This window comes from Cottoperca gobio, chromosome 1, assembly GCF_900634415.1.
Source record: "Cottoperca gobio chromosome 1, fCotGob3.1, whole genome shotgun sequence".
Classification (NCBI taxonomy): Eukaryota; Metazoa; Chordata; class Actinopteri; order Perciformes; family Bovichtidae; genus Cottoperca; species Cottoperca gobio.
Window position 1 is genome coordinate 2,551,456 of NC_041355.1, and position 116,437 is coordinate 2,667,892.

The window sequence follows — 116,437 nt, forward strand, 5'->3', positions numbered from 1 at the left end:
TATGTGCACGCAACAAGTACTCACGTAAACCGCCATTGGGTCTTCTACGGCAAAAGAGACGCCGGCGGTACTTCTCTCTCAGGTGTTCCGGATCGATGGTTTCCCGAAAGATGTGGTGTCCGATCGAGGTCCTCAATTCGTTTCTCGTTTTTGAAAGGATTTTTGTGAGCTTCTGGGAGCTAAGGTCCGCTTTACGTCTGGATACCAACCACAATCCAACGGACAGTCTGAGAGGCTGAATCAGGAGTTAGAGACTTCTCCCATCTCCCAGAACCCCACAACCTGGAGCAAGCACTTAGTCTGGGTTGAGTATGCCCATAATACTTTACCTGTCTCTTCTTCTGGTTTGTCCCCTTTCCAGTTTGTGTATGGGTATCAGTAACCTCTGTTTCCAGATTAGGAGTTGGAGGCCAGTGTTCCCTCAGCCCAAGCCATGGTTCTTCGTTGTCGTCAGATGTGGAGTCGGGCAAGACAAGCTCTCCTCCACAGCTCAGCCACCTACAAGAGGATGGCTGATAAGAGGAGAATCCCTGCACCCAGATATACACTGGGACCTAAGTTGTGGTTGTCCACCAAGGACCTTCTGTTACAGGTGGAGTCTCGCAAGTTGGCTCCACGGTTTGTGGGTCCATTCCTTATCTCCAGGGTAATCAACCGAGTAGCGGTGAGGTTGCAATTACTACGGTCCATGCGAGTACAACCCACTTTTCACGTGTATCGAGTGAAACCTGTGAAGGAGAACCATTTGGGTCCCACAACTAAACCCCCACCTCCTTCTGATGAAGAGAAGGCAGAGTCGATAGCGAAAGCGCTCGTTCAAATCCATAGGTCAGATAACTTCACTGAAGAGGGCAAGAAAGGAAGGGAAATTAACAGAGCAGCTCATCCTGGAATAATAATAATCAAGAAAAGAGATGATATGAACAGTACAACAGATGCTCTATCTACTTTTGAAAGAAATTAAGAGAGCAATATCTTATTTGGGACTAACATCTCCTGGGAAGGATGAAATCTGGTATGTACTGCGAAAACATTTAGGACATTTAGTATCTAGGAGGTTGCTAGGTTTTTATAACAAAGTATAGAAAGTGGGAAAATGACCAAAGGGTTGGAAAGAGGCAGTGATTATTCCTATTAGGAAAACAGGCCAGGACCCATCCAGTCCAATGAACTACAAGCCAATAGCTCTAACATCATTGTTTGCTGATGATGGGACCTTGTGGAAAAGAGGAAAGAACAGCAATCATAATATGGGAAAAATACAAGAGGCAGTTAATGTGGTTGAAAAGTGGTCATATTTGTGGGGATTCAAGTTTTCAGTAGGAAAAACTAAAACAGTATTGTTCACCAGAAAAAGAGGGGTTGATGCACAGATAAAGATGTATGGACAACGGATAGAACGAGTGAAAGTTTTCAGATTTGTAGGTATGTGGTTGGATGCAGAGCTAACATGGAGTGAACATATTCATAAGATAAACACCAACAAGTGTAAAAAGATATTGAATGTAATGAGATGTCTAACAAGATCAGATTGAGGAACTAGCACGTGCTAGCTAGGTGGTGATGGCCTAGTGGTCTAGTGGTAAGGCTTCCAAACAGAACACAAAATCATTGTGAGTACAATACCAGGGCTGCCACCTTTGTACCCCTGAGCAAGGTACTTAACCCTGAGTTGCTCCAGGGGGACTGTTCCCTGTAGTTAGTTCACTGTATGTCGCTCTGGATAAGAGCGTCTGCTTAATGACCTGTAATGTAATGTAATGTAATAATGATGTAATGTAGCAGATAGGTTATAAAAAATATTTATCATCGCTGATTATATCAGTGTTAGATTATGGGTGTGTTTCTTATGGTTCCGCTCCAAAAACTTCATTAAAAAAGTTGGAGGTGGTACAAGCTCAAGGTTTGAGACTTTGTTGTGGTGCTTTCTAAACTACTCCAGTGTCTGCTCTACAGGTTGAGATGGGTGAAATGTCATTACCTATTAGACGCAAACAGTTGATGAAGCATTACTGGGCAAATATTCAAAGGCATTCTGAGATTCAACATCCAACTACAAAGATACTTCTCCCTTAAGGTAATTGTGGACACATTAGCCAAACATGCTCTTAAACATAAAGAAATCATGGACATTCCACTCAGTAAATCTGAAGCCAAAGGAATAATCAAAAGAAGCATAATTAAGGAGTGGCAACACAGTTGGGATACAGGAAACACAGGACTACAACTTTACGCATTACAGCGAGAAGTGTTCACTGTGAGGACAGCTGGAAGGAGCACTAAAGAGGAGAACAGCTTAACAAGGCTGAGAGTAGGACATACCAGACTTAATAAAACACTGCACTTCATAAGGAAACCTCCCTCAGGATTATGTGAGCACTGTCAAGTAGAGGAATCAGTGGAGCATGTCATTTTTCACTTTCAAAAATACTATTGAGAACGAGAAACACAAAAAACAGAAATCAGGAAGCTTGGAGGGAAAGAACTGAGTCTTAAACATGTTTGGACATTGGGTTAGGGAGACTAGTCCAATATTTGAAATAAACTGAGTTTATCAATATAATTGAATTTACGGTGAAGTGTATTCTTCTTCTTTCTTTCATTTAAGGAATAGATGATTCTACCCTTCTAGTCTAGTCCACCCTCTAACACAGTAGGTGGCGGTCATTCATCTTAACACTGGTTACAACCTGCCGTAAAACCAACGAAGAAGAAGAAGAAGCCATGCAGCGGAAGTTAACAGTACAGGCACTATTAGCGTTAGCTCAGCTCTCTGGATGTATGAAACTAGCAGGGAGACGAGGTTGTAGTTGTTGCGTGGATGAATATTTGACTTCTAGTTAAGCAACAATGTCTTCAGTTGAGTGTTTGAGAGAGTTTGTCAACGAGCGACTAAATGCTGTTGCTGAAGAAATATTCGGAGTTTTCCAAGAAGCTGTCGTCGAGTACGAGGCAGAGATCCATCGTCAGCGCAGACTGCTGGATGTCGTTTGGAAACCCGAAATAAAGTTACACAGGATAGGTGTGTAAAACGTAATAACACAAAACAGAGGAATTGTATGTATATTTAACCCCATGTGTTTTAATAGATTACGTTACTGGTACTAATGTGCTCGCATGTCTGCAGTAGTATCCTATTCCTTTTGTTCTCTGTCCCTCCAGAGCTCCCACAGCAACATGTCTGTAAGGAGGAGGAGGTCCTCTCTGACCAGCAGCTCTGTATTCAGGAGAGGAACTCCAGTCTGGACCAAGAGGACGCAGAGCCTCCACAGATTATAGAGGAGCAGGAGGAACTCTGCACCAGTCAGGAGGGAGAGCAGCTTGTACTGAAGCAGGAGACGGATACCTGTATGTTGACTCCTACTGATGAGGAAAGTGACCACCAGCTCCTCTCTCACAACTCTCATGTAGCTGAGAGCCAAGATCAGAAAGGAGGCAAGCATGGAGACTCAGGCTCAACTAGAACTGCAGAGCCAAATCTACAGAATCTACATCACGAAAGCACAAGTCACAGTAACAATGTAGACAACCCTCACCTGTCAGAGAATGCACTGTGATACTCACACAGGTAAACAGCCTTTAAAATGTGACACATGTGGAAAAGACTTTAAGTTTCAATCATCACTGAAGAGTCATCTGAGAATCCACACAGGTGAGAAGCCGTTTGCATGCAAAAAATGTGGGAAAGCTTTTACATTTCATAATGGCTTGACACGCCACATGAGAACCCACAAAGGAGAGAAGCCATATTCCTGCAACACGTGTGGGAAAGGATTCACTAAGAAATCAGCATTGACAGTCTCATCATAAAAGAATCCACACAGGTGAGAGACAATCTTCAACTCAACTTCATTTATATTGCACCTTTCATACATACAGTACATTCATACATACCGCCCAAAGTGCTTCACAGAGCAACACAGCACTGACAAGAAAAACTAAATGTATGCAACAATAAATGTAATTTTGCATTCTGAAAATGACAACAATGAACACATACATGTTAAAATAAATTAAATTCACTCCAATAAACAAGCACAAAAAATTAAATTAGTATTAAAAACAATTTTAAGACTGCAAACTCAAGAAAAAATGACAAGACACCTTAATGTTGAGAAACATTTAGAAAATATTTCATGAGAACGCACGCATATGAGATGCCTTTTGTGGTGGCAATTCAAAAATGAATCTCCTTCCGGCAAGAAAAGAACAAATATAGAAGTTAGACCTTTGGTGTTATTTAATGAAGTCAGAAGTGTTTAACATAACTAAATCAATTTCAGCTGAAAGGACAGATAACAAGTATCTGACCCAGAGTAACAAGAAACACAAGTCATTTATACAGTAGAGTTGCATGGGCAGGATCAGGTAATACATGTTTCTGGCTATCAAATGGAAACAAAAGGCACAGAGACATCACACATGTTAATTTCAACTGTTTAACATCTGTCTGGTAATTGCCTGACTGGTCAAAGTTGTGCCTTACTGTCTTTCAAATGCTAGCAGACACCGGGGCATCAGACGTGTATTACAACAGAGAGAAAATACAGGGTTAGTTACTGTAAGGCCAAACAACCGTAGAAAGATAAAATATAAGAAGACTATATGATACATTTCCACGACAATTCCCCCTTTAGCCGAACTTTAGGCCACAATACATATTACACAATTTATCATGACATCAATGAATACTTTCCGAAGGTTCATGTTCACATATAAACTGATAAATGAGAAAACAATGCCTTATTTTGTGGAGCAGAGACGTTTCACGTATTAATAGTTGGTCTGATGGAAATAAGTAGTTTAAACAATTTGGTCGATTTTAGGTTCATTGTGATATGGAGGCAACCAGTCGGGTATGGGGGGGGGGGGAGAATCAGGTGTATGAGCAAAGTCTTTCCATCAATCCATCGTCCACCGCTTATCCGGGATCGGGTCGTGGGGGCAGCAGCTCCAGTAAGGAACCCCAATCTTCCCTTCTCCGGGCCATATCCTCCAGCTCCGACTGGGGGATCCTGAGGCGTTCCCAGGCCAGTGAGGAGATATAATCTCTCCACCGAGTCCTGGGTCTTCCTCGGGGTCTCCTCCCAGCTGGACGTGCCTGGAACACCTCCCTAGGGAGGCGCCCAGGTGGCATCCTTACTAGATGCCCGAACCACCTCAACTGGCTCCTTTCAACGTAAAGGAGCAGCGGCCCTACTTCGAGTCTCTCACGGATCTCTAAGATCTCTAAGGGAGCCACCCGCTTGTACCCGTGATCTCGTTCTTTCGGTCATGACCATAGGTGAGGGTAGGAACGAAGATCGACCGGTATATTGAGAGCTTTGCCTTCTGGCTCAGCTCTCTTTTCGTCACAACACAAGTGACTGTAATACCTGCCCCCGCTGCTCTGATTCTCCGGCCAATCTCTCGCTCCATCGTCCCCTCACTCGCGAACAAGACCCCAAGGTACTTGAACTCCTTCACTTGGGGTAATGGCTCATTCCCTACCCGGAGTAGGCAATCCACCGGTTTCCTGCTGAGAGTCATGGCCTCAGATTTAGAGGTGCTGAGCCTCATCCCAACCGCATCCCAACCACTCGGCTGCAAACCAATCCAGTGACTGTTGAAGGTCACAGACCGATGATGCCATAAGGACCACATCATCTGCAAAGAGCAGCGATGCGATCCTCAGGTCACCGAACTGCAACCCCTCTCCTCCATGACTACGCCTCGATATCCTATCCATGAAAATCACGAACAGGATTGGTGATAAAGCGCAGCCCTGGCGGAGGCCAACATTCACTGGAAACGAGTCCGACTTACTGCCAAGTATCCGGACACAACTCTCGCTTTGGGCGTACAGGGATTGGATGGCCCTCAAAAGTGACCCCTCACCCCATACTCCCGCAGCACCTCCCACAGTATCACCCGGGGGACCCGGTCATACGCCTTCTCCAGATCCACAAAACACATGTAGACTGGATGGGTGTACTCCCAGGCCCCCTCCAGGATCCTTGCAAGAGTAAAGAGTTGGTCTGTTGTTCCACGACCAGGACACAATCCGCATTGTTCCTCTTCAATCCGAGGTTCGACTACCGGCCGAACCCTCCTTTCCAGTACCTTGGAGTAGACTTTACCAGGGAGGCTGAGAAGTGTGATACCCCTGTAGTTGGCACACACTCTCTGGTCCCCCTTTTTTAAATAGGGGAACCACCACCCCGGTCTGCCAACCCCTAGGCACTGTCCCAGACTTCCACGCAATGTTGACGAGGCGTGTCAACCAAGACAGCCCCTCAACACCCAAAGCCTTCAGCATTTCTGGACGGATCTCATCAACCCCTGCGGCTTTGCCACTGTGGAGTTGTTTGACTTCCATCAGGGAAATTGACAATGATCCCCCATCAGCTTCCAGCTCTGTCTCTACCATAGAGGGCTTGTTAGTCGGATTCAGGAGTTCCTCCAAGTGCTCCTTCACCGGCCGATAACCTTCTCAGTTGAAGTCAGCAGGGTCCCACCCTTGCTGTACACATCTTGGATAGTTCCTCGCTTCCCCCTCCTGAGGTGCCGGATGGTTTTCCAGAAGCACCTTGGTGCCAACCGAAAGTCCTTCTCCATATTTTCTCCGAACTTCTCCCACACCCGCTGCTTTGCCTCTGACACGGCAGAAGCTGCTGCCCTTCTAGTCCTTCGATACCCTGCAACTGTTTCCGGAGTCTTCCCGGATAACATAACCCGGAAGGACTCCTTCTTCAGTCGGACGGCTTCCCTGACCACCGGGGTCCACCACGGTGTTCGAGGGTTACCGCCCCTTGAGGCACCTAAGACCTTGAGACCACAGCTCATCACCGCAGCTTCAGCAATAGAGGTTTTGAACATCGCCCACTCAGGTTCAATGCCCCCAACCTCCACAGGGATGGCTGAAAAGCTCCGCCGGAGGTGTGAGTTAAAGATCCCCAGGACAGGGGCTTCTTCCAGATGTTCCCGTTCACCCGCACTACCCGTTTGGGTTTACCAGGTCTGTCCAGAGTCTTCTCCCACCCCTTGATCCAACTCACCACCAGATGGTGATCAGTCGACAGCTCCGCCCCTCTCTTCAACCGAGTGTCCAAAACATGCGGCCTCAGATCAGATGATACGATTACAAAATCGATCATTGACATTTGGCCTAGGGTGCTCTGGTACCACGTGCACTTATGAGCATCCTTATGTTCGAACATGGTGTTTGTTATGGCCATTCCATGACTAGCACAGAAGTCCAAGAACAAACGACCGTTCGGGTTTAGATCAGGGAGGCCCTTCCTCCCAATCACGCCTCTCCAGGTGTCTCCATCGTTTCCCACGTGTGCGTTGAAGTCTCCCAGCAAGACTACGGAGTCCCCTACTGGAGCACCCTGCAGGGCTCCATTCAGGGTCTCCAAGAAGGCCGAATACTCCGAACTGCGGTTTGGGGCATAGGCACAAACAACAGTCAGTTTTCCCCCCCATAACTCGAAGGCGTAGGGAGGCGACCCTCTCGTCCACCGGGGTAAACTCCAACGTAGCGGCACTCAGCTGGGGGCTAGTGAGTATCCCCACCCCGGCCGGACGCCTCACACCTTGGGCAACTCCGGAGAAGAATAGAGTCCAACCCCTATCCAGGAGTACGGTTCCAGAGCCAAGACTGTACGTGGAGATAAGCCCCACCAGATCCAACTGGTAGCGATCCACCTCCCGCGCTAGTTCCGGCTCCTTCCCCCACAGAGAGGTGACGTTCCACGTCCCCAGAGCCAGCCTCTGCTGCCCGGGTCTGGTCCGTCGAGGTCCCTGACCATCACTGCCACCCGTGTGATAGTGCACCCAACCCCAGTGGTTTTTCCCATGAGTGGTGGGCCCACAGGATGGATGGGAGGCACCACGTAGCTTCTTCGGGCTGTGCATGACCGGGCTCCGTGGCAAACCCGGCCACCAGGCGCTCGCTGTCGGGCCCTCCCTCTGGGCCTGGCTCCAGACGGGGGCCCCGGGCTTCCTTCGAGCAGGGTCTCTCCTTTCCTTTCCCTTTTTTTCATGAAGTCGTTTTTGAACCATTCTTAGTCAGCAAAGTCTTTGAGTAGTGGTAACTGTTCAGTCAGAGATGGTTTGTGACAGATTTGTCAATTGTGCGAATGACAAACCTTCTAATGCATGGAATGATGCCACGATCAAGAGTCATAAAACTGAGTATTCACATGCCGTATAAAGCAGTGGGTTGAAATCGAGCTGGTCTTGCAGACATGACGTGTGGTTGGTGATAATGGACACTGAATAGTTTGCTAACGTCAACCATAAGTTGTCTACCAGGGTTGAACTGATTATAGCACGTTTCGTTCTTCTGAGGGTGTGGTTTGAGGCAGTTACGTTTGTGGTGTCAGTCGGTGGGTTGAATAGTAGAAACAAAAGGAATTACAATACACAATATTAAAAATACCACACTCGTCTGGGTGATGGAAGAGATGCCATGGTGAAGGTCCATTGCGTTCCATTGTGGAGCCCTTGTAGGTGACACCGGCTGTCTGCTGGCACGTCACTTGGTGGAGCTTTGGTAAGCTACTGGTGGAGGAGAGCGCTGTTTCACCTCTCTCTCTTATTTTCGTTGGTCACCTGAGAAGCAGCGCCAGGCTTACATTTCTGATGAATCCTCAAAGCGGGGTGGTGACTTTCCTAGCTGTCTGCTTTTTGCCTGTGCCAGTCTGTGAGGTATACGAACAGATGTTGTCATATGGTTCGAGGATCTTCTTGCCGTGGCTGGTATGAACCCAAGTTGTTCTTGACAGAAGTGTCTGTGATGAGGAGGATCTGGAAGGGGTTTTTATCTGCAGCCAATTTGCATGCTTATGTGAGTGCAATGAGCTCAGCTGCTTGGGCAGAGAGATGATAATGGAGTTTACCACTAAACAGGATGTTCTGTTCAGTACATCCTGCAAAACCCACTTGGCCACTGCCTGTGTCACAAACGGCTCCATCTCTGGGTTAGAAAGAGGAAAATCAGTCAGATCAACTCTGGGGGTGCAAACTTGGTTAACAGTAGCCACACAGTCATGTTCATCTCCATCTGCAGAAGTGGGAAAAAGAGTAGCTGGATTAAGCATAGTTAACAGTGATGTTAGGCATGTCAAGTAGTGTGCGGTGATATCTCAGCCAGCGCTGTGCTGACAAATGTGATTTCTCTGTGTGAAGAATGTGATACGAAGCTGCCATAGCTCGGAGACACAGAGAAAGTCCTGCGGCTACAGGGTTGAGTTAAGTGGAGAAAGAAGCAGTAGGTCTTTTCTTACCACCATGGTCTTGAGTCAGTACAGAAGTCATGTAGCCGTCCTTTTGGTCAACAAACTGGGTAAATGGTAAGTCAGGTTTAGTGAGACCCAATGTGGGTGCGTTTAAAAGAGAGCTCTTTAAGTCAGTGAAGGCTCTGTCACCCGTCAGGAGTCCAGGTCGGTTTGTCATGTGCACTAAGATCTTTACCATGAATCATGGAAGAGAGGTGTGCCTCTCTTTCTGAGTAGTGAGATATCCACTAGTGGCAAAATGACACTATACCAAGAAAACTCATCATTAGTTTTTTAGTGGTAGGTTTAGGAACAGACTAAATAGCTTCACTATGCTTAGGAGAGAGGGATCTGCCCTCTGATGTGATCACATGTCCTAAATAGTTTACTTGAGTTTGAGCATATTGCAATTTTGATAGACTTGCTTTGTTACTAGTAGCAGCCAGATGTTTGAAGAGGGCTATCGTCTCAGATTTACACACGGCCTCAGATGGACTGCAAATTAGTAAATCATCAACATACTGGAGTAATGTTGAGCCTTCCGGAAGGTAAAGATAAAGGTCGGAAATCAGATTTTGGGTGGATTGTCAGAGGCTCTGCATTATTCATGAGACCAACGTCATATTCATGAGAAGAACCCAATTAGTGAATTTGGCTTACTGTCTGTCAAATGCTAGCAGACACAGGGGCATCAGACGTGTATTACAACAGAGAGAAAATACAGGGTTAGTTACTGTAAGGCCAAACAACCTTATAAAGATAACATATAAGAAGACTATATGATACATTTCCACGACACCTTTTACATGGAAAACATGTGGAAGAGATTTCATAATGTGGCTTGTTGGTTCACATGAGGTGTGTGCAACTTTTATAAGATTTATAACACAAACAGAGGAATTAGATTTATAAATAATTCCATGTGTTTAAATATAAACTGGTATTAATTTGCTCCATTGTCTGCATTCTTTTACTTTGCCACCACAGTAGCATCCTATTCCTTTTGTTCTCTGTCCCTCCAGAGCTCCCACAGCAACATGTCTGTAAGGAGGAGGAGGTCCTCTCTGACCAGCAGCTCTGTATTCAGGAGAGGAACTCCAGTCTGGACCAAGAGGACCCAGAGCCTCCACAGATTAAAGAGAAGCAGGAGGAACTCTGCACCAGTCAGGAGGGAGAGCAGCTTGTACTGAAGCAGGAGACTGATACCTTTATGTTGACTCCTACTGATGAGGAAAGTGACCACCAGCTCCTCTCTCACAACTCTCATGTAGCTGAGAGCCAAGATCAGAACGGAGGCAAGCATTGGAGACTCAGGCTCAACTAGAACTGCAGAGCCAAATCTACAGAATCTACATCCTGAAAGCACAAGTCACAGTAACAATGTAGACAACCCTCACCTGTCAGAGATGCACTGTGATACTCACACAGGTAAACAGCCTTTAAAATGTGACACATGTGGAAAACACTTTAAGTATAAATCATTACTAGAGAAACATCTGAGAATCCACACAGGTGAGAAGCCGTTTGCATGCAAAACATGTGGGGAAGCTTTCAAAAATAATGGTCACTTGACAATTCACACGAGAACTCACACAGGTGAGAGGCCATATTCTTGCAAAGCATGTGGAAAAAGATTTACTCAGAAATCAACATTGATCTATCATATAAGAACCCACAAAGGTGAGAAGCCGTTTGCATGCAAAACATGTGGGAAAGTTTTCAGAAATAATAGTTACTTGACAGACCACATGTGGGACCACATGTGGGAAAGTATTTACTTATAAACAGAGGTTCCAGAGATTAAAGAGTAACAGGAGGAACTAAAAGGAGTTTGACACTCCTGACTTCAGGGTTACACTCTGTAATAAGTGTTGGATCATACACTATTTCTACACACTACCTCAGCAATGAGGTCACTGAGGTTATTTCTTCATTAGAGGAAGATTGTCCGTCTGTTTTGGGTTATTGGATTGCAATGGGATAGTGCTTGATCACCTGGACGTAGAGGTGTAAATACAGCTGTGATAGAGGACATGGCTGGTGGGATGCTGGGCTTCAGAAGCTTGTGTGTAATGCATACTGGTACATGCAGGCAGTCCCTGCACGGCTCCGCGAGCAGGAGAACTCAGCTTTAGGATTCAGGGGGATCGATTTGCAGAAATGGAATATAATATTCATAACTATGTTTTCTTTCGTCTATAATCACATTAAACTAAGAATCGTTGTGTTTTCATTCGATTAGAATGAGCCCTTCATATCTACACTGAGCATGGATGATTGTAGCAACACTGTTAATATAATGTGTTATATTGCTGCACATTGTTTGAAGACTGACTGTGACAGAACATATTGCTGGAAAGGCCAGAAGATATAGAAGCTTAAAGAGAACGCATTCATATCACACATGTTAGTTACCAAGGTAGAATGGTGCATCACATTTTAAACATTTATACCAATCAAATGTTAACGTTCATTAATATTTTCTTATTTGTTTAAAAACAAAAAATGTAAATGCATTTGTATGAACATGGAGATAATGGTATGTGTTGTATTTCATGCCAAGTAATTACAATAAATGAATTTACTTCCCTTAAAGGTCTCCTTTATATCTCTCGCCTAATTTCTATTTCAGTTCTCTTGTATTTCACTTATTTTATACATAGAAATACACAATCAAAGAAGTTACAACTACACGGGCCATGTAAGTACTGGCTGCATATTTATGTACAGAGAAATGAGCTAAAATGGCAATTCATCTTCACCAGCAACAGCAGGCTGATGGATCAGCATCATTAATGGGAAGTAGCTGGTAGACCAGCACCGCTGGTTTAGAGAGGCTTTCTAGCCCTCTCAGAGTGTACATTGATTTAATACTTTTTATTAGTTAGTAATTTCCAGTGTAGTCTCTGGAATCTCCGCCCTCTGTGGTGCAAGCTGTTGACGGATTATACTGATATCCCAGTCAAAGTGGCTCTCATCAACGTAAGATCCATATCCAATTTAGAGTTTTATCCTCTTGCTTATTTCTTACTGGTGACAGAATTCTGGCTTAATGCTGGTGATCTTGCTCCACTTGTTGAACTCTTTTCCAACGATTATAACTTTTTCAGATCTAGACCCTCCAGCCGCGGAAGGGGGTGTAGCCGCTGTGTTTAAGAAACATTTTAACTGCCGCATACTGAACGCCGATCATTTCCCAAGCTTTGAGGTGCAATTAATTAAAGCAGGTTGGGTCAATCCCCAAAAATACATAAGACTTTGTCACTCAATTTGCGGACTTCCTCTTAAACACTATGCACAACTTTGATCGACTTCTGATTCTTGGATCTGCGTGATCTCGTTCTTCAGTGACCCAGACTTCATGACCATAGGTGAGGGTAGGAACCAAGATCGATCGGTAGATCGAAAGCTTTGCCTTCTGACTCAGCTCTCTTTTCGTCACAACGGTGCGTTAAAGTGAATGCAGTACCGCCCTCCAGTCATCCCGGAATTCAGAGGACCCTGTTTGGCATCCGGCAGCGTTTCTGGTCGCCATCCATGGAGAAGGCGGTCAGGGAGTATGTGGTGGCCTGTCCAGTATGTGCACGCAACAAGTCCTCACATCAACCGCCATTGGGTCTTCTACGGCCCCCTCAAGTACCACATCGTCCACGGGCAGAGATTTCTATGGATTTCGTTACTGGACTACAAATTTCGGGGGGGGAATCCACCATCCTGACCTTAGTCGACAGGTTCAGTAAGATGGCACATTTCATTGCATTACCCAAACTTCCCTCGACAAAAGAGACGGCGGCGGTACTTCTCTCTCAGGTGTTCCGGATCCATGGTTTCCCGAAGGATGTGGTGTCCGATCGAGGTCCTCAATTCGTTTCTCGTTTTTTAAGGATTTTTGTGAGCTTCTGGGAGCTAAGGTCCACTTTACGTCTTGATACCACCCACAATCCAACGGACAGTCTGAGAGGCTGAATCAGGAGTTAGAGTTAGAGACTCCCAGAACCCCACAACCTGGAGCAAGCACTTAGTCTGGGTTGAGTATGCCCATAATACTTTACCTGTCTCTTCTTCTGGTTTGTCCCCTTTCCAGTTTGTGTATGGGTATCAGCAACCTCTGTTTCCAGATCAGGAGTTGGAGGCCAGTGTTCCCTCAGCCCAAGCCATGGTTCGTCGTTGTCGTCAGATGTGGAGTCGGGCAAGACGAGCTCTCCTCCGCAGCTTAGCCACCTACAAGAGGACAGCTGATAAGAGGAGAATCCTTGCGTCCAGATATGCTCTGGGACCTAAGTTGTGGTTGTCCACCAAGGACCTTCTGTTACAGGTGGAGTCTCGCAAGTTGGCTCCACGGTTTGTGGGTCCATTCCCTATCTCCAGGGTAATCAACCGAGTAGATTGCAATTACCACGGTCCATGCGAGTACAACCCGCTTTTCACGTGTATTGAGTGAAACCTGTGAAGGAGAGCCATTTGGTTCCCACAACTAAACCCTCACCTCCACCCCGGTTCTTGGAGGGAGGGCACGTCTACACGGTAAAGAGTCTGCTGGCGGTGAGAAAGAGAGGCAGGGGTCGTCAATACCTAGTAAATTGGGAAGGGGTATGGTCCTGAGGAGAGACAGTGGTTAGCTACTAAGAACATTGTGGACCATACCCATTGTACAGGATTTTCACCGCCAGCATCTTGATGTACCTAGGACGTCAGGTGCCGTCTCTAAAGGAGGGGGTACTATTAGATCTCGTCCTGTTCGTTAGATGTTCTGTGTTATTTTTGTACTTCCTGTTTTATTTTGTTACTTACCTGTTCTCTCTCGTTTCTGTTGTTTCTACTTCCTGCCCCCAGATGTTCCCAATCTGTTCGTTAGTGTCTCCACCTGTGTCTTGTTGTTCCCTCCCACTTCCTGGTGTCTGTGCTTTGTTTGTCTCTTGTTGCCAGTTCGTCTTTGTACATTTATGTCAAGAGTTCCAGCGTTAGTCTTGTCTTCCTGTTTCCTGTCTCCAATGTGTTTGATTACCGGCTTCTACGATCCTGTTTCCGTGACCTGATTCCGTCTCTGCCTGATCCTTGTCTGCTGTGCTGCTACGCTGAGTACCTGCCTGTGTATCGAACCTGTTTCTGTGACCGACTCTACCCCTGCATGTTTTGTATGTTTGACTGCATGCACGTGTACCAACTCTACTGCCAAGTTTCAGTAAAGACTGTTTTCAGCCGTTTCTGATGAAGAGAAGGCAGAGTCGATAGCGAAAGCGCTCATTCAAATCCATAGGTCAAATGACTTCACTGAAGAGGGCAAGAAAGGAAGGGAAATTACCAGAGCAGCTCATCCTGGAATAATAATAATTAAGAAAAGAGATGATATGAACAGTACAACAGATGCTCCATCTACTTTTGAAAGAAATCAAGAGAGCAATATCTTATTTGGGACTAACATCTCCTGGGAAGGATGAAATCTGGTATGTACTGCTAAAACATTTAGGACATTTAGTATCTAGGAGGTTGCTAGGTTTTTATAACAAAGTATAGAAAGTGGGAAAATTACCAAAGGGTTGGAAAGAGGCAGTGATTATTCCTATTAGGAAAACAGGCCAGGACCCATCCAGTCCAATGAACTACAAGCCAATAGCTCTAACATCATTGTTTGCTGATGATGGGACCTTGTGGAAAAGAGGAAAGAACAGCAATCATAATATGGGAAAAATACAAGAGGCAGTTAATGTGGTTGAAAAGTGGTCATATTCGTGGGGATTCAAGTTTTCAGTAGGAAAAACTAAAACAGTATTGTTCACCAGAAAAAGAGGGGTTGATGCACAGATAAAGATGTATGGACAACGGATAGAACGAGTGAAAGTTTTCAGATTTGTAGGTATGTGGTTGGATGCAGAGCTAACATGGAGTGAACATATTCATAAGATAAACACCAACAAGTGTAAAAAGATATTGAATGTAATGAGATGTCTAACAAGATCTGATTGAGGAACTAGCACGTGCTAGCTAGGTGGTGATGGCCTAGTGGTTTAGTGGTAAGGCTTCCAAACAGAACACAAAATCATTGTGAGTACAATACCAGGTCTGCCACCTTTGTACCCCTGAGCAAGGTACTTAACCCTGAGTTGCTCCAGGGGGACTGTCCCTGTAGTTAGTTCACTGTAAGTCGCTCTGGATAAGAGCGTCTGCTTAATGACCTGTAATGTAATGTAATGTAATAATAATGTAACGTAGCAGATAGGTTCTAAAAAATATTTATCATCGCTGATTATATCAGTGTTAGATTATGGGATTGTTTCTTATGGTTCCGCTCCAAAAACTTCATTAAAAAAGTTGGAGGTGGTACAAGCTCAAGGTTTGAGACTTTGTTGTGGTGCTTTCTAAGCTACTCCAGTGTCTGCTCTACAGGTTGAGATGGGTGAAATGTCAGTTACCTATTAGACGCAAACAGTTGAATGAATGCACTACTAGGCAAATCTTCAAAGGCATTCTGAGATTCGACATCCAACTACAAAGATACTTCTCCCTTAAGGTAATTGTGGACACATTAGCCAAACATGCTCTGAAACATAAAGAAATCATGGACATTCCACTCAGTAAATCTGAAGCCAAAGGAATAATCAAAAGAAGCATAATTAAGGAGTGGCGACACAGTTGGGATACAGGAAACACAGGACTAACAACTTTACGCATTACAGCGAGAAGTGTTCACATGTGAGGACAGCTGGAAGGAGCACTAAAGAGGAGAACAGCTTAACAAGGCTGAGAGTAGGACATACCAGCATACCTGTCAACATTGGAATTTCAAAATAAGGGAATTTCTTTTGCCGGACTCCACCCATATAATGTAAACTGTAAACACATAAGGGACGGGTATATACATTCAGGAAATACATGTTTATTTAAAGTATGTATTACTTGTACAGACATGTTTATAAGATGTATGTATTTTATTTGATGAGTTATTATCATCAATTTATTTGATGATTGATGAGTTGTGTGGCTTTTGTTTCCCCCGACGAGGACTTCCTTGCGATGTCAGAGTCGGGAAACATGTCGCGACACTGCGACTGAAATCATTGCAGAAGCTGAAGGCTACATTATTTTTAGCGCCATCAACATCTTTCCCTCAGCTTTGGTCACTTGGTTTGCCTCCGACACAGTTCTTGTCACACATGAAGTCATTGACAGTGTATGTGTTTTGTGCCTCGTGCTTGTGCTTGGACGATTTTTCTTGCTGGCGAACATCGCTTATTCCACCGTGTGCGATGCTAACATCTGAATGGCACACTTTACAAAAAGCACGAGTTTGACCGACTCTGCTTTTTATTAAATAAGGGAAGGTCTCCTCCCATTTGTCTAGTTACTTACATAAAGTTTTAACTTGTTTGGCAGGTACAGCTGCGTCTCCATCTATCTCCCGTTCACTGTGACTCTCATGTTTTCTTCTTCTGTGTTATTGTTCCTGTTTTCTTCTTCTGTGTGTTTACTGGCGGATAACGTTTTTCAGCTAAAGTTAAACATAATACTGCCACCTGCTCTACCGGAGGCCACTTTACACTTTTTTTAATTAGGCCTATATATAGCCTATTTTTTTTTTTGAAAGGTTAAAATTACGGGATAATCCCGGGAAAAAGGGGAGGGTTGACAGGTATGTAAATAACGTAAGCGTTTAGTTTATTTAATAAAAGAGCACCTGTTCAATGAAACACTGATACCGCTATTAGTACTCGGAGACGTGTTATTAAACCATTGAAATAGCGCCTCAAATAAAAAGAAATACATATTAATTTACATGAATTGAGAACCTAAAACCTAATTGTTTATACATATATTATATATATGACAAAATGTTATTCTATGTTGTGTTTTTTGTTGTTTTTTTACTGCTGTCACATTTTAAGAGGAGACACCTCAGGTGAATAGGGTAATAAAATGTTCTATAAATGGTTATGAATGATATATGAACAAGCCGCGCAGTGAAAACCTTCAGAATATAGTTATGAATGAATCTGGAACATTTGGTATGTAAGTGCTACTGAAGTGGACATGTCACTCAGAGTCTGAGAAAAAACTCATTTTTCAAAGACGGCCTTTAAAGATTCGTAATGTAAAGTTCCATACATGTTGTACACACTACAGGTGAATAGTGTAAACATTTGAACTAATAGATATCACCAGGAAACTTCCCCAGTTGATTACTTACATTAAAACATCTTTTTGTGTGTTACAAGTTTTCTGAAATGATATGTTTAAATATGCACAAGAGGTATTATCTAATGCTAACTTTTGGTGAATTTAGAAGAACACGAAACACGAAAAATCATGCTTTTGCCTGGGGTGTCTCACGTTAAAGAACTTCATTAGTGATCCTAATATCTCGATCAGTTCCGGTAGTCTGTCCCTCCATGTTTGGACTTCTCTTTGCATGTATGAGGTGGCTTCAGCCCATCTGTTGAGACACACCTCCCTCCCGTAAAGACAAATGAGGTTGTGCAACACAAGAGCGACACCGTGTGTTAACATGTGATGGTGATAGCCTAGTGGTCTACTGGTACGCCTTCCAAACCAGAAGGTTGTGAGTTCAATGGCTGCCACCATTGTACCCCTGAGCAAGGTACAATATGATGCGTTGTAATACATTTAAATACCCAATGGTATGTATACAAGTATAGCTAAAACGATGAATTGATTTAGGCAATGGGTATTCAACAGAGAGTCCGTGACCCCAGGGGGTCCTCAGAGCTACAGCAGGGGGGCCACCAAATTATTCTTTAATAATGTTTTGAAACATTATTTTTGAAATAAAATGTAAAATATGTCTCTCTTTCAGAGAAAGGGTTCTTGGCCTGAAAGACGTTGAAGACCTCTGTACATTTAAGTGTAACTATAAAGATTAATCGATTAATGAATTAGTGGATTGAAGGAAACAATAGAAACATTTTAAATGCAAAGAACTAAACTAAACATTTAATGGTGGAAACAAAAAAACAATCAGCAGATTAATAATCAGTAGTTGCAGTCACAAAATAGTTAAAATTAGCTCCATAATCTAATGATATAGTTTATAATAGTATTCATTATTTTAACATTTTTAATGCAGGACTTCTACTTGTAACATTAAAAATGATCACCAGCTAAAACCAGAAGCATTCAGACTGTTGACCTAAAATAATCTGCCTGAGTGTGTTTTTTAATGTGTGCATGTGCACGACTCGACTGATCTGATCTTCATAGCAACAGTCTTCAGAGAGTATTTTGTGCCCTTCCACGTATTCCAACTAACGTGGACGTCATCAAATCCAATGGCACCATGAGGGGCGTACATGCTGTTGAGGTTACTGATGTGGCAGTTGTAGTACCAGAATCCACCTAGAAAATGCTGAGCGCAGTTTTTTTCCCACGTATCCTGATCTTTGTCAAACGTGGTGAACTTCATGTTGTTATGTCCTGTCAAACTGTCTCCTAGAAATAAAGACAAAAACAAATAAAGTTGAAATAAATTTGATGTGTTTTCACTCTGGCAGTGGATGATTTAAGTTCCCTGAATGTACTGTTCATGTTCGTGCCTTAAATAAAGTACATTTACTCAAGTACAATTTTAAGGTGCTTCTATTATATGCAACTTTATACATCTACTCGACCACATTTCAGACGCAAATATTGTACTTTTTATTGCATTTCATTTATTTATAACAGATTTAGTTACTTCTCATATTCATATTTAGCATAAAAAACATGATAAGCTTGTAAATACATTTAATTGTTAATTAATTGGTTCCAATCTTTTTGTGACCACAGTTTGTTTCAGCAGGAGTTTCATAGAAGAGACATTTGTCCTCTAAACTTCTCACATGTCTTCATTTAAATATCTTTTTGAGGTTCAGAAAAATAATGTTTGAACATTAAAGCATGTTTTAGTATAAATCTAAAATACAAGTATGAACCTGAACATTAGTATAATATGTCCCATTTAAAAACATCCTGTGTTCCACACAGTTCATTCTTCTATACCTTGACATTTAAACCCCAGTAATCCTCACCTGCCGCTCCGCCAGTGAAGCTGCCCAGGTGAAGCTGATAGCCGGCGTTCTCAGATTCGATTGAGAAGGAGGAGTATTGGGCGGACGCCTTCCCTCCCTCCCAGTCCTCCATGTCCACCCGCAGCTCATTTTCCTTCCTCATACTCAGCAGGAAGATGTTTTCCAGGCCTGAGAAGGTGCACAAAGATATGTTTCATTTCACCTCCTGCACCAATGCACTGTATCATTACTCTGCATTTCTTAAACTCTTCCCCCCTCAGACCGTCTCTCAACCTCATCCAGTTTAAAATCATTCTTTATCTGACACAGACATTAGGATAGAAAGCAGCACAGGCCCCCATGTGTTGAATGTGTTTATGACTCAAAACCTCACCGAGCCAATATTCTCCGGCCACGTTCCCAAATCCAGTCTTATAGTGCTTCCAGGGCCTGTAGAAGTTTTCAGTCCCATCGATCCTCCTCTGAAATACCTGAGAGGGAGAATGTGAGGAGGAGAGAGAGGTTCCAAGTTCACCAACATGTGACACTATACATTCAGTTAGCAAGAACTCAGTGTGGACATCTTCTCAGAAAACAGTCAACAGGTACGACTGTAATGAAGTCCAGTGGTGGGAAGTAACTAAGTATATTCACTTAAGTACAATTTTGAGCAATATTAAGCTATCTTGGCTCAATTGTTGAGTGTGTAAGAGATGAAATAACATAATCATGACCCAATAAGCATCCAGGAATTGAGTGAAACTAAACAAGTAAACTAAGGGAGGGGGGCGCCTTTTACCAGGCTTTGTCTGAGGGGAGGCCCACAGTCAGCCCAAATGAAGGACCCCAACACATCCAGTCATGTGTTTCTACAAGAAGGTTCACAAGATCGAGATAAGATACAAGCGACTTTGAGTTCTTGAAAAGCGCTATAGATATTAAATGTTTTATTAAGATCTTAATGAGGCACACAGTCTGATGAAATCTGAGGTGTACTGACCGTCCATCTGCCCCCGTCAGTGTCCATGTCACAGTAGACGTGTATGGGTGTGGTGGGACCCCCGGGGTAGATGGTGTACACCCCACTGGAGCTGGTGTTGTCATGGCGATGGATGTCATCACAGTCGATGGGCAGATAAAACTGCGAGTCGGAGTGAACGGAGGTCGCAAGAACCAGCAGAGCTACGAGTGAGGTCACCTGGATGCAAACGAAAAACACCTTTACAGAGACATCCTGCACTCGTAGATACATGATAACAAAACTAATTAAAATGCAGATGTTAGGGGACAAGAAAAAGGTGTCGTGACGATTGCAGCATATTTGTTTTCAAAAAATGGAACAGATCATAATTACAGCTGGTCTCATTGAACACATTTAAAGTGATTTTAAATTAATTGGAAGTATCTGGCTTTTAATTCTGTAAAATGTTTGTTGTTTAATTTTATATTGTGATACGTTTGTTTTTATGTCAGAAGCCGTGTTATTTGTGCTGTCTTGAAAAGAGATTTTATTTTTTTAATCTTTTATTCCTGGTTAAAAGAAATGTAAAGTTCATTTGGTTTTGTAGTTTCTACTCTTATACTAGTTGTATGTACCTCGTATTTAATTTATTTTTCTATCCTTACTTACTCACTTTGTGCTGCTGCAAAACCTGAATTTTCCCTCTTCAGACGATCTTAAAGTTTTGACGGAGAGTCCTATTCTGCTTTTCCCCAATTACCCAACAATTGTTTCAATGTAATTTAAGTGTTTTTAACTGTTTAAGGTTTTGTTAATAGTTTTGCAACCTAATATACTTTAAGTTCATTAACATTTCCTCATATTGTAGAGCAGAGGTTGTTGAATCAGGTTTAATTCATTAATTCATTAATTCATTATCTAAAACATGTGCCCTGTGCTGTTTTATTATACATTAATTATATATTACATTTTAATATTTTATTTATTTAAATGCACTCTTTTTTTTACAGTTTCCACACAGATCACTTACATTGAAAAATATAATCATTATGAAAAGCATTTATGAGAAAATAAAGTAACAAAAAAATGTGGTTTAAATGTTGAGAGTGTTTTCCGTGCAGCTCTTACCTGCATCATCATCGTCATCATCCTGGAGAGGAAGCTCACCGCTGAGTTGGAAGACGTCTGTTGAAGTAACTCGGGTGGGAAACACGGCTCTTTTAAACCGTCTGCTCAGCACGTGTCTGTAGAAGCATGTGACAAGCTTGGTTCACACCCACAGTGTCAAAAGTGTTGCTGTATTGTTTGATTATGTGGTGGTTTTACAGACACAAAAATCCTCAAAGACATTAAAGAAAAATGAAATTCAAATTGTAATATATCTAATTTCTTTTAAATTTCACTAGTTTAGGCACACAAAATAAAATAAAATACAATCATTTATTCAGAATTACATTCCTGGCACTGTAGCGAAGGTGATGCAACTTTTTAATAACATGGTATCACACCACAGAGGAGCAGTGTGATAATTTCATCGCATTTTTTAGAAAGAAAGTAGATACCATCCGCTCTCTACTCTCCAACTCCGCTGCTCTGCCAGTCCCGACTGTCAACCCCCAGCCCGGACCTACCCAGCCTCTTTGCTGCTTCACTGACATCTCGCAGCAAGAGGTTGAGGCCATCATCAAAAATATTAAATCCTCCACCTGTGCCGTGGACCCCGTTCCCACAGCCCAGGTCAAATCTAACATTTGTGCCATAAGTCCCCTGATCGCTACCGTGATAAACCATTCCCTCCAGTCTGGTCATGTTCCATCCCCTATAAAAACTGTTGTCATCAAACCACTCCTCACAAAACCCACCTTAGACCCAGATGTCCTTGCCAACTACAGACCCATCTCCAACCTGCCATTTCTATGTAAGGTGCTGGAAAAAGTAGTTGCCACTCAGATTCAAGACCATCTCAACTTCAATACCTCTTTGAAAAATTCCAGTCTGGTCACAGTACAGAAACTGCCCTGGTTAGGGTCACCAATGATCTGCTGATGACAGCTGACGGTGGATCTCCATCTCTCCTCATCCTCCTTGATCTAACTTCAGCATTTGATACCGTTGATCATGGCATCTTCCTCCACAATCGGACTCACTCGGCCCTAAACTGGTTCACCTCATATCTCACCGGGAGGACTGAGCATGTCACCTTGGGAGTGGCAAAATCAAAAACACACTCTGTCACCTGTGGTGTCCCTCAAGGATCTGTCCTCGGGCCCCACCCTTTTCACCATCTACATGTCCCCCCTTGGTCGTGTCATCAACCGGCATGGAATATCATTCCATTGCTATGCTGATGACACACAACTCTAAATCAGAACTAACCCAACCCCCTCTGCACCTCTGCCATCATCCACCTGAACCACCTGCCTGGAGGAGATAGAGGCGTGGATGAAGCACAACTTCCTCCAATTAAACAACACTAAAACCGAAGCCCTTCTAGTTGGCACCCCACATCAGGTCCAGTCCTCCTCCATAACCTGCATCACCTTCTCCTGGTCAGAACATTCCACTCTCATCAACAGTCACCAATCTGGGTGTTAAAATGGATCCTCACCTGACCTTTGAGGCCCACATCAGACAAACATGCAAGAACTCCTTCTACCACCTCAAAAATATTGCTAAACTCCGCCCCACACTCTCTCTGTCAGATGCTGAAAAGCTTGTCCATGCATTTGTCTCCTCCAGACTTGACTACTGCAACGCACTTCTCATCGGGATTCCTAGCAAAAACATCCAGAAGCTGCAATACATCCAAAACAAGCGCTGCTAGGATCCTGATGAGAGTGCGAAAGTACGAACACATCACACCCATCCTCAAAACACTGCACTGGCTCCCAGTCTCACTCAGGATTGACTATAATATCTCCCTTTAAACCCATCAGTGCATTCACGTAAATGCTCCATCCTACCTCAGAGAACTGCTCATCCCACAAACCTCACCAAGAAACCTCCGTTCTGGAAAGGCTAACCTCCTCCACCCCCCCCCCCCCAGGACCAAACTCAAAACCATGCCTTCTGCTCCACTGCTCCCAGACTGTGGAATGCTCTCCCTGAAAATCTCAGGACACCACAGACTGTGGATGCTTTTAAAACAGGCCTAAAAACACATCTTTTTAACTTTGAGTTTTGTTTATTCAAATGAAAAGTGCGCTTATAAATACAATGTATTATTATTATCAAGTAATCAAGAAAACATGTTTTAGAACATTTAGGGAGTTCCACTGGTGGACTTTACACTCATGACCCCAGTATTTAAAGTTCAGTATTTCTTTATGTAGTTACTCTAATTATTTGAGAAAGTCTTGGAGCAGCGGCTCGGCAGCAGGAACTGGGGACTGGGAGCTGAAATGACGGCGGCTTGAACGGCCGGATCCCCTTCTTAGAGGCCTGGACATCCTCTGGACACTCAGAGGACCTCCCAGGGCCAGGCGAGTACCCAGGAATGGGTCAGGGGTTGGAGCAGGAAGTGGGGTCTGGCGTTGGCCCGGCGGGAGAGACGAGGGACTGCCGCGGCTCGACAGGAGGTGGTTGCTGCAGCTCAATAGGAGGAACAGGAACTGAAAACAGGGAAAACAGTCAGCAGGGACGGGGGTCTGTGGTGAGTTCAGAAAGTCTTGGAGCCAGGTATGGACTGCTGAGTCCATACCTGGTCTGTTCGTATTGTTACGGTGCGATGTAGAGGGGAGGACCCAAACACAGTACTCACGAATTGATGAGAACAAAAAGCAAGCTTTATTTAAATAAAGCTGAAAACACAAAAAGGTACAAAGCAAAAACAACTGAGGGAGCAGGCTATTAAATACAAAAATACACAAACCAGAGAGGACACGAAGTAGACACGAGGAAGAACGTACTAGGAAGAACGAGAGGACGAGGAGGAACGAGGAGGAACGAGGAGGAACGAGGAGGAACGAGGAGGAACGAGGAGGAACGAGGAGGAACGAGGAGGAAGGGAACACACCAGGTAATATCGGTGACGAACAGACAAGGAACAATGGGACAGCGTATATATAGACAGTAACTAATCATAAGAACGAGACACAGCTGGAGGAGGCAAGCAAAGACACAAGGGCAGGGTGATTGGACACAGGAGGATCACATCAGGGAGGAGCAAACAATCACAGGAGGAGGGAAAACACAAAGACAGGAAGTAAAACAACTTGCAGCTCTTACCTGCATCATCATCATCATCATCATCCTGGAGAGGAAGCTCACTGCTGAGATGGACTTCGTCTGTTGAAGTAACTCTGGTGGAAAACACCAAACAACACTTTTAAACCAGCAGCACGTGTCTGTGGAAACATGTGACAAGCACACAAGCGATTGGGACCATAAACTCATTAGGAAAATGTTTCCTGATAGATTTCTATACAATCGGACTTCTTTTTTTGCAACCAGAGGAGTCGCCCCCTGCTGGCCGTTAGAGAGAATGCTTCCGCATTAGCTTCACTTTTCAGGCCCGGAGGCTGCCACTTGGACTGAGCACAATTCTCAGTTTAGTGGTTCAATGTTCTTTCCAACACTCATCTATGCTCATGAGCTTTGGGTAGTGACCAAAATAAATGAAATCACAGACACAGTGGCTGAATTTAGGTTCCTGTGCATAATGGCAGGACTCAGACATCTGAAAAGGCTTGAAGGTGCTTCTATGCACCACTTTGGGACATCTGAGGTGGTTCAGGAAGTTCACTGCGCTACCTTCACATAAGCAGAAAATGGATCAACAGATGGATATACAAAAAAGTGCAGACAACATCACAAAAGTGTGATCACCAAAGTCAAGAGAATTTATCTTCTAGGAGCCGACAGACGCAATCCCTTGAAATGCTAGTGGGAGTATTAAGTGCCTTCCGTGGTATTTGCGGCGTGTTCATCAGAACTAGACAGGAAGATATTATGTCATTTTAACAGCAGTGTGTGTGTGTGTGTGTGGGGGGGGGTGAGAATGTGTGTTATTTATAGTAATGCTTACTGTAAAGCTATCATAACCACATCAGTGTTTTTCAGCAGCTCTTCTCCTGCTCTGAAAGCTGTGTAGACGGAAGAAGTACACGATTCATTAGACGGCTACACTGAGAGGCTCAGAAAGGTAAATACTTAATTGGTTCCTTTGTACACAATCTTTTGGTCACAGTCATGTCTTCTTGGGCTGACTTTGGCAGCATTTTTGTTACAAAGGGTGTGTTTTTGTGTATTATCTGAGCTGTAATTTGGGTTAATCTCTATTAGATTAACTAGAAACAATGAGCGATCGAGCAGGAGAGGAAGGGGCCTCATCCTTCAACCAGTCACTAACTATAAACCAGATCGAAGTCGACGGTTCGATTTACTGTGATGCCGTTGGCTGCCCAATCAACGTCTTCTTTATCATAGTCTACAGTCTCGTGTTTCTGGTGAGTTTCAACAACTCTGATCACTTTCCTTCTTCAAGTGTCAGTCAGTTCATTTGAGGAAACCTTTTTTTTAAGAGCAAGTTCTTAAAACTTCCTGAGGAAATGAACCTCGCAGTCACAACTCTCACTGATATCACTGGTTATAAACCTCAATAATAAATCAAGATGGTACAACTTTTAAAGTTTCTGAGGCAGCCATTTACTTGATTGTGAGTCCAGAAATAGTAGCATGGTTGTTTTTTGGTTCAGCACAAACAAGTTTGAAGTGAAGTGAAAGATAAATGTATCTTCAACTTTTTCTTTTTAATGAAGGACAACTGAAAATCATACAACGTACAATCAAGACAATGTTTTAGCTTCCTTTTTTCTTTTTCTTCAACCAAACAGCTCTAATCCTCTCCCACACTTCCCCTCCCACACAAATCCTACATTCAGATTGAATCCAAAACCTGTTTTCTCTCCAGGTGGGTCTCCCCCTCAACATCTTCATCATTAAGTTTTACTTCTGCCGAGCTCAGCCGAAGGAGTCCAGGAGCATTATGGTTTACCTCAAGAACTTGGCAGCCGCCGACTTCCTGCTCTGCCTCTCTCTCCCCATCCGCATAATGAACTTTTCCAGCACCTACGACACCATCCGCATGGTCAACTGTTACTTTGGCAGCACCTTCCTCTTCCTCAACATGTACGCCAGCATCATGTTTATGGGCTACATCGCCGCTAACAGGTAGGCCGGGCCAGTATGAACCTCATGTTGCATAAAACAGACTTTAAAATGTCATCAATACGAACAAAAATACACCAATTTCATGTGTTTTCTAACTCTGTCAGAATAGAAGCGGACATAGTCACCGTGACGTCATTCATTGGTTTGTGTCCTGCGGTTTTGAAGCCTTGAGTTTGGCATTTTGGCCGTCGCCATCTTGTTTTTTGGTACCAGAAGTGACACGCCAAGGTTGTGCAAAGTACATTTGAAAGCTGAGAAAGACATTTTTAGGCAACAAAAATGTTACAATTAACTTTCATGAACTGAAAACAAACTGTGAAAAGGGTTAAAGTTGTAAAAGGAAACATGGAGAGCAAACTGTCAATCACAAAGCATCCCAGCCCCAAAGTATACGCTGCTTTATTGTTATTTTACTCTAAATGGGACCATAATTTACTAAATGAACATCATGCTGTGTTGAAGAAGACTTGAAGCAAGAGATCGAGACCATAAACTCATCAGGAATCTTTTTACGGAAGTAATAAATAAAGTGAAAAGTAGGGTCATTTTCTCATAGACTTCTATACAATTAGTCTTTTTGCAACCAGTGGAGTCGCCTCTTAGAGAGATAGAAGTTTAGGGCACTTTCGGGGTAGCTTTATTTAGGTAGAAGAAGAGTTCTCTCAAGAGTACTTGTGAGAAGCATATCTTGCACTCGTTTTCCCAATTTTGAATTTGATGGCAGCAGTAGGTAAAAGCTTTAAGTTATCTGACACCTGCCTCTCCTCTCCAGATATCAGAAGGTCGTCAAACCTTTAAGAACTCACATCCTGCAGACGGTGAGGGCCGCTCACATCCTGTGCACAGTAACATGGGTTATCCTCCTGGGCGCGACGAGCGCCTTCGCCATCCTGACAATCCACACACTGCCTCCTTTTACCTCTGCCGCAGTATACTGTGAAATCTTTCACAGTGCCGAGCTCGTTTTTCTCCACAAGATCATACAGAGCTTCTCCATGGCCATTTTCCTGTTTGTCTTCGTCTCCCTGGTCTTCTTCTACTACAGCACCATCCGCAGGGTGTTGCAGGCGCAGCAAAGGCAGCCGGCGTCCACCAAGCTTGCAAAGGCGCGCAGGAACATGTTAGTGCTGGTCAGTGTCTTCTGCTTTTGCTTCGTCCCCTTCCACGTGGTTTTCCTACCCATATCTTTCCGGGGAATTATAGTTCAGGGAGCAAAGTTCTCATCTTCGTGATGGAACTGACCATCATAATGTCAGTTCTCAACGTCTGCCTGGACCCGCTCATCTACTTCATCCTCTGCAAGAGGTTCAGGACCCAGGTTAGTCTGAGAGGGGTGTGTGGAAACTAAAAATAACTGTTTATAACATTTTAACTGTCAATAATGTGATAAACTAAATGTATTTATAATAAATTACTTAATAACTGAAAATAATGTTATGAGCAATTAAAACAAAGTGAAAACATAACTGCCTATTATATAATAAACAAATGCAATGTAATAATGGCACATAACGTAGTAATTGTGATTAAAAAGACATAAAAAATAAATAAAATAAAAAACTGATCAGTATAATAATTGCACCTAATCCTATAACTGCAAATCATGTGTTGAGAGATTTAATAACAATTAATAATGTAAAACATAAAAAATGCCAATAATGTAATTAACAGGTGAAAATGGATGATGTAATAATTGAAAATTATGTGATAAAAAAAGTGATGCAATAACTGCATATAATGTCATAATTGTGAACAATGTTTTTAAATGTAATAAAACTGATAATGTAATAACTGCTTATAATATAATAAAAATGTTGAGCATGTAATGTAATAACATACTGCATATGAAGTTATTGCTTGTTACATTTTGTGATTTATATCTTTATCTGATATATATATATTTGCAAACAAATAGCAATGAACTGAAAAAGTATTTATGACATTTGCAGGATGTTCAGTAGTGCGCAGGCAGTTTTGCAGTTTTATACTTTACTTGAGTATTTCCATTGTATGTAACTGTATACTTCTACTTTACTACATTCCAGAAGGAAATGCTGTACTTTGTACTGCACTACAATCTGACGTACTAGTTACTTTGCAGATTCTAATTATTAATACAACATACAAACCAACTAATAACTTATGATGTGTTATTAAGTAGAATATAATTATTAAGTATATAAAGTAGTTAAAATTAGCTCTACCTTTACAAGCTGCAACATTTAATGCATCGATAATTATAATTAAGTGATATAATATATATAATTTATTTAATTACATTTTGAATGCCTCTCTGTCTCTCTCTGTCTCACCTTCTCTCTCTCTCTCTCTCTCATTTTCTGTCTCTCTCACCTTCTCTCTCTCTCTCTCTCTCCTCTCTCTCCTCTCCTCTCTCTCTCTCTCTCTCTCTCTCCTCCTCTCTTTGTCTGTCTCTCTCTCTCTCTGCCTCTCTCCTCCTCCTGCTCTCTCTCTCTCACCTTCGCTCTCTCTGCCTCTCTCCTCCTCCTGCTCTCTCTCTCTGCCTCTCTCCTCCTCCTGCTCTCTCTCTCTGCCTCTCTCCTCCTCCTGCTCTCTCTCTCTGCCTCTCTCCTCCTCCTGCTCTCTCTCTGCCTCTCTCCTCCTCCTGCTCTCTCTCTCTCTGCCTCTCTGCCTCCTCCTGCTCTCTCTCTCTGCCTCTCTCCTCCTCCTGCTCTCTCTCTCTCTGCCTCTCTCCTCTCCTGCTCTCTCTCTCTCTGCCTCTCTCCTCCTCCTGCTCTCTCTCTCTGCCTCTCTCCTCCTCCTGCTCTCTCTCTCTGCCTCTCTCCTCCTCCTGCTCTCTCTCTCTGCCTCTCTCCTCCTCCTGCTCTCTCTCTCTCTGCCTCTCTCCTCCTCCTGCTCTCTCTCTCTCTCTGCCTCTCTCCTCCTCCTGCTCTCTCTCTCTGCCTCTCTCCTCCTCCTGCTCTCTCTCTCTCTGCCTCTCTCCTCCTCCTGCTCTCTCTCTCTGCCTCTCTCCTCCTCCTGCTCGCTCTCTCACTCTCTCTCTCCTCCTCTCTATCTGTCTGCATTCATGTCCTTTAAATGGATCTTACTCACTCAGCATCATCACAGAGTTTCTGTCTCTCATCTGGCACGTTGACACGCTCCTGCCTCACGGCCACGCTTTTTGACATCCTCCCTATATTTCATATATGATCACATTATATTTTTTGTCACATGGATTGTGTATGTTGTAATTTCGCTATGTTGTTTATTCTGTACACACGTCATCTATTGCACATCTGTCCGTCCTCCTCAGTTGCTCTCCCTGAGGTTTCTTTCTTTCGGGGAGTTTGTCCTTGTGCTCTCAGGACAGAGGGTGTCGTATGCTGCACAGTCTGTGAGACAAATGAATACTGAGGCTAAATAAATACTGTGTACTTAAGTAAAAGAGCTGAGTGCTTTGTCTACCACTGTCTGCTAATAGCCACCATTATCTTATTATACATTTTGTTTTGGAGGTTGTGTGGGTGGAGAAGCGGTGCTGTTAGACAGGCACAGCTTCCTCTGCTGCTTGACTTTTACAGCACAGTTATTGATGGCTCATCTCAAACAAAGAGAGGGAAATCAAACCCAGGGCTTTCTGAATGATGAAACAAGAAAAGGCCAATGACGGTCAATCTTTCTTCAGTTCTCATATATTTCTCCGTCTTTTCTCTCTCTCGCTCTCCATCTCTCATTCTTTTTATCTCAATCTGTGTGTCAGGTGGTGCATTGACTCAGAGGCAGAGAGGAAGAGAGCGAGAGAGAGGTGTAGCCGCTGATTTTCTGCCAGGTTTTGTTCCCGTCGACATATAATCCATGTTAATAAATGGCTTTCGAGGTCATCACGATGTAGCCGGAGGGAAAATAGGAGAGATAGAGCGGTTTTCTGTGTGAAAGAGGCCAGAGAACAGGCTGTAAGCTGATACGCTATGTGGACACCTGAACATTTCCCACACATGTAATTGTTGATCTTATTTCAAAACCATGGTTCCTGAAATACTGCTAGAAGACCCTCCTCTTGTAGGAAGGCTGCAACAAGATGTTGGCAACATCATAATATTTTTAATTACAGGTAAATCAATCCAGCACTTATAGAATAATGATGAAATTGTGTTGCATAATGCATCTTTATCTTTATACTGCCACCTGCTTTACTGGAGGCCACTTTACACTTTTTTTAATTAGGCCTATTTTTTTTTCTGAAAGGTTAAAAATACGGATTAATTACGGGAAAATATTTAAACGGGAGAAAATCGGGATAGATGTCAAAATACGGGATAATCCCGGGAAAAACGGGAGGGTTGACAGGTATGCATACCAGACTTAATGAAACACTGCACTTCATAAGGAAACCTCCCTCAGGTTTATGTGAGCACTGTCAAGTAGAGGAATCAGTGGAGCATGTCATTTTTCACTGCCAAAAATAAAGATAAATGAAGAAGCTTGGAGGGAAAGAACTGAGTCTTAAACATGTTTGGACATTGGGTTAGGGAGACTAGTCCAATATTTGAAAGAAACTGAGTTTATCAATATCATTTAATTTACAGTGAAGTGTATTCTTCTTCTCTCTTTTTAAGGAATAGATTATTGTAGTCCACCCTCCAACACAGTAGGTGGCGGTAATTCATCTTAACGCTGGTACACCCGCCGTAAAACCAACGAAGAAGAAGAAGAAGAAGAAGAAGCCATGCAGCGGAAGTAAACAGTACAGGCACTATTAGCGTTAGCTCAGCTCTCTGGATGTATGAAACTAGCAGGGAGACGAGGTTGTAGTCGTTGCGTGGATGAATATTTGACTTATAAGTAAGCAACAATGTCTTCAGTTGAGTGTTTGAGAGAGTTTGTCAACCGAGCGACTAAATGCTGTTGCTGAAGAAATATTCGGAGGTTTTCAAGAAGCTGTCGTCGAGTACGAGGCAGAGATCCATCGTCAGCGCAGACTGCTGGATGTCGTTTGGAAACCCGGAAATAAAGTTACACAGGATAGGTGAGTAAAACGTAATAACACAAAACGGAGGAATTGTATGTATATTTAACCCCATGTGTTTTAATAGATTAGGTTACTGGTACTAATTTGCTCGCATGTCTGCAGTAGTATCCTATTCCTTTTGTTCTCTGTCCCTCCAGAGCTCCCACAGCAACATGTCTGTAAGGAGGAGGAGGTTCCTCTCTGACCAGCAGCTCTGTATTCAGGAGAGGAACTCCAGTCTGGACCAAGAGGACCCAGAGCCTCCACAGATTAAAGAGGAGCAGGAGGAACTCTGCACCAGTCAGGAGGGAGAGCAGCTTGTACTGAAGCAGGAGACTGATACCTTTATGTTGACTCCTACTGATGAGGAAAGTGACCACCAGCTCCTCTCTCACAACTCTCATGTAGCTGAGAGCCAAGATCAGAAAGGAGGCAAGCATGGAGACTCAGGCTCAACTAGAACTGCAGAGCCAAATCAACAGAGTCTACATCACGAAAGCATAAGTCACAGTAACAATGTAGACAACCCTCACCTGTCAGAGATGCACTGTGATACTCACACAGGTAAACAGCCTTTAAAATGTGACACATGTGGAAAAGGCTTTAAGATTAAAACATTACTAGAGAAACATCTGAGAATCCACACAGGTGAGAAGCCGTTTGCATGTAAAACATGTGGGAAAGCTTTCAGACATAGTAGTCACTTGACAAGCCACACGAGAATCCACACAGATGAGAAGCAATTTTCTTGCAAAATATGTAAGAAAGGATTTGTTGGGAAATCAGGATTGAAATATCATATAAGAACCCACACAGGTGATAATCCGTTTGCATGCAAAACATGTGGGAAGGGATTTATTAAGAAATCATTATTGAACTATCATATAAGAACCCACACAGGTGAGAAGCCGTTTGCATGCAAAACATGTGGGAAGGGATTTATTAAGAAATCATTATTGAACTATCATATAAGAACCCACACAGGTGAGAAGCCGTTTGCATGCAACACATGTGGGAGAGCTTTCACAAATAATAGTTACTTGACAATACACACGAGAATCCACACAGGTGAGAAGCCATATTCTTGCAGAATATGTGAGAAAGGATTTATTGATAAACCAGCATTGAACTATCATATAAGAACCCACACAGGTGAGAAGCCGTTTGCATGCAAAACATGTGGGAAAGGATTTATACAGAAATCATCATTGGACACTCATATAAGAACCCACACAGATGAGAGGCCGTTTGTATGCAAAACATGTGGGAAAGCTTTCAGAATGACTTGTAACTTGACACGCCACATGAGAATCCACAAAGGAGAGAAGCCATATTCCTGCAACACGTGTGGGAAAAGATTCACTCAGAAATCAGCATTGACGTCTCATCATACAAGAATCCACACAGGTGAGAAACAATATTCAACTCAACTTCATTTATATTGCACCTTTCATACATACAGTACATTCATACATACCGCCCAAAGTGCTTCACAGAGCAACACAGCACAGACAAGAAAAACTAAATGTATTCCACAATAAATGTAATTTTGTATTCTGAAAATGACAACAATGAACAAATACATCCATCCATCGTCTACCGCTTATCCGGGATCGGGTTGCGGGGGCAGCAGCTCCAGTAAGGAACCCCAATCTTCCCTTCTCCGGGCCACATCCTCCAGCTCCGACTGGGGGATCCTGAGGCGTTTCCAGGCCAGTGAGGAGATATAATCTCTCCACCGAGTCCTGGGTCTTCCCCGGGGTCTCCTCCCAGCTAGACGTGCCTGGAACACCTCCCTAGGGAGGCGCCCAGGTGGCATCCTTACTAGATGCCCGAACCACCTCAACTGGCTCCTTTCAACGTAAAGGAGCAGCGGCTCTACTCCGAGTCTCTCACGGATGGCTGAGCTTCTCATCCTATCTCTAAGGGAGACGCCAGCCACCCGTCTGAGAAAACCCATTTCGGCCGCTTGTACCCGTGATCTCGTTCTTTCGGTCATGACCCAGCCTTCATGACCATAGGTGAGGGTAGGAACGAAGATCGACCGGTATATTGAGAGCTTTGCCTTCTGGCTCAGCTCTCTTTTCGTCATAATGGTGCGGTAAAGTGACTGTAATACCGCCCCCGCTGCTCCGATTCTCCGGCCAATCTCTCGCTCCATTGTCCCCTCACTCGCGAACAAGACTCCGAGGTACTTGAACTCCTTCACTTGGGGTAATGGCTCATTCCCTACCCGGAGTAGGCAATCCACCGGTTTCCTGCTGAGAGCTATGGCCTCAGATTTGGAGGTGCTGATCCTCATCCCAACCGCTGCACACTCGGCTGCGAACCGATCCAGTGAGTGGATGGCCCTCAAAAGTGACCCCCTCACCCCATACTCCCGCAGCACCTCCCACAGTATCACCCGGGGGACCGGTCATACGCCTTCTCCAGATCCACAAAACACATGTAGACCGGATGGGCGTACTCCCAGGTCCCCTCCAGGATCCTTGCAAGAGTAAAGAGTTGGTCTGTTGTTCCACGACCAGGACGGAATCCGCATTGTTCCTCTTCAATCAGAGGTTCGACTACCGGCCGAACCCTCCTTTCCAGTACCTTGAAGTAGACTTTACCAGGGAGGCTGAGAAGTGTGATACCCCTGTAGTTGGCACACACTCTCTGGTCCCCCTTTTTAAATAGGGGAACCACCACCCCGGTCTGCCAACCCCTAGGCACTGTCCCAGACTTCCACGCAATGTTGACGAGGCGTGTCAACCAAGACAGCCCCTCAACACCCAAAGCCTTCAGCATTTCTGGATTGATCTCATCAACCCCTGCGGCTTTGTCATTGTGGAGTTATTTGACTACCTCAGTGACTTCCATCAGGGAAATTGACGATGATCCCCCATCAGCTTCCAGCTCTGCCTCAACCATAGAGGGCGTGTTAGTCGGATTCAGGAGTTCCTCAAAGTGCTCCTTCCACCGGCCAATAACCTTCTCAGTCAAAGTCAGCAGGGTCCCACCCTTGCTGTACACAGCTTGGATGGTTCCTCGCTTCCCCCTCCTGAGGTGCCGGATGGTTTTCCAGAAGCACCTTGGTGCCGACCGAAAGTCCTTCTCCATAGCTTCTCCAAACTTCTCCCACACCCGCTGCTTTGCCTCTGACACGGCAGAAGCTGCTGCCCTTCTAGTCCTTCGATACCCTGCAACTGAGTCCTACCGGATAACATAACCCGGAAGGACTCCTTCTTCAGTCGGACGGCTTCCCTGACCACCGGGGTCCACCACGGTGTTCGAGGGTTACCCCCCTTGAGGCACCTAAGACCTTGAGACCACAACTCATCACCGCAGCTTCAGCAATTGAGGTTTTGAACATCGCCCACTCAGGTTCAATGCCCCCAACCTCCACAGGGATGGCTAAAAAGCTCCGCCGGAGGTGTGAGTTAAAGATCCCCAGGACAGGGGCTTCCTCCAGACGTTCCCAGTTCACCCGCACTACCCATTTGGGTTTACCAGGTCTGTCCAGAGTCTTCCCCCACCCCTTGATCCAACTCACCACCAGATGGTGATCAGTCGACAGCTCCGACCCTCTCTTCACCCGAGTGTCCAAAACATGCGGCCTCAGATCAGATGATACGATTACGAAATCGATCATTGACCTTTGGCCTAGGGTGCTCTGGTACCACGTGCACTTATGAGCATCATTATGTTCGAACATGGTGTTTGTTATGGCCATTCCATGACTAGCACAGAAGTCCAACAACAAACGACCGTTCGGGTTTAGATCAGGGAGGCCCTTCCTCCCAATCACGCCTCTCCAGGTGTCTCCATCGTTTCCCACGTGTGCGTTGAAGTCTCCCAGCAAGACTACGGAGTCCCCTACTGGAGCCCCCTGCAGGGCTCCATTCCGGATCTCCAAGAAGGCTGAATACTCCGAACTGCGGTTTGGGGCATAGGCACAAACAACAGTCAGAGTTTTCCCCCCCATAACCCGAAGGCGTAGGGAGGCGACCCTCTTGTCCACCGGGATAAACTCCAACGTAGTGGCGCTCAGCCGGGGGCTAGTGAGTATCCCCACCCCGGCCTGACGCCTCACACATTGAGCAACTCCGGAGAAGAATAGAGTCCAACCCCTATCCAGGAGTACGGTTCCAGAGCCAAGACTGTGCGTGGAGGTAAGCCCCACCAGATCCAACTGGTAGCGATCCACCTCCCGCACTAGTTCCGGCTCCTTCCCCCACAGAGAGGTGACGTTCCACGTCCCCAGAGCCAGCCTCTGCTGCCCGGGTCTGGTCCGTCGAGGTCCCTGACCATCACTGCCACCCGTGTGACAGCGCACCTGACCCCAGCGGTTTTTTCCCATGAGTGGTGGGCCCACAGGATGGATGGATGGGAGGCACCACGTAGCTTCTTCGGGCTATGCCCGACCGGGCTCCGTGGCAAACCCGGCCACCAGGCGCTCGCTGTCGGGCCCTCCCTCTGGGCCTGGCTCCAGACGGGGGCCCCGGGCTTCCTCCGGGCAGGGTCTCTCCTTTCCTTTCCCTTTCTTTCATGAAGTCGTTTTTGAACCATTCTTAGTCTGGCCCCTCACCTGAGACCAATTTGCCTTGGGAGACCCTAACACAGCTCTCAGGTTCATAGGGACACACAAACCTCTCCACCACGATAAGGTGATGGTTCCCAGAGAGGTACATGTTAAAAATAAATTAAATTCACTCTAATAAACAAGCACAAAAGATAAAATTAATATGAAAAAAACAATTTTAAGACTTCAAAACTAAAGAAAAAATGACAAGACACCTTAATGTTGCAAAACATTTAGAAAACATTTCCGATATGAGTCACTTGACTTGATTTCATAATGTGGCTTGTTGGTTCACATGAGGTGTGTACAACTTTTATAAGTTTGATAACAAACAGAGGAATTAGATTTATATATAATTCCATGTGTTTAAATATAAACTGGTATTAATTTGCGCCATTGTCTGCATGTTGTTACTTTGCCACCACAGTAGTATTTTATTCCTTTTGTTCTCTGTTCCTCCAGAGCTCCCACAGCAACATTTCTGTAAGGAGGAGGAGGTTCTCTCTGACCAGCAGCTCTGTATTCAGGAGAGGAACTCCAGTCTGGACCAAGAGGACCCAGAGCCTCCACAGATTAAAGAGGAGCAGGAGGAACTCTGCACCAGTCAGGAGGGAGAGCAGCTTGTACTGAAGCAGGAGACTGATACCTTTATGTTGACTCCTACTGATGAGGAAAGTGACCACCAGCTCCTCTCTCACAACTCTCATGTAGCTGAGAGCCAAGATCAGAAAGGAGGCAAGCATGGAGACTCAGGCTCAACTAGAACTGCAGAGCCAAATCAACAGAGTCTACATCACGAAAGTATAAGTCACAGTAACAATGTAGACAACCCTCACCTGTCAGAGATGCACTATGATACTCACACAGGTGAACAGCCTATCAAATGTGACACATGTGGAAAATACTTTCAGTGTACATCATCCCTAGAGACACATCTGAGAACCCACACAGGTGAGAAGCCATATTCTTGTAAAACGTGCAAAACAAAATTCCAGTGTAATGATACATTGAAAGTCCACATGAGAACGCACATGGGGGGGGGAAACTGCAGCACAGAGGTTCCAGAGATTAAAGAGTAACAGGAGGAACTAAAAGGAGTTTGACACTCTTACTTCAGGGTTACACTCTGTAATAAGTGTTGGATCATACACTATTTCTACACACTACCTCAGCAATGAGGTCACTGAGGTTATTTCTTAGTTAGAGGAAGATTGTCCGTCTGTTTTGCGTTATTGGATTGCAATGGGATAGTGCTTGATCACCTGAACATACAGATGTAAATGCAGCAGTGAGGAAATGGCTGGTGGGATGCTGGGCTTCAGAAGCTCGCGCGTAATGCATATTGTGTTTTTATTAGATTAGAATGAGCCTTTCATATCTGCACTGAGCATGGATGATTGTAGCAACACTGTTAATATAATGTGTTATGCTGCTGCACATTGTTTGAAGACTGACTGTGACAGAACATATTGCTTGAAAGGCCAGAAGATATAGAAGCTTAAGCAGAACGTATTCATATCACACATGTTTGTTACCAAGGTAGAATGGTGCATCACATTTTACGGTTTGTAATAATGAATGTGTGTAAACATTGTCTTGAAGAGATGCTGTCAAGTAATTTCTTTCTAAATGCCGCAAACATGTTGTGATTTAAAAGAAATGTATACCAATCAAATGTTAACGTTCGTTAATATTTTCTTATTTGTTTTCTTCAGTTTAAATTTATTTTGTAAATGCATTTGTATGAACATGGAGATAATGGTATGTGTTGTATTTCATGCCAAGTAATTACAATAAATTAATTTACTTCCCTTAAAGATCTCCTTTATATCTCTCGCCTAATTTCTATTTAAGTTATTTTGTATTTCAGTTATTTTATACATAGAAATACACAATCAAAGAAGTTACAACTACACGGGTCATGTAAGTACTGGCTGCATATTTATGTACAGAGAAATGAGCTAAAATGGTAATTCAGCTTCACCAACAGTAGCATGCTGATGGACCAGCATCATTAATGGGAACTAGCTGGTAGACCAGCACCGCTGGTTGAGAGAGGCTTTCTAGCCCTCTCAGAGCGTAGATTGATTTAATACTTTTTATTAATTAGTAATTTCAAGTGTAGTCTCTGGAATCTCGCCCTCTGTAGTGCAAGATGGTGTCGGATTATATTTATATCCCAGTCAAAGTAGCTCTCATCAACGCAAGATCCATATCCAATAAGACTTTTATCCTCGTGCTTATTTCTTACTGGTGACAGAAATCTGACTTAACACTGGTGAGCTCGCTCCACTTGTTGAACTCTTTTCCAGCGATTGTAACTTTGTCAGAACTCCTAGACACTCCAGCGGGGGTCTGGCCGCTGTCTTTAGGAAACATTTGAACTGCCGCATACTGAACGCTGATCATTTCCCAAGCTTCAAGGTGCAATTAATTAAAGCAGGTTGGGTCAATCCCCTCTTAATACATAAGACCCAAAAATACATAAGACTTTGTCACTCAATTTGTGGACTTCCTTTTAAACACTATGCACAACTTTGATCGACTTCTGATTCTTGGAGATTTTAATATTCATGTCTGCTGTCCTGCTAAGCCTCTTATATGCAAACTTATGCATCTGGTTGAGTCTTTAAATCGTGCTCTGCTTTCCACCGAACCTACTCACAACCTAGGCCCTCAGTTGACCTAGAGTTAGTGTCTGGTTTTCTGATCTGCAATATGGAAATAATTTATGCTTGTCTGTCAGTTCATTGTGCTGTTATAATTGATACATTATATTATCCATCCATCGTCTACCGCTTATCCGGAGTCGGGTCGCGGGGGCAGCAGCTCCAATAAGGAATCCTAAACTTCCCTTCTCCGGGCCACATCCGCCACCTTGGACTGGGGGATCCCAAGGCGTTTCCAGGCCAGTGAGGAGATAAAATCTCTCCACCGAGTCCTGGGTCTTCCCCGAAGTCTGGACGTGCCTGGAACACCCGGAGGCCCAGTTGGCATCCTTACTAGATGCCCGAATCACCTCAACTGGCTCCTTTCAATGCAAAGGAGCAGCGGCTTTACTCAGAGTCTCTCACGGATGGCTGAACTTCTCACCCTATCTCCAAGGGAGACACCAGCCACCCGTCTGAGAAAACCCATTTCAGCCCCGCTTGTACCCGTGATCTCGTTCTTTCGGTCATGACCCAGCCTTCATGACCATAGGTGAGGGTTGGAACGAAGATCGATCGGTAGATCGAGAGCTTTGCCTTCTGGCTCAGCTCTCTTTTTGTCACAACGGTGCGTTAAATTGAATGCAGTACCGCCCCCGCTGCGCCGATTCTCCGGCCAATCTCTCGCTCCATCTTCACCTCACTCGCGAACAAGACCCCGAGGTACTTGAACTCCTTCACTTGGGGTAAGGGCTCATTCCCTAGCCGGAATAGGCAATCCACCGGTTTCCTGCTGAGAGCCATGGCCTCAGATTTTGAGGTGCTGATCCTCATCCCAACCGCTTCACACTCGGCTGCAAACCGATCCAGTGACTGCTGAAGGTCACAGACCGATGATGCCATATGGACCACATCATCTGCAAAGAGCAGCGATGAGGTCCTCAGGCCACCGAACTGCAACCCCTCTCCTCCACGACTACGCCTCGATATCCTGTCCATGAAAATCACAAACAGGATTGGTGATAAAGCGCAGCCCTGGTGGAGGCTAACATTCACTGGGAACGAGTCCAACTTACTGCAGAGTATCCGGACACAACTCTCGCTTTGGGCGTACAGGAATTGGATGGTCCTCAGAAGTGACCGCCTCACACCATACTCCCGCAGCACCTCCCACAGTATCACCCGGGGGACATGGTCCTATGCCTTCTCCAGATCCACAAAAGACATGTAGACCGGATGGGCGTACTCCCAGGCCCCCTCCAGGATCCTTGCGAGAGTGAAGAGTTGGTCCGTTGTTCCTCGACCAGGACGGAATCCCCATTGTTCCTCTTCAATCAGAGGTTCGACTATCGGCTGAACCCTCCTTTCCAGTACCTTGGAGTAGACTTTACCAGAAAGGCTGAGAAGTGTGATACCCCTGTAGTTGGCACACACTCTCTGGTCCCCCTTTTTGAGTAGGGGAACCACCACCCCAGCCTGCTACCCACTAGGCACTGTCCCAGACTTCCACGCAATGTTGACGAGGCGTGGCAACCAAGATAGCCCCTCAACACCCAAAGCCTTCAGCATTTCTGGACGGATCTCATCAATCCCCGCGGCTTTGCCACTGTGGAGTTGTTTGACTACCTCAGTGACTTCCATCAGAGAAATTGACGATGGTCCCCCATCAGTTTCCAGCTCTGCCTCTACCATAGAGGGCGACTCAGCCGGATTCAGGAGTTCCTCAAAGTGCTCCTTCCACCGCCTGATATCCTTCTCTGTCGAAGTCAGCAGGGCCCCACCCTTGGTGTTCACAGCTTGGATGGTTCCCTGCTTCCCTCTCCTGAGGTGCAGGATGGTTTTCCAGAAGCACCTTGGTGCCGACCGAAAGTCCTTCTCCATAGCTTCTCCGAACTTCTCCCACACCCCTTTGAGTCCGTCGGTACCCTATAACTGTTTCCGGAGTCCTCCCGGACCATAACCCGGAAGGACTTCTTCTTCATTCGGACGGCTTCCCTGTCCACCGGGGTCCACCCCGGTGTATGAGGGTTACCGCCCCTTGAGATACCTAAGATCTTGAGACCACAGCTCATCACTGCAGCTTCAGCAATAGAGGTTTTGAACATCGCCCACTCAGGTTCAATGCCCCCAACCTCCACAGGAATGTCTGAAAAGCTCTGCCAGAGGTGTGAGTTGAAGATCTCCAGGACAGGGGCTTCCTCCAGATGTTCCCAGTTCACCCGCACTACCCATTTGGGCTTACCACGTCTGTCCAGAGTCTTCCCCCACCCCTTGATCCAACTCATCATCCAAATCATGCGGCCTCAGATCAGATGATACGATCACAAAATCGATCATTTACCTTAGGCCTAGGGTGCTCTGGTACCAAGTTCACATTCCACGTCCCCAGAGCCAGCCTCTGCTGCCCGGGTCTGGTCCGTCGAGTGGTGGGCCTACAGGATGGATGGATGGGAGGCTCCACGTAGCTTCTTCGGGCTGTGCCCGTTCAGGCTCCGTGGCAAACCCGGCCACCAGGCACTCGCTGTCGGGCCCTCCCTCTGGGCCTGGCTCCAGACGGGGGCCCCGGGCTTCCTCCGGGCAGGGTCTCTCCTTTCTTTTCCCTCTGTTTCATGAGGTCGTTTTTGAACCATTCTTAGTCTGGCCCCTCGCCTGAGACCAATTTGCCTTGGGAGACCCTACCAGGAGCACTAGGCTCCAGACATAGGGACACACAAACCTCTCCACCACGATAAGGTGATGGTTCCCAGAGAGGTAAGTCATGTACTACACCGAAAGCATATCTGGAGTCAGTGTAGACAGTGGCTGATTTGTTAGAGGCCAATTTACAGGCTTCTGTGAGAGCAATCAGCTCTGCTGCCTATGGTGCCTGAGGTGATGAGGAAGAGAGCCGGAAATGAGTGTATCATGTTCAGATACAACAGAGAAACCCACATGTGTTATGCCGGATGTGGGATCCCTGGAAGCAGAGCCATCTACAAAAATAATTTGGTCAGAATTAGTGAGAGGTGTGTCCTTCAGATCAGGCGGACAGTGCACAGAATATCTAGTTCTGCCAAACAGTTATGCTCCTCGCCATCATCTGGAGTGGGTAAAAGAGAAGCAGGGTTAAGTGTAGTACAACGTTTTACAATAACATTGGGCATGTCTAGGAGGGTGGTGCGATATCTCAACCACCTAGCTGCAGAGAGGTGTGATGTTTTCTGTTCCAACAGAATGTGTGAGACTACATGAGGAACAAGTGAGGTGACGTCAGAGTAACCTACAATGTCACGAGAGGCTAACAGAGCTTTCTCTGCAGCTCCAACTGCAGGCAAGCAGCGAGGAAGACCTGTCGCTACAGCGTCTAACTTGGATGAAAAATAGCCTACTGGTCAATCTCTACCGCTATGTTTTTGGAGCAAAACTGAGGTCATACACCCACCCTTTTCATCGACTGCCTGTGTGAATGGCTTCTCTAAGTCAGGTAGACCTAGAGTGGGAGATGATTGCAGAGCAAGTTTCAGGTGGAGTTGTCCAGTTTATACGGTCCTGTGAGGAGAGACCTTTGCCATGAATGAGTGTTCCTAAAGGCTGTTCAAGTTGAGCATAATTAGGAATAAATGTCCTACAATATGAGCACATGCCCAAAAATGACATAATTTGTTTCTTTGTCCTAGGTTTTGGGAGACTTATAATGGCCTGGACTCGCTTAGGGGACAAGGTTTTGCCTTCCCCTGAGATGTCATGACCCAAAAAGGTGATGTTTTGTTGTACAAACTGTAACTTTGAGAGGCTGGTTTTATGGCCTTATGAGGCAAGGTGTTTGAGAAGGGTGATAGTGTCTTTTTGACACTGTTCTTTTGATGGAGAAGCAATGAGTCCCTCATCTCTGATCTTTTTGACTGGGAAGATTGGTGCTCGAACAGGTGAGTCCGGGCAGGGGACAATTACTCATGCCTGCAAAAAAGTATCAAAGACAGGTGTAATACCATCAATAGCCTCCTGTTTTAGGGAATATTGTGATTTACAGGGTCGAAAATGTGATTTGGGAGTGATTATCATAGGTTGTGTATTCTTAATGAAGCCCACATCATTTTTCCCATTCGCCCACAAGAATGCCGGAACTTCCTGAATAGCTTGAGAAACAGAGGAAGGATCAGAGAGAAGCATGTGAGATGATTCTGTGTCCTGAAGTGGATCATGCACATCAAATAAATACACAGATTGTAAGGCAGGTGTAATAAGAAAGAATGATTTCTTATACACGCCGGTAGAGGGCAAATACATGACCCCAGTCCCTGTGCAACTCCGCCGGCCTCCAGCCCAGCCTCTCCGTCCGCCTACAGCCCGGCCTCTCTGCCGGCCTCCAGAGTGGCTCCGTCCGCCTCCAGCCCGGCCTCCTCGCCAGCCTCCAGAGCGTTGCTGCCGGCCTCCAGCCTGGACTCTCTGCCGGCCTCCTGAGTGGCTCCGCCTGCCTCCAGCACGGCCTCTAGAGCAGTCCCGTTCACCTTGCCGTCCTCCAGAGTGGCTCCGGCTGCCTCCAGGGTGGTCCCGCCCGCCTCCCCGGCCTCCTGCCCCGCCTCCTGCGGGCCTTTTGTTGGCTCAAGGCCATGTCTTGTACAGCCTGTATCATGGCGAACTCTGTTTTCTGCATCTGTTTTTCTCTCTGCTCGGTTTTCTCCTTTTTCTCCACGACGACTCGCTTCTCAGCATGATTGGCGTGTCTGATCTCGTGTAGGCGAGCTTCTTCATAGCCAACGCAACTCAATTTTACTGCAGATGAGAATGATGGGAGGAGGTTTTGCAGAAAGCATTGTTTAAGAAGACACTCCCAATTGCCTGCTTAATTTCCATGGTCACGGGGTTCCTGGAGAGTGCTGTGCTCATTGAAGATATTATGGGGTCTGGTGTAGTAATCTTGGACAGTTTCACCAATATTTTGTCTGCAGGTAGTGATTTGTTCATGTCTATTCTCGCAGGGAAAGCAACCTCAAGCGCTGCTTTTACTTCCTCAAGCATGTGTTTGTATGGTGCGTTTTCACTGTCTTCCCAGTCTGCCTGTTCCTGTCTGTTATCATATTGGCATGTTTCTCAGATTTTGGCAAAATCGGACGGCCCCATTTTCTTCAGCAACAGTCGTCTGAGTTTTCCTTCGGTGGGGGAGAACTCACGGCAAAAGTCCATTAGCTCCCATTAATGATGCTGGTCCATCAGCATGCTGTTGCTGGTGAAGCTAAATTACCATTTTAGCTAATTTCTCTGTACATAAATATGCAGCCAGTACTTACATGGCCCGTGTAGTTGTAACTTCTTTGATTGTGTATTTCTATTTCTCTTGTGTATAAAATAACTGAAATACAAGAGAACTGAAATAGAAATTAGGCGAGAGATATAAAGTAGATCTTTAAGGGAAGTAAATTCATTTATTGTAATTACTTGGCATGAAATACAACACATACCATTATCTCCATGTTCATACAAATGCATTTACAAAAAAAATGTAAACTATAAAAACAAATAAGAAAATATTAATGATTTGATTGGTATAAATGTTTTTTTTTTTTAATCACAATGTTTGCGGCATTTAGAAAGAAATTACTTGATAGCATCTCTTCAAGACAATGTTACACACATTCATTATTTACAAACCGTAAAATGTGATGCACCATTCTACCTTGGTAACTAACATGTGTGATATGAATACATTCTCCTTAAGCTTCTATATCTTCTGGCCTTTCCAGCAATATGTTCTGTCAGTCAGTCTTCAAACAATGTGCAGCAGTATAACACATTATGTGAACAGTGTTGCTACAATCATCCATGCTCAGTGTAGATATGAAGGGCTCATTCTAATCTAATGAACACACAACGATTCTTAGTTTCAGGTGATTATAGACAAAAGAAAACATAGTTATGAATATTATATTCCATTTCTGCCAATAGATCCCCCTGAATCCTAAAGCTGAGTTTTCCTGCTCGCAGATCCGTGCAGGGACTGCCTGCATGTACCAGTATGCATTACACACGAGCTTCTGAAGCCCAGCATCCCACCAGCCATTACCTCCATCACAGCTGTATTTACACCTGCTACGTTCAGGTGATCAAGCACTATCCCATTGCAATCCAATAACCCAAAACAGACGGACAATCTTCCTCCAATGAAGAAATAACCTCAGTGACCTCATTGCTGAGGTAGTGTGTAGAAATAGTGTGTGATCCAACACTTATTACAGAGTGTAACCCTGAAGTCAAGAGTGTCAAACTCCTTTTAGTTCCTCCTGTTACTCTTTAATCTCTGGACCCTCTGTGCTGCAGTGATGCAGCTTTTCCCCCCCATGTGTGTTCACATGTGGACTTTCAAGTTACCTTTAGACAGGAATTTGTTTTTGCACGTTTTACAACAATATGGCTTCTCACCTGTGTGGGTTCTTATACGAGTCCAATAATGATTTCGTAATAAATCCTTTCCCACATGTTTTGCATGCAAACAGCTTCTCACCTGTGTGGATTCTTATATGATAGTCCAATGATGATTTAAGAGTGAATCTTTTCCCACATGTTTTGCAAGAATATGGCTTCTCACCTGTGTGGGTTATCATGTGCTCTTTCAAGTGACCATTATTTCTGAAAGCTTTCCCACATTTTTTGCATGCAAACGGCCTCTCACCTGTGTGGGTTCTCAGATGAATCTTCAGTTTTGATTTATACTGAAAGTATTTTCCACATGTGTCACATTTGAAAGGCTGTTTACCTGTGTGAGTATCACAGTGCATCTCTGACAGGTGACGGTTGTCTACATTGTTACTGTGACTTATGCTTTCGTGATGTAGATTCTGTTGATGTGGCTCTGCATTTCTAGTTGAGCCTGAGTCTCCATGCTTGCCTCTTCTGATCTTGGCTCTCAGCTACATGAGAGTTGTGAGAGAGGAGCTGGTGGTCACTTTCCTCATCAGTAGGAGTCAACATAAAGGTATCAGTCTCCTGCTTCAGTACAAGCTGCTCTCCCTCCTGACTGGTGCAGAGTTCCTCCTGCTCCTCTTTAATCTGTGGAGGTTCTGGGTCCTCTTGGTCCAGACTGGAGTTCCTCTCCTGAATACAGAGCTGCTGGTCAGAGAGGACCGCCTCCTCATTACAGACATGTTGCTGTGGGAGCTCTGGAGGGACAGAGAACAAAAGGAATAGGATACTACTATGTGGCAAGTACAAATGCAGACAATGGAGCAAATTAATACCAGTTTATATTTAAACACATGGAATTATTTATAAATCTAATTCCTCTGTTTGTTATCAAACTTATAAAAGCTGTACACACCTCATGTGAACCAACAAGCCACATTATGAAATCTCTTCCACATGTTTTCCATGTAAAAGGCTTCACATGTGTGCGTTCTCATGAGGACAGTCAAGTGACTCATATCGGAAATGTTTTCTAAATGTTTCTCAACATTAAGGTGCCGTGTCATTCTTTCTTTACTTTTTAAGTCTTAAAATTGTTTTTTCATAATAATTTTATTTTTTGTGCTTGTTTATTGGGGTGAATTTAATTTATTTTAACATGTATTTGTTCATTGTTGTCATTTTCAGAATGCAAAAATTACATTTATTGTTGCATACATTTAGTTTTTCTTGTCTGTGCTGTGTTGCTTTGTGAAGCACTTTGGGCGCTATGTATGAATGTACTGTATGTATGAAAGGTGCAATATAAATGAAGTTGAGTTGAATATTGTTTCTCACCTGTGTGGATTCTTGTATGATGAGACGTCAATGCTGATTTCTGAGTGAATCTTTTCCCACACGTGTTGCAGGAATATGGCTTCTCTCCTTTGTGGATTCTCATGTGGTCTTTCAAATGACCATTTTTTCTGAAAGCTCTTCCACATGTTTTACATGCAAACGGTTTCTCACCTGTGTGGATTCTCAGATGACTTTTCAGTGATGATTTATACTTAAAGTCTTTTCCACATGTGTCACATTTTAAAGGCTGTTTACCTGTGTGAGTATCACAGTGCATCTCTGACAGGTGAGGGTTGTCTACATTGTTACTGTGACTTGTGCTTTCGTGATGTAGATTCTGTTCATTTGTCTCTGCATTTCTTGAGCCTGAGTCTCCATGCTTACCTCCTTTCTGATCTTGGCTCTCAGCTACATGAGAGTTGTGAGAGAGGAGCTGGTGGTCACTTTCCTCATCAGTAGGAGTCAACATAAAGGTATCAGTCTCCTGCTTCAGTACAAGCTGCTCTCCCTCCTGACTGGTGCAGAGTTCCTCCTGCTCCTCTTTAATCTGTGGAGGCTCTGGGTCCTCTTGGTCCAGACTGGAGTTCCTCTCCTGAATACAGAGCTGCTGGTCAGAGAGGACCTCCTCCTCCTTACAGACATGTTGCTGTGGGAGCTCTGGAGGGACAGAGAACAAAAGGAATAGGATACTACTGCAGACATGCGAGCAAATTAGTACCAGTAACGTAATCTATTCAAACACATGGGGTTAAATATACATACAATTCCTCCGTTTTGTGTTATTACGTTTTACTCACCTATCCTGTGTAACTTTATTTCCGGTTTCCAAACGACATCCAGCAGTCTGCGCTGACGATGGATCTCTGCCTCGTACTCGACGACAGCTTCTTGGAAAACTCTGAATATTTCTTCAGCAAGCAGCATTTAGTCGCTCGTTGACAAACTCTCTAAAACACTCAACTGAAGACATTGTTGCTTAACTAGAAGTCAAATAATCATCCACGCAACGACTACAACATCGTCTCCCTGCTAGTTTCATACATCCAGAGAGCTGAGCTAACGCTAATAGTGCCTGTACTGTTTACTTCCTGCTGCATGGCTTCTTCTTCTTCTTCTTCTTCGTTGGTTTTACGACGGGTGTACCAGCGTTAAGATGAATGACCGCCACCTACTGTGTTGGAGGGTGGACTAGAATCATCTATCCCTTAAAAAGAAAGAAAGAAGAAGAATACACTTCACTGTAAATTAAATTATATTGATAAGCTCAATTTCTTTCAAATATTGGACTAGTCTCCCTAACCCAATGTCCAATACATGTTTAAGACTCAGTTCTTTCCCTCCAAGCTTCTTCATTTATCTTTATTTTTGGCAGTGAAAAATGACATGCTCCACTGATTCCTCTACTTGACAGTGCTCACATAACCCTGAGGGAGGTTTCTTTATGAAGTGCAGTGTTTCATTAAGTCTGGTATGTCCTACTCTCAGCCTTGTTAAACTGTTATCCTCTTTAGTGCTCCTTCTAGCTGTGCTCACTGTGAACACTTCTCGCTATAACCTATCTGCTACATTACATTATTATTACATTACATTCACATTCTCTCCATTTCGCGAACACCTCCAGTCAGAGACAGAGCGGAGGAAAGGAGAGGAGAGAACTTCAAAGTGCAAAAAAGTCAAAAATCCAACACATTATTATAAATGGAGCGACCACGACCCCAACGTTTGGAAACTCAGGCGAAAATATCCACGTTTTTTAAAGGCACACAGCCTGAATCAGCAGCAGTGATGCAGATGTTAGCTCTGCTGATGTTAGCTCTGCTGATGTTAGCTCTGCTGATGTTAGCTCTGCTGATGTTAGCTCTGCTGATGTTAGCTCTGCTGCGAGCAGCCAGAGTGCAGCTCGTCTGCTGCTGGTCCAAGTCCCGACCAGAGCGGTAGTGCTTCACCATTAATTCTGATTCATGTTATTCATCATGTATCTTTGGAATAACATTAATGCTTTCGAAAAGTGGCGGCTGAGGGGGCGGAGCTTTGTTTTTGTTTTTTAAAGCAGCACTTTATTGCTCAGCAAAATCAAAATAAATAAATAAAACACACGTTAACTTTATCCAAACGCACTCGTCCTTTCAGCTCGTGCAGTTTGGCATGTTTTGTGCTGTAATAATGCTCGAGAGCCTTTTTCATGACCGCAAGCGCGGTCCACACAAACTACGCACACTGGCCTTTTACTTCCACAAAGAAATAATCGTTCGTCCATTTCTCCTGGAAACTTCCGCATCCACCCTTCTATTTTTTACACTTGTCATGCTACGTTCGCTGATGTCAATGACAGTTTAATATTGAAATTATGAGACGTTCCGCTCGTGTTGTGTTCAAGGACCCTGAATTTAGCCAGGAAAAACAGGCAGTCGCCAGTTTTATTCAATTGCTGACTAGATTTGGTTAAATTTTTTTGGGGTAGATTTTTTTGCTTGTGTTTATGAATTACGTCGCAGGCCATACACACAAACGCCCCCCAAAGAGACGTGAACGCCCCCTGTTGTGGAATATTCTTCTATATTATATAATATAAGTTTTCGGTGAGATGTTCAATAAAGTTACGGAAAACCAGGTTCGTCTTTGACACTTTATTCTGAGATCTCAGAGGCACAAGTCACACAGAGTACAGCGGAGTCTGCAGGAGAGTGCTTCACACGGAGAGAAAACATATATCTTATATCCAACATGAGGTGACCTCGCAAAACATTAGTTGCCGTCGGGACCTCTGTCCTGAGCAAGATGTTCTTTTGGTCTAACGACAAGATATCAGTTGGATACACAAAACACGTTCACAGCAGACTGCAGGCGTGGGAACATCCTTGCACACATAGCAGTTTTCTGCTTAAGGACAAGTGAATGTTTTGCATAGTTACAGACAAATATAAAAGTACATGAACATATAATAATTGCTATCACATCGCCCCCCTTTCTCAAATATTGCTTCCAGATCCCCCCAATGCTCTCTGAACACCCCCTGGGGGACGCCACCGCCCCCGTTGAGAACCCCTGCTGTAGGCCGACTCATCCCTGCCAGAGATGAGTCCGATGAGGGTGGTGTCGTCCGCGAACTTCAGGGGCTTGACAGGCCGGTGACTGGAGGTGCAGCTGTTGGTGTACAGGGAGAAGAGCAGATGTTAGAGCTATTAGCCTGTACTTAATTGGACTGGATGGGTCCTGGCCTGGTTTCCTAATAGGAATAATCACTGCCTCTTTCCAAGCCTTTTCCCACTTTCTATACTTTGTTATAAAAACCTAGCAACCTCCTAGATACTAAATGTCCTAAATGCTTTAGCAGTACATACCAGATTTCATCCTTCCCAGGAGATGTTAGTCCCAAATAAAATATTGCCGTTTTGATTTCTTTCAAAAGTAAATGGAGCATCTGTTGTACTGTTCATATCATCTCTTCTCTTAATTATTATTCCAGGATGAGCTGCTCTGGTAATTTCCCTTCCTTTCTTGCCCTCTTCAGTGAAGTTATCTGACCTATGGATTTGAACGGGCGCTTTCGCTATCGACTCTGCCTTCTCTTCATCAGAAACGGCTGAAAACAGTCTTTACTGAAACTTGGCAGTAGAGTTGGTATACGTGCATGCAGTCAAACATACAAAACATGCAGGGGTAATCCAGGGGCAGAGTCAGGTCACAGAAACAGGTTCGATACACAGGTAGGTACTCAGCATAGCAGCACAGCAGGCAAGGATCAGGCAGAGACGGAATCAGGTCACGGAAACAGGATCGAAGAAGCCGGTAATCAAACACATAGGAGACAGGAAACAGGAAGACTGGGACTGACGCTGGAACTCTTGACATAAATGTACGGAGACGAACTGACAACAAGAGACAGGAAGTGGGAGGGAACAACAAGACACAGGTGGAGACACTAACGAACAGATTGGGAACACCTGGGGGCAGGAAGTAGCACCAACTGAAACGACAGAGAACAGGTAAGTCACAAAATAAAACAGGAAGTACAAAAATAACACAAAACATCTAACGAACAAGACGAGACCCAATAGTATCCCCTCCTCTAGGTACGGCACCTGACGTCCCAGATACATCAAGATGCTGGCGGTGGAAATCCTGGACAAGGGTATGGTCCACAATGTTCTTAGTAGCTACCCACTGTCTCTCCTTGGGCTCATACCCCTTCCCCTTCCCAATCTACTAGGTATTGACGACCCCTGCCTCTCATTCTCACCGCCAGGAGACTCTTTACCGTGTAGACGTGCCCTCCCTTCAAGAACCGGGGTGGAGTTGGGGGTTTGGTTGTGGGAACCAAATGGCTCTCCTTCACAGGTTTCACTTGATACACGTGAAAAGTGGGTTGTACTCGCATGGACCGTGGTAATTGCAACCTCACCGCTACTCGGTTGATTACCCTGGAGATAGGGAATGGACCCACAAACCGTGGAGCCAACTTGCGAGATTCCACCCGTAACTGAAGGTCTTGGTGGACAACCACACCTTAGGTCCCAGAGCATATCTGGGCGCAGGGATTCTCCTCTTATCTGATGTCCTCTTATAGGTGGCTGAGCTGCGGAGGAGAGCTTGTCTTGCCCGACTCCACATCCAACGTCAACGATGAACCATGGCTTGGACTGAGGGAACACTGGCCTCCAACTCCTGATCCGGAAACAGAGGTTGCTGATACCCATACGCACACTGGAAAGGAGACAAACCAGAAGAAGAGACAGGTAAAGTATTATGGGCATACTCAAACCAGATTAAGTGCTTGCACCAGGTTGTGGGGTTCTGGGAGATAGGAGAAGTCTCTAACTCCTGATTCATCCTCTCAGACTGTCCGTTGGATTGTGGGTGGCATCCAAACGTAAGGCTGACCTTAGCTCACAGAAGCTCACTTCCAAAAACGAGAAACGAATTGAGGACCTTGATCGGACACCACATCCTTCGGGAAACCATGGATCTGGAACATCTGAGAGTGAAGTACCGCCACCGTCTCTTTTGTCGAGGGAAGTTTGGGTAACACAATGAAATGTGCCATCTTACTGAACCTGTCGACTAAGGCCAGAATGGTGGATTGCCCCCCCGACATGGGTAGTCCAGTAACGAAATCCATAGAAATCTCTGCCAATGGACGATGTGGTACTTGAAGGGGCCATAGAAGACCCGGTGGCGGTTGACGTGAGGACTTGTTGCGTGCACATACTGGACAGGCTGCCACGCAACTCCCTGACCGCCTTCTCTATGGATGGCGAACAGAAACGCTGTCGGATGCCAAATAGGGTCCTCTGAACTCCGGGATAACAGGAGACATCTCTCAGTGGATGGCCGCACACCACTTGAAACTCAACCTTGACAAGTCCTAACAGCTTTTCCTTCTGGGGAACGGCTCTTCTATCCAAGACCTTACCATCAACATCGGCTCCTGGGTTGTTTCCCCGACTTTAACTGCAATGAATCTGGGTGAGAAACTGGACGACCAACTGTCCTTCAGTGCCAACATCGCTGCAACATCCTGCTCCTGCAGACACACTCTGTACAACATCGGGAGGATTCGTCCCCGACTGACTCAGAATGCGACGCAGGTTCTTGTCCAGGTTCTTGTCATCTCATTTGACTTTTTGAAGCTATTGTACTGCACTTCAATAATTAAACCAATTTTAAGCTAATGTACTTAGAATATTCTTGTTGTTCTGAGTTGTATCCTCATGATTGTTTGCACTTATTGTAAGTCTCTTTGGACAAAAGCGCCAGCTAAATTAACTGTAATGTAATATAATGTATCAAATATAACAGCACAATGATCTGACAGACAGCATAAATTATTTCCATATTACAGATCAGAAAACCAGACGCTAACACTAGGTCAACTGAGGGCCTAGGTCAGGGGTATTTAACTAGATTAAGCACAGGGCCACAACTGTAAAATGACTTGGAGTCGGGGGCCACATGACTCTGACAATGAAAATTACAAATGTGCCATGTTTTTCTTTAGGGTAGTAGTGTTATCTATAAGGTCAAACCTCATCAGAAAAAAAGGATTGAAAGTATATGAGTTATTTGAAATGCTAAATATAATATTCAGATCAATAAATATTATTTTAAATGCAAGTTAATTTTGTGACCATGCATTCTACAAGCATAATGAAGATATTGACCTACTTTTAATAAAACACCACAATAAAATGCACCACTTTTCCACCAAGATTTCGTTATTTGAATATTATATTAAGCATTGAGCACAAGCATTTCAATCCATAGTAGCCAGTTTGCTGTTGTAAAATAAGTAAGCCAAATATATAATACATTTGTGCATTATATCAAAATGCTGGGAAACAAAATAATGGCATGAAAATTAGAGGAGGCATAGAAGTCCGTCTGAAATGCAAAGTCCTCTTTCTCTAAAATAGAGATTGACAACTGTAGAGTACCAAACGCTGCGTAGAAAAACAGATGCCAGGCATATAAGCAAGTGAGGTCAGAAGAGGCCTAGAAATCCGTCAGAATTGCAATGTCCTCTTCTCTATCATCAACAGAGATTGACAATACTGTATGTACAATACAAAATGCTGGATAGGTAAAAAATAAAATAATACCAGGTCTAGCAAATATGACAACCCTAGAAGCCTAGAAGGCCGTCGGAAATGTAACGGAGGTTAACAAATATATTGTGACAAGGAATACCAAAACGTTCGCCCAAAACACAGTCGCCCCTATTTCTAACCTTATCCTCAGTAAAACAAATACAAGAATACAAGAACTGCCCCAGTGTGCGGTCGGCGGAAAAAATGGGGGCGAGCGTTTTTTGGGGTGAGCCTTCCGATACGAGCATATGCACTGTCCAATGATGACAAAAAATGAAATAAATAATAATAACAGCCTTCATGACCATAGGTGAGGGTAGGAACAAAGATCGACCGGTATATTGAGAGCTTTGCCTCCTGGCTCAGCTCTCTTTTCATCACAACGGTGCGGTAAAGTGACTGTAATACCGCCCCCGCTGCTCCGATTCTCCGGCCAATCTCTCGCTCCATTGTCCCCTCACTCGCAAACAAGACCCCGAGGTACTTGAACTCCTTCACTTGGGGTAATGGCTCATTCCCTAGCCGGAGTAGGCAATCCACTGGTTTCCTGCTGAGAGCCATGGCCTCAGATTTGGAGGTGCTGATCCTCATCCCAACCACTGCACACTCGGCTGCGAACTGATTCAGTGACTGTTGAAGGTCACAGACCGATGATGCGATAAGGACCACATCATCTGCAAAGAGCAGCGATGAGATCCTCAGGTCACCGAACTGCAACCCCTCTCCTCCACGACTACGCCTCTATATCCTATCCATGAAAATCACGAACAGGATTGGTGATAAAGCGCAGCCCTGGCGGAGGCCAACATTCACGGGAAACGAGTCCGACTTACTGCCGAGTATCCGGACACAACTCTCGCTTTGGGCGTACAGGGATTGGATGGCCCTCAAAAGTGACCCCCTCACCCCATACTCCTGCAGCACCTCCCACAGTATCACCCGGGGGACCCGGTCATACGCCTTCTCCAGATCCACAAAACACATGTAGACCGGATGGGCGTACTCCCAGGCCCCCTCCAGGATCCTTGCAAGAGTAAAGAGTTGGTCTGTTGTTCCAGGACGGAATCTGCATTGTTCCTCTTCAATCAGAGGTTCGACTACCGGCCGAACCCTCCTTTCCAGTACCTTGGAGTAGACTTTACCAGGGAGGCTGAGAAGTGTGATACCCCTGTAGTTGGCACACACTCTCTGGTCCCCCTTTTTAAATAGGGTAACCACCACCCCGGTCTGCCAACCCCTAGGCAATGTCGCAGACTCCCACGCAATGTTGACGAGGCGTGTCAACCAAGACAGACCCTCAACACCCAAAGCCTTCAGCATTTCTGGACGGATCTCATCAACCCCTGCGGCTTTGCCACTGTGGAGTTGTTTGACTACCTCAGTGACTTCCATCAGGGAAATTGACGATGATCCCCCATCAACCATAGAGGGCGTGTTAGTCGGATTCAGGAGTTCCTCAAAGTGCTCCTTCCAGCGGCCGATGACCTTCTCAGTTGAAGTCAGCAGGGTCCCACCTTTGCTGTACACAGTAGTTCACCAGTGCTAAGTCAGATTTCTGTCACCAGTAAGAAATAAGCAAGAGGATAAAAGTCTTATTGGATATGGATCTTACGTTTAATGAGAGCCACTTTGACTGGGATATAAATATAATCAGACAACAGCTTGCACCACAGAGGGCGGAGATTAGAGACTACACTGGAAATTACTAAATAATAAAAAGTATTAAATCAATGTACGCTCTGAGAGGGCTAGAAAGCCTCTCTAAACTAGCAGTGCTGGTCTACCAGCTAGTTCCCATTAATGATGCTGGTCCATCAGCATTATGTTGCTGGTGAAGCTGAATTACCATTTTAGCTCATTTCTCTGTACATAAATATGCAGCCAGTACTTACATGGCCCGTGTAGTTGTAACTTCTTTGATTGTGTATTTCTATTTCTCTTGTGTATAAAATAACCGAAATACTAGAGAACTGAAATAGAAATTAGGCGAGAGATATAAAGGAGATCTTTAAGGGAAGTAAATACATTTATTGTAATTACTTGGCATGAAATACAACACATACCATTATCTCCATGTTCATACAAATGCATTTACAAAATAAATTTAAACTGAAGAAAACAAATAAGAAAATATTAATGAACGTTAACATTTGATCGGATTACATTTCTTTTAAATCACAATGTTTGCGGCATTTAGAAAGAAATTACTTGATAGCATCTCTTCAAGACAATGTTTACACACATTCATTATTTACAAACTGTAAAATGTGACGCACCATTCTACCTTGGTAACAAACATGTGTGATATGAATACGTTCTCTTTAAGCTTCTATATCTTCTGGCCTTTCCAGCAATATGTTCTGTCACAGTCAGTCTTCAAACAATGTGCAGCAGTATAACACATTATATTAACAGTGTTGCTACAATCATCCATGCTCAGTGTAGATATGAAGGGCTCATTCTAATCTAATGAACACACAACGATTCTTAGTTTCAGGTGATTATAGACGAAAGAAAACATAGTTATGAATACTATATTCCATTTCTGCCAATAGATCCCCCTGAATCCTAAAGCTGAGTTCTCCTGCTCGCGGAGCCGTGCAGGGACTGCCTGCATGTACCAGTATGCATTACACACGAGCTTCTGAAGCCCAGCATCACACCAGCCATGTCCTCTATCACAGCAGCAAACTCCTTTTAGTTCCTCCTGTTACTCTTTAATCTCTGGACCCTCTGTGCTGCAGTGATGCAGCTTTTCCCCCATGTGTGTTCTCATGTGGACTTTCAATTTATCATTAGACTGGAATTTCTTTTTGCATGTTTTACAAGAATATGGCTTCTCACCTGTGTGGGTTCTCATGTGGCGTGTCAAGTGACTATTAATTCTGTAAGCTTTCCCACATGTTTTGCATGCAAACGGCTTCTCACCTGTGTGGATTCTTAAATGAGAGTCCAATGGTGTTTTCTTAATAAATCCTTTCCCACATGTTTTACAAGAATATGGCTTCTCACCTGTGTGGGTTCTTATATGATAGTCTAATGCTGATTTCTCAGTAAATCCTTTCTCACATATTTTGCAAGAATATGGCTTCTCACCTGTGTGAGTTCTCGTGTGTATTGTTAAGTGACTATTATTTCTGAAGACTTTCCCACATGTTTTGCATGCAAACAGCTTCTCACCTGTGTGGGTTCTCATGTGCTCTTTCAAGTGACTATTATTTCTGAAAGCTTTCCCACAGGTTTTGCATGCAAACGGCCTCTCACCTGTGTGGATTCTCAGATGAATCTTCAGTGATGATTTATTTTTATAGTTTTTCCCACATGTGTCACATTTTATAGGCTGTTTACCTGTGTGAGTATCACAGTGCATCTCTGACAGGTGAGGGTTGTCTACATTGTTACTGTGACTTGTGCTTTCGTGATGTAGACTCTGTTGATTTGGCTCTGCAGTTCTAGTTGAGCCTGAGTCACCATGCTTGCCTCCTTTCTGATCTTGGCGCTCAGCTACATGAGAGTTGTGAGAGAGGAGCTGGTGGTCACTTTCCTCATCAGTAGGAGTCAACATACAGGTATCAGTCTCCTGCTTCAGTACAAGCTGCTCTCCCTCCTGACTGGTGCAGAGTTCCTCCTGCTCCTCTTTAATCTGTGGAGGCTCTGGGTCCTCTTGGTCCAGACTGGAGTTCCTCTCCTGAATACAGAGCTGCTGGTCAGAGAGGACCTCCTCCTCCTTACAGACATGTTGCTGTGGGAGCTCTGGAGGGACAGAGAACAAAAGGAATAGGATACTACTGCAGACATGCGAGCAAATTAGTACCAGTAACCGTAATCTATTAAAACATATGGGGTTAAATATACATACAATTCCTCCGTTTTGTGTTATTACGTTTTACACACCTATCCTGTGTAACTTTATTTCCGGGTTCCAAACGACATCCAGCAGTCTGCGCTGACGATGGATCTCTGCCTCGTACTCGACGACAGCTTCTTGGAAAACTCCGAATATTTCTTCAGCAGCAGCATTTAGTCGCTCGTTGACAAACTCTCTAAAACACTCAACTGAAGACATTGTTGCTTAACTAGAAGTCAAATAATCATCCACGCAACGAATACAACATCGTCTCCCTGCTAGTTTCATACATCCACAGAGCTGAGTTCACGCTAATAGTGCCTGTACTGTTTACTTCTGCTGCATGGCTTCTTCTTCTTCTTCTTCTTCGTTGGTTTTACGACGGGTGTACCAGCGTTAAGATGAATGACCGCCACCTACTGTGTTGGAGGGTGGACTAGAATCATCTATCCCTTAAAAAGAAAGAAAGAAGAAGAATACACTTCACTGTAAATTAAATTATATTGATAAGCTCAGTTTCTTTCAAATATTGGACTAGTCTCCCTAACCCAATGTCCAATACATGTTTAAGACTCAGTTCTTTCCCTCCAAGCTTCTTCATTTATCTTTATTTTTGGCAGTGAAAAATGACATGCTCCACTGATTCCTCTACTTGACAGTGCTCACATAATCCTGAGGGAGGTTTCTTTATGAAGTGCAGTGTTTCATTAAGTCTGGTATGTCCTACTCTCAGCCTTGTTAAACTGTTCTCCTCTTTAGTGCTCCTTCTAGCTGTGCTCACTGTGAACACTTCTCGCTATAACCTATCTGCTACATTACATTATTATTACATTACATTCACATTCTCTCCATTTCGCGAACACCTCCAGTCAGAGACAGAACGGAGGAAAGGAGAGGAGAGAACTTCAAAGTGCAAAAAAGTCAAAAATCCAACACATTATTATAAATGGAGCGACCACGACCCCAACGTTTGGAAACTCAGGCGAAAATATCAACGTTTTTTAAAGGCATACAGCCTGAATCAGCAGCAGTGATGCAGATGTTAGCTCTGCTGATGTAGCTCTGCTGATGTTAGCTCTGCTGATGTTAGCTCTGCTGCTACGAGCAGCCAGAGTGCAGGCTCGTCTGCTGCTGGTCCAAGTCCCGACCAGAGCAGTAGTGCTTTCACCATTAATTCTGATTCATGTTATTCATCATGTATCTTTGGAATAACATTAATGCTTTCGAAAAGTGGCGGCTGAGGGGGCGGAGCTTTGTTTTTGTTTTTTAAAGCAGCACTTTATTGCTCAGCAAAATCAAAATAAATAAATAAAACACACGTTAACTTTATCCAAACGCACTCGTCCTTTCAGCTCGTGCAGTTTGGAATGTTTTGTGCTGTAATAATGCTCGAGAGCCTTTTTCATGACCGCAAGCGCGGTCCACACAAACTACGCACACTGGCCTTTTACTTCCACAAAGAAATAATCGTTCGTCCATTTCTCCTGGAAACTTCCGCATCCACTCTTCTATTTTTTACACTTGTCATGCTACGTTCGCTGATTTCAATGACAGTTTAATATTGAAATGATGAAACGTTCCGCCCGTGTTGTGTTCAAAGACCCTGAATTTAGCCAGGAAAAACAAGCAGTCGCCAGTTTTATTCAATTGCTGACTAGATTTGGTTTAATTTTTTTGGGGTAGATTTTTTTGGATTTATGAATTACATCGCAGGCCATACACACAAACGCCCCCCAAAGACACGTGAACGCCCCTTGTTGTGGAATATTCTTCTATATTATAATAAAGTTTTCGGTGGTGGATTGCCCCCCCGACATGGGTAGTCCAGTAACGAAATCCATAGAAACCTCTGCCCATGGACGATGTGGTACTTGAAGGGGCCATAGAAGACCCGATGGCGGTTGACGTGAGGACTTGTTGCATGCACATACTGGACAGGCCACCACATACTCCCTGACCGCCTTCTCTATGGATGGCGAACAGAAACGCTGCCGGATGCCAAACAGGGTCCTCTGAACTCCGGGATGACAGGAGACATCTCTCAGTGGATTGGCCGCACACCACTTGAAACTCAACCTTGACAAGTCCTTTTCCTTCTAGAGAATGGCTCTTCTATCCAAGACCTTACCATCAACATCGGCTCCTGGGTTGTTTCCCCGACTTTAACTGCAATGAATCTGGGTGAGACACTGGACGACCAACTGTCCTTCAGTGCCAACATCGTACCACAACTGTAAAATGACTTGGAGTCGGGGGCCACATGACTCTGACAATGAAAATTACAAATGTGCCATGTTTTTCTTTAGGGTAGTAGTGTTATCTATAAGGTCAAACCTCATCAGAAAAAAAGGAGTGAAAGTATATGAGTTATTTGAAATGCTAAATATAATATTCAGATCAATAAATATTATTTTAAATGCAAGTTAATTTTGTGACCATGCATTCTACAAGCATAATGAAGATATTGACCTACTTTTAATAAAACACCACAATAAAATGCACCACTTTTCCACCAAGATTTCGTTATTTGAATATTATATTAAGCATTGAGCACAAGCATTTCAATCCATAGTAGCCAGTTTGCTGTTGTAAAATAAGTAAGCAAAATATATAATACATTTGTGCATTATATCAAAATGCTGGGAAACAAAATAATGGCATGAAAATTAGAGGAGGCATAGAAGTCCGTCTGAAATGCAAAGTCCTCTTTCTCTAAAATAGAGATTGACAACTGTAGAGTACCAAACGCTGCGTAGAAAAACAGATGCCAGGCATATAAGCAAGTGAGGTCAGAAGAGGCCTAGAAATCCGTCAGAATTGCAATGTCACCTTCTCTATCATCAACAGAGATTGACAATACTGTATGTACAATACAAAATGCTGGATAGGTAAAAAATAAAATAATACCAGGTCTAGCAAATATGACGACCCTAGAAGCCTAGAAGGCCGTCGGAAATGTAACGGAGGTTAACAAATATATTGTGACAAGGAATACCAAAACGTTCGCCCAAAACACAATCGCCCCTATTTCTAACCTTATCCTCAGTAAAACAAATACAAGAATACAAGAACTGCCCCAGTGTGCGGTCGGCGGAAAAAAATGGGGGCGAGCGTTTTTTGGGGTGAGCCTTCCGATACGAGCATATGCACTGTCCAATGATGACAAAAAATGAAATAAATAATAATAACAGCCTTCATGACCATAGGTGAGGGTAGGAACGAAGATCGACCGGTATATTGAGAGCTTTGCCTTCTGGCTCAGCTCTCTTTTCGTCACAACGGTGCGGTAAAGTGACTGTAATACCGCCCCCGCTGCTCCGATTCTCCGGCCAATCTCTCGCTCCATTGTCCCCTCACTCGCGAACAAGACCCCGAGGTACTTGAACTCCTTCACTTGGGGTAATGGCTCATTCCCTACCCGGAGTAGGCAATCCACCGGTTTCCTGCTGAGAGCCATGGCCTCAGATTTGGAGGTGCTGATCCTCATCCCAACCACTGCACACTCGGCTGCGAACTGATTCAGTGACTGTTGAAGGTCACAGACCGATGATGCGATAAGGACCACATCATCTGCAAAGAGCAGCGATGAGATCCTCAGGTCACCGAACTGCAACCCCTCTCCTCCACGACTACGCCTCTATATCCTATCCATGAAAATCACGAACAGGATTGGTGATAAAGCGCAGCCCTGGCGGAGGCCAACATTCACGGGAAACGAGTCCGACTTACTGCCGAGTATCCGGACACAACTCTCGCTTTGGGCGTACAGGGATTGGATGGCCCTCAAAAGTAACCCCCTCACCCCATACTCCCGCAGCACCTCCCACAGTATCACCCGGGGGACCCGGTCATACGCCTTCTCCAGATCCACAAAACACATGTAGACCGGATGGGCGTACTCCCAGGCCCCCTCCAGGATCCTTGCAAGAGTAAAGAGTTGGTCTGTTGTTCCACGACGGAATCCGCATTGTTCCTCTTCAATCAGAGGTTCGACTACCGGCCGAACCCTCCTTTCCAGTACCTTGGAGTAGACTTTACCAGGGAGGCTGAGAAGTGTGATACCCCTGTAGTTGGCACACACTCTCTGGTCCCCCTTTTTAAATAGGGGAACCACCACCCCGGTCTGCCAACCCCTAGGCACTGTCGCAGACTCCCACGCAATGTTGACGAGGCGTGTCAACCAAGACAGCCCCTCAACACCCAAAGCCTTCAGCATTTCTGGACGGATCTCATCAACCCCTGCGGCTTTGCCACTGTGGAGTTGTTTGACTACCTCAGTGACTTCCATCAGGGAAATTGACGATGATCCCCCATCAACCATAGAGGGTGTGTTAGTCGGATTCAGGAGTTCCTCAAAGTGCTCCTTCCAGCGGCCGATGACCTTCTCAGTTGAAGTCAGCAGGGTCCTACCCTTGCTGTACACAGCTTGGATGGTTCCTCGCTTCCCCCTCCTGAGGTGCCGGATGGTTTTCCAGAAGCACCTTGGTGCCGACCGAAAGTCCTTCTCCATAGCTTCTCCGAACTTCTCCCACACCAGCTGCTTTGCCTCTGACACGGCAGAAGCTGCCGCCCTTCTAGTCCTTCAATACCCTGAAACTGTTTCCGGAGTCCTCCCGGATAACATAACCCGGAAGGACTCCTTCTTCAGTCGGACGGCTTCCCTGACCACCGGGGTCCACCACGGTGTTCGAGGGTTACCGCCCCTTGAGGCACCTAAGACCTTCAGACCACAGCTCATCACCGCAGCTTCAGCAATAGAGGTTTTGAACATCGCCCACTCAGGTTCAATGCCCCCAACCTCCACAGGGATAGCTGAAAAGCTCCGCTGGAGGTGTGAGTTAAAGACCCCCAGGACAGGGGCTTCCTCCAGACGTTCCCAGTTCACCCGCACTACCCATTTGGGTTTACCAGGTCTGTCCAGAGTCTTCCCCCACCCCTTGATCCAACTCACCACCAGATGGTGATCAGTCGACAGCTCCGACCCTCTCTTCACCCGAGTGTCCAAAACATGCGGCCTCAGATCAGATGATACGATTACGAAATCGATCATTGACCTTTGGCCTAGGGTGCTCTGGTACCACGTGCACTTATGAGCATCCTTATGTTCGAACATGGGGTTTGTTATGGCCATTCCATGACTAGCACAGAAGTCCAACAACAAACGACCGTTCGGGTTTAGATCAGGGAGGCCCTTCCTCCCAATCACGCCTCTCCAGGTGTCTCCATCGTTTCCCACGTGTGCGTTGAAGTCTCCCAGCAAGACTACAGAGTCCCCTACTGGAGCCCCCTGCAGGGCTCCATTCCGGATCTCCAAGAAGGCTGAATACTCCGAACTGCGGTTTGGGGCATAGGCACAAACAACAGTCAGAGTTTTCCCCCCCATAACCCGAAGGCGTAGGGAGGCGACCCTCTCGTCCACCGGGGTAAACTCCAACGTAGCGGCGCTCAGCCGGGGGCTAGTGAGTATCCCCACCCCAGCCCGACGCCTCACACCTTGGGCAACTCCGGAGAAGAATAGAGTCCAACCCCTATCCAGGAGTACAGTTCCAGAGCCAAGACTGTGCGTAGATGTAAGCCCCACCAGATCCAACTGGTAGCGATCCACCTCCCGCACTAGTTCTGGCTCCTTCCCCCACAGAGAGGTGACGTTCCACGTCCCCAGAGCCAGCCTCTGCTGCCCGGGTCTGGTCCGTCGAGGTCCCTGACCATCATTGCCACTCATGTGACAGCGCACCCGACCCCAGCGGTTTTTCCCATGAGTGGTGGGCCCACAGGATGGATGGATGGGAGGCACCACGTAGCTTCTTGGGGCTGTGCCCGACCGGGCTCCGTGGCAAACCCGGCCACCAGGCGCTCGCTGTCGGGCCCTCCCTCTGGGCCTGACTCCAGACGGGGGCCCCGGGCTTCCTCCGGGCAGGGTCTCTCCTTTCCTTTCTCTTTCTTTCATGAAGTCGTTTTTGAACCATTCTTAGTCTGGCCCCTCACCTGAGACCAATTTGCCTTGGGAGACCCTACCAGGAGCACTAGGCTCCAGACAACACACCTCTCAGGTTCATAGGGACACACAAACAGCAGCAGTTGCCTTTTCTTGGGCTGTAGCAGCAGTTGTAATTACACTGGTTGATTTAGCAACTACAGTCTAGATGTGCTCCCAGGTGGGTATCCTGCATTGAATTTAGCAGCATGCTTAGTGTCAAAATGTCGCCTGATATTATCAACCTTGCAGACTGACACGGTTCTTTGACATATTACACATAAAGGTTTAGGTTTGGTGTGTGACAGTAAAATAAACATGTAGTCATCTGTCCATTTCGGGTTGAATTTGCGGTTTTCATCATCAATTTTCCGCTGTTTTTCTCCGCTCATGTTGTGCAGAGTTTTGGAGGTAAACACCAGGTAAATGCTGGCTCTGGTCGACACACTTCCAGGGAATGTCTGGAATGTCCTGGTAGTAATTTGTACTGATTTAATTCTGATAACATATATTTACATTAATTATAATTATTATAAAATAAAATAAAAATATTTATTTTTATTAAATTATTGTTTTGTATTATTTTGGCATATGGCCAGGGGTCACAAGGAAGCTCCTCGCGGGCCGCCAGTTGAATATCTATGGTCTAGGAGTTCTGAAAAAGTTACAATCCGTTGGAAAAGAGTTCAACAAGTGGAGCGAGTTCACCAGCGTTAAGTCAGATTTCTGTCACCAGTAAGAAATAAGCAAGAGGATAAAAGTCTTATTGGATATGGATCTTACGTTGATGAGAGCCACTTTGACTGGGATATAAATATAATCAGACAACAGCTTGCACCACAGAGGGCGGAGATTCCAGAGACTACACTGGAAATTACTAACTAATAAAAAGTATTAAATCAATGTACGCTCTGAGAGGGCTAGAAAGCCTCTCTAACCAGCGGTGCTGGTCTACCAGCTAGTTCCCATTAATGATGCTGGTCCATCAGCATGCTGTTGCTGGTGAAGCTGAATTACCATTTTAGCTCATTTCTCTGTACATAAATATGCAGCCAGTACTTACATGGCCCGTGTAGTTGTAACTTCTTTGATTGTGTATTTCTATGTATAAAATAACTGGAAAAAAAGAGATCTGAATATAGAAATTAGGCAAGAGATATAAAGGAGACCTTTAAGGGAAGTAAATTCATTTATTGTAATTACTTGGCATGAAATACAACACATACCATTATCTCCATGTTCATACAAATGCATTTACAAAAACAATCAAAAATGAAAAAACAAATAAGAAAATATTAATAAACGTTAACATTTGATCGGATTACATTTCTTTTTAATCACAACATGTTTGCGGCATTTAGAAAGAAATTACTTGATAGCATCTCTTCATGACAATGTATACAAACATTCATTATTTACAAACTGTAAAATGTGATGCACCATTCTACCTTGGTAACTAACATGTGTGATATGAATACGTTCTGCTTAAGCTTCTATATCTTCTGGCCTTTCCAGCAATATGTTCTGTCACAGTCAGTCTTCAAACAATGTGCAGCAGTATAACACATTATGTGAACAGTGTTGCTACAATCATCCATGCTCAGTGTAGATATGAAGGGCTCATTCTAATCTAATGAACACACAACGATTCTTAGTTTCAGGTGATTATAGACGAAAGAAAACATAGTTATGAATACTATATTCCATTTCTGCCAATAGATCCCCCTGAATCCTAAAGCTGAGTTCTCCTGCTCGCGGAGCCGTGCAGGGACTGCCTGCATGTACCAGTATGCATTACACACGAGCTTCTGAAGCCCAGCATCCCACCAGCCATGTCCTCTATCACAGCAGCAAACTCCTTTTAGTTCCTCCTGTTACTCTTTAATCTCTGGACCCTCTGTGCTGCAGTGATGCAGCTTTTCCCCCATGTGTGTTCTCATGTGGACTTTCAAGTTACTATTACGCTGGAATTTTTTTTTGCATGTTTTACAAGAATATGGCTTCTCACCTGTGTGAGTTCTCATGTGGACTGTCAAGTAACTATTATTTCTGAAAGCTCTCCCACATGTTTTGCATGCAAACGGCTTCTCACCTGTGTGTGTTCTCATGTGGACTGTCAAGTCACTATTAATTCTGAAAGCTTTCCCACATGTGTTGCAGGAATATGGCTTCTCTCCTTTGTGGGTTCTCATGTGGACTGTCAAGTGACTATTTTTTCTGAAAGCTTTCTCACATGTTTTGCATGCAAACGGCTTCTCACCTGTGTGGATTCTTAGATGACAGTTCAATGATGATTTCGTAATAAATCTTTTCCCACATGCTTTGCAAGAATATGGCTTCTCACCTGTGTGGGTTCTCATGTGGACTGTCAAGTCACTATTAATTCTGAAAGCTTTCCCACATGTTTTGCATGCAAACGGCTTCTCACCTGTGTGGATTCTTAGATGACAGTTCAATAATGATTTCTTAATAAATCCCTTCCCACATGTTTTGCATGCAAACGGCTGTTTACCTGTGTGAGTATCACAGTGCATCTCTGACAGGTGAGGGTTGTCTACATTGTTACTGTGACTTGTGCTTTCGTGATGTAGACTCTGTTCATTTGGCTCTGCAGTTCTAGTTGAGCCTGAGTCTCCATGCTTGCCTCCTTTCTGATCTTGGCTCTCAGCTACATGAGAGTTGTGAGAGAGGAGCTGGTGGTCACTTTCCTCATCAGTAGGAGTCAACATAAAGGTATCAGTCTCCTGCTTCAGTACAAGCTGCTCTCCCTCCTGACTGGTGCAGAGTTCCTCCTGCTCCTCTTTAATCTGTGGAGGCTCTGGGTCCTCTTGGTCCAGACTGGAGTTCCTCTCCTGAATACAGAGCTGCTGGTCAGAGAGGACCTCCTCCTCCTTACAGACATGTTGCTGTGGGAGCTCTGGAGGGACAGAGAACAAAAGGAATAGGATACTACTGCAGACATGCGAGCACATTAGTACCAGTAACGTAATCTATTCAAACACATGGGGTTAAATATACATACAATTCCTCTGTTTTGTGTTATTACGTTTTACACACCTATCCTGTGTAACTTTATTTCGGGTTTCCAAACGACATCCAGCAGTCTGCGCTGACGATGGATCTCTGCCTCGTACTCGACGACAGCTTCTTGGAAAACTCCGAATATTTCTTCAGCAGCAGCATTTAGTCGCTGGTTGACAAACTCTCTAAAAACCTCAACTGAAGACATTGTTGCTTAACTAGAAGTCAAATATTCATCCACACAACGACTACAACATCGTCTCCCTGCTAGTTTCATACATCCACAGAGCTGAGCTTAACGCTAATAGTGCCTGTACTGTTTACTTCCGCTGCATGGCTTCTTCTTCTTCTTCTTCTTCTTCTTCTTCTTCGTTGGTTTTATGCGGGTGGCAACCAGCGTTAAAATGAATGACCGCCATCTACTGTGCATTTTTAATTGGCCCGCAGCAAATTCTAAAAGTATAATGGAATATGGCCCAGATAGAAACTTGCGCTTGAATGTATTGTACTTCTTAGTTCTAACACAGAAACACAGTTTTGACTTGTCAGCTAATTTAAAACATCAAGTGTCAGATAAAGCTTGTGCTTTTTGGTCTTAGGAGTCTAAAGGGCACAACATAATTCGAGCATGAGGACTTCACAGAGAATTTCAAGCTTTCCTATCTGATGGTTTAACTCTCCTATAATGGGAACAGCGTTGCACTCAGTGGGAGCAGTGATGCTCCGCTGTGGACTGAAGGATGCTGCAGGTCAGGAGTAAGTTTGGTGTTTGAGATACGAAGGACATCACAGAGATGCTGTCGCTCATTTTGGTTCTCAATCTGCTTTTGTTAACAGAGAAAATGTTTGCTCACATATATGAGCCGAACAGACTCATCATTCTTTGTGCGTGGCGTCTCATCAGAGGAACATTTTTCCAAGCTCCGGTAGAAGTCGGGGAGGGAGAGAAGCTAATGTTGATTCTTCAGGGAATTATCGTATATAATTATTATATATAAGTTCTACTTGCAGACTCTCTTAAACTTCTTCTGCATTGATCAGCTCGATTTCTTTCTCAATTATAGAAATATCTTGGAAGCGCTGACTGAATTCTGTCATGAGAGACGTGATCACAGACACAAATTATGAAATTCTCTGTGGTAAAGTCCTCGTGCTCGAATTATGTTGTGCCCTTTAGACTCCTAAGACCAATCAGCTCTTCCATAACGTAAAAGTTATCGTCAACTTTCTGCAATAAAGGGAACAGCTGTGTGGTGTCTGTCGCATCTGTACTCTCATCACATGCAATGCAAGTAAAAATCAAAATCAAAAGCACAAGCTTTATCTGGCACTTGATGTTTTAAATTAGCTGACAAGTCAAAACTGTGTTTCTGTGTTAGAACTAAGAAGTACAATACATTCAAGCGCAAGTTTCTATCTGGGCCGTATTCCAATATACTTTTAGAATTTGCAATTAAAAATGGACCATGGGCCACAGTTGGCCCGCGGGCCGTAGTTTGGATACCCCTGGTCTAGATATATTTCAGGAGTTACTAATGTTTTTGAAATTCCGGAGGTTGAAGTTCAGTCATTACCAATTGAGGTCAGGAGGAGATTAATTTTGTCTCTAATCATTATAATTTTATGGTTAAAGAAGCTCATGAAGTCGTCACTACAGAGAGATATAGGAACAGAAGGCTCTGTAGAGCTGTGGCTCTCTGTCAGCCTGGCTACAGTGCTGAAAAGAAACCTGGGGTTGTTCTTATTTTTCTTCTATTAAGGAAGAGTAATAAGCTGCTCTGGCATTACGGAGAGCCTTCTTATACGTTTTAAGATGATCTAACCAGACTAAACGAGATTCTTCCAATTTAGTGGAACGCCATTTACTTTCAAGTCCTCGACTTTTTTGTTTTGTTTTAGTTTGTGGATTTGTAAATTAAGCCATGGAGCTTTCTTTTTCTGTTTTATGATCTTCTTCTTTAGAGGAGCGACAGAGTCGAGTGTTATTCGCAGTGAGGCTGCAGCGCTATCAACAAGATGATTAATTTGGGAGGGACTAAAGTTAGCATTGGAGTCCTCCATTATATTGATATTGAGTCCTGGTATTAAATTAAGTGCTGATGGAATCACTTCCTTAAATTTAGTCACAGCACTTTCAGATAGACATCGAGCGTAGGATATTTTGCTTGTAGTCCAGTAATAGAATTTCAAAAGCTATAAAAAAAATGGTCTGATAAAAGAGGATTAAGTGGACACGCTGATAAACTTTCAATTTCAACACCATATCCCAAAACAAGGTCCAGAGTGTGGTTTAGACAGTGAGTTGGTTCATGTACATTCTGACTGAACCCAATTGGAATCTAATATTGAGATAAATGCATGATTAAGGCTGTCACTATCAACATCCACATGAATATTAAAGTCACCTACAATAATTGCTTTGTCTGTTTTATGGACGAAACTTGATAAAAATTCTGAGAATTCAGATAGAAATTCAGAATACGGACCAGGAGGGCGGTACACAGAAACAAATAAAACTGGCTTTTTTGTTTTCCATGTTGGGTTTCAGAGCATAAGAACAAGGCTTTCAAAAAAGTTATAGTTTAGTTTAGGTTTAGGATTGATCAAAAGGTTTGAGTCAAATATGGCCGCAACTCCACCTCCTCGGCCAGTGCCTCAAGGAATGTGAGTATTAATATGACCAGGTGGAGTGGATTCATTTAGACTGACACATTCTTCATTAAAAACGACTTCATGAAAAAAAGGGAAAGGAAAGGAGAGACCCTGCCCGGAGGAAGCCCGGGGCCCCCGTCTGGAGCCAGGTCTAGAGGGAGGGCCCGACAGCGAGCGCCTGGTGGCCGGGTTTGCCACGGAGCCCGGTCGGGCACAGCCCAAAGAAGCTACGTGGTGCCTCCTATCCATCCATCCTGTGGGCCCACCACTCATGGGAAAAACCACTGGGGTTGGGTGCGCTGTCACACGGGTGGCAGTGATGGTCAGGGACCTCGACGGACCAGACCCGGGCAGCAGAGGCTGGCTCTGGGGACGTGGAACGTCACCTCTCTGTGGGGGAAGGAGCCAGAACTAGTGCGGGAGGTGGATCGCTACCAGTTGGATCTGGTGGGGCTTACATCTACGCACAGTCTTGGCTCTGGAACCGTACTCCTGGATAGGGATTGGACTCTATTCTTCTCCGGAGTTGCCCAAGGTGTGAGGCGTCGGGCTGCGGTGGGGATACTCACTAGCCCCCGGCTGAGCGCCGCTACGTTGGAGTTTACCCCGGTGGACGAGAGGGTCGCCTCCCTACGCCTTCGGGTTATGGGGGGGAAAACTCTGACTGTTGTTTGTGCCTATGCCCTAAACCGCAGTTCGGAGTATTCGGCCTTCTTGGAGATCCGGAATGAAGCCCTGCAGGGTGCTCCAGTAGGGTACTCCGTAGTCTTGCTGGGAGACTTCAACGCACACGTGGGAAACGATGGAGACACCTGGAGAGGCGTGATTGGGAGGAAGGGCCTCCCTGATCTAAACCCGAATGGTCGTTTGTTCTTGGACTTCTGTGCTAGTCATGGAATGGCCATAACAAACACCATGTTCGAAAATAAGGATTCTCATAAGTGCACGTGGTACCAGAGCACCCTAGGCCAAAGGTCAATGATCAATTTTGTAATCGTATCATCTGATCTGAGGCCGCATGTTTTGGACACTCGGGGGCGGAGCTGTCGACTGATCACCATCTGGTGGTGAGTTGGATTAAGGGGTGGGGGAAGACTCTGGACAGACCTGGTAAACCCAAACGGGTAGTGCGGGTGAATTGGGAACGTCTGGAGGAAGCCCCTGTCCTGGGGATCTTCAACTCACACGTCTGGCAGAGCTTTTCAGACATCCCTGTGGAGGTTGGGGGCATTGAACCTGAGTGTGCGATGTTCAAAACCTCTATTGCTGAAGCAGCGGTGATGAGCTGTGGTCTCAAGGTCTTAGGTGCCTCAAGGGGCGGTAACCCTCGAACACCGTGGTGGACCTCGGTGGTCAGGGAAGCCGTCCGATTGAAGAAGGAGTCCTTACGGGTTATGTTATCCGGGAGGACTCCGGAAACAGTTTCAGGGTACCGAAGGACTAGAAGGGCGGCAACCTCTGCTGTGTCAGAGGCAAAGCAGCGGGTGTGGGAGAAGTTTGGAGAAGCTATGGAGAAAGACTTTCGGTCGGCACCAAGGTGCTTCTGGAAAACCATCCGGCACCTCAGGAGGGGGAAGCGAGGAACCATCCAAGCTGTGTACAGCAAGGGTGGGACCCTGCTGACTTTGACTGAGAAGGTTATCGGGCGGTAGAAGGAGCACTTTGAGGAACTCCTGAATCTGACTAACACGCCCTCTATGATAGAGGCAGAGCTGGAAGCTGATGGGGGATCATCGTCAATTTCCCTGTTGGAAATCACTGAGGTAGTCAAACAACTCCACAATGACAAAGCCGCAGGGGTTGATGAGATCCGTCCAGAAATGCTGAAGGCTTTGGGTGTTGAGGGGCTGTCTTGGTTGACACGCCTCGTCAACATTGCGTGGAAGTCTGGGACAGTGCCTAGGGGTTGGCAGACCGGGGTGGTGGTTCCCCTATTTACCAGCCTCCCTGGTAAAGTCTACTCCAAGGTACTGGAAAGGAGGGTTCGGCCGGTAGTCGAACCTCTGATTGAAGAGGAACAATGCGGATTCCGTCTTGGTCGTGGAACAACGGACCAACTCTTCACTCTCGCAAGGATCCTGGAGGGGGCCTGGGAGTACGCCCATCCGGTCTACATGTGTTTTGTGCATCTGGAGAAGGCGTATGACCGGGTCCCCCGGGTGATACTGTGGGAGGTGCTGCGGGAGTATGGGGTGAGGGGGTCACTTCTGTGGGCCATCCAATCCCTGTACGCCCAAAGCGAGAGTTGTGTCCGGATACTCGGTAGTAAGTCGGACTCGTTCCCAGTGAATGTTGACCTCCGCCAGGGCTGCGCTTTATCACCAATCCTGTTCGTGATTTTCATGGATAGGATATTGAGGCGTAGTCGTGGAGGAGAGGGGTTGCAGTTCGGTGACCTGAGGATCTCATCGCTGCTCTTTGCAGATGATGTGGTCCTTATGGCATCATCGGTCTGTGATCTTCAACAGTCACTGGATCGGTTCGCAGCCGAGTGTGAAGCGGTTGGGATGAGGATCAGCACCTCAAAATCTGAGGCCATGGCTCTCAGCAGGAAACCGGTGGATTGCCTGCTCCGGGTAGGGAATGAGCCATTACCCCAAGTGAAGGAGTTCAAGTACCTCGGGGTCTTGTTCGCGAGTGAGGGGACGATGGAGCGAGAGATTGGCCGGAGAATCGGAGCAGCGGAGGCGGTATTACAGTCACTTTACCGCACCGTTGTGACGAAAAGAGAGCTGAGCCAGAAGGCAAAGCTCTCAATATACCGGTCGATCTTCGTTCCTACCCTCACCTATGGTCATGAAGGCTGGGTCATGACCGAAAGAACAACATCACAATCCCGGATAAGCGGTAGACGATGGATGGATGGATTCTTCATGTCTCAGCCAGGTTTCACTGGGACAAAATATATCAATCTTATTATCTGATATTAAATCATTTATCAATCCAGCTTTCGTTGATAAAGATCTGATGTTTAAGAGCCCACATTTAATTATTTGATTTAGTTGCACTTTTGCAGCGGTGGTGTTTATTTTAATTAGGTTTCCATGTATAACTCCTCTTCTGTTAACCATAAATTTGATTAATTTCAGTGGTCGTGGGGCAGACACAGTCACTATGGGGATTTGAGTGGGTACAAAAGTATCAGCCCCTCTCCACACAGATTGCAGTAACGATATGAAAAAGGAGACACGACGTCATCTAAGGATGAGGAAGAAGACGATGCACCCCCATACCAGGACTGTATGGGGGACTTATTTAAAGAAGAAATCAAAGACACTGAACTGTAAAAGCATAATGATTCCAATGTTGAAAATCCTAAAGAAGTGACATCGTGATGAAGGAGGTGAACAATGCAAGCTGGATAAAGACAGCGTTTGTGTCAACAACATTAGAATTTTGATTTACTAGATGTAAATGTATGTATTGGTGTATTTATTTTAATTTTATTGTTATACTTAGTATAAACAGGAGGGTTATGATGGGAAAATACTGAGTGCTTAGCACAACAGGGCACAGGAGGGTGAACTGCTGATGAACTATAGATCAATCAAAGAACAGTCCTCAGTTAATTGATCAGTACATCTGTTCCTTACTGTAAACCTGTAAACACCACAATAAACCAAGGAAGAACTGATCTGAATCAGTTATTTCCTTTTATCTTTGTCTATATATATATATCGCAGAGGGGACAGTATGTGCACACAAGTCCTCACGTCAACTGCCATCGGGTCTTCTACGGCCCCTTCAAGTACCACATCGTCCATGGGCAGAGATTTCTATGGATTTCTTTACTGGACTACCCATTTCCGGGGAGGGGGGGGCAATCCACCATCCTGACTTTAGTCGACAGGTTCAGTAAGATGACACATTTCATTGCGTTAACCAAAATTCCCTCGACAAAAGAGATGGCAACCTCTGTTCAGGAGTTGGAGGCCAGTGTTCCCTCAGCCCAAGCCATGGTTCGTCGTTGTTGTCGGATGTGGAGTTGGGCAAGACAAGCTCTCCTCCACAGCTCAGCCACCTAAAAGAGGACGGCTGATAAGAGGAGAATCCCTGCGCCCAGATGTGCTCTGGGACCTAAGTTGTGGTTGTCCACCAAGTACCTTCCGTTACGGGTGGAGTCTCGCAAGTTCGCGGTTTGTGGGTCCGTTCCCTATCTCCAGGGTAATCAACCCAGTAGCGGTGAGGTTGTAATTACCACGGTCCATGTGAGTACAACCCACTTTTCATGTGTATCGAGTGAAACCTGTGAAGGAGAGCCACGTCTTCACGGTAAAGAGTCTCCTGGTGGTGAGAAGAGAGACAGTGGGTAGCTACTAAGAACATTGTGGACCATACCCTTATCCAGGATTTCCACCGCCAGCATCCTGATGTACCTGGGATGTCAGTTGCTGTCCCTAGAGGAGGGGGTACTATTATGTCTCGTCCTGTTCGTTAGATGTTTTGTGCTATTTTTGTACTTCTTGTTTAATTTTTTACTTTTTCCTAGAACACAAAATTGTACCCCTGAGCAAGGTACTTAACCCTGAATTGCTCCAGGGAGACTGTTCCTGTAGTTAGTTCACTGTAAGTCGCTCTGGATAAGAGCGTCTGCTAAATGACCTGTAATGTAATGTAATAATAATGTAATGTAGCAGATAGGTTATAAAAAATATGTATCATCGCTGATTAGATCAGTGTTAGATTATGGGTGTGTTTCTTATGGTTCCGCTCCAAAAACTTAATTAAAAAAGTTGGAGGTGGTACAAGCTCAAGGTTTGAGACTTTGTTGTGGTGCTTTCTAAACTACTCCAGTGTCTGCTCTACAGGTTGAGATTGGTGAAATGCCATTACCTATTAGACGCAAACAGTTAATGATGCATTACTGGGCAAATCTTCAAAGGCATTCTGAGATTCGACATCCAACTATAAAGATACTTCTCCCTTAAGGTAATTGTGGACACATTAGCCAAACATGCTCTGAAACATAAAGAAATCATGGACATTCCACTCAGTAAATCTGAAGCCAAAGAAATAATCAAAAGAAGCATCATTAAGGAGTGGCGACACAGTTGGGATACAGGAAACACAGGACGCCAACTTTACGCATTACGCAGGACAGCTAGAAGGAGCACTAAAGAGGAGAAAAGCTTAACAAGGCTGAGAGTAGGACATACCAGACAGTGGAAGGCCGTGCATTTCACACCTAGGCCTTCAGTGATGTCCTACCTGAATTATCCATCCATCCATCGTCTACCGCTTATCCGGGATCGGGTCACGGGGGCAACAGCTCCAGTAAGGAACCCCAATCTTCCCTTCTCCGGGCCACATCCTCCAGCTCCGACTGGGGGATCCTGAGGCGTTCCCAGGCCAGTGAGGAGATATAATCTCTCCACCGAGTACTGGGTCTTCCACGGTGTCTCCTCCCAGCTGGACGTGCCTGGAACACCTCCCTAGGGAGGCGCCCAGGTGGCATCCTTACTAGATGCGGTAAAATGACCGTAATACCGCCCCCGCTGCTCCAATTCTCCGGCCAATCTCTCGCTCCATCGTCCCCTCACTCGCGAACAAGACCCCGAGGTACTTGAACTCCTTCACTTGGGGTAATGGCTCATTCCCTACCCGGAGTAGGCAATCCACCGGTTTCCTGCTGAGAGCCATGGCCTCAGATTTAGAGGTGCTGATCCTCATCCAAACCGCTGCACACTCGGCTGCGAACCGATCCAGTGACTGTTGAAGGTCACAGACCGATGATGCCATAAGGACCACATCATCTGCAAAGAGCAGCGATGAGATCCTCAGGTCACTGAACTGCAACCCCTCTCCTCCACGACTACGCCTCGATATCCTCTCCATGAAAATCACGAACAGGATTGGTGATAAAGCGCAGCCCTGGCGAAGGCCAACATTCACTGGAAAAGAATCAAAATAACTGCCGAGTATCCGGACACAGCTCTCGCTTTGGGCGTACAGGGATTGGATGGCACTCAAAAGTGACCCCCTCACCCCATACTCCCGCAGCACCTCCCACAGTATCACCCGGGGGACCCGGTCATACGCCTTCTCCTTTCTCCTTCCTTTCCAGTACCTTGGAGTAGACTTTACCAGGGAGGCTGAGAAGTGTGATACCCCTGTAGTTGGCACACACTCTCTGGTCCCCCTTTTTAAATAGGGGAACCACCACCCCGGTCTGACTTCCAGTTACTGACTTCCATCAGGGAAATTGACGATGATCCCCCATCAGCTTCCAGCTCTGCCTCTACCATAGAGGGCGTGTAAGTCGGATTCAGGAGTTCCTCAAAGTGCTCCTTCCACCGGCAAGTCAGCAGGGTCCCACCCTTGCTGTACACAGCTTGGATGGTTCCTCGCTTCCCCCTCCTGAGATGCCGGATGGTTTTACAGAAGCACCTTGGTGCCGACCGAAAGTCCTTCTCCATAGCTTCTCCGAACTTCTCCCACACCCGCTGCTCTGCCTCTGACACGGCAGAAGCTTCCGACCTTCTAGTCCTTCAATACCCTGCAACTGTTTCCGGAGGCCTCCCGGATAACATAACCCGGAACACCATGGTGTTCGAGGGTTACCCCCCTTGAGGCACCTAAGACCTTGAGACCACAGCTCATCACCGCAGCTTCAGCAATAGAGGTTTTGAACATCGCCCACTCAGGTTCAATGCCCCCAACCTCCACAGGGATGGCTGAAAAGCTCCGCCGGAGGTGTGAGTTAAAGATCCCCAGGACAGGGGCTTCCTCCATACGTTCCCAGTTCACCCGCACTACCCGTTTGGGTTTACCAGGTCTGTCCAGAGTCTTCCCCCACCCCTTGATCCAACTCACCACCAGATGGTGATCAGTCGACAGCTCCGCCCCTCTCTTCACCCGAGTGTCCAAAACATACGGCCTCAGATCAGATGATACGATTACAATATCGATCATTGACCTTTGGCCTAGGGTGCTCTGGTACCACTTGCACTTATGAGCATCCTTATGTTCGAACATGGTGTTTGTTATGGCCATTCCATGACTAGCACAGAAGTCCAATAAACAAACGACCGTTCGGGTTTAGATCAGGGAGGCCCTTCCTCCCAATCACGCCTCTCCAGGTGTTTCCATCGTTTCCCACGTGTGCGTTGAAGTCTCCCAGCAAGACTACGGAGTCCCCTACTGGAGCCCCCTGCAAGGCTCCATTCAGGGTCTCCAAGAAGGCCAAATACTCAGAACTGCGGTTTGGGGCATAGGCACAAACAACAGTCAGAGTTTTCCCCCCATAACCCGAAGGTGTAGGGAGGCGACCCTCTCGTCCACCGGGGTAAACTCCAACGTAGCGGCGCTCAGCCGGGGGCTAGTGAGTATCCCCACCCCGGCCTGACGCCTCACACCTTGGGCAACTCCGGAGAAGAATAGAGTCCAACCTCTATCCAGGAGTACGGTTCCAGAGCCAAGACTGTACATGGAGGTAAGCCCCACCAGATCCAACTGGTAGCGATCCACCTCCCGCACTAGTTCCGGCTCCTTCCCCCACAGAGAGGTGACGTTCCACATCCCCAGAGCCAGCCTCGAGAAATCAGGACGGTTGGAGGGAAATAACTGAGTCTTAAACATATAGCCTATTGGACATTGGGTTAGGGAGACTAGTCCAATATTTGAAAGAAACTGAGCTTATCAATAGAATTTAATTTACAGTGAAGTGTATTCTTCTTTTCTTTCTTTGAGATGATGAGATGAGATGATTCTAGTCCACCCTCCAACACAGTAGGTGGCGGTAATTCATCTTAACGCTGGTACACCGGCCGTAAAACCAACGACTAAGAAGAAGAAGAAGATGAAGAAGAAGAAGCCATGCAGCGGAAGTTAACAGTACAGGCACTTCTAGCGTTAGCTCAGCTCTCTGGATGTATGAAACTAGCAGGGAGACGATGTTGTAGTCTTGGCGTGGATGAATATTTGACTTCTAGTTAAGCAACAATGTCTTCAGTTGAGGTTTTTAGAGAGTTTGTCAACGAGCGACTAAATGCTGTTGCTGAAGAAATATTCGGAGTTTTCCAAGAAGCTGTCGTCGAGTACGAGGCAGAGATCGATCGTCAGCGCAGACTGCTGGATGTCGTTTGGAAACCCGAAATAAAGTTACACAGGATAGGTGAGTAAAACGTAATAACACAAAACGGAGGAATTTGATGTATATTTAACCCAATGTGCTCGCATGTCTGCAGTAGTATCCTATTCCTTTTGTTCTCTGTCCCTCCAGAGCTCCCACAGCAACATGTCTGTAAGGAGGAGGAGGTCCTCTCTGACCAGCAGCTCTGTATTCAGGAGAGGAACTCCAGTCTGGACCAAGAGGACCCAGAGCCTCCACAGATTAAAGAGGAGCAGGAGGAACTCTGCACCAGTCAGGAGGGAGAGCAGCTTGTACTGAAGCAGGAGACTGATACCTTTATGTTGACTCCTACTGATGAGGAAAGTGACCACCAGCTCCTCTCTCACAACTCTCATGTAGCTGAGAGCCAAGATCAGAAAGGAGGCAAGCATGGAGACTCAGGCTCAACTAGAACTGCAGAGCCAAATGAACAGAATCTACACCACAAAAGCATAAGTCACAGTAACAATGTAGACAACCCTCACCTGTCAGAGATGCACTGTGATACTCACACAGGTAAACAGCCTTTAAAATGTGACACATGTGGGAAAGACTTTAAGTATAAATCATTACTAGAGAGACATCTGAGAACCCACACAGGTGAGAGGCCGTTTGCATGCAAAATATGTGAGAAAGGATTTATTAAGAAATCATCATTGAACTGTCATATAAGAACCCACACAGGTGAGAAGCTGTTTGCATGCAAAACATGTGGGAAAGCTTTCAGAAATAATAGTCACTTGACAATCCACACGAGAATCCACACAGGTGAGAAGCCATATTCTTGCAATATATGTGAGAAAGGATTTATTGAGAAATCATCATTGAACTGTCATATAAGAATCCACACAGGTGAGAAGCCGTTTGCATGCAAAACATGTGAGAAAGCTTTCAGAAAAAATAGTCACTTGACAGTCCACATGAGAACCCACAAAGGAGAGAAGCCATATTCCTGCAACACATGTGGGAAAAGATTCACTCAGAAATCAGCATTGACGTCTCATCATACAAGAATCCACACAGGTGAGAAACAATATTCAACTTCATTTATATTGCACCTTTCATACATACAGTACATTCATACATAGCGCCCAAAGTGCTTCACAGAGCAACACAGCACAGACAAGAAAAACTAAATGTATGCAACAATAAATGTAATTTTTGCATTCTGAAAATGACAACAATGAATAAATACATGTTAAATTAAATTCACTCCAATAAACAAGCACAAAAAATAAAATTATTATGAAAAAACAATTTTAAGACTTAAAAAGTAAAGAAAGAATGACACGGCACCTTAATGTTGAGAAACATTTAGAAAACATTTCCGATATGAGTCACTTGACTGTCCTCATGAGAACGCACACATGTGAAGCCTTTTACATGGAAAACATGTGGAAGAGATTTCATAATGTGGCTTGTTGGTTCACATGAGGTGTGTACAGCTTTTATAAGTTTGATAACAAACAGAGGAATGAGATTTATATATAATTCCATGTGTTTAAATATAAACTGGTATTAATTTGCTCCATTGTCTGCATTTTGTTACTTTGCCACCACAGTAGTATCTTATTCCTTTTGTTCTCTGTCCCTCCAGAGCTCCCACAGCAACATGTCTGTAAGGAGGAGGAGGTTCTCTCTGACCAGCAGCTCTGTATTCAGGAGAGGAACTCCAGTCTGGACCAAGAGGACCCAGAGCCTCCACAGATTAAAGAGGAGCAGGAGGAACTCTGCACCAGTCAGGAGGGAGAGCAGCTTGTACTGAAGCAGGAGACTGATACCTTTATGTTGACTCCTACTGATGAGGAAAGTGACCACCAGCTCCTCTCTCACAACTCTCATGTAGCTGAGAGCCAAGATCAGAAAGGAGGCAAGCATGGAGACTCAGGCTCAACTAGAACTGCAGAGCCAAATCAACAGAGTCTACATCACGAAAGCACAAGTCACAGTAACAATGTAGACAACCCTAACCTGTCAGAGATGCACTGTGAAACTCACACAGGTAAACAGCCTTTAAAATGTGACACATGTGGGAAACACTTTAAGATTAAATCAAAACTAGAGATGCATATGAGAACCCACACAGGGGAGAAGCCATATTCTTGCAAAACATGTGGAAAATCTTTTAGATTTCGTAGTAACTTGACACGCCACACGAGAACCCACACAGGTGAGAATCCACATTCTTGCAAAACATGTGGGAAAGGATTTCCTTATAAATCAGCATTGAACACTCATCTAAGAATCCACACAAATGAGAAGCCATATTCTTGCAAAACATGTGGGAAAGCTTTCAGAATTAATAGTCACCTGACAATCCACACAAGAACTCACACAGGTGAGAAGCCATATTCTTGCAAAACATGTGGGAAAAGATTTATTACGAAATCACTATTGGACTCTCATATAAGAATCCACACAGGTGAGAAGCCGTTTGCATGCAAAACATGTGGGAAAGCTTTCAGAAATAATAGTCACTTGACAATCCACACGAGAACTCACACAGGTGAGAAGCCATATTCTTGCAAAGCATGTGGGAAAAGATTTATTACGAAATCACTATTGGACTCTCATATAAGAATCCACACAGGTGAGAAGCCGTTTGCATGCAAAACATGTGGGAAAGCTTTCAGAAATAATAGTCACTTGACAATCCACACGAGAACTCACACAGGCGAGAAGCCATATTCTTGCAAAACATGTGGGAAAACATTTACTCAGAAATCAACATTGATCTATCATATAAGAACCCACACAGGTGAGAAGCCATATTATTGTAAAACATGCAAAAAGAAATTCCAGTGTAATGATACCTTGAAAGCCCACATGAGAACACACATGGGGGAAAAGCTGCATCACTGCAGCACAGAGGGTCCAGAGATTAAAGAGTAACAGGAGGAACTAAAAGGAGTTTGACACTCTTGACTTCAGGGTTACACTCTGTAATAAGTGTTGGATCACACACTATTTCTACACACTACCTCAGCAATGAGCTCACTGAGGTTATTTCTTCGTTAGAGGAAGATTGTCCGTCTATTTTGGGTTATTGGACTGCAATGGGATAGTGCTTGATCACCTGAACATACAGGTGTAAATACAGCTGTGATGGAGGACATTGCTGGTGGGTTGCTGGGCTTCAGAAGCTTGTGTGTAATGCATACTGGTACATGCAGGCAGTCATATCACACATGTTTGTTACCAAGGTAGAATGGTGCATCACATTTTACAGTTTGTAAATAATGAATGTGTGTATACATTGTCTTGAAGAGATGCTGTCAAGTAATTTCTTTCTAAATGCCGCAAACAAATTTAGATAAAAAAAAAACATTTATAACAATTAAATGTTAACTTTCATTAATATTTTCTTATTTGTTTTTACAGTTTTTAATTTTTTTGTAAATGCATTTGTCTGAAGATAATGGTATGTGTTGTATTTCATGCCAAGTAATTACAATAAATGAATTGACTTCCCTTAAAGATCTTCTTTATATCTCTAATTTCTTTTTCAGTTCTCTTGTATTTCAGTTATTTTATACATAGAAATACACAATCAAAGAAGTTACAACTACACGGGCCATGTAAGTACTGGCTGCATATTTATGTACAGAGAAATGAGCTAAAATGGTAATTCAGCTTCACCAGCAACAGCAGGCTGATGGACCAGTATCATTAATGGGAACTAGCTGGTAGACCAGCACCGCTGGTTTAGAGAGGCTTTCTAGCCCTCTCAGAGCGTACATTGATTTAATACTTTTTATTATTTAGTAATTTCCAGTGTAGTCTCTGGAATCTCCGCCCTCTGTGGTGCAAAATGGTGTTGGATTATATTTATATCAAAGTGGCTCTCATCAACGCAAGATCCATATCCAATAAGACTTTTATCCTCTTGCTTATTTCTTACTGGTGACAGAATTCTGGCTTAACGCTGGTGATCTTGCTCCACTTGTTGAACTCTTTTCCAATGATTGTAACTTTTTCAGAACTCTTAGACCCTCCAGCCGCAGCGGGGGTCTAGCCGCTGTGTTTAAGAAACATTTTAGCTGCCGCATACTGAACGCTGATCATTTCCCAAGCTTCGAGGTGCAATTAATTAAAGCAGGTTGGGTCAATCCCCTCTTAATTCCTCTTTGTGTATCGTCCCCCAAAAATACATAAGACTTTGACACTCAATTTGCGGACTTCCTCTTAAACACTATGCACAACTTTGATCGACTTCTGATTCTTAGATATTTTAATATTCATGTCTGTTGTCCTGCTAAGCCTCTTGTAAGTGAATTTATTTATCTGGTTGAGTCTTTAAATCTTGCTCTGCTTTCCACCGGACCTACTCACATCCTAGGCCCTCAGTTGACTTAGTGTTTGCGTCTGGTTTTCTGATCTGCAATATTGAAATATTTGATGCTTGTCTGTCAGATCATTGTGCTGTTATAATTGATACATTATATTATCCATCCATCATCTACCGCTTCCAGCCTTCATGACCATAGGTGAGAGTAGGAACGAAGATCGACCGGTAGATTGAGAGCTTTGCCTTCTGGCTCAGCTCTCTTTTCGTCACAACGGTGCGGTAAAGTGACTGTAGTACCACCCCCGCTGCTCCGATTCTCCGGCCAATTTCTCGTTCCATCGTCCCCTCACTTGCAAACAAGACCCCGAGGTACTTGAACTCCTTCACTTGGGGTAAAGGCTCATTCCCTACCCGGAGTAGGCAATCCACCGGTTTCCTGCTGAGAGCCATGGCCTCAGATTTTGAGGTGCTGATCCTCATCCCAACCGCTTCACACTCGGCTGCGAACCGATCCAGTGACTGTTGAAGGTCACAGACCGATGATGCCATAAGGACCACATCATCTGCAAAGAGCAGCGATGAGATCCTCAGGCTACCGAACTGCAACCCCTCTCCTCCACGACTACGCCTCGATATCCTCTCCATGAAAATCACCAACAGGATTGGTGATAAAGCGCAGCCCTGGCGGAGGGCAACATTCACTGGGAACGAGTCCGACTTACTGCAGAGTATCCGGACACAACTCTTGCTTTGGGCGTACAGGGATTGGATGGCTCATCACCGCAGCTTCAGCAATAGAGGTTTTGAACATCGCCCACTCAGGTTCAATGCCCCCAACGTCCACAGGGATGTCTGAAAAGCTCCGCCGGAGGTGTGAGTTGAAGATCCCCAGGACAGGAGCTTCCTCCAGACGTTTCCAGTTCACCCGCACTACCAGTTTGGGTTTACCAGGTCTGTCCAGAGTCTTCCCCCACCCCTTGATCCAACTCACCACCAGATGGTGATCAGTCGACAGCTCCGCCCCTCTCTTCACCCGAGTGTCCAAAACATGCGCTGAAAAAGCTGAAACTGGACCTCTTCGTGATGAAGTCTGACTACACAGGGAGGTGGTACCCATAGGGACACTTGCCTCAACATCAGTGAAGATGATTCACAAACACTCAGTTCCCCCGGAGTGGAAGCTGGCATTAAGGCAGTATGGTCAATATCCAAAGTTGGATGGGGCAATACTGTACAAGATACATCAGGTTCACTGAATAGAAATTGAATAGAAATTTAACAATTTGCTCAAAGGAGTAAGAGGAGTGACATGTAAGAAAGCAAATGATTGTAATCCATTATTCCTCACCATCATTTCATCGTATCCTAGAGATTAGAGAGTGTTTGTTTTAGTAGCTGAGGTTTTAGGAGCAGGTCTACAAGGACATTTAGGATAAAGGTTGAGGACAAGAAAACTGCAATCTCAGAGCAGAGTCAAAGATTCAAAGGAATTAGAAGTTTCTACAGGTAGACATAGAGTATACATAGAGAAGAATATGTGGCCTGACTGGAAGTTGCAGCTCAGTAAAGATATTGAATAGTATTGTGTGCGCACCAGCCAGGCCCCTCCTTGCTTTAAAGCCTAGTTGGAGTGGAAATGTCTGTTAACAATTACATTACATTACATTAGGTCATTTAGCAGACACTCTTATCCATAGTGACTTACATTGAACTAACTACAGGGTCAGGGGTACAATGGTGGCAGCCTGGTTTTGAACTCCCAACCTTCTAGTGTTTTGTTTGGAAGGTGTGCCACTAGGCCATCACTACCCTGTCGCTGTTGTCGGAACGGAACCACCCAGTTCAATTAGCAAATATCTCCATAAGAGATATTCAGCTCACAAGACAGAAATATGTGCATTGGTGACACTGGTCGAGCGTTTCTATGTTTTACCCATAACAGATGAAACTTTTGCAAGCTTTAACTCAGTTGAAGAGAAGCACAGCGCCTGGGAGGAGCTTCAGCTATGCCATAGGAGCAGCCCAGAGGAGTGCCAGATGAGTTCAAGGCAAAAGTCAAATTGGAGCAGGTTTTGAATCATTGTTTTTTCTGGTTGGTAACTACCAACAAGAATGTGGATTAGATTAATTACATTTATTGTATTTAACAGAGATTTATTAATTAATACAAGGGATACAGTTTAGGGACAAGCTGAACAATAAGCAGCCACTAGTGTTGACATAAAAGGAACCGCACTAAGCTGGTTCAAGTCCTATTTATCTGAGCGATCTCAATTTGTATGTGTTAATGATAAATCCTCCATGACAGCCAAAGTCAGTCTTGGAGTTCCGCAGGGTTCTGTACTTGGACCGATTCTATTCACCTTATATATGCTTCCTTTGGGCAATATTATAAGGAACCCCTCTATAAACTTTCATTGTTATGCGGATGATACCCAATTATATCTATCAATTAAACCAGACGAAACCAATCAATTGGCTAAACTTCAAGCATGCCTTAAGGACATAACATTTTTGGATGTCTAGCAACATTTTGATGTTAAACACAGACAAACTGAAGTTATTATACTTGGCCCTAAAGGCCTCCGAAACGCATTTTCTAATGACATAGAAGCTCTGGATATTACTCCTGTATTAGCTGCTCTGCACTGGCTCCCGGTAAAATACAGAATAGAATTCAAAATCCTTCTCCTGACTTACAAAGCAATTAATGGTCAGGCTACAGCATATCTTAAAGATCTCATAGTACCTTATAAACCAATTAGAGCAGTGGTTCTTAACCTTATTGGAGGTACTGAACCCTGCAATTTTCATCAGTGTATTCACCGAACCCTTCGTAATTGGAAAAATAAAATATGATTTCTTCAAAACATAGGCATATATTTTTATTAGTGCACAAAATGAACCATGCATCAACTGCACACAAAATCACTGTGTTCAAAGTACAAAACCAACAAAACATGAATTTCACACAAAAACATAACTCAATGAATATTTACTGCAAATCAATGTAACTTTTGCTGTTGCCTTTCAGATACAAGTTCAGAAATGCGCGGCTTCACCTTGGCAAGTGCCACTCTCATATCATTTTTGCAACAAAGTCTGTTCCTTTTCTTAGTTTTCATGTCTACCATCCTCGAAAAGGATTGCTCGCAAAGATATCTCAAGGGCTTTCTTAGCAATAAGAGGGTATGGTACGATTTGGTGACACCAAAACGTTGAGAGTGTTGTTGTTCTGAAGAGTTGCTGTTGAAGCTGGCTCTGCTGAAGTTCAATGATTTCGTCGAGGTATTCATCGTTGACATCTGCTGTCGCAACACTAAACGTGAACGTCTGTCTCACCCATGCTGGATATGACTCTCTGTTGGGGAAGTATCCGTCGAGAGACTTTGCGAGCTCATCTAAGTGCATGGCAATTGCTTGCTTCAGCTCCACAGGTACAGAAATGTCTTCGATCTTACTTACACAGTCGTCCAGCAGGGGAAAGTTTGCAAAGTTATCATTCTCTGTTCGTTGTTTCCATAAAGGTAGCTTTTTTTTAAACGCCTTCAGGTTTTCTTCCGCTTCGATGATGTTCACTCCACCGCCCTGCATATGTCGATTGAGATGATTGAGAGCATCGAAAATATCGGCCATGTACGCCAAAATGAGAATGAACTCAGAATTTTCGAAGCAATCTGCGTGACAATGTTGGTACTCTCGCAAAAACAGGGCTAATTCCACACGCATTGGTAAAAACACGATTCAGCACCTTTCCCCAGGATTAACCACCGAATATTAGAATGGTACAGAAGTACCTCGAATTCAGAGCCCATTTCCTTACACAGCTCTTTGAAGATGCGGTGCTTCATAGCACTATTTCACACTTGTTCACACATTCAACTACAATTTTTAATACTTCTGCCAGTTTTGGAGGCAAACCTTTTGTTGCCAACGCATGCCTGTACAGAATACAGTGCGTAACAATGATGTGTGGTGCATCGTATTTCACCAGCGCTCCAAAACCAGAGTGTCGTCTCAGCATGGCTGGAGCTCCGTCCGAACAAACTGCAGAAACCATATTCCATGAAAGATCGTTGTCTCTGAAGAAGTCATCCACGAGTTTCTTCACATCGACTGCCTTGGTTGTTGTTGTAAGAGGCTTAAAAAAAAAAATCTTCCTTTATCACGTCGTCTTTCACATAGCGCACGAATACAACAAGCTGGCTTAGATTGGAAACGTCGTGGTCTCGTCGAGTTGGAGGCTGAATTTTGCTGGGCTTGAAATCAGATCTGCAACTACTTGAGCCAAGATGTCATTGCTCATGTCGTCTAGTTTCCAAACGTTGGGGTCGACATCGCTCCATTTATAATAATGTGTTGCATTTTTTACTTTTTTGCACTTTGAAATTCTCTCCTCTCCTTTCCTCCGCTCTGTCTCTGACTGGAGGTGTTCACGAAATGGAGAGAATGTGAGTAGACACGGAAACGTGCACATAAATTACATAAATAAAATAAGCATTTATTGTTGTTTATTTAATAAAAGAGCACCTGTTCAATGTGAAAAGTGACTTGTGATTTGGCGCTATATACAGCTGTAAAAAACTGAATTTCAGGACTTACTGTTGGGGGGGCAGCGCCTCAGACTTGTTCCTTTGTGCTCGTTTATCGTTGGAACTCTTAAGAGTGCAAATTGTTTGGCAGTTCTGAGACTGCTGTGTTTAACACCAATTAAAGTTTGAATGTCTGACCCGTTTCTGAGTGGCTGCAGTCTATGACACAGATTAAAGTTTGAATCTCAAACTTTAATCTGTTGCATTTGTTTAACACTCCTGAATAAAATGTCTTTGTTTGCTCCCTGGGTACATGGTGTATCAGGGCAATTGAAGGTAACAACAACAACAACAAGAAAACATTTTTAAAATGATATATTTATTATTATTTAGAAATGTTATTATGTAACTTCAATCTTGGAGAATTTGTTTTTATAATAACATAATGTAGCAGCCTAATAATAAGAAAAATATTATAAGAATTGAAATACTAAATTAATATAATCAATATGTAATATAAATAATAAATACTAAAAATAATAATCAGAATAAAACAAACAGAATAATAATCAACATTAAAATTCAGGGGAGACAATTAGGCTACATTTTTTTTGATGGGGGGCGGTAAGGGACCTGGATAATGGATAGGGTAGAGAACCACTGTCTTACACAGTCATTCTAATGTGTGCAAAACGCTACATGTGAATCACAGATACAGAGACAAACCAAAAAGCATCCTTCACTCCGCTGCAGGTTCTCTGCATGTTGCCATGGTAACAGGTGATGGCAGGGAGGATGAATAATTGGACATGTAACCAACACACATAGATCAATAACCCTATTAAACCTTGTAAGTCAAAACCTACACAAATCGTTTCGGACGCACTTCAGACACTAAAGAAAGAATTAATAAAAACCGACAGACGTGCGATAAATGAATTGGAGCCTCAACGGTGCTCATGTTAATATAATGCCACGTCCTTTTCAGTTAATGTGTGTTTGTGTGCTGTGTGTGCAAAATATCTGTAAGAGAAAACATGTGTCAGGGTCTTGACAAATCTGCCTGCCAGATAAAGCTAATGTGTCACTTGAGTGGAAGAAGGGAGGAATAATAAGCAGAGGGGAAGACAAAGCAGGAAATGAAGGAGGTGGAGGTGAAAAGAGCAGATGTGCAGAGAAGAGGTTATTGCTAACCATGAGAAGTATGACACATTTTATTTCCCTGCATGTATGCATGCAAGAGGAGAGTCAGCCAGCATTATAAGTCTCACAGCTTTAAGAGAGAAAGATTGGGAGTGTATTCAATCTTTGATGTTCATGGAGAATATTGTGGCTGTCCAGTGAAAATCATGTATGAATCTACAGAAGAGACATAAAGGGGGGAACACATTGAAGCTTTGAAGAAGAAAAAAAAGGTTAATGTAGGCTAGTGGGCCAGTTCGGCACCATGGAAACAACCAAAACCATGGAGCGCACACACACATGGGAGAGGTTCATTTTACTGCATCTTTTTACTTTTTCAACCTTCAATTTGTTTCCCCTCCATGTCCCTTCCCGGGCTCCGTACGAATCTCCAAATTAGGTGCTTTTGTATTTGTCAGTAAAACTGAAGGATTAAACATTGCTTTATGAATCATTCTTCTTAGTACGTTATAAACCATTTAATAAGACGAGAGACTGCAGCCATGCTAGCTGCTCTGCGAGGCTGTACTGAGCTAAAAGCATTCTAACATGCTCACAATGACAACGCTTACATGCTGATGTTTACCATGTACAACTGAATTTAAGCTTTTTATTATAATTTTTTTAAACAAAAAATTACATTTTGGTCATTACACAAATTGTGTAGTTTCTTTTTTTCTTTTTACAGTTATAACACTAGAATTTTCTAGCGTATACTTAGAATAGATATCTTTATTGTCCGTGTAATAATTTGCCTTTGGCTTCACAGACACATACACTTAAAAGCTTCCTCTGGCATGGGTTAAAGTTAAAATACATGCCATAGAAAATAAATATATAAGTAATAAGTGGGCCAAACAGTTGGGATAAAAGTGCTTAAATAATAAGAATTAATAAATTAGATCTCATACTTAACTGTCCTAACCCTACTGCCATGTAATGTTGGCCTAATGAATCTACCGCTGCCATCTAGAGTGGATGATGTGAAGATGATTTTCATTTCACTGTGGCCAGAAGTATGTGGACACCTCTGTTTTTCATGGTTTAGGTGAATTCCAGTTAATGGAATTGTTATTGTCACAGCATGCAATTATATTTAAGTGTGCTTCCAACTTTATGGAACTTGTCATTTTGTTTTGTGAATCCCCTCTTCTGTTTCAACATAGAAAAGCCAGCAGACATTGTTTTTTATACAAATCCCTGCAGACATATTCCAAAATCTTGTGGAACGCCTGAAAAAAGACGAGAGGGGCTGTTAAAGCAGCAGATTAATGTCCATAGTTGTGGAATAAGATGATCAACAATCACATGTGAGTGGAATATTAAGATCCCCCCAGTTGCGGACAGTAACTGAGTACATTTACTGAAGTACTTGGTAATATTTGAGTATTTCCATTTTCCTGCTTCACTACAATTCAGAGGCAAATTTTGACTTGGGAACCGGAGGGTTGCCGGTTCAAGTCCCCGAACGGATCAAGTATGAAGTGTGGACTGGTGGACTAGCTGTATAGTAGCTGCTTACTCCTTCTAATACTAGGATGGGTTAAATGCAGAGTCTAAATTCTAGTAATGGCGAGATAAAGCTTCATAAAGCATTGAAGCTTTCCATCCAATTGGTTTGCTCATGGGCCGAAGCTTCATGGTGTTTCATTTGCTCTACTGCGCCATCAAGTGGACAATAAATGTAAAACCGGCGAAGTGGAAGGCTGCAGTGGATTTAAAGTATCTTTGCCCTGAAGATTCTTTGACGCACACATCTAAGACTGAATATAATGTTCTATTTAAAAATAAGATTGATGTTGTTACGTGTTATTGAGAAGAGAGTGCCTGGAAAAAAATGTGGGCGTTTTACACCTTAAATGATAGTGCAGTTTAAGATTGGACAGAGAGAAGGGGAATGACATGCAGCAAATAGCAGACGGTCTGTTTCGAACCCCGGGCCACTGCAGCAAGCATTTGAATGTGGGTCGCCTGCTCTACGAGCTGCGCCACCAGGGATGTGTAATGTACACGTTGGATGTACATTATCTTTTCAACAGATTTAGATTTGGTATCTTTACTTGCTCACAAGGAAGATGATGCTGGCGTGCATAACAGTTGTTTCGCTAGTTGGCTGGCTCCATAATGATCCAATACAAACGCAAAATCCTCCATTTCCATTGATTAAGTCTGATTAAGACTTGAAATTAAGTCTCTTTGAAGATTTTGAATAATAAAACAGAATATAATATATAAACACATCATTTATCATGTATTATTATAGATTAAGATACACTTTTTTTGATCCCTTGGTGAACCTCACAAGCTTACCAGCAGTATATAGTAAAACAAATGAAATAGCTCCAACTTTACCATTAATGCATCAATAATTCTGCATAATGAGTACTTTTACTGCTTGTACTTTAAGTATATTTTGATGCTAATACTTTTTAACGTTAACTTTAAGTACAATTACAATATTTGAATGCACAAGTTTTAATTGTAACAGAGTATTTATACACTGTAGTATTACTACCTTTACTTGAGTAAAAGCTCTGAGTACGTCCTCCACCTCTAGGTGCCCCAATACTTTGACCTTCTTCTTTTCTTGCGCATTTGCCTACACAGAAACACATGCATGACCGGTGGTTGCTTTGCAAAAATGCCACAAATGCATCAATTCATGCCAAAGTACACCAAAATGCCACAAACAGTGAACAGGTCCATATCAAAGGATGCCTGATGGGTTGCATTCAGTGAAAGTGCCGTCGCAGCCAGTGGCTCAGGTTAGTTTGTCGGCAGGTTTGTTCTATTTAGTTTGCTCCTGTCTTATTTGCTCCCTTATATTAAACAGGAACTACTGACCTTCTTCAAGGGTAGATAAGGGAACAAACTAATGCACAATCCCAAATGCACGCACACATTGGCAGATTATCACAGTATCTGTTTACCCACCGATAGCCATGTCCAGCCAGACAGTGTGAGTCAGCAGGAGACATATAGGGAGAGTTTTGTTCTGTATCTTGTGATAATAATGATACGCTTCAGAAGAAAACAATGAGGAGGTTATCTAAAGCCCTGTTGATGGCCTCATACAAATCTGACTGGTACTTCGCAATCCCGCTCTTGCTGCCCATCTGCTGTGCTATCAACCTGTTTGACTACGCCACTAAAGTGCTTCTCAAGAAATCCACGTAGGTGTGGTCAACTCAGGCGGTAATCATCTAAGACTTATTGAAATTTCAGAACAAAACCAAAACTTCAACATACTCACACTTAAATAAACTTAAAAGTGTGCACCACACGTGTACAATATGTGTGTATCATTACAGAAAAAACCTTCCATGACTCACGGGTGTAAATATGACTGCACGTGTCTGTATCTTGGTTGTGTGTGCATGAATGATCATCTCTTTATGACTGCCAGACTGTGAGTTCCTAGGAACAATAACAAAACCATGTGGGGGAAAAAACAATATGAGCCAAAGGTATGGTTTACTAGGTATAATCTAAGACATTTAAAGTCATCTTGTGATGAGGAGTCTGACTGGTGACACATGCTGAGGTCTGATAATACAAAGCAAGGCTGAAAACGACTTGTGCATACAACAAAATACTAAGTATGTTTACACAAGTACAATTTTAAGGAAAATAGTGTTTTTTCTAATCCATTATATTCAACATTGTTTTGGAAACTTATACATGATTTTATTTATAACCTTGTTGTTTTAGCCTGTTGTTGTACCAGTGTTGTAAGGCCAAGTCGCTCATGAAAAAGAGATTTTGGATAAATAAAGAAAAAAGAAAAATCTGCAGAATTACAAAATTACTACTGCAGATTAAAGTTGTACATGTGCTTTATGGATTAAACTACTTTTATTAGAATGATCTGCACCATGTCAGATGCAACACTAAACACTGTTTACACAGTAATGCATCAATAATACATATTGCAATATGTATATAACACTGACTGCTGCTAAGTGAGAGCTGTTACTTTAAGGCTATAAGTTTTCTTTCATCTTTCACCACTGAGTAGGCTATGATGAAATTATTTGTTAAACAAATATCCATATATGACCCCAGGTATGAATGCCTATTATCCTCAGCACATTATTAACAATATGGTGCGGAAATATGACGATGTTTACTTTTTCATATAATTTCCAAGTTTCTATGGAAGCTGTAGTTGCAGTTCCATGACTCATGCGCTGTAAACAACAGCACGTGCTTGTGTTGCCATGTGTAAGTACCTCTAATTTGACAGGTGACTGTTGACATAGAAGTAAGACAAATGCATTTAGGAGAGAGAGAGAGAGAGAGAGAGAGAGAGAGAGAGAGAGAGAGAGAGAGAGAGAGAGAGAGAGAGAGAGAGAGAGAGAGAGAGCCTATTGGTGGAGAGCAGTGGTGATCACCCTATAAATACCCAGAACAGTTTAAAGAGGAGACCAGAGAGTCACCGCTGGTCTCAGGGTTCAACTATCCGCCGGTAGTCACCTGTTCTCGGGAGGGACCGCTGCTCGCTCCGGTTCACACACATCACTTCAGCATGTCTCTGTCGGGGCGTCCCAACACGGTCCGGCTGGTGTTCCTCGGGGCAGCAGGGGTCGGTAAGAGTGCGCTCATCCACCGTTTCCTCCACGACCGCTTCGAGCACAAGTACACGCGCACAGTCGAGGAGCTTCACGCGCTGGAGTACGACACTGCAGGGTCCGGGAAGATGCGCCTGGAGATCTTGGACACGAGCGGTAGCTACTCCTTCCCGGCTATGCGCGAGCTCAGCATCCGACACAGTGATGCATTCGCCCTCGTGTACGCGGTGGACGACCCCGGGTCCCTCGAGGAGGTGCGGCGGCTCCGCGACGAGATTCTGGAGCTGCGGGGAGACAAGAGCGCGCCCATCACCGTAGTTGGCAGCAAGGCAGATCTGAGCGACACTGAGGGTCGCGTGCTGCTGGCAGCTAGTGTCATGGCCACAGTGGAGGATGAGTGGGACGCCAACTTTGTGGAGGCGTCTGCGCGCACCGGTGGAAACACGGTGGGAGTGTTCCGCGCGCTGCTGCAACAGGTGAACCTGCCGCACCGGCTGAGCCCTGCGGTGTTGAGGCGCAGAGACACGGCGCCCAGTCCAGCAGTCAAGAAAAGACCACCACTGAAGAAGCACAACAGCTGTGTCCTGTCATAGCGACACTTTCTCTGGTTGACGATGGACTCTGACTGCAGCTGGACTGCTCGTGCTCAGGTGTTGCTGGTCATCACAGTTGGAAGGTCCCCCGTGCACTACCAGAAACTTTACCCTCTCTGAAAGTCTCGACAGTAGTCATTACGGGACCCCTGATATGTTATGCACTTTATACGTGTTAAATATTCACATGTTTGTGTACACTTTCTATCTTGTGTGAATAAAATATTTGTTGTGATGTTTGTCTGCTGTTTCGTACATTTTCAATCCAGTGGATTGAATCCACTACACCTCAATCTTAAACTGAGTTGACGTCGTCTAATGAATGAACATGGAGAGTGTGAGTATTTAGGAAGGCTATTTTACAATTTGGACAGACATTTTTAATTTTTTGGAAGTGTTCTCTAAATTCTGAAGACATTTTTGGTCAAACCGTTTTGCTGAAAAGGGAGTTTTTCTTAGGCTCTATATTTAATCTTTGGGCACATGGTTATGTTTGACATAAGTAGTGCCCAAAGATTAAATAAAGATAAGAAAATGTCTATCTCAGAAACAACAAGGAGCACAATCAAGTGTTTGTTATCTATGGACTCAAGTTTAAAATCAAAGCTATGCACACATGTGCACAATGTCAGAATTGTCCTCATTATTCCAAAATCCTGACTTAGACTATTGAAAAAGTGTGATTTTTAATATGTCCATACCAGATTTCAAGACTTTGGATTGATCAGATCATATACTAGAGTCTTTGGGCACAAATGGGTTAAATTAAATGTACACATACCACAGTGTAAAAGTACTCCATAACAAGTCAAACTTCTCTATTAGAATTTTACACATATTTATAGTATTAGCAGGAAAATATACTGTCAAAGTATCATAAGCAAACGTGAATGCAGAACGACCCTTGTCAGAGTGCTATATGGGCTATATTTTGATTATAATTATGGATACATTACTGTACAGCTTTTTATATTGTAGCTGGTTGAAGTGAAGCTCATTTTACCTGCTTAATATAACAACATTGCATCGAATTTTATCATATGTAAAACCTTAATCTTCAGAGTAACTTACTCCATTAAAATATTTCAAAACATTTGAATGTCAATAAATAAATATCCACGCCAGCTTCTGTTGTTTATTATATAATATATTTATATATATATATAATATTTAGATCAGTTAGTGCTTCATAAATAAAAATAGCTTCACTTTTTGCATGAAGCCACACACACACACACACACACACACACACACACACACACACACACACACACACACACACACACACACACACACACACACACTGTCAAGTGGAACAAAGGGGATAAACAAGCCCATGAATGGTGATCTTTTCATTCTTCCGCCCTTTCCTCATTCACTTATTCTCCTCTTATCTTCCTACTTATCGCAGACTGAAAACAAATACAACTCTGGTGGGCACGAAAACATCAATAAGGAAAAAGATATTATTAGCGTTGCTGATGCAAATGCTGCTTTTTTGTTTAAATCCATTCATTTTGACATGGCAAGGATGTAGCTGCTAGATTACGCGTTAAAAATATCATATTGCTATCCTTCACCAAATTGAATGACGTAAATGAGAATAGGAGTCTGGTACTGTGTAAGTGCTGCAGTAAAGTAGTCGAATAAGATCAAATTTAAGTGACTTTATTTGCCATTTGCACAGGTACAGAATATAAGCACATGGAGTTTCTGCAGTTTCTGCAGAATATATATATATTTTATGTCACACATTAGCCTAAGTAATACAATAAGAAATCAAATTAAAGAAAAATATAAAAATAGTACAATTATATAAAATATATACAGTACATAACATGTATTAACGCCTATCTGTTTCATCTTGGACTTACATAACCATTTATTCGTCTAGAACTGCACAGCTTTTGTTATGATCTTGGTTTCTGTTTCCTGTTTTATTTTGAAATGTTCCCTTCCCCTTGTGTCATGTCTGGTATTACTTCCTGCCCTTGTGTTTTCTGCCTTTCTCCCCAGGTGTGTCTCGTTCCCTTCATTAGTTTCCTCCTGTGTATTTGCCATTCTCTCCCAGCTGTGTCTCGTTCCCTCGTTTAGTGTCTGTGTGTATATATCCCTGTCTGTCCCAGTGTTCCTTGTGAGTTCGTCATCTAAGTGTCACCCCTGTTGTTGGTTGCTCCTCGTGCTCCTCGTGCTCCTCGTGCTCCTCGTGCTCCTCGTGCTCCTCGTGCTCCTCGTGCTCCTCGTTTTATTTGTTACTTTGTATTTTTACTAGCTTTTTATAAAAATAAAGCTCTCTTTTTGTTAGAACCTTGTCCAGTGTACTGCATTTGGGTCCTCACCGTGACAGTACGAACTCACCAAGGATGGACCCAGCAGTGCTTGATGACGAGGATTATTTTTATGTGTATATCTCATTAATATGTCTTTTGCGTCAATGGAAGGAAGCCGCCTGTAGAAAGGACCAACAGGCCCGTGGGGAGGTGGCTGAAAGGCCTTGGTTGAGGAGTCTTCTGTCTGAGGAGATCAGGGATTTCCTCAACCTCGCAGATCGTTCTGCCTTCCAGTCAACTCGCCAGCTCACCGTTACTCCTGCTCCAGCACCAGACCCATTTTTGGGTACCTGCCTAGCCTGGGAAGGACCTCTGTGTGCGCAAAAGGCTTCTAGGTCCCTGAGGAGGAGATTTGGCCTGTTTTATTTTGAAATGCTTCCTTCCCCTTGTGTCATGTCTGGTATTACTTCCTGCCCTTGTGTTTTCTGCCTTTCTCCCAGGTGTGTCTCATTCCCTCGTGTGTGTGTGTGTGTGTGTATATCCCTGTCTGTCCCAGTGTTCCTTGTGAGTTCGTCATCTAAGTGTCACCCCTGTTGTTGGTGGCTCCTCGTGCTCTGCGCCTCGTGTCTTCAGTTTTATTTGTTACTTTGACATTTTTACTAGCTTTTTATAAAATAAAGCTCTTTTTGTTAGAACCTTGTCCAGTGTACTGCATTTGGGTCCTCACCGTGACAGCTTTTATAGATATATTGTTCATATTTCCGGTACACATTTTCTATTATATATTTGTTATTTGCTCTTATTTTCCATTTTAACTTCTCGTACTGTGTGTATTTATGCACCAATACAGCAAAGCAAATTCCTTGTATGTGAAAACCTAGTTGGCAATAAACCGAATTCTGATTGTGAAGCTTTTTGTCTGAACACCCTGTTTGGTAGTTTATTATGATAAAGGTAATGATGGTTATCAGTTGCAGAATGAGTAGGAATAGTAGCAGGCTACTACTGAAAGACATAATGCTAACTGAAGTAGAAACAGAAGGCACACCAGGCATAGTATAATGTTAATAGTACACCATGTGACCTTCACACTGTATTTTGTGAAATGCTGCCCCTTACTGATGAGAAATAAAAATCAACATCTAAGCCTTATATTCAAAATGTCCCACTGTATTTGTTAGGCCAACTGTGGTGGAAGGATTTATTTTTATTGAGGTGAAAGTACTTATACCACAATGTAAATTCAAAGTTTAATAAGCAAAAGTACGAAAGCAACATCAGTTAAATGTACTTAAAGTATCAAAAGTAAAAACAACTGTACTCGCAGGATTAGCTGGTCAGTGATATGTTTATATTATATATAATTATTACATATTTGTTTGAATCACACTAGTTTAATAATGTGTAAGCAGCATTTTAAATGTTGTAGCTTAGTTGGTTGACTACTTTAATTCAACTACTTTAAACTACTGACAGTTGGGTAGATTCTCATTTTAAAACAATGTCAAATAAAAACACAATATTTTCTACTTAAACAGTAACAGTATAAAGTACTAGCAGGAAATGGAAATAGTCAAGTACATCTCAAAGTTGTAACTGACTCACGTACAGTTTGAGTGAATGTTCTTAGTTGCAGTCCAACCCTGGTAACCAGCAGGCTAGATACTCATGGAAAGACTTTCACCTTTGATCATCTAATAGGCTACATTTCATAATGAAATGCTTTACTCGAATACAATGTTAAATGTGTAGGTTTTAGTTATAGATCCAATGATGATTTTTACATAGTGCTATTGCAACTTTAACTTGAGTAAATAATTAAAAACCCTTCAGGATCCACTAAATCCACAATGACAACTTGTTAAACTGGACAACTGTTTTAAATGTCACTCCAACTACATTTCCCGTCAGCACTGTGTTTCTAGGAAATGACGAAAGGGCCGCAACCGACATTCTGCCAATCACATCGTAGAATATGACTTTCTCGTTCAGTGATTGGTTATTTTTGCGCTACTCTTCCCACAATGCTTTGCTGCGCCGCCTCGGAATTCAAATCGAGCGGACCAATCAGAGAGCGTCATAACGACCGAGACAGCTTTTTAAATTTGTACCAGAGACTGTTGTCAAAAGGCAGGACGGAGTAACGCTGCAGCCACTGAGCGACGAGTCTGGCGATTAGTTTCAAGTTTTTAAAACAACTTTTAGATTCGCATGCACTAGATGTCTTTTGTTTTATCGCTGAATCAAAGGTTTGAAAATCGTTCGCGTGAGGTGGTTACCGTAGTTTTGATTTGAATTCACAAGTGTATGGGAGCCAGCTAGCTTTCAGGGCTAAACTATCGTCGGTTAACAATAGTTTCATATTTGCATACATTATCGATAACTGCTTAAAGAGTTTTAAGCTTTTCTTTTAAAGACGCCGAAGAGCACTTAGATCCGAAATGAGTGCAGGTATCGCGAAGCCGGCGATTCCGTCGGCACATGTCGACCCGAAATCGGCTCCTCTGAAAGAAATCCCAGATGTCCTGGTTGATCCACGCACCATGAAGAGATATGCGAGGGGGAGATTCCTCGGGAAAGGTGGTTTCGCCAAATGCTACGAAATCACAGATCTGGAGACGAAGCAGGTTTTCGCCGGAAAAATCGTGCCCAAGTCCCTGATCCTAAAACAACACCAGAGGGAGAAAATGACATCTGAAATCGCCATTCACAAGAGTCTCAACCACGCAAACGTCGTGGGTTTCCACGGGTTTTTCGAAGATGAAGACTTTGTCTTTGTTGTCCTGGAAATCTGCAGGAGAAGGGTGAGTGTCATGGAAAAATGCATGCTCTGTACTGTACACCCATAACGGGGCCAACGGCTATCACGTCGGTCTCTTCCGTTGTCCACCGAGTGGTGATCTCTTAAACTAAGAAAAGTCCAGGGAGTTTTCAACCTGGTCGCTCTATAATTATATAATAATAATTATTTAGTTTTAATTAGGTTTAATTAATATATTATATTTATATTTATTATATTTATTTATTATTATTATTATTATTATTATTATTATTATTATTATTATTATTATTATTATTCGCCAAATGCTACCAAGATAATGTTTCAGACTTGGTGTTTCAACTTTCCTCACCTTTTTTAATCTAATACCCCCCCCCCCCCCCCCCCCCTATTTCAGTCCTTGTTGGAGCTGCACAAGCGTCGTAAGGCTGTGACTGAGCCAGAGGCTCGCTACTACATGACTCAACTGCTCAAGGGTGTCCTTTATCTGCACAACAACAGAGTCATCCACAGAGACCTGAAACTAGGAAACATCTTCCTCAACGATGACATGGAGCTCAAGATAGGTAATTTACTGTTGGATTGCCAATGATTTAACTCTAATCCCCTTGTCATACCTGAGACGGGTATTAAACACGGGTAACATTTTTTTCAAGACTTCCAAATAAACCTGTTAGTCCAGTGATAAAGGATAAAGCACAACCCAGCCCTCACAGACATTTGTCATACTTCCTGGATGAACGGTGGAGATATTACTCATTAGGACCAAACAGCTTTCAATAGTCAGACTGGAAGTTTACACCTAAACAAATACCCTTTTAGTCTGCTGCTTTACTAAAGCTTGTCTGTCTACTCCAGGGGACTTTGGTTTGGCCACTAAGATCGAGTTTGATGGCGAGAGGAAGAAGACCTTGTGTGGAACGCCCAACTACATTGCACCTGAAGTGCTTTGTAAGAAAGGCCACAGCTATGAAGTGGACATCTGGTCGCTTGGGTGCATTTTGTAAGTATGAACACACTGGCATGCGTGGGAGACACAAAGCTGTCACTATCCCCCACGGTTCAGTTTGATCAACCTCCTCACTGTGTCCTCGCAGGTACACTTTGTTGGTGGGTAAGCCCCCATTTGAGACCTCCTGTCTGAAGGAGACCTACAACCGCATCAAGAAGAACAACTACACCATCCCCTGGGTGAGCTGGACTAATGTAGCACACAATGTTCCTTCAAAATATAGTGTGTGTATTTTTATTAATTTTTTTAAAGTACATTAATAACCTGAATTTCCAACTCTCTGTGCAGCACATCAACCCGTTAGCGTCCGCTCTCATCAAGCGCATGCTGCATGCCGATCCCACCCAAAGGCCGACCATCACAGAGCTGCAGACAGACGAGTACTTCACAACCGGCTACATCCCCGTACGTCTGCCCACTACGTGCCTCACTGTGCCCCCACGATTCTCCATCGCCCCGTCCACAGCCCCGGACCAGAGACGCCCACTGACTGCTATTAACAACAAAGGTAACGGCCCCAGCAGTAAACCACTGACTACAACTTGCCAACGAAGTCTGCAGATGATTAAAATGATTCTGAAGCGTATGTGTTGCACAGGATGTGGTGTTAATGACGTGGTGTTCTCTTTCCAGGTGGTTCAGAGAAGATGGACATGAAGGACGAGCCCCAAAGGTGAGAGATGTTTGAGATGGAAGTGCTTACAATGTTCAAAAAGCCAGCGCGTGACAGAATTACTTTACGTCTCACTTCCTTTTTATGTATATAACTGTCGTGTTTTCATGTAGGGAGCCTGAGCCAGCAGAGTGTCACCTGAAGGAACTGCTGCAGCAGCTCAACAGCATCATTGCTGCCAAGCCCTCTGAGAAGGCAGTCATCTGCCAAGGTGAGCGCAGACTCTTCAGTGTAGTCGACAAATCCTCTTCGTCACAATGTTGCCCTTTTTTTGAAAGGTTTGGATAATCTTCGTGCTCGTGTCAGCGTTGCATTCACGTAGAGGTTTGTTCTGTCTTTGTGTTTCCAGAAGAGGCAGAGGATCCTGCATGTATTCCCATCTTCTGGATCAGCAAATGGGTCGACTACTCAGACAAATATGGATTAGGTAAGAATTGGACTCCGATTCAACATCTGTATCTGCTAGTTAAGCGTTCTGAATCTTTGTCATTCATCAAGTAGGGCTGGGCGATGTGGAGGAAATCAAATGTCACAATATTTGTAGACCGAATGCCTCGATCAATATTGATATTAGTGCTTTCAGATGATATTTACACAATGGTATTTTTGCTAAATAAGCAACAGTAATGTGGATTAAAAGGAACGTAGTGACAGATGAAGGTCGGAGCCACGGTGAAAAAGATTGTTGACTTAAGTCGAAAACTTAAAACTGTACATGAGGTTTTTTTTTTTTAGGACGACTTAAAAGTTAATAAAAATTCTTAAATTAGAAAATGTAATTGCCGGTTTCCTCATCAAGAGTTTTAAATGTGCGTTTCAGGCTACCAGCTCTGCGACAACAGCGTGGGTGTGCTGTTCAACGACTACACACGGCTCATGATGTACACCGACGGAGACAGTCTGCAGTACATTGACAAGACGGCAGCTGAATCCTACCTCAGCGTGCGCTCGTTCCCTTCTGCTCTCAACAAGAAGGTCAGTAGTCGATTAGGGATAATTCTTCCTTTCACTCTCACTCTGTCCGTTTTTGTTTTTTTTAAGAAGCCAAATCTCTTTATTTGATCCATATCATGGTGCGGATTCTGACCTACGTGACTCTCTTTCCCTTTCTAGATAACGTTGCTGAAATATTTCCGCAACTACATGAGCGAGCACCTGCTGAAGGCCGGTGCAAACATGGCGCGGCGGGACGGAGACGAGCTGGCGCGACTGCCTTACCTCTCTCTGTGGTTCAGAACCAAGAGCGCCATCGTCCTGCACCTCACCAACGGCACCGTTCAGATCAACTTCTTCCAGGTGAGACTCGCACGCCCTCTCCTCCCACCAGTGTCTCTTTAATTCTTACATCAGCCGTTGAATACAATTTTGGTTTTGCCCACAAATTCTGAACTAGAGTTACAAAGAAAAACAAAACAATCGATTTACTTAATCGCCAAAGTGCTTTTTAATGCAAATGTGGAGAGTTCCTGCTCTTCTGCTTTTATATTCTATTAAACAGAATATATAACATCACCTTTTAGACTTTTAGGAAACTAAGATGGACATTTTATCTCTCTTTTCTCACATGTACAGTTATTTTCTGACGTAATTAATCAACCAAACTAGAAAATAATCCGCAGATTTAATCGTTTTGATGCCGCCGTGTTCTGAATGTTTCCATTGACCCCTCTCTGCCAGGACCATACCAAGCTGATCCTGTGTCCGCTGATGAATGCAGTGACCTACATCGACGAGAAGCGCGAGTTCCGCACGTACAAGATGTCTCTGATGGAGGAGTTCGGCTGCAGTAAGGAGCTGGCCAGCCGCCTTCGCTACGCCAAGCTCATGGTGGAGAAACTGCTGGACAGCAAGACTTCCCCAGCCGCACATTAGACCACCTTACGCCACATCTTCAATCACTCAGTCTTTAATCAACGGCCACTTCCTGTCTGCCAGCCGCTCGGATGACGCGGCAGACCCTGAAATCCTCCTGTGTTTTATTGAAGGGTCGCAGCGTGATCTTCAAGGCTGTCCAATGATTGTTCTTCTCCTATATGTTGTACATGATTGTTGGATTTGCGTCTCAACCACTGATTTTATCCTTTACTCCTGCTGTTGATAGAAACTCATGTTCTCCTCCCTTTTCTTGACTAAGATTAATCTTGACAAATGCGTTCCTGCCGATGTACTCGAAGACGGCTACAGACAAGTCGACCATTTACCTTCGAATGAGTCTTGGAGGAAAAGATGGCTGTTAAATGTTCAAGTTCATGTTGAAGTTGAAACATTCCTCCCAGATTTCTCGCCGCTCGTTTGATTGAGTTTGTTCACGTATCAGTTGTGCTTTTAAACCTAAAGCCTAGTGGTCGTGTGTGTGTGTGTGTGTGTGTGTGTGTGTGTGTGTGTGTGTGTGTGTGGTGGGGATTGAGACTCAGACTGGCTGTGTGGATGGAAAAAGCTTCTCTGGTCTACTTCTCTAGTGTTGTCTGTTTTTATCTGTGTTGTATGTAGAGAAATGGACCATGTTAATATGTCTTCATCATGCACATTCTTCCTGTAGTTACTTTTTACTCTTTTTATAAGTCTATTTTTAGATGTCTTGTCTTTCTCAACAAGCTGTGCACACTTGTACATACTGCTGAATATGCATACCTGTTGTTGTAAAGATGGTTTAAATTTTACCCAAGTTTAAATAAAGATTCTCTTGAACTTGACAAATGAATGTGGTTTCATGTTTCAGTCACATGTGATGCTCATAGGATATTTGAGTTTGCAAAAACAAGATGTTTGGTGAACCTTAACCTCGGAAATGGGGCTTGACAATTCCCTTAATGGAAATGTAACTTCTACAGTTTCATACCAGCTGGACAAATCTGTGAAAGCTGCGAAATGAACCATGTGGTGAGATGTTTTTGTCAAGTTCTAAATGTGTTCTTGTGCTTCGATCCCAATTTCCCAGTCGCTCTCACACATTACTGATCTGTAATCTTACAGGTAGTGTTGAAATCTAAAACTATACATGATTAAATACCATCACTTGGAGGAACTGGCCCTTTAAATAAGTAAAACTTGGAACCGTTGGAAGTTTTCCCTTCAGAAAAAATAAAATAAGTCTTCAGGCAAACTACAGCCATCGCTGGATATCCCACACATGATCACATAACATCCATCTTGCCCTTCATACGTCCCCAATATTTTACACAAATCCTAGAAGCTCAGGAGTTTGACTCTGGAGCCATGGAGAGACTTTTACATTAAAGTGATTATCATCCAGCTGGAAAACCTTCCAAGCTGTCTTTAATAGCATCAATGAGAAGGAAGCTAAAGGAAGCTCTGAAACCATGTCCAGTAAACCAGAATGGCGCCTCCTGGTGGACACAAACACACATTACAGCTTAATTTACAATATTTGACCTGTAATTAATATTACATGCATTTCTCATTGTAGTTCACTTTTTCTTAAATTAATTCTTCATATCCAAAAAGCATTAATGGAAACCAAAGTACTCCATGCATGTCTCAGGATGAACTGAGTTTTATGTCATTTTGTCAAAACGTGACATTAATTACAGGTTATTGAAGCTTGAAGCCAACATTGAGTTCATAAAGTTTGTTTGTAAATACAAAAAGTGTAACTGTATTAAGGTGATGCTCTTATATGTTATATATTTAACAAAACCAATGAGATTCACTTCTTACATAGGACAATACTGTAAGAATAAATAGCTTTGCAGACCTAAACTATGTATTAATTTAATAATATAATCATGTGAATGGGATTGTTTACATTCACATGTTTGACAAAACATTTTGCTTCACAAATGTAAATTGTAATCACTAATATAATGGAAAATATAAGATGGTTTTTGTCTGATTTGCTTGGTTATTCAAACATTATTGTGTTTTATGTGTTTGTTGTGAGGGCATTTTGTTATTATTATTATTATTATTATTATTATTATTATTATTACCACAGCAAAATAAAAGGAGACAAAATAATACAACAGAATTCACAAATGTTTAATGTAAATGATAAGAACAAACTTTTTCTTTAAATATAAATATAAAACATGTAACAATGTATTCAAGTAACCACAGTGTAAGGACTAGGTCAGAACAGCAGCAGTGATAAAACATAAAAAGTGAAAATCCACCATCAAGCAAACATTCTCACACAAACAGGTTCAGTGTGTGACACTAAAACATGAGTGTAGGAAGAACAAGCTGAATGTAGAAGCACTCTAACAACTCGGTCTGGTTGAGGTTACGTTCTTTTATAAATACCAATGAGTTGCTTCAGTTCACAGTACATTAACGTCTTTATCTCAGCGGTACGGTGGCCATGAGGTTACAAACCTCAAGCTGACATGTCTTTAAGGGAAGCCACAGAACCAAATGCAACATTGAAGTATTTTAAAAAGGTTAAAATCTTCACTTAACATTCATACAGTGATAGACGGACGTTTTTATTAGATAAAAGTAACCAGAGAGTCTTTAATGTTAGTGGCCGAGAGACGTCTGACTCGTACTGTAGCGGTGTAGAGTCACGTCTCCGTTGTGATGTCCAGTCACCAGCGTACCTTCTCCGCCCCATCGAGCCAGCTGCCAGCCTTCGCTCTCGGGAGCCCACACCATCCGCGAGGTCCCCCGGTGCCCGAGCTCCCACACACACACACAACCGCTCTGACTCAGGCCCACCACGCTGGAGCTGTTAACGTCGGCTTCACACAGCCTGCAGAACACAGGAGGCAGATGTGAGTTACAGGAGTATACACACACACACACACACACACACACAGGGACACACACACACACACCAGTCCTCATCCCACCTGCCACACCAGCCTTTGGGCGGATACAGCAGAGTAGCCGGGACAGATTTTCCACTCAGAGGGTTAATGGCGACCAACGAGAACAGGGCGATCGTCTTCCTTTCCTCTTCCTTCTCTTTTGCTTCTTCCTCCAGGGAGCTGAGCAACTGATGCTGCAGCAGGACAAATAACACTCCCTGTGCACCAACATACACACAAAAACACACACACACACACACACACAGAGGAGTGAAAAAAAGTTATGGAATCAAAAGCAATTTTAGTCAGTTCCTCTTATATGCAAAGCAAGTAGACTTACACAGTAGGAGTATCCTCTGAGACAGGCCATGTGTGATAAACCATCTCCCAGGATGATTCTCTGCAGCAGCTGTCCAGTCTTTAAGTTCCTGTCACACAGAAAATACATTCAACTGTACAATAATGTTTTTGGATGTGCAAACCCTACACCCCATCAAAGAGGAAACATGTAGTTGTACGTGTTTAATGTCTGCACTTTAAGGTCAGTTAAAAGGACCTCGGCCCTTTAAATGCAGTTTAACTAATCCAAGCTAACATGCCATTGTTTTTTAACGTTACATCTGGTAGATGCTTAAGTCAAAGGCACCGAACAACTAGGGCATTAAACCTTTGTGGGAACAAAAGCTAGAGGTCATCAGATATTTCTACAGAACCTTTTGCTTTGAGCTACTAGCACAGCTGACTTCTCCGTTACAGTCTTGCTTACCAGACAAAGAGGCGGCCACTTTCATCGGAGCCGATCAAAGCATCGGTAAGTCCTCCCACTGCAGCGAGGGCCCCGACACAAACACCAGGAGACACGAGAGGCTGAGAGCTCGGGGTGCTGCGAGAGACACGAGACACTGAGATATCTGTGCAGTGAGAGAGAATAAAGACAACACCAACTCTCTGCGTTACCTGCCACTGTCTGACAGCGTGAACACCTGCAGGGTGGATCCAGATGCTGAGTGGGAGGAGGTCACCACTCTGGACCTGGACACGCCCACGACAGCCTGGACGACGCCCTCACAGAGCAGCACCTGTGAGAGGCTGGAGCACGACAGCATCCTACGCACATGGACAACACACATTTGGAGATTTACAGAGTACAGAAAATGTTAAATGTTAAAACACATCAAAAAGTCTGATTCAGTGTGTTGTAGTCACCTGACTTCACTGATTTCTAGCTGACCCAGAGTCACACACATCAGGCCGGCAGCATCCGGGACAGGAAACACGTTGATCACTGGCTGTAAGCAAACGCAGGGATAAATCATACAAATGAAAAATCTGAAATCAAATGATATTGAATTTATAATGACAGAATCTAGAACCAGCAAAAAAACTATTAATCAATGATCGAACTTGTTGTACATTTTCTGTCAATCGACTAATAGCCTATTATTTCAGCGCTAACTTCTATTAAGACTCTGGTATGCTCATTTGCACGTCATACACACTCACCTCATTGAAGGCCCAGGTGTGTGTCAAGCTCCAATCAGAAGCTGAAGTCTGACTCCAGAGACACACGGCCCACTTTCCAGCTGCTGCGACACACAAACCACCTGAGGAGCCGGCCAGGCAGCATGCATCCACCAGACAGCCTCCTGCTGGGGCCTGAACACACACACACACACACGAACACACACACACACACACACACACACACTGTTTTATAGATGCTGCAGATACACTCTGCAAATAATTGCTGACTTTAATTAAAAACTGCACGTTGCAAGCTTTTACCTTCAGAGTGTGTGTGCATCTCATCATGTGCTCCTCAGCTGTCTCCACCTGCCCACCTGAGCCCTGTGGGTGAATGGTGGAAACAGTCGGGCAGGTGTGAGGTTCGACCCTCACTGACTGACCATCTGTACATAACGGCTCAGATGAAGCCTGGATCTCTCCGGCGGGGGAGGTGGGGGGCTGGCGAGGAGGGAGAGATGGACTAGGAGAGAGAGCTGGAGGGGAGAGTGCCTGGATGGACTGGCTATGAGCGGAAGGCAGGGTGAGAGGTGGGGCAGAGGGAGAGGAGGGCAGAGGGAGGGCAGCAGGGACAGGGTGGGGGGTGAGTCCTAGTGATGGTAGTGTGGGGCTGGAGAGGAGAGCAGAGGAGGGCAGGTGGGGGGTTATGAAGGGGCCGGATGCTGACGCCAGAGGAGGACTCAACAGGAGCTGAGAGCTGCGGTGCGGAAAACACTTATTTTCCACAAACCTTTCTGTGCGAGGACTCGAGGAGGCGGGTGCAGACTCTTCTGGAGCTTCACTGTCATTACATAACTGCACAGCAGCGCAGCTGTTAGAAGGTTCCTCGGGGGTTTTCTGTAGAGGGCAATCAAAGGACAGAGTCTCGATGATATCTTTGTCTTCGGTTTGGTGGATTATAGACCCATGTTCCTCCAGAGGACGGACTACACCAGGACAAACGCTTTGATCTTCTGATGAAACGACAGAAGACTCTTTTATTTGAAGTTCACCTGAGCGCCCGATGGCATGATCATCCACTTTGCCCGCAGGTCTGTCTGCAAAGTTGATGTGAGGCTGTGGTTTGACGGGGTGGTCAATATTCAGAATCATTGTCTCTCGCTCTTTATACTGATCCACACACTCAGCGGCACAATCTGGAACCAGTGACGCAGATTCTGTTACGGCGGTCTGAGTTTGACAGTCTGGGTGAAGGCTTGCAGTCTGCTGCTCTGCAGGGGTTTCCATAATAACACCTTCAGAAGTCTCTTCGGTGAATGACTGTGTAGCAGCTCGTTTGGCTTCAGTGAGATGGGGTGAGTTTATGATCGTGGGTGTGAGGCTGAGCGGGAGTGGAAGAGGCGCCACAGCGTCACTGCTGCCGTAGCGTGTGTCAAAGCGCCGGGTGCTCCTGCGCGTGTTGTAAGACGGAGATGTGAAATGTTCAACTCCTGAATCCACAGCGACTTGCCGCAGCTTGTGCAGCTTCAACGAAGCAAACTGGTCATCCGGGAGATGGAAATCTTGGGTAATGTCAAAGTTCATCAGGTTGTTGAATAAGGGGAACAGAGAGGGGAGAGGAAGCAGAGAAGTGTGGGCAAGTGGAGAGGAGGGCAGGAGGAGAGATCGCCAGCTTGCTGCACCTGCAGGACACAAAGTGAAACTACATTTAATGGGAAGGAAAATGTTACCTTGCCACATGCAAAAACTGCATAATCATATACACACTTTACTCTGCTTTCATGTCATAATTTGCTTTTTATTAGCGCAAAGCGTAAAAAAATAGATCCTGAAATTACCACCCCGATGTACGAGAATCATTCCACCTTTACAAACCAGGGTAATCACTATTCTAATCGGAGCGAGACAAAGCTGTAGTCCTTCTCTTTAATCTCATCTCACTGACACACACAGATATACAGAGTCACAACACAAGGCTTACTTCTACTCATCTGCGTGGATCTGTTGGTCCCGTCACTGTTCTTCAGAAAGATGGGAAAGACCTTCTCCAGATGTCCAGAGGCAGAGCTAGACTGAGTTCCAACAACTCCAGATGAAGGCTGTGTATCTGGGCTGTGGACGGACGCAGAGGGGACGCAGACTGGGGAGCTGGTGGGCCTGAGATTGTCTGACGTTGGTCCGAGGCCTGGATGAGAGGTGTCTAAACTAAGAGAGCATCGTGGGGTCTGAGGTCTCCCTCTGCCCCTTCCTCTTCTCTTCCTCCGACCTCTCGCTGGACGAGCAGCGGGGACTATAGGAGAAGAACAAGCATCTGTGTTGATCTGACAAGCTGAGACTTGCTCTGAAATCTCACAGGAGCGCTGACTGTTCAGCTCAGTCGATGTGTCAGCAGACTGAGATTCCAGACGGGGACCTGCAGATGCAGATGTCGGGGAGGACAAACCTGCCGGAGTGTGTTGATCGGATCGTACATTGTTGTGCGTTTGTCTGTTCAATCCTCTGCCGCGGCCCCGGCCCCTGCATTGTCGTCCCACGCTCAGCTGGGAGAGTATGACGGCCTGCATGTCAGGCTGGCTCTGTGAAAAAGTCATACGTCTTGTGGTTCGGACGTAGTACTCTGCTGGGAAAAGTAGTCCTTCCACCAGTGTACAGGAGTCCAGGAGACTCACACCCTTTACATCATCGCCTCCAACCATCGCACTTGTTTCTTCTTTTATTTCAGATGTATCATCAGGACTTTTTTCACTTTCTATTTTCTCCGCTGCATTTTGTTCAGTGTTTGTATTACTGCCGTCTTCACACAGCCTTCCATCCCTCTGCTCTCTACTATTCTGTTCCCTTTCTTCATCGTGTATAACAGGATCCCGACATGTGAGCACCAAAGCGGTTGACTCTGGTTCGTTTTTCCCTTCAGTTCTCAACTCGGTCTCTGTTTCCCTTTGTTCTTGTCCTCCTCGTATCTCTTCTCCTTCAACATCTCCTGTTTCAGTTTGTCCACAAGTGTTCCAGTGTGTAAGCAGCAGAGACGGAGACTCAGAGTCTGTTCCAGAAAACAACTCGTCACTTCCATTCACAACCTCTGTTCCCTCTGTTTTGACTCTCTCTTCACTTCCAGTCTCCATCTGTTCACTCTGCTCCCGTCCTTCCTCGCTGTTCTCGTCGGTGCTCCTGCCCGCCTCAGCACTCCTCCTTTCCCAGCGCAGGCGGCTGCGCCGAGACCTGAGGCGCAGGGCGGGGCTGGATCTGTGACCTCTAGCTGCGTCATGGCTGGGATCTTGGCTTTCTGGGCAAGCAGCATCAGAGGGGAGCAGGAACCTGATCACCTGGCTCCTCCTGGAGTTATCAGAATCTACTGGACCTGGTAAAACATCAGAACATTTGTGAATTCTAATTCTCAAACATTGTCTGATTCTCAGAGTGATGACTTTGTAATATCAACCATATTACAAGATGTTTTCTGTTTTGGGATGGTAAGGCATGAAAGCAATTCATGTGTCAAAACTGCAGAAGATTGACAAACACGTGTACAGGTGCATAAATATATATCCAACCTCATCTGCCAATATCTACCTCCCCTCTTTACACAACCTCCCTAGATTTCTCCCAGCAGCCCACAGGCACACTAACTTTAAAGTTATAATATTAATAATAATATGTAGTTATGCACTGTGGAAGATAATACCACCAATACTTTGCAACTGATTAGGACAGACTCACCTTCAGTGTGTCCCTGGCGCTGAGCTACACTTGTGGCTGACACATTGGTGGCGTTCAGAATCAATGAAGATGGGCTGAGACGGGGGTTTGATGTCACCTCTGGGTCTCTCTGGTCCTGCTGACTGATCCTGCTCCTCACATGTCTCCGCACTGCATCAAAACGCTCAGCACGCTGTGAGCAGATCCAAGATATGTGTGTGTGTGTGTGTGTGTGAGACAGAGAATTTCTACACTGTGCTTATAGACGTAAAGACTCTTACCTGTAGTCTCTCAGCTGTCTTGAGGTACTCCCTTTGTAACAGTACCAACTTCCTACGAAGCTGAGTGGGGAAAATGTTAATATGTCAGCAGCAGTCGGAAGACACATAATTAAACTTTTGTCATGGTTCACTTCAAAGTATTTAACGTTATCTATCCTTCAGCAGAAATTCTTATACAACATTGATCATAATAGCTGTATATTCTGTGATTAAGAAATAAAAACTACCCTTATTTTTCTTCCGTCTTTATAGCAATACTTTTTAGTGTGATGTGTTTGATTGGCTGTATACAAACATATTTTCTCACTCCTATTTTACCAGAAATGATATTAGCATTTGTAATAATGGTGCAGGATAAGAAAACGTAATTTCTGTGAATGTAAATGTATTAAGACACAACCCTTATTGGTGAATATTACTGATGCCTTAGAGTTATTAGAAGAGCCTTTTTCTTTGTTGTCTTTTATTAGGTTATAATTATGTATCACTTGCCATATGTTGTTGTACATTTTCTATTTTAATACTACAAAAAAAGAATAGGAATTAAATGGTCTTAGTGGCATTTGATAAAGCTTAAGTGTGCATACAGGTGTCCAGTACCTTCTCCTTGTCATCACAGTGCAGTGTAGTCCTCAGCTGCTCCTCACGATACATATCTCCACATTGTTCTGCATCCTGCTCACTGGGCCTTAACATTAAAACCACACATACAACTAAAAGTTAATGTAGCTATGGCAGGGTTAACATTGTTTAGTTGTTGTTAGCTTAACATAGCTAAGTTAGAAAGCTAGCGGTAGCAGATCGAGTATGTAAAGTTAAACATAACGTTACTGTCTTTATGCTTTTGGCTGAAAGCACACCCAAATATTAAGCAACAGAGTTCACACCAAAGTTGTCGACACACAAACGCACCTCGTTCGTTGAAATGACAACTTGTCCATAAATGTCTATGAGTTAATACTTGTGTCAGACTTACAGAGGCACCGCCGGTGCGTCCATGGAAAGTTTGTTTTGGTGTTCGATCATTCGGGGATCGATTCCATTCCAATTTCCCGCGACTGTCTCAAAACAGGCTCGAGCAGCTGAGCGCCGATAACTCGATCGGTCCAATCAGCGGAAGCAGCAGGTAACTGGAGAAATGTTTAGTCGTTCAATTAACTGAAAGGTTTGTTTCGTATTCACAAAGAAATCATATAAGACTCATTTATTACTTACACGTTTAAATCGTACTTGGTTTAGAATGACAAACATGTCGACATTTCTGTTTTTGAAGGAGGATATTTGACTTTTTAAAGCTGATATTAACCGTTATACTGCGGTGAAGTCAGTTTGAAGCTTGGATTGAAATTTGCTTCGGATCATGAATTTTCCTTAAAAAATATTAATTTCGTGTTAAATTTGAGTCACTGGGTCACATTACATAGAAGTTATTTTAATAAATATTTATGTATAATAAATCAATAACATTATAAATAAACATAAGTGTGCTACAAGTTACCAATTTAGTATATTACTTAATCATAATTTTCACTAATATTAGCAAATCAGTATAAAGGTTTTGAAACTTGTCACAGTTTGACCCAAACAATATATATTAATATTTTTCCCCAGCGCTTACAAAAACCCATTTATCTTACATTAGTAGCAACTATTTTCCAATGCACCACATTGGATTACAAAAGGTTTAAATACTTAATAAAAAATCTGAAATGGTTATCGTTATATTCTGGAACAGGCAGGAATGTAACGCTAGCTAAAGCGTTGCAAATGAGCTAACATGCAAAAAGAACAGGATCTGTTAAGTGGAAGAGCATTAAGTATGGATTTTCATGAAGTTACCATTGTTAATCACACCACTAAGTACAACTATCTTGAAATCTTATACAGATGATACAGATATTTTCATTTACGATGTCTGTTTTATTAATTTTTTAGGAAGAAGAAACCCCATCATTAATAACAAAATTGAATAACAATGTATTTACAAGTCAGTATAAATATTTACACTTTATTTAGAAAAATAAACTAGTGCAAATGTGTTCGAAAGTGTAAAATATTTAAAACCATTTTTTAAATTGTTGTAGTATTTCAACTGAACTGGACTCATGTGGTATCTAAACATACATTAAGGTACAATCTGACAAAAAATAGACAATGCATACGGAAATATGGCAGGTCAGGAAGTGTGTGGTCTTTATTTGTGGTCTATTGTTTCTAGTTTGGTGAAACTGTCCTGCTCCTCAGACATCCGCAGGTGAGGTACTTCATGACAGTCATGCTGACGTGCATTAGAGGACCCATGTTAAAGAGCATGTGGTAGAAGGCATGGACAGACAGGCCTCCAGTTTCATCAGCGTATTTCAACGCTACGATGGGCGTGTACAAGGGATTGGTCAGATTGCGGAAACGCGGGCTGCTTGCTTCAATCACTTTCTTGGTACACTGCAGAGAGTGAGAGGAGGGACAATAGAGACAGAAAGATTAGCTGTCAGACTTCATCACAGATGCAGACACAGTGAGGCTGAGTCACGGACTGCTGACTGCAACTTACTCTGGCGATGTCGTCAGGCATTTGTCCCAGTGTCTCAAAGATGTCAATAGAAGAAGGAAGATAGACGTTCTTGAAGTAATGCACCGTATCAGCATCAGCTCCAGGAAACTCTTTCTGCTTCACATCCTGAATCATTTTTGCCTCAAATTCTGTGTGCACCGGCCCCGGCTCTATCAGTGACAATCTGAGAGACGCACGACAAAGAGGGAAACTAAGAAGACTGGAACTCAACAACAGAGCATTGGTAGATGGAGGAAGAGCTCTATGGGCAAACACTAGTGCTGAAGTCATTTATAGATTAATAGTGATAAAACATGAGGGTATAGTCTGCCTACTCATTCCTCATTCCTGCACCACTCTGTTGGTATCTCCATGTATGTCTATGGTTTGTTTAGTATTGATGGAAGTAGCATCAGTGGCACTCACATGACATTAAACTTCAAGAGCTGCACAGCCAAACACTCACAGAAGCCCTCCATAGCAAACTTGGAAGCTGCATACACGTCATTAAACACCACACCTATAGAAACACAGAAAATGTTTAAATTTCACTTCCAGACAACATGACCAGTTCAGTAGATCTGTTCTTCTTGTTCACTGTTTTGTAAAGACACACAGTAATACTTAAACTCCATTAGCCTTCTTTCAACTCTCCACCCACTCTTTCCATCGTCCGTCATCAACACATACATCAAACTGACTGTCATTTCTCCTCGTACCTTTGTAACCCCACACCCGCCTCCTCTCCCACCACTCATCCTGCCTGCTTACCTTGCAGTCCCATCACACTGCTGACCACGATGATATGTCCTCCTTTCCTTCTCTTCATATCAGGCATCACCTCCTTGATCATGCGGATCACCCCAAAGAAATTGGTCTCAAACACATTCTTCATCTCTTCGATGGGGATGCTCTCTATTGGACCCACGAGGCCGATACCTGCATTATTGACTGGTCAGGAGAAGGAAAACAAAGAGGATGAGGACGGAGTATCAACATAGTTTTAGGGCAGCGTAGCAATGACAAGATTTACTTACTGAGGACATCCACGTGTCGATCTTTGATGCCGTTTATACACTGTTTGACGGACTCATCTTGGCAGACGTCCAGTACAGCCAGAGAAAGAGTTTTCTCGTACGCATCCCCGGCAGCTTCCACCAGCTTATCTTTACGTTTCAGATCACGCATCGTTGCTATGACTGAGAACAGGTGGAAAAGAAGGAAAGACAAAATAATTGAGAGGAGTGTTGAATAATGTGTTGAATAATGTTTAGAGAGAGCTGAAGTCCTGCCGTCTGTTCCACGAGTATCTGTAACTCTCGTAATATATTTATTTAGTAACTGAAACACTGCAATATGATTCATTCAGAATCATTTAAAAAGTATTAACAGAAGTGACTAAAAGCAAAAATATGTTTTCAATCTCTATATTGTTAGCCACACTAGTCCCAATTAGATCTTCTTCATGTCATGTTGACCTGTGTGCAGGTGTGTGTCTTTTCATCATCGCTGTGTTCCAATAGCAATTTAATTATGCTCCTTTTATTTCCATGGGCAGCTTCCAAGTGGGACATTGTGTATGGATGTAACACTCCCACGTCACTACGCCTTGAGGCTGATGCTGTAATGTGATTAGGCAACCTGCCCAGGTAAATGAAGTTACACAAATACAATATCACTATATGGAGAGTCAAACTGAGTTCATGGGCTCAGGCTGCATGTCGGCTCATGCAAGTTACACACATAAACACAAACATCATGGTATGTTGAGTAGACTGCAATGTCTTCATATGTGTTGCACAAGTTGTCAAGTAAAAACACTTCTGGTGCAGCATCAACACATGTTCTGTCTGCGTGCATACATGTATGTTTGTAGAGAACATTCATCCGTACTGATCCTGTCTTTGTGTACGCTTCCTGTCACAGGAGTGAACGGAAAGGAAGGAGTAAAGGTCATGAAGAACTGGGAGACATGGGATGATAGCTGAGAATGGAGGGTAAAACACACACACACACACACACACACACACACACACACACACACACACACACACACACACACAAAGGAAACTGTTCTCATACATCCCTTCCCCTGACTCGTGTGCTTTTTTCCCTGCATTTGCTTTCTGAATAACTAACGTAACCCAACAATGGTAAAGCTTGTGCTAAAGATAGCCATTGTAGTAAAGATAACTTTAAGTAGCCTTACTATAAACCCGCTGTGCTCCTGTTGAACAGCCAGTTACGTTGCCTCCTACAGGAATAGCTCTCGCCAGCCATAATTAACCTAAGCAAAGCTGTAGTGGGGCTTTAGTTATTGTCTATCCTAAGAGTGACTAAAGGTTAAGTTGGGATCAGAGACATAACTATGTGTGCGACAGGAGGAAGGCTGAGTGAGCCTGTTCATCTACAAAACCTAATTCAACATTAAAATAAATATGATGTATAGCTTTATTTGTCAGAGGACAATGTAGAAATGGGGGAGGGGGGAGAGAGGGAGAGGGAGAGAGGGGGAGGGAGGGAGGGGTGTGACAGGCAACAAAGGCCCTAAAGCTGGAATCGAACCTGGGACGCCGGCGCTATCAAGGCACTCCAAGTTTGATATTTTTAATATATTTGTCCTACTGCTAGAAGGAAGCCATTGTTTCCCATTCATTTCCATATGACATGAAAACCAATTAGCGTTTTGTAAGTCTGCTTGATTTCTTTGGCAATTTTACAAAATCATTGCATGGTAATATAATAACAAGGCAGAATAACGCTAAGGCTTCAGCCTACACCGTTTCAGTCAGCATTAGTTTGCTTTGGTTTGTCACTACTTCGAAAGTAAGGACTTATTATTGTTTATTTGATATTTTTTACATGTGAATTTAAGTTGTATAAATTGACCGAAATAAACTAAACTAAAAACAGCAGCATGTTTTCCATAAGGGTTTGCTGCGATATAAGGATCTGGGGTTGGTTGTAACGTATGAGCGGTGGGAGCTCATGAGGGGAACACAAAGCCTCACTTTGGATTCATCAGAAGCTGCATTCACTTACTTTTCTTTGTGGTTTAAACTTGGCAAACTGTATTTCACCGATGACTCTATTTGTGACTGGTGCGACCTGCTTCCTGCCTTCCTGGAACACGTCTTTCATAAATTCTCTTCAGTATTTGAGATCTGTTGTCCAGACCTTAGTGACACCACTTGATCAATTGAAGTCTACAGCTTTTGTCACACTGTTAGTATTATTACTTTGTGACTGAGAGAAGTGATGCAGAGTTTAAAATATGTGACACACTTTTATTGACTGATGTTTGTACGATGCAACTTATGAAAGTCTCTGATTGGAAGTTAATCGGATGTCCAGCTTCTATATTTGCCTTGAAAGTCTTGCAAACTAAACAACCATGAGAAAAAATAAATAGTTAATGTTATCAGATACAAACATTTTGGCAGCCTATGTATTTGACGGGTATGTGGCCTCTACTATGAGACAAATTATTGGACCACAGAAAGTTGACTGTGACCTCTGACCTCCCTGTGGGGAGAGGAAATACTGAAGACTGCAGAGTTTCCTCTTCAGGGTTAAGCTTTACATGTTCCCTATTGTCTCCCTTTATCAGACAGTTGTGTTATTAATTCTCAGTTATTAGAACCTCGTTTACTCTCATGTGGTTCAGATGCTATATTAATTTTTATATTTAAAGCACTGCAAACTTCAGATGCACAGAAACAGTGGCTTTAATCTTCATAATCATGAGGACTCTTATGTGCACTGTACTCATGATGTAAGCACCATATGTGTAAACAGACAGTGCTAGTAGAGGAGTGGTAATGACAGTGAGTTTATGAAGGGTTTAACCAATTATGTAACATTTACCATGCAAATAAACTCTCTGGCAACATAAAGGTAGCCTATTTACATGCCATGGCGAGCAAAAATTAAATTGCAATTAAATATTATTTCTCTCTCTTTCTCACACACACACACACACACACACACACACACACACACACACACACACACACACACTCAGTGCACCTACCATGATAGCGCTTCTGTTCATCCTTGGCCAGCATCACAGCCATCCTCAGACCGATTCCAGAGGAGCAGCCGGTGATCAGCACCACTTTCTGCCCGGGACTCGCCATGGCTCTGCTGCCTCTACGCTCTGTTGTCACACTGTGTTACCAGCAGACCGGCTGCTCTGCAGGATGAGTGACAGTTTGAGGCGAGAGCCACTGTAAGAGGATAAGAGAGACATAGAGAGAGAGTCACATGCACAGAGTGTAACAACAGTGAGATTATCTAACTGGTACTGGGTCATTGCCCCGGTCAATCCTCCTGTGGGAGATTTGTCCAAATTCTTTATTTTATTCCATGATGGAATATGTTCTGGCATAATGTTACACTTAATACACCCTCTGACTTTCAGTGGCATTACTTTGAATCTGTTGAATAAATAGATATGCACCCATTTGAAGGTACGGTAAGCCTCTGCTCGGCTAAAGAGATATGGCGCCCCCCAGTGGCCAATATGACAATTCTTCCAAACAGTCCGCAGTGACTCTATGAATGAAATGACTGCTTATTCAAAGGCAACACACGTGGCTCAATTATACACAATGATGTGTTTAAAAAAAGCTTTTATTATGACCAGTAGACCAAATACACACTAATACAAAATCTCAAGCTGTCTCTCTTTCTCTTTCACACACACACACACACACACACACACACACACACACACACACACACACACACACACACACACACACACACACACACAGTCACACACAGTCATTTGTTTAAGACAACCTACTTGAAGCAGGAGGAAGGGCACTTGGAAATATGTCAGGAATCTATTTTCTTCTTCTTCTTAAATAAATGTCAGTGTGCATGTATCTCTGCATGCAATTTACTTCTGTTACCAAAACATGAACTTCTAATTATTATTGTCAACTAAATGTACAGTATCTTTATCCGTAGGCAGATAATCAGAATACATTTTACCACCTGGAGTATTTTCACAAAAATACAAAAAGGTTTGAGCATCTGTTCCTTAGTTACAGGCTGGAAAGCTCTTATGCTGTTGATCTCACAAAAAGACAAAATAAAATAATGACAATGTTTACAAAATGCTTCTGCAAGATGGCACTAAATGATGCCAAGTAGGATAATTATTCCTACTCACATGAAACTACATTGTAAGGTGAATTAGCCCTCTCCTTATGTGCACATTTCAAAGCCTGTCAGTTGTCTTTACACAGTAAAAAGTGCCCAAACTCTTAATTGATAATTCTCTGTTCT

At 43.9% G+C, this 116,437-nt stretch overlaps 11 protein-coding genes across 14 annotated transcripts in view; 7 read left to right on the forward strand and 4 right to left on the reverse strand.

The window, feature by feature from the left end:
* Positions 1-18,180: 18,180 nt before the first annotated feature.
* On the reverse strand, positions 18,181-24,136 carry LOC115006476 (microfibril-associated glycoprotein 4-like). 2 transcript variants are annotated; one of them, XM_029428752.1, is made up of 7 exons: positions 24,094-24,136; positions 23,559-23,833; positions 21,351-21,466; positions 20,262-20,459; positions 19,656-19,752; positions 19,283-19,450; positions 18,181-18,704 (listed from the first exon to the last, which is right to left on the reverse strand). In XM_029428752.1, exons 3-7 carry the CDS (start codon positions 21,369-21,371, stop codon positions 18,433-18,435), a joined length of 756 nt encoding a protein of 251 aa, XP_029284612.1. In that variant the 5' UTR covers positions 21,372-21,466; positions 23,559-23,833; positions 24,094-24,136; the 3' UTR covers positions 18,181-18,432. The 2 variants fall into 2 exon arrangements, with proteins under 2 accessions (XP_029284612.1, XP_029284622.1); XM_029428762.1 differs by lacking the exon at positions 23,559-23,833 and having other exon boundaries at positions 24,094-24,118.
* Positions 24,137-25,226: 1,090 nt separating this feature from the next.
* Positions 25,227-27,923, forward strand: LOC115006404 (P2Y purinoceptor 14-like). Its single transcript, XM_029428631.1, is given in 5 exon segments — positions 25,227-25,365; positions 25,506-25,669; positions 26,134-26,393; positions 27,166-27,590; positions 27,593-27,923. Coding segments are annotated over 4 exon segments (984 nt in total). The 5' UTR covers positions 25,227-25,365; positions 25,506-25,519; the 3' UTR covers positions 27,742-27,923.
* Positions 27,924-31,695: 3,772 nt separating this feature from the next.
* Positions 31,696-42,301, forward strand: LOC115007145 (zinc finger protein 239-like). Its single transcript, XM_029429872.1, has 3 exons — positions 31,696-32,769; positions 36,389-36,442; positions 42,231-42,301. The coding sequence occupies exons 1-3, from the start codon at positions 31,710-31,712 to the stop codon at positions 42,299-42,301; spliced, it is 1,185 nt and encodes a 394-aa protein (XP_029285732.1). The 5' UTR covers positions 31,696-31,709.
* Positions 42,302-42,893: 592 nt separating this feature from the next.
* Positions 42,894-65,436, reverse strand: LOC115007155 (zinc finger protein 471-like). Its single transcript, XM_029429885.1, has 4 exons — positions 65,208-65,436; positions 46,288-46,542; positions 45,651-45,707; positions 42,894-43,144 (listed from the first exon to the last, which is right to left on the reverse strand). Exons 1-4 carry the CDS (start codon positions 65,422-65,424, stop codon positions 42,894-42,896), a joined length of 780 nt encoding a protein of 259 aa, XP_029285745.1. The 5' UTR covers positions 65,425-65,436.
* Positions 65,437-76,764: 11,328 nt separating this feature from the next.
* Positions 76,765-78,125, forward strand: LOC115006468 (gastrula zinc finger protein XlCGF71.1-like; the record flags this gene model as incomplete). The annotated part of the gene is made up of 2 exons (XM_029428740.1): positions 76,765-77,501; positions 78,076-78,125. Coding segments are annotated over exons 1-2 (774 nt in total), but the record flags the coding sequence as incomplete, so codon positions are not given.
* A 124-nt stretch (positions 78,126-78,249) lies between these two features.
* Positions 78,250-79,864, forward strand: LOC115006348 (gastrula zinc finger protein XlCGF17.1-like). The gene has a single exon (XM_029428546.1). The coding sequence runs from the start codon at positions 78,264-78,266 to the stop codon at positions 79,368-79,370; it is 1,107 nt and encodes a 368-aa protein (XP_029284406.1). The 5' UTR covers positions 78,250-78,263; the 3' UTR covers positions 79,371-79,864.
* Positions 79,865-90,969: 11,105 nt separating this feature from the next.
* On the forward strand, positions 90,970-91,799 carry rasd3 (RASD family member 3). The gene has a single exon (XM_029438413.1). It carries the CDS (start codon positions 91,009-91,011, stop codon positions 91,642-91,644), a length of 636 nt encoding a protein of 211 aa, XP_029294273.1. The 5' UTR covers positions 90,970-91,008; the 3' UTR covers positions 91,645-91,799.
* Positions 91,800-95,997: 4,198 nt separating this feature from the next.
* Positions 95,998-101,071, forward strand: plk1 (polo-like kinase 1 (Drosophila)). The gene is made up of 11 exons (XM_029443364.1): positions 95,998-96,718; positions 97,091-97,259; positions 97,552-97,696; positions 97,791-97,884; positions 97,994-98,213; positions 98,339-98,378; positions 98,492-98,589; positions 98,728-98,805; positions 99,199-99,353; positions 99,492-99,674; positions 100,056-101,071. The coding sequence occupies exons 1-11, from the start codon at positions 96,356-96,358 to the stop codon at positions 100,248-100,250; spliced, it is 1,740 nt and encodes a 579-aa protein (XP_029299224.1). The 5' UTR covers positions 95,998-96,355; the 3' UTR covers positions 100,251-101,071.
* Positions 101,072-102,499: 1,428 nt separating this feature from the next.
* palb2 (partner and localizer of BRCA2) lies at positions 102,500-109,638 on the reverse strand. 3 transcript variants are annotated; one of them, XM_029435479.1, is made up of 13 exons: positions 109,565-109,638; positions 109,189-109,276; positions 108,589-108,648; positions 108,329-108,500; positions 106,593-107,969; positions 104,933-106,293; positions 104,651-104,803; positions 104,354-104,436; positions 104,105-104,254; positions 103,914-104,030; positions 103,488-103,575; positions 103,190-103,365; positions 102,500-103,089 (listed from the first exon to the last, which is right to left on the reverse strand). In XM_029435479.1, exons 1-13 carry the CDS (start codon positions 109,612-109,614, stop codon positions 102,858-102,860), a joined length of 4,107 nt encoding a protein of 1,368 aa, XP_029291339.1. In that variant the 5' UTR covers positions 109,615-109,638; the 3' UTR covers positions 102,500-102,857. The 3 variants fall into 3 exon arrangements, with proteins under 3 accessions (XP_029291339.1, XP_029291343.1, XP_029291352.1); XM_029435483.1 differs by having other exon boundaries at positions 109,501-109,585; XM_029435492.1 differs by lacking the exon at positions 109,565-109,638 and having other exon boundaries at positions 109,189-109,284.
* A 952-nt stretch (positions 109,639-110,590) lies between these two features.
* LOC115018957 (retinol dehydrogenase 8-like) lies at positions 110,591-115,304 on the reverse strand. The gene is made up of 6 exons (XM_029448283.1): positions 115,173-115,304; positions 112,177-112,338; positions 111,911-112,090; positions 111,566-111,659; positions 111,140-111,323; positions 110,591-111,030 (listed from the first exon to the last, which is right to left on the reverse strand). Exons 1-6 carry the CDS (start codon positions 115,276-115,278, stop codon positions 110,803-110,805), a joined length of 954 nt encoding a protein of 317 aa, XP_029304143.1. The 5' UTR covers positions 115,279-115,304; the 3' UTR covers positions 110,591-110,802.
* LOC115018553 (collagen alpha-1(XI) chain-like) overlaps positions 112,769-116,437 on the forward strand; it is a 44,506-nt gene continuing 40,837 nt past the window's right edge. The window contains exons 1-2 of the mRNA XM_029447810.1: positions 112,769-112,788; positions 113,066-113,136. Of these exons, the coding sequence (XP_029303670.1) occupies positions 113,130-113,136 (7 nt within the window). The 5' untranslated portion in view covers positions 112,769-112,788; positions 113,066-113,129. The remainder of the gene's footprint in view (positions 112,789-113,065; positions 113,137-116,437) is intronic.

Bases quoted from the DNA above. Each gene is read 5' to 3' on its own strand.
- LOC115006476 (XM_029428752.1), bottom strand. From the start codon at position 21,371: ATGATGACGATGATGATGCAG. The intron at 19,753-20,261 runs GTCAGTACACCT...TCTCCCTCTCAG, and splicing joins CTGACGGGGGCAGATGGACG to GTATTTCAGAGGAGGATCGA. The intron at 19,451-19,655 runs GTGAGGTTTTGA...GCACCTTCTCAG, and splicing joins GGCCGGAGAATATTGGCTCG to GCCTGGAAAACATCTTCCTG.
- LOC115007145 (XM_029429872.1), top strand. From the start codon at position 31,710: ATGTTGACTCCTACTGATGAGGAAAGTGACCACCAGCTCCTCTCTCAC. The intron at 32,770-36,388 runs GTGAGAAACAAT...CTGTTCCTCCAG, and splicing joins TCATACAAGAATCCACACAG to AGCTCCCACAGCAACATTTC. The intron at 36,443-42,230 runs TCTGTATTCAGG...TCTTTGTCCTAG, and splicing joins GGTTCTCTCTGACCAGCAGC to GTTTTGGGAGACTTATAATG.
- LOC115007155 (XM_029429885.1), bottom strand. From the start codon at position 65,424: ATGTTGACTCCTACTGATGAGGAAAGTGACCACCAGCTCCTCTCTCAC. The intron at 46,543-65,207 runs GTAAACAGCCGT...ATACTCACACAG, and splicing joins GCACTGTGATACTCACACAG to GTAAACAGCCTTTAAAATGT. The intron at 45,708-46,287 runs GTGAGAAACAAT...CTGTCCCTCCAG, and splicing joins TCATACAAGAATCCACACAG to AGCTCCCACAGCAACATGTC.
- LOC115006348 (XM_029428546.1), top strand. From the start codon at position 78,264: ATGTTGACTCCTACTGATGAGGAAAGTGACCACCAGCTCCTCTCTCAC.
- rasd3 (XM_029438413.1), top strand. From the start codon at position 91,009: ATGTCTCTGTCGGGGCGTCCCAACACGGTCCGGCTGGTGTTCCTCGGG.
- plk1 (XM_029443364.1), top strand. From the start codon at position 96,356: ATGAGTGCAGGTATCGCGAAGCCGGCGATTCCGTCGGCACATGTCGAC. The intron at 96,719-97,090 runs GTGAGTGTCATG...CCCCTATTTCAG, and splicing joins TGGAAATCTGCAGGAGAAGG to TCCTTGTTGGAGCTGCACAA. The intron at 97,260-97,551 runs GTAATTTACTGT...TGTCTACTCCAG, and splicing joins TGACATGGAGCTCAAGATAG to GGGACTTTGGTTTGGCCACT.
- palb2 (XM_029435479.1), bottom strand. From the start codon at position 109,614: ATGATCGAACACCAAAACAAACTTTCCATGGACGCACCGGCGGTGCCT. The intron at 108,501-108,588 runs GTAAGAGTCTTT...ATCTGCTCACAG, and splicing joins AGACAGCTGAGAGACTACAG to CGTGCTGAGCGTTTTGATGC. The intron at 103,090-103,189 runs GTGGGATGAGGA...TGTGTTCTGCAG, and splicing joins CCCAAAGGCTGGTGTGGCAG to GCTGTGTGAAGCCGACGTTA.
- LOC115018957 (XM_029448283.1), bottom strand. From the start codon at position 115,278: ATGGCGAGTCCCGGGCAGAAAGTGGTGCTGATCACCGGCTGCTCCTCT. The intron at 111,660-111,910 runs GTAAGCAGGCAG...GTGTTTCTATAG, and splicing joins CAGTGTGATGGGACTGCAAG to GTGTGGTGTTTAATGACGTG. The intron at 111,031-111,139 runs GTAAGTTGCAGT...CACTCTCTGCAG, and splicing joins TGCCTGACGACATCGCCAGA to TGTACCAAGAAAGTGATTGA.